Genomic DNA, 144179 nt, shown 5'->3' with positions numbered 1-144179 from the left:
AACCTCGCGACTCCGACTCGCATGATCAGCTCCTGGGGGCAACCCATAGGAAATGCGTCCGTCTCGGTCACCGCATTCAGCGCTCGATAGTCTATGCAAAGACGTACCGACCCGCCCTTTTTCGGAACACACACGATCGGGTGTGCAAAAGGGCTTTTGCATGGGTAGATGAGGCCTTGTTCGAGGAGTTCATCAATCTGCCTCGTTACTTCGTCTTTTAAAGCCTCTGGGATCCTATAAGGGTGCCCTCGCTTTGGATTTGCCCCCTCCGCGAGTTTTATGCTGTGCTCGCCCACGCGTGCGATAGATGGTTCGTTCCGAAACAATGCCTGGTGCTGCTCGAACGTGGCGTGCACCAGCGCCGCGGCATCCCTGTCTAAGTGGCTTGTTCTATCAGGCTTAAGAACTACACAGTCCTCCAGGAGGTTCTGTGCGCGCGGGGTGTATTCGACTTCTCCGAAGTCGCAATCGTCATGAAATATGACGCTCACCGAACCCACCTTGCCGACGTAGGGGCGTAGCTTATTTGCATGTACTAGCATGCGGCGACCGTCACTCATCTGTACGTAGTACGAGTGCTCGCGGTACCTTTTTGTCACCACCCCCGGCCCCAGCCACTTTGGGTACATTTTCCCTGGCCTCTTTTCGTCGAAGACGACGACCGCCTCGCCTTCGTGAAAGATTTTCACCATTGCATGCTTGTTGTAGTGTGACGAGTACGCCTCCTGCTGTTTTCTAGTCGTTAGCTCTGCGGTGTCGGCCGCGATCTCGAGCTGTGCTTTCAGTTTCTTCAGGTACTCGGCCGGGGCGCTCGCCAGTTCCCCGGGTACTTCAATATCTCCCGCCCAGCTTTGCTTTAGGATACCTAGTGGTCCTACTGGGTCTCGGCCGTAAAGCATTCGGAAGGGCGACACGCCAGTGGTGTCGTGCGGCACCTCTCGATAGGCCCAAAGAAGAAAAGGGATGAACTTGTCCCAGTTTTTCGGTTCCTTTTCAATTACGTGTGAGAACATGGTCTTAAAGACTCTGTTCCACCTCTCCACCGACCCATTGCTTTCCGGATGATTTGGGGCGGAAAAGCGTGGGGTACAGCCGAGCCTTCCAAGAAATTCCTTCGTAAGTGCGGCTGTAAAATTGGTGCCGCAGTCTGAGCACACTACCTCGGGAACACCCGTCCGGCTAAACACCGAAAGCAGCGCATCGCAGGTTGCCCTGGCGGACAAAGACCTAAGGCAGACTACTTCTGGCCAACGCGTGCACAGATCTATTATGCAAAGCGCGTATCTATGTCCTCGGCCAGACGATGGCTCGATCGGACCTATGACATCTATGTTCACTTTCTGGAAAGGGAACTTCGGGCGAGTGAGAGGCGTTATCGGTACCCTGTCAGTTCGCCGGCGGTCTGAACGCACTTGACAGCCATGGCAGCTGTCACAGTGATTGCGAATATCCGACTCCATGCCCGGCCAGTAGAAACTGTACTTGAGGCGAGCTTTAGTCTTGCGAAAGCCCAGGTGTCCCCCCCAATAGGACTCATGCGCTAGGCTTAGTGCGGCCTCGCGCCATAATCTTGGCAGCACTAGCTGCTGTACCCCCTGGCCTAGCACCTGGTATTTATGATACAAAACTCCGTCTACGACTGACATGCCCGCCTTTCCCTGCTTAGCGTTCTGCCAGGCCTCACGCAGTGTCTCGTCCTCACGCTGCTCAACCCGAAACTTCTGTGCTCCGCCAAGCTCAGCCGTGCTATCCGTCTGTGATTGCTCTCCTTCATTTCTGTCAAGGGTCTGCTCGGGCAGGATTTCGTCCTCGAACGTCAAAACTAACTCGGCACCCGCGTCTGGCCCTGATTCATCCGGTCTGTCTTCACCCGGCGGCGACAGAGTTCCAACCGCCTGCACGAGACCCTCGCTGTCCGATTTGCGCGTGTCGTGCAGCTGTTCCCATGCGTCTGCCGAGATTAGGCAATCGGCGTGCGTGAGCTTGTCGGTGAGCGCACACGTCACCGGTGTTGCATCATCCACATTTTCAATTAAGGAAGCACCACGATACAGCTTCAAAGGAACAACTGCCAGCTTCGCCTCTACTTTTTCTCCGAAGGCGGAGATGAGATCGATTGTCCCATGTGGGGATACAAACTCTTCAGGTACAAGGCTTTCGCGCACTACGGTGATATCTGCGCCGGTGTCCACAATGGCGCTGAAAACTGCCTCCCGACAGCTGATTTTAACGTCCCTGAGAGTTGGACGCGTGGTCTCCGAGGCATGGGTGGACACGCGTGCCGTTAGCTTATCCTCGTGCGGCGGACGCTCTCGTTTGTCAGCTGGGTTCTCACGATCAAATGGGCAGTTCGCAACAACGTGCCGCCAGCTTCCGCATCGGAAGCAGCCACCCGATCGCGATTCCTTTCTCTTTTCTCCTCCTGGCCTGACTGCAGCCCTTACGTCTCCTCGTTCTGCCCCAGGCTTCTGAGCAGGTGGGGCCTCAGACCTCGGTTTTGACCGGTTATCAAAACCCTTAAAGCTGTCGGCTTTCCTCTGTGCGCTTCCCTTCCCGGCGGCTTCCTCGTACGTCTGTAGCAATGCGGCTATATCATCCGCGTTCAGCCATTTATCACCCTCGCGCAGCTTGACATATTTCCGTGCTTCTTCTGATAGCCCCTCTTTGAGCTGGTCGGCGACCAGAAGCTTCAGAAGTCCGTCAAAAGTCGACACGCCCCGAGACTTTAAATAAAAATTTAAATAACTCTGGACGCGTGTGACAAAACCCTTCCAAGTTTCTTCGCGCCTCTTGGTGGCCCCTGAAAACCGCCTTTGGTACTCTGCGGCTGAAAGTTTTAATTCGTCTAGGACCACCGTCTTCAACTTATCGTAGTCCCTGTGCTGTTCTGCGGTGAACCGAGTCGATAAGTAGGTCACCCGCTCGGCCAGCACCGGGAACACAAGCTGCGCCCAGTGTTCCTTCGGAACGTTGTAAGCCCTGAGCGAGCATTCCACTGATTCGAACCAGACGGGCACTTCACCGTCTGCAGGCAATTTGGGGAACGCGCCGGCGAGTAGCTTAGCGTACTGTCTCAGCCGTTCGTCTTCGGAAGGCGCAGCATTCTGGCTTCGAGCACGAATGATTTGCATTTCAAGCTCTAAGGCTTTTATCTTTTTTTCGTACAATTCCAGCTCTTTATCAATGTTTTGGCTACGCCGTGGCCTCGACACCTCATTGCTGCCCTTGTCACCACCGTCCCCACTGTCACCACTGTCACTATCGCTGTTCATTGTGGATGCCTTGTCAGGGTTAAGATGCCCAAATCGGGTTATCATTAACTACGCCCGCCGTAGTCAAACAGTGACCGTTAAGAAAAAGGAACCAGGGAACTCACTCGGAGCTGCTCGCAGTGTCCTCTTTTCGGGCAAGAATGAAGTCGACCACCTAAGGAGCCGATTGAAGCCGCTAGCTGCTGCCGTTGCTCGGGGATGCCACTTGGCGTCCGCTGAAGGTCGTGTCTGCTTCAATTTCCCAATTGCCGCCGCTGAAGGCCTTGTCTTCGGCGTTTCACGCCCGATGCTCCTCGCACCTTCGTACCCTTAGCCTGTCGTCCACTCGGTATCTCGCCTTGGATACCGAACTTCGTCCTCTCCTGGGAGCCGCTGCAGTGCACCAGTACTGTCGACTGCGCCAGTAAAGTTGTGCCGGTGGTGTTGGTCCGGTGGTTTCCAGCAACTGGATGCACCGCTTGAAGGGCTTCTCAATGAAGTGACTTCCAGGCGAAGCGATTCAGAGAGAAACGATGAACTTTTATACAGGCTATTTACAGATGGGTACAATATTCAGTACGGCCAAAGCGAGGGACACCACGTCCCAACAGTCGAACTGGCGCGCCTTGCACCAGCTCTCAACGGCCGCTACTCCGCGCTCGGCCCGACCGAGCGCCTGACAGCTACGAGCAGCTAGCAACAAAAGCCCTCGGGCGCGGGTCTCTTCACGAGTTCACCCCGATCCCGCGCCCCTTTCCACACGCCAAATTTGAACTGTGTTACAGCTTCCTGCCTGACATCAGTTTTAACGAATAGGAAAGCTCAGAACTGATGTCAGGGTTTTTCCCTCACCCCGAAATTCCTCCCTACGTGGCTGCGCAATCCTCCGCCTAGTGGACCGGAGGCGCGTCAGACGTGTGGGGCCAACGGACACTTTCAGCTCCTAACCGTGCTGGCCTAGTATACCGCCCGTCGCGTAACGCGGCGAAACCGAGACCGTTATCGCTTGTTTATGGCCGGCGGCTTCTCCCCCCGGGAGGCAGGATTCCGGGAAGATGGGGGACAGGAGCCCAAGGTCGATGTCGGCACAGAGCCCCGCCACCTGGAGTGGCAAGGGAAAACGCAAGAACGAACGGGGCGACCAACCGAAGAGCATGGGCGTTCGAGCCGCTCCTCCCCTTCCAACGGCACGCACTAAAACAAAACAAACAAAACGAAACAAAACGGGGCGCGCAGCCTAGTCCACTCTCCTCTCGTGGAATGTTCGTAACACATGTACAAAAAGAGGCGGCAGCGTGCCGAACCCTACAGCATCCGTTTCAGTGATACTTTTCCTGCAGTTGTGAAAAAAAGTTATTTTTCAAATGTTCAGAATGGGAGTTAAGCTGCGTAAGCTGCTCCATCGGCTTTAGTATGACAACTCTGACAACCTGGCTAAGCAATACCGCTTCAGCTCTAGCACAATAACCAAATCCTGTCGTCTACCTTTCTTCCTTTGTCCTCATTAGCGCATCCGTGGGAGTGTAGCCTTAAACCTGCGAGCTGCTTGGTTCCCATCAGTAGCTTTGGCACTGAGGCCTTTAGTGCAGCAAACGCCGCCGCGATGGCTCAGTGGTTATGGTGCTCGGCTGCTGACCCGAAAGACGCGGGTTCGAACCCGGCCGTGGCGGTTGAATTTCTTTGGAGGAGAAATTCTAGAGGCCCGTGTATTGTGCGATGTAAGTGCACGTTAAAGAACCATAGGTGGTCGAAATTTCCGGAGCCCTCCACTACGGCTTCTCTCATAGCCTTAGTCCCTTGGGGCGTTAAACCCCATAAACCAACCCAAACCTTTAGTGCAGCATGAATTATTTAATTTCTGAATAGTTTTTAAACATGAATATTAATCAAGCTTCAACAATATCTATTTTTACAAAAAAAAAATCCTGACTTCTTGCTGCGGACATTGCCTCGATCCTCAAGATGTGTAATTACTTTGGTATGGCTTTTGCTGCGATCTTTATTACAGAAGGAGTTTCCTGTCTCCTTTGACGCCCTGACTCGGAGCAACTCACTGCAGAACGAGCCTGTTTTTTGACAAAGAGTGGCTTTTCATGGTGTCATCTCTGCTCGAAGGGGTGTCACGTCTCTTTGCATCCTTTCATGGATTCTCATTGAACTTCTAGAAGAGGCATTTCGTAGAGCCCACGACTCTGAAGCCGCGTGTCAAGGCACTTGACCTCATCAAGAGCAATGCAGGTGGCTGTCTGTAAATGGTTATGTTCGAAAGTCAGCTCCAGGCCCTTTGAATTGTGTTCTAAATAATAAAAATATTCTTTAGTTTAGTGCCTCTATTTCCAATAAAGCTGTAACCTTTGGCTTACATGGGAGTACTGCGTTTAAAATATGCCACCTGAGGAAGTGAGAAATAGGCCTTTGGTGTCATAAATCGCAACATAGAGCAGAGAAAATTAATCGAAAATTTGCTATTGAAATTACTTCAAATGACCAGAAACACTCTTTAAAGCACTATAGACGGCCGGCGTCATTATGTCTATTTTAATATTAGCCAGTCGCACTTGTCACAAGTGTTATCTGTGGCGCCGCAGGGCGCGGTGCTTGAGCAAAATCTTTTCTTTCTTTTTATTAATGAGCTTGCCCAGCACATCGACGCAACAGTACGCATGTTCGCGGACGATCCCGTTATATGCCAAGAAAATAAAAGCCCTGCTGACGAAATAACGTTAAACAGCTCGTTGGAGTACGTATGCAAGTGATGCGACAAGCGGCAAATGACCCTGAACCTAGGAAAAAGCGGCCTGCATGACTATGACCAGAAAAAAAAAACTCCGTTAAATTTCACTTATTAAATTCAAGAAAAGACACTCATAAAAGTGGAACAATTCAGGTATCTTGGCGTGTCTATTACCTCAGACTTACGATGGAAAAAGCACGTGACAAACATTGCCACAAAAGCAAGCAAATTCAGCACTTAAAGGGCAACCGATGCAGTTTTAGAATTCGATGAGTTTAAGGTTGCCGAATCTGCAAAATTTGCAGGAAAAGCCTGCGGAATCGTTTTGCTCTAGCATTTGAAATGGTGGCGTAATCGCGGAATAAAGTCGTCGTCGGTGTTCAGCTTCTCTGAAGTGCGCAGTGACAGTCAGAGGCCCCGATAATGACGTCACGTATGACAGCACTACGTTTCCAGCGAAGAAACGGTTATTCCATGGAAGAAAAACGACGCCATCGAAGGTGAAGCTCACGATACATTGTTTGGAGCCATCTGACGACGCACAGCAGCAAGCAGGTGTAAGCAGCAGACATCTGAAATTTCGGCAACAATGACGTCACTGCAAAGTTTCCTTGCACTCCTCCAATGTAGTAAGGAGAAGCCTAAACGTAGTCGTGGTTTGAATCGACGATTATGTCCCCTTTTTAAATGCTAGTGCAAAAATACTTTCCATGCTTTATCTGGAAGCTTGATAAATTCGAATTCTTGAATAACCTCGAATTCTCAAAAAACCGTTTCGGCTTTCTTTTAACACAAAAAAGGACGATCACTTCGACCTGCTTCATCAGAACCAAACAATACTTCGACATATTACAGAGTGTCCAGTGAAAAGCTGTGCGATTTATCTTCAATAAACACAGCCGAAATGAATCACTTACACTGCTTCTGCAAGTAGCCTGCCTTCCTACGATACACATACAAGCCATATTGCTGTGGCTTATTTTTTTTCCTGCTTTTGAATGACAGCACGAACTCACAACAAAGAAGCATACAAGTTATCTAACCACATACACATGACATGGTGATACATTGAAATTTTCTTTTTTTTCCCACATGTGATCCGAGAGTGGAATTTGTTGAATTCTGAAATTGTAATCAAGATGTCACTTCAAACATTTTTGTCACATTTCAAAAGACGCTTTGAATATCCTTAATATTTCCACTATTTGTGATAAACCATGCTGCTTCTTTTCCTGTGCAGTTTCAATTTACGTGAACCCAGTCTTCTCATGGCCTCAAAGAGAGTAAAACATTATGTATTAAATAAATAAATCAATAAATAATAAATGCAACTGCAAACGAGCACTTCATACTGCTGATAGGTACCATGCTAACTCCTCGATGAGCTGAACATTTACTCAAAAAAGAACCCGTCTCCTGAGAAAAAGTAATATTTTGCTATTATACGATTCTCAACATTTAATAGCTCTCCGTTCGCGAGAGTAGAGCTCGTAATTTTTTTCTTAGGAGTAAATGAACTAAATTCTGGGCTCCCACTAGAACTAATAACTTCCTGGAAATCTGTACTTCCCCATAGCCTTCCGGTCATCTGGAATCCGTCTGCCATCGTCTCTGAGTGATCGCCCCGTTCACTAACAGGTACCGACGCCACTTAGGTCAAGTGAACAGTCCCCATTATGATAGCTGTGGCTCAGTCAAAATAGTGGACAAAATTTTGTTAGAATGATTACCTTCGCAGAGGTGAAAGCATCCAGCGAGCACAACATGGTGACCATCATACAAGTTAAAAGATAGCAAGCCACTAGCATATCGCATTCTTATCTGTACAATCTTATAATATGCAAAGATACTCCGGTTTCCGCATGTGCAAAAAGACGTAAACATACCTGAGTCAGTGCAATGAAAAGCGATTCGCTTTTTCACGGCACGTTTGTTTGGTTTGTGGTTTAACGTTGCAAAGCAACTCAGGCTGTGAGGGACGCCGTAGTGAAGGGCTCCGGAAATTTCGACCACCTGGGGCTCTTTAACGTGCACTGACATCGCACAGTACACCGGCTCCTAGAATTTCGCCTTAATAAAAATTCGACCGCTACGGCTGGGATCGAACACGTGTCTTTCGGGTCAGCAGCCGAGCAGCACAACCACTTAGTCACCGCGGCGGCCCTTTTACAACAGGTACCGGCTCAATAACTCCCTCACAGGACAGCGCAGGCCTCGCCACATTATCAAGTCACGTAACACTATATAAGCAAATGTTTTTACCAAAATTATTTCATGATACAAATAACATGAATCATGCTGCTTGTATTGATTTAACCGCTCTAGAGGAACACGCCACAAGCACGAATTCAAGCTAAATGGATACTCCTGGGTCAACAATATGCGCCATTTCCCTTTCTTCCCACGAGCCGTACGCGAATGAAACGTCTTAGGTAACTTTGGCTTCCAACAGAGCTTTTTCACGGGCTAGTTGGTGCATAAAGTTAAGTTAAAGAAAGAGTGCAAAACCAGGGACTCGACACGACTACACAGCGTCTGTGTGGTCGTGTAATGTCCTTGTCTTTTGCGCTGTTTCCTTCACTTTCACTTAGCTTCATAACCTCAGTAGAGCAGTTCATAACCTCGCAGGATTATTAAGAAAAGTTCATTGAGCTGACGGCTGCATGAGACCTATCAACAAGCTAAAGTTGATCACCATCTTCAGTCTCTTTTTGATTGGCATGTGGCTCCATGTTTGGTGTGTACTCTGTGTATGAATGTATTAATGAATGCTTTACGATATGTGCAAATGGTTTGGTTTGGTTGTCGAAATTAGAACACCTTGCGTGTTTGTCATGTTATTCCTTGTTCGATGTGTCCGCTTACGAATGCTTTGCTGCGATTCATGCTTTCTTACATTATTGATTGTTGATTTTCAATTATCTTGCATAAAAACCCACTCTTGCATAAAAACCCACAGCTCCAAGTGGGAACAGCAGTCTATTGAAAAAAAAAACACAGTGACACTAACGATGAAGTGTGTTTTAGGTTCTCTGAGCCTCCCTTTGGCAGCAGCGCCGCGCACTGCATTGTTTATTCTCCTCTCTGGAGGACCTGAGACTGGTTGGTAAAATTTAAATCCTCCTCGTACCCCTCTCGCTGTACGTTCGCCTTCTGGGCCCTATTATTTTTAATTCTTTTTATGGCCCACACTACTTTATTCACCTTATTCCGCTGCGCTTCATGCGGTGCAGGCTGGGCAAAGTTATTTTACCGGTTCACTGAGTTTTTGAGAAGCTAGACCTTGAGGGTAACCTTGGCCTCAATAAATAAATACTGCGCGACTGCGATTCGAACCCGCTGCGACACGAACAGCTCAGCTTCGCTGGCCATCACACGAAAGCATTATGCTAGCGTCGCCGCCGGTAACGGCAGGTGTGTACCTGCAGCACACTCACACGCTGTGCATTGCACATCGTTTTCTCCATCAACTAACGAGACTGCAATGAAGAAGATGATAATGCGCCGATGCCAAAGATGACGAAGCTCTTGAGACGGCCGGCTGACAACAACGACACTCGTGCTGAAGAACTGTTCCTTGTCACCCTGCCTCTCTCGTCGATACTTCATACATTACTACTTGTGCAAGAGTCTTCTTTACCGGTGCTTCCCACGTGCCAATAAGCTAACCTTCACCATTGTCGAACTAATGAGGGCAGAAGTGACGGCGATGCAGGAAAGAAAACCATGAACCAACCAGGCTAAACACCTGATTTCACATGCCTGCTAGGTTTAACCATGTTAAAATCCCACCACGTTTCTTGTTGCTTTTTTTCTGCCCACACTAATAAACGTATATTCACTCTAGGCTGAAACTTTTACCGGCCCCTTTGCAGGATAGTGGACATTTTCGCTGACCTTAAAACCTTGCATTCCCCTTCGATGTGCAGTCTCCCCAATCCAATGACTATATATTTTTTCTTTACTTCCTTCTCTAACCTACACTTATTTGCCTTGCCCTCCCATATCTTTTCCCCACAACAGATAGCATGTCAGCGCCTTTCACATGTCGGTGAAAACGTCACTTCTTTATTAAAGGGCTCCTCTCTCGGTCGCGACCAGCTTCTGTTTTTAAAGTATCCGCCAACAGGTCTAAAGTCCACATGGTATTTTACAGGCCTGCTATGGATACTAAGCCGACATTCCTTAACTAACTATGCACCTTAATTCGCTCATAATAGTGAGTGTCATTGCTCAGTTAGACAAACTAAAGCTGCACCTCGGGCAAATCGCCGGGCTTCAGCAACCCAGTTCATCGAACTGATTTCTTTATGCAGGGACATTTTGCTCTGAGGCTAAAAACAGCGCTGTTTTTAGCCTCAGATCATGCACCAACCAGCCCAAATTTCCACCCTTTTGAAGTACATTTTGCTCCTGCCCCAGTTTTATTACAAAGTCAATAATGGGTGTTTCACGTAACTTGAGCCAAGGATGAACCAAAGACATTTTGTTAGTTTTTATATGGCGCTCCTCACGTTGTAGTGTACAGTATGCTGAATTTCTTAATTAAGGTAAGATGAAATATGAAACATTCTTAATAGTCACTTTATGGCCAAGTGCGTTTCGTTAAGGTGTGCATAGGGTTCATAAATAACCGAACCAGTTCTACGTGGGAACGTACGTCTTGCGTGGTTCTCTTTCCGGAATTTAAAAAAAGCCTGCTAAATATGAAAAAAAACGTGACAGTGCTCATGCGCTGTTATTTTGCAGCACTCCCAGCCGTACTTTGAAAGAACGAAACGTGTGGGCTGACTATGCTCAAGTGAGCGACACCGCTCAGTTCAACGGGCGTCACAATTATGCAAACAAATGAAGTGGAGGCTATCTTGAACTAAGCGACTTCACTGTTTTCCCTTCCTTTTCTTTTTGTCAGTCTGATAGATTTAAAAATGCTTCGTCTGTGTTGGCTGTCGGTGGCGCTGCTATGACTGAACGCAGATCACGGCTCGCGCTTTCCATGTTCCGGAAGAATGTGCTTACGCACTATCAAGACGATACTGGTTGATATTAAAGCACTTCACTGTAATTTGATTAGAGATTATTCGTAATTAAATTACGCTAATTAGCTAATTAACTGGACTTTATAAATTACTATGAGGATAGCCAGAGGACACGAACCATGCCGTTGGTTTCACGTAGCTGAGGAGCACCGCTTTTTTTAAATCCTTTGATGAAGTTCCACAAAACACCCTGTATATGCGCTTGCGTTTCATTTTGTATACGCCAATTTTCCATGCATTCAGTACAAACTGCAGATAACCTTGTAAATATAAAAAATGTGTAATTTACGCAGTTTATGAAGACTCTCTTCAAAGCCAGCTATGTTACGAGCAGATAAAGACGCTGCTCTGAGACGTGCGGTCAAAGTGCACCGGGGTGATGAAAATAAAGATCTTCTGATGCAGGGGATGACCGAAGGGGCTAGAGCAGCTGGAGTATCCAAAGGGCTCTTGGAATAGGGGCACCGACCATCAATTTTTGTTCATTTAAAATGTTTTCATCATCATCATTGTCACGGCTCAAAAGAAATGCGAGGCACCTTCCCGAACCGAGGCAATAGGGAGTGGAGTTTGACGCCCAGCTTTTGCTGGTTTATGCTCACATCAGTGAAGGAGACAGAGCTAGAAAATAACGTAGCAGCCACAACAATTTTTTTTATCGATACTGTCAGTCCTGTATGGGGCTTTTACAGAAGTAGAAAAATAATAATAAAAGTGAATAACAAGTAGCACATTCTAATGCTGATATTTGTAAAAATAGTAAAGCAGGCTGTTAACAACACTTGGGGTTAGAAACGAAATATTTACAGTTGTCAAAGAATAAATTAAAAAATTACATAGCAGGTATACAACGCTGGATCCACTTGCAAATGAAAGAAACTCATTGGCTGGAAAAAAACGAGAGTGTCTGTGATGCTTGTCTGAATTTTTCGACTGACCTGCATTTTACAGCAGTGTCCGGTAAATTCCACGCATTAATCGCTCTTGGGAAAAAAATACTGTACTGAAAACAATTAGTGCGAAAAGATGGGGCTAGAATAAACATAGGACAACGATGCCGTGATGTCTCGTTAGAACGAATTTCAAAAAATTGCAATCTGTCGATATGAATTTCACTATGGATAATTTGGTGCAAGTATTTTAGCCTATCAAGCTTTTTACGCGACTCTAACTTATGAAGACCAGCTTCTGAACAGAAATAGATCAGGTAAGATGTCGGCATTTGCTAAATATGAACCTGCCAGTCGGACGCTGGACCTTGTCAATCTTTCAGCAATTATTTTTCATGTATGAGTCTCAGACAAGCTTCGCGTATTCTATGATTGGTCTGATCAGGGTTTTATATGCTAGAGATTTTATTTCAGGGGTTGCATGGTATATGTTTCGCCTAAGGCTCCAGACTGCCTTTCGAGCACACAGAATCTATATGAGTGTTCCAACGAAGATCGGGGGTAAATATGGGACCTAAGCACTTACGCTGCATTGTCTATTCGACTACTTTATTTTCTAGGTTGTTGGAAAAATTCAATGTACTTCTTTTCTAAGTTATTGTCATTAAGAGTGTATTCTATGGGTTTCGGACCATTTGCCATTTTCAATGTACTTCTTTTCTAAGTTACTGTCATTAAGAGTGTATTCTACGGGTTCCGGACCATTTGCCATTTCTGCAAATTTGAGTTAAGTTTTACCTCGTCGCTCATTGTTTTTAAATGGTTATAAATTATGCAGTCATCTGCAAAAAACCCTCGTTGATACACGAATGTTTTCAGAGAGTCATTAATAAAAATAAGAAATAATAGACGGCTCAGGACGCTTTCTTAGGGCACCGCTGAGGAAACGCATAAAAGGGTAGATTTGCTTTCTCCCACCTGAACATACTGCCCACGGCCATGTACATATGAGATGAGCCATTTGGTGATGGACTCGTTCCTAAATGTTGCCTTAATTTTTTTGGTAATTTAGGGTGTGATGGCTTGTCAAAGGGTTTGGCGAAATCCATAAAAATAATATCGGTCTGGCCATATGAATAAATTGTTTTCGAAAGGTCATATACTAATTCAATTAGCAGAAAAGTCGTGGATAACCGTTTCCGAAAACCGCGCTGGACACTAGATAATAAATTATGTTTCTGAAGGTAAGATTGCAGGTGTTTTGGCACTATGTGCTCCAGTAACTTCCAGCACTCACTTATGAGGGATATGGGACGGTAATTAGCTGCGTCTGCTGTGCTGCCACTTTTAAATATCAGGATAACTTTTGCTAGCTTCCACGCCGCAGACAACGAACCATTACTGACTGAAGACTGAAGAAGAAGAGTGAGGTATTTTGACTTCCATCTTGCGTATAGGTAAAGAAATTCATTTGGGATACCCTGGGCATTTCTTTATCTTAATGTTAAGTAGGAGGCTCAGTACACCTTGTTCGGTGGTTACTGCATTATTATGGCTGGCTGATCCTCAGGAAAAGTGAAGTTCGGAGCAAGACCATCATCGCTAGTGTAAACTGTAGAAAAATATGTGTTAAAGGCTTCAGCAAACAGCTGGTTGTTCTTGCTGAGAGTCCTATGGATTTAGCCGACGGGTTTACAGACGTTCACAATTTTTCGGGCGCCTCGGTTAGAAAACTGCATAAAGTAACATTGAAAAACTTCTTTCAAGAGTCCTTCACTAGATGTTTTAGGTGTTTACTCATAAAATCTATGGTTTCTCTAAATGAGCGCTAGGTTTAAGGATGCAAGCCTGAAGCTTTCGCTTCACCTTTCGTTTCGCTTGTATTATTTCTCGCATAATCAAGGGATTGATTTTGTTAATTTTACTTGAACGTGTGGGAACACACCGCTCAACACACAACGTAACCACCTCGGAGAAATACTACCAAAGTACATCAGTGCCAGAATTTGTTTCATACAATTCTCTGAATTCACTAAATGAGCTTTTGAGCATGCCTAGAATACTAACATCGTCTGCTGCAGCAAAGTTTAAAATCGCTTGCGTTCGAAAGAGGTGGATATTTTTTTGCATGTTGAAGGATTTTATTACCATTTTGTGTCCTGACAAGCCATTGCACGTCTCGCAATTACGCAGAAAGGAGGCCAAATGAGAACAGATAAAAATGAGGTCGAGGACAGAGAAAGAGGTAGCACAGATTCTCGTATAACCTTCAAAACTTGCTATAAATTGCAGGCAAATGAAAGTTCCAGTAAGTGTTCGCAGCTGAAAGTGTTCGTGTGACCTATGAGTGCGAAGTCCAGTCGATTCACGGAAGGTTAGGAACTCCTAGTAAAGTTATGTTGTCGTCTGGATGCAGTTTCAGTTCCGTAAATGTTTTAAGACTTTCGAGCGGATCAGTGGAAGACTTGACATTGCTATAAACGCCTCGTGTATAGACAGTGAGATTGTTCAACCCGATCTTGATACAGTCTCAATGTCATTTTAGGCGTCAAGAATAGCAAAGGTAATGCTATTGTGTATTAGTAGCGCTACACCTCCCCCTCTAGTACTTCTGTCTTTCCTTACTATGGCATTGTAGAGGTCGGTGTGGAGGTCGCCCGGGAGGCGACCGCGGCCACGTTTATTTCAGGGCTGCCCGAGGGATGATGGCGGCAGAGCAGCGGTGGCAGCGTCCGGCCGAGGCTGAGGCCCAAGCGTTCTCGCTAGCGCGTGCTCACCGCTTCGTCTTCATTGCGCGTGCCGAAACGGTGGCGCTACAGTATAATTAGGCCGGGTAACATCAGCGTCCAGAATATCTTTGTGTAGCCAAGTCTCCGTGATTACCATAATATCAGGTTCATGGTCAAGTATTATGCACTTTATGTCCTCGGCCTTGATTACTATGCTTATTGTATTGAGATTTTAAAAGCTGAATGACTACAAGATCATGCGTTGTCGCTTCCTGAAGCATTCCTATGTACGCAACGTTTGTTAGTACCCTCATTCTAAGCATACATGACCCTGCCGACTCTCAGTTTGTCAAAAATTAGCTTCACTTTCGCTCCTTTCTTTTCGTTCCTGCGCCGAAGAATCTCACAACTTCTTCCGAATTGCGGGAACTCATTTGGAGTAGTCCTCGCTAATAGAAAAATCAGTACCTTGTAGCATGTAACAGTTGCTGTGTCTTTCTTTTATCCCTTTCGTCAGCAATTTTAAGGATTAGAGGATGGTCTATTTTGGACTCTTTCTTCCTAATCGTGTATTCTTTCAATGGAATTTAGTTTCCGTTCCAGTATAATGTCAAAGATATTGGTACTCGCTACGCATGGGCCCCGGGGAAGAGCGAAGAAGTGCGAACGAGAAAAAGAGGAAGTCCAGTATCCAGCCGCTGGCGTACCAGACTCGGGTCGACCTGCCTATGTAAATAGTCTTTGTGAATAGAACCTGTAACAGAGTGGTGGAGGTGCTGGGTATCAATCACCACAGATCCCTCTCGACATCGCTGCAGCCGAAGAATTGCCGGATTGCCACCGTTGTCCGTGCAAATGCCCAGGGAAGCCTATGCACGTCTGGCCGGCGCAGCAGCGCTTGCTTGGCAACACGACCCTGAGCCGCGGACGTCTTCCGGGAAGGCTGGTGAATACATGGATGACTGGCTCACCCATTAGCAGTGGGTGAGAAAATACAACCGCTGGGATACCAGTCTTCAGCTGGACAATGTCCTTTTCTTTCCTAATGGTACCGCGTTAACTTGGCTCGAAACCCATGAAGCGTCCTTAAAGACCGATTCACACGACGGTCCGTTCGCCCGCGGCCCGCGCACTACGTGTTCATGCGTCAGCACATTGAGAGGAGCGCTGTCGGCCGGAGGCCTGGTCAGCGCACCTCTCATTGTGGTGACGCATGAACACGTGATGCGCGAGCCGATGGCGAACGGACCATCGTGTGAATCGACCTAACGAGTTGGGACCGCTTCGTGGAAGAGTTCTGCAGCTGCTTCGGGGATACCGTTGCCAAACGAAAATGCGCTGAGCAGTCTTTCCTTCAGAGAGCGCAAGTGCCTGGAGAGACCTGCACGACATACATAGAAAAGGTCTTGAAGTTGTGCAAAATCGTTAATCCCCGTACATCCGACGAAGATCGCGTTGGCCATCTCCTCAAGGGCATCGCAGAGGAGGTATGCAGTTTTCTTATTAGAAAAGAAAATTTAGACTCTCCGATGTCTGCCATATTCGTTCCCGTTGTGTACTCGAGAACAGTTTCTAATGCTGTGGTAGAAACTTGTTCCCTTAACTGTGAAAAGAAAAGTGTGCTGGTACCCCGCAGCTATTTACAAAGGCAAAGACTAATTACATAGACTTTGCTATTTGCATAGGAAAGGCTATTTACATAGGCAGGTCGACCCGAGCCTTGTGCGCCGGCCGCAGGATACTGGACTTCCTTTTTTTCTGCGTGCGCACTTCGTTGTTCCTCAGGGCCCATGCGTAGCGCGTGACAATAACATCATTCACCTTTTTCATTAAGAAGTCCTCGTTTCATCATCTTCTTCTTTCACAACTCTCCAATCAAGTTGTTTCTCCTAGATTGATTTTCCAATTCATCAACTTTTTTGCACTGAACAGAAAACTCCACCTGCTTAGCTGTAAAAGCCTCTTCAGTCTTGACAAGCCTTTTGTGGGTTTCATAGAAGGCCTGCAACTTGTTTTCAATAGTCGTAAGCCTATTTTGAACTTCATGGAAGCCAGCTTCAGACCCTGCCTGTTTTTCTTTACCTTTTGTAATTTTTGACAAGATTGTCTTCTGCGTGTCGAGCAATTCTTTAATCATTTCCTCCGAGACAGGGCAAGGATTCTCCTCACCGTCACCAGATAGCGACAACAACAGGCTTGCCAAGGCAAAGCATTCATAGATACAGTTCATAACGGAATGTGGACGCGGCCACATGACAAAACATAAGATATCGCTGTGAAAGCCATATCGTTTGACACCAACCTGCACGAAGAAGGGGACGTGAGGCGACATCATCACGGCCGGGCCGCCGTGCGCCCTGAGAGCGTCCAATTTATATCCGCTTGTATAGTTTGCGAGTCGCATGAGCATGACGTCACGCCGTGCACGGGCGATGCGCAAAAGATCCTGTCCACGAGCCAAGCGGTTGGTAGTGTCACGAAATCAGAGCTTTGACCGGCGATGTGGGCGCGGAACCATGGCTGCAAAGGTGGCCGGCTGCGGGGCAGGAAAAGCTATTCGTTCCGTAGGTCCTGTTCTAGTGCCGCAGCAAAGAAAAATAACCCAGCGAGCACCTGCATGAAGAAGGGGACGTGAGGCGACATTATCAGGGCCGGGGCGCCGTGTCCACTGTATTGTCAGGAGCACATACACGTTGATCAAACGCAGTGCTATATTAACAAAGAAATCCGAAGTGGCAGCTGCTAGCAGAGTACTATAAACACGTATCTACACTTCTCTGCTGAGGTACCGTCCTTGACAAAAATCTCAGGAGCATTTTGAAGATCTAAAGTACGCGAGGTGAAAGCCTTGCCATCAACGAGACGACGGCCATAGGCACACACGAGGCGGCTATGGGGCGTCTTGGATTGGCTAGTCATGACCCATGACTAACTTGTCACGATTGGTCTGACTAACCAGTTATGACTAACTAGCCATGACTATTATTCAACTGCAGGAAAGTATGCCTGTTGACCGATGTTCTGTTCCTATAAGCAAAGTACAATTTTTGTGAAAACTTACTTTTAAACACATGCCAGCTAGTGCACACGGCCTCATTGGCCCCAAGATACTGGACTGTGCGGCCACCTCGCCGAAAAGTGGCGCCATCTGGCGCCGCCACCGCGATTGTTGTTTGAACGGCTTTGTATCGCGCTGCGGCGGCTATCTTTGGCGCCGGGGCGCACGCGCTAGAAACGCTCTCAGATTAACAATGTTTTGCCTTCGTGATGTTGTTATTAGTGCGTAGCACTTCTATCCGCAATCATGGATTTCGCCGATGGCAGTCCGAAGCCTCGGCCGGCTTGCACCCCTCTCGATTGTGAGAAAAGGAAAGGCTCACAGCTAGTTCACTTTGCCGGTGGACACCTCTAGCGAACCACGAACGCTGGCTAAAAGCATGATAACTCAGTGTTTTATTCGGCGTTCATGGCGTGCCCGATGTGTCCATCGAGAAAGTGAACCAGCTATGCGGCTTTCCTTTTCTCAAATCCGAGAGAGGTTTTACACCGCGAATAAGATTTCGCTGGGTTTTTGAAAAGGGAAGGCTCATAGCTTGTTTACTTTGTCAGTGGACACATCTAGGGAACCACGAACGCCGACTAAATGCTTGCTAACTCAATGTTTTAGTCGGTTTGTCATGGCGCGCGTTAGGCGTCCACCGACAGAGAGAATTAGCTATGCGCCTTTCCTTTTCTCAATACCGAAAGAGGTTCTACACCTGAATAAGACTATTCTGGGAAGATTTCTTTGCTTCGTTCAAGCCGCCCCTTCTCTCTCTCTCCTTCTCTCTCTCTCTCTGCGTGCGGTTGAAGCGCGGAGATGGTGGCAATGCGGCGTTGCGCGTCTTACCCGAAGAGACGGCGGAGCAGCCTCATAGAACGCCGGCGCACTTTATGTCGCTTATAAAAGTATAGCAGGAGTAAGCATTGCTAGCGCACCTACTTCACATTTGATTAACCAGGCAAATAGGCTGTAAAATTTTGTAGGAAGTAATTACAAGAATCGTTCGCAGTTAGTGCTGCTTAACTTGGCGATATTTGAATGCTTGCAACAACAGCACAAGATAATATTTGAAACTTCTCTAAGCTTCTCTAGGGCGCCTATGGATGTCGTGTAGCCTTGTTGGACGGAAACATGAGAGACAGTGGGAGTTGAAAATGTAGCCATTAAATGCATCCCTGCGTTAAAAGAAGGCAAGTAAGCCTTTACTTTCATACTGCTAGGTCACCTTAACTCTAAAAAGAAAAGTACAAACAGAAAAAACTCCGTAACCCTCCTCTTTAGCCGGTGGTTTGCGAGAGGAAAAACATACGACTAATACCGCGTGCTCGTGCATGTACACGACGAATAGAATGATATCCGTAAAAACCTGAGGTACGTGATATTTAGTACCACATGGGCCACCAGCACATGTTTAATTAAAGAAGACATTACAATCTATATTTGCTGCCACGTTTGTGACACGGCTTCCCAATTTCAGGATATAATTTCATTGTATTCTAAACACACAAAACGTGGCACGCAGGCTTGTACAACACATCAAAACGCAACAAATAGCTGAGATATAACCTTCATACAAATCCAAGGCAGATATGCGTACTACTCTATGCGCAAGATGCACTCAATAGCAAATGAAGTCCACAGTTGGCTCTGCTGAGTTCCCAACATCCATTTCACGTGCTTGTGACAGATTCCATTAAACGAACTGTGCTAACTCTGCCCTAAGGAACCACCATATAGGCATAAACAATCGACTGCATTTATCATCCATACATTTATGCAGCATTGCTATGTTCAATTAGTCTCCCAAATGAACGAATGGGAAATCAATCGCGCACCTATAGATGTGTGAAGGTGCATTCAGATCGATTAAACAAAATGCGCGGAACAATTTTAAATATTGAAACACCTGCCCTTCGCAAGGCACACAGCTGCATTTCGATCCAAGGAATACGATTACTTCAATCGACAGCAAAAAAAATATCTGCTTCAGCTTCTGACAACATCTGAAGACCTAAGGGTGGTCAGATGGCTAAGTAAATCCACCTAACATAAAAGGCTATACAGAGGGACCGATGTGAGTGCCCCCTTGCCGCGTAAAAAAAATAGCCCCGCATCCGCTCACGCCGGGGCGCGTATTGCCAAACCATATCCCGTAGGCGCACTCGAGCAGACGACGCCGAGGAGTGCGATCACGTGACATGACGTCACTTCCGTCAACAGCCAAAATGGCCGCTTTAAACGTCGCGGTGGCAGTCTCGGTGTTTTCGGGCGGTTGTAAACAAGTGGTTCTAAGACCAGTGCAAGTCGCCTAGTTGGATCCAGGATACTTGCCTCTGAATGGTTAAAGTGCGTCGATGCGGTTGGATGCTAGATAAGCGTATTGCATTGGTCTTTAAACCGACGTAGGACCTACGCGGTGGCGATGTCACGAAGCGTTTGTGATTAGAGACGTTTGTGGCCGTTGCAAGCGTTTCTAATTCCCGTGAGGATCACCACGGAGAGCGACGAGTAACGGCTGCTCACCTTGGAGAAAGGAGGCTGCTCGTGGTGAATTTTCTGTGCGTGCATAAGCTACACAGCACAGTGACAGTGTTCGAGAAGTGAAAGTGATTGCGGTCGGAGCAAGTGCTTCTCCGTCGAGGCAGAGAAATGCGCACGTGCGAAGGCTCACTACGCACGCAGTGTTTTCCGAATGCTGAAATGAAGTTGGCGTTGTGCAGTTAGTCGCACTGGTTGCAGTGATCGCGACCGAAGCGAGTGTTGTTATACGACGTTGTTTCTGTTACGTATCCATCACCGATTTTGATCGCCCTTGGTGTAGGTACTGTGCTTCGAAACTGCTGTGTGTGCGACGTGACGCGATCTTGACTGCACGGCCGTCGAACTGTTCTCTTCCGAGACAACAGCAGCGTCGCCATCCTTCTGCGTCTTGCTACTTCATACAGTACATTTTGTGATTATGGATGCTCGGGTACGACGCGCGAAAACATCCAAGTGTAGTGCAGTGGTCTCTTGTGGAGCGTTGTTTCTTTTTTATTTCCTGCCTGCTATGCTGACCTATGTCTGCGAAAATATTTGCGTGAAGAATTGGTGAGAACGGAAACTTAGTTTCTCTGCATGATGGTGGGCTGAGCCAGAGGAGTAGTTCTCGGTTTAGGTTGCGACAACATAGTGCACTTCGTTTAAAAAGTGCTATAGCATTTTGGGCTGCGGAAGGGCATCTGTGAGGTTATAATGTAAGCTTGCGGCTCTGTTATTTATTGTTAAGCAGCTTAATTAATTTTGTGCAATGAGTAATCTGCGCCACGATGTGAGTCGCCGAGCACTGACAATGCTTTTGCCACCAGAAAAAGAAGTGCTTTGGCATCCAGAAGGTGTGTGAGCAGGAGAAGTCGCTGGGCCTGGCAGTTGATGGGTTAACACAAAACTCTCTGCACACAGTGCGACAAGCAGTATGATGGCAATTACAGTGTGTAACAAAGGTATATGAATCAGGCTGCGCTTGACGTATCTACTCAAATTCAAGAAGTTTTAAGTCTTTGCACTGTGCACAATTATGCGACAACAGGCTGCATTCATTTTCACTCTATCCACTGTGTCATGAGCGAGTTTCCATGTTATTGAGGTGTGAATGCATTGAAAAATTTGCGCCCAGAAATACTGTCCATAATTTGAGTCCATAATAATGTGGTCTGTATTAACGAGGCATGACTGTATAAATGAAATTATGGTTATTTTTAGTCCTGATGATGACACAAGTTATTGAGCGGTGTTATTTGCCTAGATGCCTTATGAAGTAAATTTGCCGTTGCAAATTATGAAATCTGATTAAAAGAATGTTGTATGGCTCAGCAGTTTGGTGGTTGTAGAATAAAAATTGGCTTTACCTGACACCACTTTGAAACAGCGGAAAGGAAAACAAGGCCTGTGGAGCTAGTAAAACTACAAAGAACAAAGACGACTTTGCAGGTCATCTGCCACGTGGTTATTGTATAAGGTCATCACTTTTACACGTCACTTTCATTTTTAAAAGCGATCTTCTCACGTGAACCAATAATTACTTCGTTTAATTGGTCTTGACGTCATCGTTTTGCATTTTGTTATTTTCATTCATGACGGCATAAACACCATTAATTTACTACGCATTATCATTAAACTTTTACACATTTATTCACCTGCGTCCGCGCGGCACGAAGGAAAGAAAAAGTTTTATAAAATGCTTCTACTCAGGGAAGCGAAACCTTAAAACACGGCCCGCCGCGGTGGCTCGGTGGCTACGGCGCTCGGCCGCTGAACCAAAAGACGCGGGTTTGATCCCGGCCGCGGCGGTCGGATTTGGACGGTGGAAAAATTCTAGAGCCCGTGTACTATTCGATATCAGTGCACGTGGAAGAACCCTAGTTGGTCAAATTTCCGGAGCCCTGCACTTTCGGCGTCCCTCATAGCCTGACTTGCTTTGGGACGTTAAACTCCCTTAAACCTAAACCTAAGCCCAAAGCATGGCTTCCGCGCACCTTCGTGCAAAGCTGCGGTGAAGCCGTCTTACAAAAGCGCAAGTCTTGGAGGAAAGCTAACCTGCTGGTGTGGAAAAGGTATGGCTCCATCGCGCGTACGCTGGCGCAGATCTCCCCATCGCAATATCGTCCGATGACGAATGTTGCCCCCTCAGATATCTAAGTTAGCTAAAACTCTGATTCAGTATTGTGAGCGCGGCGTAACTATTATCGGCAAGGATGATATCCTTCACCTTCTACAATTTCGCAGGCTATATATACTGGGTCGTTACAGCTTTCAGCGTTGGATAGGAAGGGACTCTCTGGTGAAAAACTGGTATATAGTCTCCATAAGCGTTTGAAGAGGCACCTCTCTGCATTATTGCACTGAACTGCTGTGCCGACGAAATCACTTGAAACTACACTGCACTGCGTTTAAGACATAATCCTCGGTCAAGATGAACAAGTGAGACCAATTTCTCGTGCTTGAAGTGCACCCACTCGTTGACTTGTGGCTTAAAAAAGCTCCGATGCCTCATTTGAGACAGGCGCCGGGCCGCAACGCAGGTTATCGCATTGCAGACATGGCTAGATATCGGTGCCGCGCATATTGCGTGCAGTGTGGGGAAAGGCGCGCGATATGCCTGCTCGAGGCATTGGTAACAGCTATGCTTCAGACGGAGCGATATAAGAGAGAGACGCACAACTATCATGCTGAGCATCTTCGAAGCGCTCCTCGGAGCAGGATAGAAAAAAAGAGCGAGAAGAACACGCACAAAATGCAGCCACCATGGAACCCAGTGAGAAAAAAGAGACGGGGAAATAACGAAAACTACGCCAATGCCATTTTAAAATAGGACAACATACGCTTATTTAATGCTCAGTCTTTTGCCCACTTATGCATTGTTCAATAAAAGCTCTATTAGCAATTATTATCTCTCTGGAAGGCTATTACATTCATTGTTTTCATGTAACATATATTTGCACACGCCTAGCATCCTCATACAACTTTTTTTTTTTATCGGCAGGTCGGTTAAGACAAACTTGTGATGATAAGAACACATTTTCTGGTCCCTTCAAGTTAGTCTTAAAGAGAATCTACTGTACTGCCATGGCAGAATTCCTTTCCTTCGATATATAAGTCCCGTGTGTAATCGATTTGAGTCAGCTACACTTTGCTGATATAATTTCATTGGCCAGTCTTCTTCACCCCCATACTCTGATGCCGTTTCTTACCTCAGGATGGAGAAAAATGCAATCGGTGTCTTGCATCGGATGCTCATACTAGTGCATAAATCTTCGATTCGAGAATTATTATATTAGCAAATACGCAGCACAATTGTAGGCGACTGCACATGCAGTGATATGCTAGTGCGCCATGACTAACTATATTGAAACTCAAGTCACACAGCGACAGAGACCAGACAGAGGCCAAGTGGAAGGAGTTTCTAAAAGGTCTGCTCAGTGATGCTAACAAGAACAAGGATAACAGGACGAGCCGAGTGGTGGTGTTAGAGAATGGAACTGTCCCTGACAGGTTCTCAGATGTGCTTGAGAGAGAACCAAAGTAGGGCATTCAACCGGTTGTGCCTGCCCATGAACTGCTCGTCTCAAACAGGAACATTGCTGCGAAATTAAAAAGAGAAAACCAAGGACGGTGTTTGTTGGAAGGAGTGGACTGCCTCAAAAAATCTGTAACGACGGCTTGGAACGTGATGTCAGTCATGTTACCTCTTCTTTTAATAGGAATGAGCTGTGCCTCCTTCAGTCAGACAAAGATGGCAGGTTTGTGGTTATGAAAAAGGCGTTTTCAATGAAACAGCTTTGCAAGCGGTAGACAAGAATTTTATTGCCATTAAAAAGGCGGCCGTCAGAGTTATAACCAAGTTTATTAACTTTTGTAGCGACCTGAATCTACCGAAGCTGGCTAGTGATATAGCCAAAAGTAAACGTAACTGCCCGTATTCTTTAATGCTAAAACCCACAAACCTGACATACCGTTCCGGACTATAGTGAGCGAAAATGGTTCCTGGTAGCATAGTGTTCGCCGTTTATTGTAAAGTAAGCTCAACTTTCTTAAATTGGACGACCCTTTTCGGGTAAAGAACTGGCTAGACGCAGTTCATTGTTTTGAAACACATCCAGATATTAGATCTGCTTTTTCTGTAGACATAAAGGATTTGTTTTATTCCGTCCCGCATGCTGAGCTGCTGGACTCTGTTCTTTCGTCTGTTGAAGGTACAGGGGAACTGGCCTTTGGGATGCTGCCGGTATGTGTGGAAATTTTTTGAGTTTATTGTAGCCATATCTTAAGGTCCCTTTTATTGTTTTTAATGAGCATCCCTACTTACAAAGGAAAGGTATATGTATTGGTTCGTGTGTCGCCCCTATTTTATGTGGATTTTTTTTAGCTGCTTTCGACAAGGAACTTGCAGTATTGTTTGTAGGAGGACCTGTTTTTAAAATTTTTAGATATGTTGACGTTTTTCTTATCCTTTTATCCACTGGCTTTGACAATTCTTTTGAAGCTAATGTGTCCAGGGTATTAAATGTTTTTAACTTCAAAAGGCATGGTCTAGTTTTTACGCATGAGCTCCCAAGGGAGAGGAAACTACAATGTTTAGACCTAAGCTGAGCGTTCCGGGAGGACCTTTTATGATGGGGTTATTTTCCGCGTACTAGCAAGGAACTGCTGCCCTTCAATATGGCGCATTCAAAAACTGTGAAGCGCGCCATCGCCGCTTTATGCATTGAGTCCTCGCTTTCAAACTCCTGTCCGCCCCAAATGTATGATAGCCGAATAAATCAGATTGGACGCCTTTTGGCTGCTGGCTTCCCCTCTGTGGTGTTGACTGCCGTCGCTGAAGCCTTCCTCCAAAAAACAAAACTCTGCACCAGTCCAAAAAATTATGAAGAAAGGGGCCCTGCAGTAACACCTGAACTTATGCCTCATGCGCAAAAAGTGTTGCACAATTTGAAGAAGGTAGATAACAGACAAAAGGCAGCGCTCGTTTTTTCAGCCCCAAACAAGTTGAACAAACTTATACCCCGGATTTGTGGCACTGAGCGCCCTGGGTGCAGTATAAACCATCAGCGTACCTTCATACGCTGTATGGAAGGAGTGGTGTACGAGATACCCCTGACCTGTGGAATGTCCTATATAGGGAAAACGGGGAGGTGCATGAACAAACACCTTGGGGAACATGACAAAAAGGTAGAGAATAACAAATACAAATATTCTAGTTTGGTCAGCCATGTTAAGACGTGCAAATGTGCGTCTCGACTGGAAAAGGCGAGGATTCTAGGCAGAAGAAAGAACAAGCAGGCGAGGCTTTTATTGGAAGCCTTTCACATAAAGAAAAAGGCAGCCTTGTGCGTCAGTGATACATTAAGTTGTATGCGGCGGAGAACGATTTTCTGTGCACTAATGATTGTACCAGGCGATAAGTCGCGGCTGCGATAAGGCACGTGGCGTGAAAATGTGGGCGTTACCTGAGGCTGTTAATGCATGTGCTTTTCTCGGGCAGTAACCAGTTGTAAGTGGGCGCCTGTCCGTTGTATCCTTGTCTCTTTTGTCCTTGTGAAATTATTTGCACCAAGTTGCTTTTATTCCCAGTTTCAAGATTAAACAGGGCTGTCGGGGCGGTTCCCTCTGTGCCAGCTGCCCCAGCGTGTTTCGCGCGGGATCTTCGCCTCCTTCGCCAACAGGAATTACATCACATCGAGGAGCGCTTTATGTACTCCAAGTTGGAGGGCTACACCCCGAGCTCCTCTGTGTGCAGCCTAAGTAGAATCCCGCTTGTTTTAAAATTTCGCTATCAGCTCGCGCTCGTTTGTCGATGGTTGCAACCTCGTGGGAGCCGGCCTTTCGTTCCGCGAGGGTGCAAATGAATGAGCGAGAGACAAAAAAGAAATCGCTGCTTGGCATTTGAAAACCGCCGGTTTGGGAGCGGTGCAGAAGACGGCCGACTCGCTGTTTGGAGAAAGAATTTAAAATAAATGACATCGAGTACAAACACTGTCGTACAACGGGCGAATAACAAAGATAGCAACGCGGTTTTCTGCATTTATCGCTGCAGGTAAGCTTCACCCATCAATTGTCAGCGATTTGTTTCGCGCTCGCGCAAGAAACAGGCTATAAAAATTCTCCAGTCGCTGTCGCTTTAGTTTAAATGATAAAGGGGCGTCCTTTTGCGTTTATTCGTGTTAATGATTTTCATCATCTACATGCTACTAAAATGTGAATATACATTTCTAATTGTACGTACTGATGGAAAGCAAGAACAATCATGAGGGGGTGGTGTAGCTATAGCTTTTAAAAACAACATAAAATATTCAGTCCTAAAGGGTATTGATGACCACGAAAGTGTGTAGTGCAAAATAACGTATTCCGGTAAATGTATATTACTGGGAGGCGTACATCGACCCCAAAAACGCTCCTCCAGATTATCTTGAAAAAATGTACGATTATCTGTTCCAGCACGTTAATTCAAGATCTAAGTTGATTTTATCGAGAGGGTTTAATCTGCTAAGGATAAATTGGGCGGACTTTTCACATGACGCAGAAAATGCCCAAAGCGGCGAAAGGCTTTTATTTACTGTAGTTGGTTTTTCCTTCGATCAGCTGGTTACCGATAACACCCGAGTTTTGTCGTCTTCCTCTTCACTTCCTGATTTAATTTTTGTTAGCAATACACTTACAGGGTGTTCAGTGCGTGTCAAAGACGGCTTATCTGACCACAAATTGCCAGAACTATTATGCCCCATATCAGTGACTTGCAAAAAGAAGAGATCACCGCCAATCTTTGTCAAGGACTATGAGCGTGCAGATGAACCTGTAATTCTAATGCAGTTGAGTACAGCGTTGCCGATTTCAGCACATTGGCGGATGTGCGTGAACTGTGGTCCTGTTTCAAAAACTGTACTGAATAACTATCGTCCGATATCTTAAAAAGCACGAGCTTCAAAATGATGGAGAACGTTATATTTAAAGCCATAACCTCATATTTCATTTCATTTATTGGTTTTGTTTGGCCAGTACAGAGACTTCAAACAAGGGAGACCAAGCTAAAGGCGCCTAGTAGCGCCTGACAGAGGCCTGCCCTCCCCATGTAAAAAAAACAAAACAAAGTGGCACTTGGCAATGGTACAAAATTTCCATAAGTAACAGAAACTAGAAAAGCAGCGGATATATTGACAACGAAAGAGAGATCAGTCATGCATAGAGCTAAGCACAACAAAACTAAGAGCAATACATAACAAACACAAAAACTGATTAGGTAAAAACACACCACAACTAGCTATAACAAAAATATTCATGAACAGTTTTCTTAAATTTGACCTCGGACATATTTTGTAGTGACAATTCTGTTAAGTATGGATAGGTGTTTAATGTATGAGGAATTATCTGAGTTAGTTTTTGGAACCCATAGTTTGTACGGGATTTTGATGCATGGTATTGAGGGTGCCTATGACTGTATGCTGTTTGGGCAATTAAATATGTGCTCTCAAAACTCTGCCAGTTTCCTTTCATAAGGTTTCTGACACAAACAGCAAGCTTCTTGTGGTAAGCGGCCGTGATGGTTAGCAGTCTATGGTTGACGAAGGAAGGACCCGTGCTCACACTGTAATGCAAATTATCAATCGCTCGTACAGATCTTTTTTGTAAAGTCAGTACTTTCACAAGATTGGTTTGAGGTAGTCGTTCCCCATATCAACAAAGAATATTGTACATGCGAAAAGCCTAGAGAGAAATAAATTTGTAGTTTGAATTTTCGAGGCAGTATTGTGCGAAATTTATTTAGGATACCAACAGAGCGAGCCATTTTAGTGCAAACGTAGTTTACATGATCTTTCCAGAGTAAATGTTCTTTAAAAATGACTCCAAGGAACATTGTAGAGCTGACACGAGCTATCGGAGCTTGTTCGAAGTGAATTTGGAAGTTGTTCGGAACTTCCTTATTTTTGGCTCTAAACAGTATGTACTTTGTTTTCCTGACATTAAGTTCTAACCTATATGATTTTAACCAAACAGACAATTGGGATAACCAACTATTGGAGGCTGCTTGAAAAATATTACTATCTTGCCCTGAAAAAAAATACGTTGGTATCGTCTGCATAGATTATAATGTTGTCTGCTGGACGAAGGTTGACGATATCATTAATATATGATAACAACAACGTTGGTCCTAGAACGGAGCCCTGTGGCACAACAGACACAATCTGACCGATCCCAGATGAAATACCGTTAATGATAGTTGTTTGAGATAGGTTGTCAAGGTAGCTAGCAAATAAGGTTAAAGGAACGCCGCGTATTCCATAACACTCAATTTTTTCGAGCAATATTTTATGGTTAACCGAGTCAAACGCTTTCCTCATATCAAGGAATATGCCAACTGTTAGCAGTTTATTTTCTACGTTTTCTATTAGCTTTTCTTTGATTTCCAGTAAGGCGGCCTCAGTTGTTTTTTTTTTTTGAAATCCGTACTGTTGTTTGGAGATGACATGGTTTTTGTCAAGAAAATAATCTCATATACGAAAAACATGGTTTCAGAACAGGGCTTTCCACTGTAACGCAGCTTGCCGAAATTACTCATGATATCGCTAACGCAATAATGAATTAACCAGATAGATGCTATATTCAAAGATTTCCCTAAAGCGTTTGATTTTGTTCTTCACGAGGACTATGTACAAAATTACTATCTTTTGGTATTTACTGCCACATGGTGTCATGGATTTCCGCCATTTACAGAACAGGAAACAATGTGTTAAAATAGATGAATACGTTTCGCAGAACCTGGATGTGTATTCGGGCGTACCCCAGGGATCAGTTCTTGCGACTCTTTTGTTCCTCAAGCCGCCGCGGTGGCTCAGTGGTTATGGTGCTCGGCTGCTGACCCGAAAGATGCGGGTTCGATCCCGGCCGCGGCGGTTGAATTTCTTTGGAGGGGAAATTCTAGAGGCCCGTGTACTGTGCGATGTCAGTGCACAATAAAGGACCCCAGGTGGTTTAAATTCCCGGGGCCCTCAACTACGGCGTCTCTCATAGCCTTAGTTCCTTTGGGACGTTAAACCCCATAAACCAAACCAAACCAAACCAATCTTTTGTTCCTCATTTTCATAAATGATACTCATTCCTGTGTTAGTTCATCGATCCAGCTTCTCCTTTTTGCAGACGATGGTGATGCATACATAGCTGTAAAGAATTAGAAGATCAAATTTTCCTTAACAATTTCCCTAGAATCAATCCACGCTTTTTGTATGGCCTGGGAAATGAAACTTAGCACGGAAAAAACCAAAAACATAACATTCACTAAAAATAAGCAGCCTGTAAGCTTTACATACACACTTGGTGATACACATGCTAAAAAATATGATCAGGTGAAGTATGTGGGACTCATCCTAAAATCCAACTTGCGTTGGGAAGAATCAAAAAATTTTAATCAAGAAGTAAAAGCACATCCAAAAACTAGCAGTAAGGTTTGTTTGCTCAAAGTATTTACGCCAAACTAGCGCAACCAGTCTAATAATTCAATCAAATTGACAAAGCCCGCCACATCGAAGAATAATTTCAAGATTATAGTTTTTCTCACACCTTCTTCACGGCCGCTTCAAAATAACAAATAAATACCCAATACATACACCATCCTTTGAAACACTCGTCTAGAATTAACCATAGTAAAACAGCCCGTCAATCAGCCGTGTAAATACCGCTCGTCCTGTCCTCTTCTCGATCTTCAGTCCTGTTAAGTTTGCGGTTATTCCTCCTCCCCAACAAATATCCACAAGTACTCCCTGTTTCTAGATCCTATATTCTATTGGAATAAATTACCTTATTACGCGGTGAAGGATACTTTTATAAAATTATTTGTTAATTATATTAAAGAAGCGGTCTATTGTGTTTAGTTCTTCCTATTCTTTTTGTGTTTGGTCCTGAGAACATCTTCGTATTTTTGAATTTTTGTATTTATTCTGTTAAATCCCATTAATGCATTGTGAACACTGCTGAACGGGCCCGAAAAGCACGTGCAGTATGTTCAAATAAATAAATAATAAAATAAATAAACCTGCCATTAACGCGAACTGTTCTCTTTCAGGAATTAACCGCGCCCTAATTGGGCTCTGCTTGCCTGCAAGTAGTGGACGGAAGCCCTGTAATAAATGTATCATGACCATGGCAGCATTATTTTGTTTCAATTTCTTACTACAGTTTTCATCCGCCCATCTTACTGACTAGTATCAGTCACCGCAAGGGCATGGGGCATTAACAAAGTTCCAAAAGAATCGGAATTTAATGGTATATGACAGTGAGAATATCGCATCCCCCCCCCCCCCCTTTCCGTGGTTGACGACGCACCGGTTCACCACACAGGGGAAACAGTTTCACCATACAATAGCTTTTGAGTGTGGGAAAAAAGAGCTGCCCTACCCGATCGTGGAAACCTCAGCGCACAATTAAGCACAGAAATGCCCACGTTCCTTGCAGGAAGGGAGTGGCATATAATATTCTACTTTCATATGGTAGGCACTGCATAGGGCAAACGGGCAGGCGTTTGAATGAGTGCCTCCTAGAGCACAACAATAACGTTAGAAACATCACTACAGACGGCCATCTGGCGGCCCATTGAAAAAAAAATGTGACGCAGAACCACCTGTTCCATACGACCGTCATTTTATATCGACACCATAACGACTTGACTAGAGAAATCAAGGAAGCGTGTGAGATATCACGGGCAGGAGATCAATGTGTCAGCAGGCCTTCTCTGGCATTATCAAGGAAAGAGCTCGATTTCATGGCATGACGGCATGTGGCATTTGGATATGTCTTTTCATCTTTCTATCGGCTGTATCAGCTGTGTATGTAAGCTCCTGGCCTGCAATAAATCCGCTGTGTTGAAAGTTACCGCTTCTCCCATCTCGTCTTTGTCTTGCGTTTTTCCCGCGCTATGATTACTGTATTACAATGAATTGGTTGGTTGGTTTATGGGATTTAACATCCCAAAGCGACTCAGGCTACGAGAGACGCCGTAGTGAAGGGCTCCGGAAATTTCGACCACGTGGGGTTCTTTAACGTGCACTGACATCGCACGGGCCTGTAGAATTTCGCCTCTAGTGAAACTGAACCACCGCGGCCGGCATCAAACCCGCGTCTTTCCGGTCACTAGCCGAGTACCGAGCCGAGCAGCCGAACTGTGTTACAATGAATTACCAACCTGCCCAAGCCTTCTGACGCATGAGTGCCCTTCTCACGCAGTCTCAGCAGCTCCCATTTTCTCTAACATTAGTTTATTGCAATTCTTTCTTACCACCTGACTTTTGACAATTTCTAACAATATGTGAATGTGAATAATGCTAAAAGCTCCTCACAGTGAATCACATTAAAATTTCAGGAAAAAAGTTAAGACATCATGCAGAAGATATGCAGGTTTCATCAAGAACACGCTCTATTTCGCCCCTACCTGATACGCGGAGAGAATTCACTTATTTTAATCTCTGAGGATGTTTTTGAAAGGCGCTGATAATTCTAAGAAACTAATGTTGATGAGTACGCTGAGACTCTTCTCGCTGAAATAAGCACATATTGTCACGGCTAGACAGTCGGGACGGCCAGGACACGTTTTACTGTGCAGCGCCAGGCAGCAGCGGACTCCCGAGGAGACAACACAGAAGAGACGACGAAGAAGAAGCCCTGCCCACCACCATGGCTAAGGCTAGCCAGAACAGCGGTGAAGGCAGTTCGGCCGGGAGACGGCGCCACGAGAGTGCCCAGGAATGTGGCAATATTAAATCGGTGGTTGGACCATCACTCTGGGCGTTTTCTTATCGCTTATAGAACCAACATTGATAATGAATCGCTATTCTCTTTGTAACTTCAGGCCCGTCTCTGAATGGGAGCAGAAACGAAATTTGAAACGCACCTCATTATGAACCTTATTAATCCATAAGTTGAACCCGAAGACTTGCAGATACCCATCTAAATTGGCTTGCGCTTAGGGTGTGGAGTAGTATTTAAACTGTTCGAACTCTCACGAGTTACTTACCGCAAAACATACGTTAAAAAGAATAGAGTGTGAATTTCGCGAGACTTCTTCAAAGTCTGCAACCGATTAACACTAAAGAAGCTCCTCTAATAAGGCAGAAGGGCATTAAGAAATCTAATATGCTGGTGAGACAATTCTCATCTAGCCAACCACTTTTTACACAAGTCCACAAGCATATTTCGGCATAACGTTAGGTCACATCAGACGTACCGCACATAAGCTTCTTATCTTGAATTCAAGTTGTATTTTTGATATGGTTGTTTTTTGAAAGGAAGCGGTTGGAACAAACTCTTCTCTGCTGACGGAATATTACGCTACTATCTAATGATATCGTTGCTTCAGACGAAGCATTGAAAACTGTATCCGAATTTTCCGCACTAGGGATACGAAGCCTAGGGCTGAAAAATTACCTCATTCTAATTACTTGAAGGTTATGAAGTTACTGCGGTGGATGATTCCCATTGTGTTCCTGAAATTACGGCCGACCGCGTTTTAGTAAGGTGTGCTTAGCTGCTAAAAAAGGCAAGCTTTTATATCATTTCAAGTGCATTGTTAATAACCACCACTCCTTTGAGTTATTCAGCTGAAATGTTTAGGATGACAGTTTTGGCGTTTAATTTTCAAACTGCATTCTTTGTTCATTGAGAACGGAACACTGACTGGAAGTTTGCTTTCTTCTCATGAGGCGACTTATCCAGAGCACGGTTTCGTAGACTAGCAAAGATTGCTCGTTAACAATTGCTATCAAGTTGTACATATTCCACAATTTGCAGGTCTAGGCGACGTAAATGTGTTCTCTGGAAATTTCTGTGCCATATTATAATGATGCTGTAAAAACTGCCATGGCAGCATGAGTACGGTGACTACTGCGTTTATGCGTCACTAATTCTGCTACAGAAAATGTTCCAACCTCACTGGTTCACCCAATGAAGTTCGCTTAAGAAGCCTGTGTCTCCTTTCCAGCTTTCTCTCACCGTACCAAGGCAATATGGTATTATACCAGATGCATCAGACACCACACTACTTCACGCAATCGGGAGCTTTAAAAACTACCTTTCGTCGACCAAGCATTACCCTCAGCTGTGTAAATCTGAAAGCTTACAATGCGAAACTTTAGCAAGGTCGACATTGCAATACTGCAGTTATTGTTTTTGTTTTTCTTGAGAACATCGCATAACACCTGGGTTTTAAAAGGTGTTCGTAAATATTCCAATTCTCGGTCTTACCGACAACCGTATGACACTTAAAATAAGTATTTCCCATTCACGTCCTCCTCAAGGAACCTTTGATATACACTATACCTTCTTGCAAAGGGCTCGGTTAGTTTCTTATCGCCTAACAATGGCTTTGTTTGTAAAATGTGCCAGCATTGTAAAATCTGCGAGCTAAAACAGGTTTTTCTCAACTTTATTTCTGTAAAAGGCTCAGAACCTTGTTTGCCGGTTAGCATTATAGTTTATTACTGCAGTGTAACGGAGCTTTTCACATTTTTTCGCCATTTCATTTTCTTTGCCGGAGTCGTCGGTCTCTTGAAAGGACCCTTTGTGGTCAACATGAATTCGTACCTTTCCGCTCACAGGGCGGGTGCAGTTTTAGTACGTAGAGCTACATTAATATTATATTTTTTTATGTCACAAGTAGTTTGCACCCACCTGTGGGTTCCGCTTTAAGGCAGACTGGATTTCCCGCATTTTAAAAGAAGACACTGGCACAAAACTGTGATAGTGAATGGCGTTTATTAGCTCGGTACAAGCCAGCTCAACGAAGAGTACAGCATGACAAATGTTGAAGTGAATGTGCAGTGGTGAATGTTCGCGCACTAGTTTAGCCGTGCACAAAAGTTTCTCTTCCTTATATCTGTCCAGAGTCAAGGGCCGCTGGAAGGTGCAGGGATGTGTATTGCTTCCGGCTGAACTGTTCGATTGTTCGCGTTTGAAATTCTAAAAAACTTAGATATTGGTGGCGAGTAATAAGTCAGTATTATGACTAAATCAGGGACATGACCTCGCGAAAATAAATCGCAAATGCACGTTGTGAGCGCGGTACGGGGGAGAAAAAAAATCGAATTTTTCAAGAACAGATGCATGATACACCTGTCCCCTTTGAAAACGGTTGATTGCGAGACACCAGACTGAGGATTTATTAAATCCATTTCGTGAGTCTTTTTCTCGTCCTCCCCAAATACAATCTTGAAATTCGAAGCTATGTCAATAGTAAATTTGTATAACCTAAAAGCTGTAGCGGTGTTTACTGCTCCAACCTACTCTCCATGTAGTCTGCCTGTCCATCCGCCAGCACTCCTGCAACAGTTTTTTTCTATCGCTCAAAGTTGGATGCATTCTTAGTAAAGTCGTTGTCTCAAAACCCTCAGGCCAAGGAAATGCTCACAGTACCAACATCTGGATGGCTGAAGAGCTTTTCTAGTCCAATGTGTTTGTCCCCTCCCACCTGCCATCCACGAGCCATTCCCTTAGGTAAATTTCCTTTCATAACGGTGAGTTCCAAAGTCTTCTATCCTGTCTTCAGGTAGTAGGGCATACCTCTTGTCTCTTCACTGGACACCTGTTTTGTCGTTTACATTTTTTTTTAATTTTTCGCTATATAATCGTTCAAGGTCGGCTGTTTTCTGGTCAAACATAATTAGTGCGCGCCTTTAATCTCTTTGACCCTGCGTTTAAGGCTCACCTTCTTCGCACTGCGGTTTCGTGGATGCATGGAACGTAATTTTCTAGGCAATTTCCTGCAGTGTGTGTCAACACCCTGTGTGTGAAAATACTCAAACCGCTTTCCGGCCTAACTGCTTTCGGTCGTTGAGCTGTCATTCGTTATACCCCAAGATTGTATTTTGCACTTTCGCAATGCGGAAGATCAACAGCTCCTGCCTCTCTTACTGCTTCATTTGCTGTTTTCCTGTCAGCGCCCTAATGCTAATCTCCCCCAATCTCAGTGGTTGCCTTTTAGTCCCAGTTTAACTGCTCAGCTAGTGCGCAGCACAGCTTTCTAAAATGTGAGCCCTGGCACCACACTGCTCTGCAGATACCTCTTAGCCCTTCTACACTTTTTGTACCCATCTGGAGATGAATGCATCCTTACTGCGGAATTTTTCTTCCCTTTCACCCCGGTAGACAGTAGTTTGCTTTTCTTTTTTTTGTGCCGCAAGTTTTCCCCTTATTAATCCGTAATCCGGATTAATTCTACTTATATTTCTGCTCTTAGAGCCTGTGTAGCTTTAATTTCACATTGTAAGCGCCTTATCAGTGTTCCATGAGTGCTATCGCAGGACTGGAAGAGCAACACCATCCGTCGACTTTCGTGCAAGAAGCTTTCCATGAACACGAGTAAAGCCGTTGCTAAGCGGGAAGGAAATACCGTCCTATGCTTTTCAGCGTCTCGGAGCCATTATCTCCCCAGGCGACGTGCATTTCCGAGTCATTCTAAGCGGGACACGTAAGCACGGTCTTGAGATTATTATCAAATAAGATCCACCAGCTCTCAGAACAATTCCAATTTTCTGAGAAATTCGAGCTCCGACAACCTTCGGTTCAACCTATGCAAGGAATACTCCTGTGCCCTTGATTGGCTGCACAATCTCTGCAGTCAGAAACTACATGGAAGCGAACACGAGGCCGAGTTTCGCTGTGGACAGTCAACACAATGTGGCGGCGCATCTGTGTTTAGCACAGAGGCATACCAGCCCCGCATTCGCGCGTCATCGTCTGCTCCGGTAGCCGAGCGCTCTACGTCGCTCGAGCAGTCCATGCCGCCGAAACATTCAGGGACCATTGTTCCCGTTTGTCATCAAGTCATATATCGAAAGCAGTGTTCACCTGCAGTGTTCATCTGCCTGCCATACGCAAATAGTAAGAGAGCCGGCGCCCTTGAGTGGCGCCCGGGCTGCATGGTTAATGTTAGGAAAAGCCAGATCACATCGTGTTCATTTTTGTTTCATTTTTTTCGGAAAAAAATTCATATTCAAAACAGGGTCCTTAATGGCTATTTGTCCGTAATCAGGAGTCTGTACTAGCTGCAAAATCATTCGTGCGCGCTTTGGGCTACCATTGTAGGAGACGACGCGGCCCTCATGAGGTGGGATATATCCACTCTACGGAATGCAGAAGCTGATAAGATCACATGCGGGACATAGCGAACCAAGCCGTTACACTGTTACACTGAGTAGCGCACGGCCAAGTGTTTCCTTTTACAAACCTTTGAACTTTTAGCTACCTTGAAATTCCAAAAAAATGGCAGCTGCTCTACTCCTTGTGGTGCTCACTCGCCAAACCATTTGTAAGAATAAGAAACCCGGACAGAACTTCACTCAGAAGAGAAGGCAAGAATTATGTAATGCGCGATCTCAAGAAATGACCTTGGGGGAATGTGCAGTAGAAGTTCTTTTTAGAGAAAACAACGTGGAGTTACAAGGTTACCCAATGACTAAGCACAAAGCGCTTTCTTAAGCCTTAAGCGAAGTGATATTTCAATGCCCCAATCAGCTTCCAATTCAAGCATTACTGAAATGTTGCGTCGGATCAAACTCTAATTTATTATTCGGCATCGTTATTGTTTAGAACCGTTTATTTTGCTGAAAGCCACATTATCCGCCCTGTTCATTACGTACAACAACAATGGCACAGCTCATGCCATGCTCCTGATGCTGGGCACTTATTTCTAGAATTTTGCAAGCGATGTCCTTCGCCTCTACCCTAAGTTATCCTCTCCTGCAGGCGGTTTTCCTCGTGCTTGAATCCGGCCAACGGTTTCATAGGGGTTCAATGAAGCTCCGGAGGGTACGCTGGTAGTTCGAAGGACGGCGTGTTTTTGAACATTTGAAAGAGATGAAGAGATTCCTTTACGGCTCTGCAATGCCCGTGCTTTTCACATACACCAGTTTCAGTAATCATAACGAGCACATCGTTTAATATCAGAGCAGAACCACACTGCGGAAGGTTGCATTTTGGCAAACGCCATTGCTGGCAGTAGCAGAAAACTAGGACGCTGCATGTCTGACTGCTGCCATATGCCCTATGTGTGGAAAAACCTGCCTTCAGAAACAGCTCGGTTCAAAACTTCACGCTGGGCAAAGTCAAGCATTGTAGGGCTGCCCTGGCTGTGTCCTCTAACTTCCAGAAAGTAACGTCTATGCAAGATGGTCAACTTCAAGGAAGGAACCATTCTCGCGGGAGATTTTTCATGCAACCACAAGGTAAACTGTAGCAGTGATAAACGTGTCATGATGATGCAATGGGACGCCAGAAATGAGTCTCCTAATGAGTGCTTATAGCAAGCAAGCACGAGCCTAGGAGCTGACTGGGCTCTTGATTGTAGCACTAAACCGAAGTCGCTACTGAATATTCAAGAAAAAAATTCACGGACTCCCTTTAACTGAAATGTATGTGCAATATGAAATCACTGACTCGATCCTTATACAGGAAATTGTGGAGCTTCAAGATTCCGAATGTGCGCGTAACAGGAATGTTCGGCTTTGAGGTAATTGCTATATATGGTGCCGCTTTATGCTCCCTGCAATCGATGACACATTCTGCAGCTAGACAAGGTCTCTTGCTCTAGCCACGGTAGCGTTCAGATGTGGCTTGTGACGACGGGTTCAGCCCCTAGATTGGCGTGGCTCTGCAGATTCAACGGCTGCCAGGGCACTTTTGGCCGGCTTCGTCTCCGCGGAGCGCGCATCGAAGAACTTGTTGACGGTCTCCCAAACTAGTACAAGGGGCTTCTCCAAGAATACATGCACCAGGTAGCCAGCGATGACAGCCATCACGAAGTTGGACACTGCCGACGACATCTGCGGAAGCAACGGGAACCGTTAGAAGAGTACGCCATAGAGATCGTCACAAGCACATAGCGTGCATGGGCTTGAATTGCAGCCACTGAATCAATACTGGTACTACAATACCGCATCTTCAGTCACTAGCTTACTCTGAATATTAAGTCAAGAAACTTCGAACGTTACCATTAAGTCCATGTACAATAAAATGTCTACACAATGCGCAATATTTGAAAATGGTGTGTATTAGATAACTCACAAAATTGTGGAAAAGTGGGGTGGGAACAACCCTGTGAATATTGTCATTCAGCTTCCGTGACGTACGCGTTTATGTGCGTTTCGACTGGCCGTGCCGAATTAATGGCTGTAGGTAAAAAAAAGAGTCGCATTTGAAAACAAGGAATATTAATTATATTATCGTATAATTACCGTAGTTACACTTTCCACGTAGGTTTGGAAGGGGTGAACAAAACGTTCAGGCATACTGTTAACAGTGTTTTCCTTCCTTTTCTAAAGAAACAAGTATTATTATACAACGCACTGAGATGCATACGATGCGTAACCAACTCACTCGAACCCGGTCAATCCAGAACGCAATACAACTTTGTAGTTGTACAACATTTTCGATCACAACAGTATGCTCCCAAAAATGCAAGGCTAAATTTTGGCAGAGGTAATCGCGGTCAAGAGGTTTCTATTCTAAACGTGCTTTCACCTCTTTCTTTCCTTGAAGTTCAGAAGCCGTAACTCTCTCTGATTGGCGTCATATAGTGCACTTTGGGGTTTACAAGAACATCGAAATTCTTGGTTGCTGTGACGTTGTAAGCCGTTGTGGTACGTCGTCACCAGCGTGACTACGCCCACTGTCGGACAAACACCTCTCCCATACCTCTCCAATTAATCCTGCCCTCACTTGCTCCGACCATCCTAGTCCTGAAAACTTCTTAATCTCATCAGCCCACCTAGCTTTTTGCCACCCTGCTACTCATTCCTTCCCTTGGAATCGAGTCTGTCACCCTTATGGACCATCGGTTGTCTTGCGTTCGCATTACATGCCCTGCCGAAGCCCACTTCTTCCTCTTGATTTCGACTTCGATGTCATCAACCTGTGTTTCAACCAGTCTGCCCTCTTCTTGATTCATAAAATTGCACCTATCATTTTTTTTTCTATTGATCGCTGCGCTGTCCGTAAGTTGTACCTCATAACTTCATATTACTCCAAAGAAAGCAGTGTGTGAGGTGACAGCTTGGATGGATCCCGCCATACGAAAGGGCGGAGCTCATGCAAGAGCTGAAAATACCGCATAAACGAATTCGGCGGGCGTGAGAACAAGATCCCTCGAGTTTATTCTATTATTGACCAAGTCGCCAATCACTTAGGCTACCATTAAATTAATGCTGTCTCATGGCACTGCCCGGACAAGAACTAACTATCGAAAACAATTGGCTGCATTCCAATCGGTAGATATACTCAATAAATTCGCCGAAATTTTTAAATAAGTCTGATAAGCAGGCGTTCAAAAAACAGGTTTATTAAAGATTCCTGAATGGAAATATATGCTTCAGTGATTGGTCATATGTTTTTTGCCACATTGTTATTTAGTTATTAAAATTGCTCTCGTTGGACTAGACCTTGCACCTCCTTGTGCAGTTTGTTTGCGTAGTACTTCCTCTCCTTTGTTTCATTCTGCTTTGCAGACTGACAATTACTTCCTTTGTTTTATTTGAGCCCAAGCATCCTAACTGCTTTGCATATAGGAAAAGTATACTTCTCCAATTTTCTGGGTATCCGCTTATTCCGCATAAGATTTATGCTTTGTACAGATGATTAATCCTTATGTGAGAGTGCTAGATCAGCGCAATTTTTGTACAATGGCTTGTTTAATTTTGAATGTGATCATTCTGTAGCTGTCTGTGTTTGCTGTCTATTCTGTACAAAAGGGAGCTGGGACCCCCGTCAGTCACTCAAACGCCTTTAGTCCCAGCTCCTCCTCGTACCTCAATGGTAACGAAAAATAAGATCCTGAAATCTCGCTTCGGACACTCAATAGAGCAACAATAACAAAATATATGAACTATTCACATGACGTTGTACGCGAAGGGCACTGGAGTCGTTCGCGGTCGCCTCCTTAATAATCGCCGTTCGCTGTCGGCGCCGCCAAGGGACGGCCACGACGGGGCTACGCTGTGCGCATTGTTTTCATTTTGCTATCCGAGAAAACACCGTATTGAAGTGTTCACAAGACTTTCGTAGTGTGCATCACTCAGAATGCGCTAAAGTGCGTACGCACTTGCTCTGGAAGGCAGTGAAAATTCGCACTATGAAGAAAAGGTGCGATTGGGAAGAAAATCAATATTTAGGATAATTTGAGTTTGGTAATTTGACACGATGGCGACCTGCAATTTGGCCTTGACCATTTTAAAGTTTGGTCCACCACCACTGCCCAAATTTAACCTCAGATTTGGATCAAAATGACTGTCCAGACTAATTTTACAATGGCCTACAAGATGGTGAGCTCCATATTTGGCCCACCCCACCTCCGAAAATTGGCCTTCAGCCATTTAGGCCAAAATCGATGTCCAGGCTAATTCGACTAAGACCATTTCGAAATTTGGGCGGCACGCATCCTCAAAATTTGACCTTCTAACATTTGGACAAAAATCAATATCCAACCTAATTTGATTATGGGAAATACAATGGTGACCTCCAAGCTTGGCCTTCGCGATTTCCAAATTTGGCCAACCACCACCCTCGAAATTCGACCTCTTTGGATTTGGACCAAAATCGATATCCACGTTAATTTTACTTTGGCCAGTACGATGGTGACCTCAAAATTTGACTGGGCTAAATTTACCCAGGCTAAACAGTTCAAACTTGTACCGAATACATAATGAGAGTACATAGCAGCGGCATACAAGTCAAGCTAATATTAAAATAAACTGAAAAATAATGAAGCAATAAAAAAATCTATGTTTGAACATTGGTGCAATGGAGTTGAACCGCTCCCATTTTTTTTCTCTCCGCGAGGGCCCTTATCGGGGAACAAGGGTGCGCTGCAAAGCCACATTCTGACCAGTAGGGAAGGCTTAGTGATTGCCAAATTGCATTCTTCTTTTATTTTACACCTGTCTTAAATAATAGGGGATATTCAAAATTCCGCAAGTGCGCTTTCCCGCATAACAATGTTGCCCCTAACAAGATGGCCGACTTCGCTATAAAGGAACTACATGGGCTACAGGACAGGCGCTAAAGGTGTGGATAGAATGTAAGAAACGTATTTTGGAAGAATCAAACAAAAACCAGTCTTTCCTGCTTTGTTTTGAGCTGGAAACGCATGGTCCGCCATCTTGTTGGGGGCAACATTGTTATGCGGGAAAGCGCACTTGCGGAATTTTGAATATCCCCTATTGCAGACCATTTATAGCTATTACAATCATGCAAATGCGGAAAACTCTGCACACTTAGAGACTCTTTGTTGTAGAGAGCATGAGTGGTAAAGAAGTCATCTGATATGATTCCGGAATTCCTGAAGGGCGCGGCTACAGGCTTGCGCCTTAAATTCGTGGCTTGGCCAAGCTCTCTTTCAAGAAAATATGACAAGTGCATTCTTGACACCTTAACTTCTCAACCCTACTAGGCGCAGTATTTCCTCTTTAGTTGATTGGAATATACCGTGCGTCACAGCGAGCTTATTGCATGCCAGCCTCACTTTTTTGTAAAATTTCTCTTCTGTCCGAGCAAAAATGTAGGTAGCAATGTTTTTTGTTTCAGGTGTAGTGGTGGGTGAGCAGGCAAATAAAGTTTCAAAAGTTTTATAAAATACGAAGGCAATGTAGAATTTCCTGTCTACCTCATACCAAAGGTTGCAGCTAAAAACTGCAGTTGTGTACCAAGATTTTTCTCAGAGCAGCTATGCTCATTAGCTGAGACGTGGTGTCAACAAGAAAGCGATCCGACTTACTTGGATCTTTTCTAACTTTACCATTTAAACACGCGGTCACGAGGAGGGGTATGGCCATATTTCTAAAATCTTCCCATAAAAGCAAAAACATTAAGGAATTGTTATCCTTGACAGAAAACTTCAAAAATCAATCATTAGGCCGTAATAATTACATACTATCTTTTGTCTACCAGCCTTCGATCGGAAACTACGCCTCTTTTGCAAAAATCTCAACCAACTTTCTACAACACTGCTCTTTAGACCGATATAGCTTTGTTATTGGTTGTAAATCTCAACACCAGCACGAATGAGAAGAACCCGTTATCATTAACACGCTCTAGTATAATCAAATCGAATGCATCTACTAATGTGATCTCTTCTCCAACAAGAATTACGCCGTCCATTTTGAGCCCCATGGATGGTAGTTGTTAATACAACTGTTCATTGTGCTGACACTATGTCATGGGACATTAGTCATCATTGTCCAATTTTTATATCAATTAAGAAGCGCCGCCATGCGAGTTAGAGATATTCTTTTAGAAAGTTCCAATGATTCAGCAATGAAATCATAATCTCGTTCAGGCAAGAAATATATAGCGTGGGTTGGTCAGACGTCTATAATTACGGTTGCGTTATTGAAGCTTATAATTCATTCATTGAAATGTTTAACACTCTCTACGGTTGTCATTTTCCATGGATAACAAAGCGGAAACACACAATGTTAAGGAAATCTTGGATTACAACTGAACTTTACCAGAAGATTAAAACAAAGGACAAACTATAAAAATTAGCACTAAGCAGGAGCACAGACAATTTCAAAGTTTAGGAAATCGAACTACGTAGAGCACAAAGAGGCGGTTACCGAAAACTGTTCCAGAAAAATAGGCGTGACAATCCGAAATAATGCGGCGGGCCGTGAATGAAGTAATCAGTAGCCTAAATAGCAATGAGAGCATCGGTGAACTTTTAATCGATGGATCACCAGTAAAGGTGCCACCTTGCGGGCCACTTTATCAGTATCTCATTAATCTGCCAAACACTACACATAATAAAGGTGCGGCTTGCTCTATTTGAAAGCAACTAAAAAAAACGTCGTCTTTTTTTCGCGCGGTTAAAAAATGGATAACAACCAACTCGCCCAGCTTTCTGTTCTTCTTAATATCATTTCTAGTTCCCTGGGCTCCGTCCTTTCACCCCAGCGCTCGTGTTGTTGTGTGTGTAAACGTCGTCGTCTTTTCGCGCTGTTAAAAAATGGATAACAACCAACTCGCCCAGCTTTCTGTTCTTCTTAATATCATTTCTAGTTCCCTCGGCTCCGTCCTTTCACCTCAGTGCTCGTGTTGTTGTGTGTGTAAACGTCGTCGTCTTTTCGCGCTGTTAAAAAATTGCTATTAGTATTAGTTTCCTTACGGTGGTTACTGAGGGTATTACTTTCGCGTGCACGTTGTTACGATTCCAACAGAATACGCCAGGGCACAGACATTCTTATGCGCTCGGCTTAAGTACGAACATATGTTGTTGTTTTTTCTGCCTAAGCTAGCATCATTCAAGAATATGCGCCGCGAAACAAACGCGGTGCATGGCCATGAGCCGGTGTGCTTTAAGCAGCTTTTGAATAAAGTCTCCAGAATGTTAGCCAAGGATGCGCAGGATCCAGCGATTTAATGGACCCGCTGAGAAATATCCATTACGGAGAACTTTAGTCTATATTCTGCACCAAGGTAATGACCCCATCACTGCGTGAATTGACACTTCGTAAAAGCAGTGGAGACAAAGGGCTTATACTCACGATGTGGAAGTGTTGATTTTCAATACGCTGCCGGATGGTCCAGGCCTTGAAGAACACGAAGTATGCGTGCACCAAGTATATGGAATAAGACAGCCTTCCCAGCGGCACCAGGGCGTCCCAGGACAGCAGCGAGTTGATCACCCCTGCGAGACAGTCACGCATGTGCCCAGTGAAGATTCAAACCCATCGACGTTTCAGGTATGGGGCATGATGTACCACATATTAATCTAAAGTTTCCTAGCACTGAGCACCCATCAAGTCAGTCTTAACTGAAACAAATTGAAAGAATCATTTGTGCGATGGTACAAGTTCTACCAGTGGAGCAAAAAACTCGCATTGCAGGGGTAACTGCTTTAACCGCTAATTTACTTAATGAAAACGAACATTGTCATCTTAATCCTTTCCTTGCCATAATTAAAAAGTTTCAACAGAACATTTCCATGAAAAAAGCCGCGAGCTAACTTGCCCGATGACAACAAACAGGAGTGGAGACTTGATGCCTGCCTGCTAACTTTTCGAGAGAACACTAACGCACGCAGCCCACATGTGTCTCATCGACCCACGTACATATAAGCGCGATTCAGGCGTCCACTGACACAGGCAGCCAGTTATGCGCACTTCCTTTCTTAAAGTGTTCGGATGTAAAACGTTATCAACGCCAATGAACACAATGAACGCCGATGGCCTATGGCTTCAGCGCCGCGTTTCTGGCACAACGCTGTCGATGCCAGCAGCCCACATCTCTCTCTCATCAGCCCACGTACCTCTAAGCGTGATTCAGGCGTCCACTGACCCAGGGAGCCAGTTATGCGCGCTTGTTTTCTTAAAATAACGCAGCGTTGTCAATGGCAACGCATGCAGCGCACATCTGTCACTACAGCTACGTAGCTTAAGGCACGACTGAGGTGTCCACTGTTCCAAGAGAGCAGTTATGCGCCTTTCCTTTCCTTTGCCAGCTCCCGCTCGATTGGTTTCGCAGCTTAAAGCGCGACGACTAAGGTGTCCACTGCTGATTACAACGGACAACGGCGCCGGCGACGGCGACGCCACAAAGCGCAGAAACGGGCGCCAAAGAGCTGCGCTCTAAAATTCAAAATCAAGCCCAGAAGTTGGAGTGAAATAGAGATCGAAGGCCGTAACATAACGGACCTTTCGTGCTTTCCACAGTCGCATCTGACTAGCTAACAAGCGGCAAACCAAACAGCAAACTGCTCTGAGGGTTTCAGGTTACCAACGACGCACGCGGCAGAGCTAGTGTAATTGTAAACTCATTAGTTTAATCTTCACTACTTAGCGCTCGCCTTGGAAAGCGACCACCAGCGCGAGCGAGCCCGGTAAAGTTTACGGTGTTCTTTTTTTTTAATGCGTTATCATTAGAACGCCCATATCTCAAGAAGTGTCCGGCGTTGGCATGTCAAGCCTCGGTTAGCAGAAGGCTAATTGGACGAAGGAAAATGCCCCACTCTGTTTCCACGGAAGAGGGGGAGGTAAACGGATACTGAGTGCGGGCGACGGCGGGTGGCGACAGGGACATCGTGGTCGCCAATCAAATTCGACGGGTGATTACAATAAAAAAGGGGTACGGCATGTCACACTATGATGGGTGAAATTCATCGGGAGAGTGGAGCTCGGGTGCCTTTCGCACGGTTATTGAGGAACAGGATAATGCTACCTGCTCTGGCAGCCCGAAGCCAGCAGTGGCTGCTCCCACCAGTGGGAGCACAAATGCTATCCCATACTCTGGCTCATCAATCGCATCCGTCGCCTGCGATATTTTTAAACGTGAAGCTCTGTGGATTCTTGGTGCGAACTACCCGTGGCGTCGTCCTCAATTTCAGATGGCAATTTTTTTAAAACTTAGCATTCTATACAGCACAGACTCAACTGGGCGTCAAGTTTTCATGATGTCAGCGCCGGTAGTCGCCACCATGCAGCGTAGAAAACCATAACCGCCATTTTTTTATATCAGTTACACTGGCGCTCTTCGTAGCGTGGTTTCGGTTTTGTACAATTTTCGACCCGTATCCCAGTTGGAGCCTCAATTTTTGCGAAAAAAGCGAACGTTAGCATTTAAAAACTCGCTAGGATTTATGTTTCAGGTTTACCACTTCGTTCCTTTTTTCTGACATTGTGGTCAATTTCTAGTGATGCATTCAGCGTAATTTCCTCATGCTCCTTCAAGGGGAATGTTTCCTCATGCACATTATTGGTCTTTAGGAATAAGAATTCGAATTGTACTGTTATGGCTGCTCTGCCTGCGAACCACTTAGTAGCACGTATGGCCCCTGTATTCGTTTATCGGCTTAATGCTCAGCATGCTTGAACAGCTACCACCCAGCGCTGTCTTCTGCTCATTAATGGTCACAGACGCCACCTATTTTAAATCTCCTAAGTGGTATGTGGTGCGAAGCCTTAAAAGTTTCATGCATAGATTAGTCAGCATCTGTCAGCTGCTATCGCCAATGCGAACGTGCATGAAATCTGCAATGCCAACAAATTCTATCAACTAGCGTTATCAGTCATGCTCAAAGTCCGATTATGTCGCATAAAGACAAGTCATACATATGATTTCTGAATTCAGTCAGTATTTTTCACCTCGAATGCAGTTACACAACGAGCTGCCCCGTTCTCACGGAGACCGTGAGCTGCCACAAAGTGCGTGGCGGCTAGTCGCACCGTCGTGCCAACACTGTGATACCAACGCAGCTGTACTAACATCTACACACGCGCAAATAGACATCCGCGTCGTAACTGCCACGCAAGAAAGTTCCCATTTCCTGGGTCCAAATCCTCACTCTTATCTCTGCCATAGGTGAGCCCCAGAGGCTCTCGTCGATGACCTCAGGTAACATAAGTGATTACCCGGCTCAAAAACAAAGCAATATATCGTTAAATCTGACTTACCCACGCCTCAAAATTCAGAAGCGAACGATTTGGCTAATCTGTTTTTTTTTTCTATGGTATCTGTATGGCGGTTATTTATGATTTTTAGGACACATAGTTTCTTTTTTAGTCTGTACTGTTTTTCCAAAGAGCGGAGACGTAATTGCAATGATATCGAGGCTGGGCACAGACCGATGAAATCACCGCACGTGATGCGGCTCCACTGCAGTTTTATTCGCAGCTAAGAGTTGTGAACGCTTCCGCTGCTTGAGTCAGTCGCTGAGAACGATTGAGGATAAAACCCAGAATGTGGACACCAGAGTGACATTTCATTTCATGGCCTCTACCGAAGCCCCGCAGGGCACCCTGGTGTAACTGCGCTTTCGCGGGAGGCGCTGATCAACACAGTATGAGACCTTAACGAAGGAGCTGCCAAGGCTTCTGGATATGAACTAATTCATGGGTCTCTTAACACTATTTCGATCAAGGCAACCTAATTGTACAATACTAGTTCGAAGCAATGTTCGGAATAGTGACATCGAGTACGGGCCAGTTGCATCAAGCTATTAGGAACCAGGTGTACGATACTTCGACAGTCGATTTATTACAGCCCTTGAGACGAACCGTGGCAGCCTAACCTGATGCAACTACCCTCATGATTGCTTTAATATATAAATAATGTTTCTGATATTAAGCGGCGTTTACTTTTTTTTTGTGATCCTTGTTGTCAATAATAAGTCACAGGTGATCCTTAAGCCCGCAAAATGGTTGGGTTTGGTACTCTCGCTATTAATAGTAATCTTCGCAATCTACTATTCACTTCGTTCAGAAAGGACACGATGCCCATTAGCAGATGTGCATTATGAGCGGGAATGAAAAACTAGGCCTTAAATATCAGACTTCCGCTAAAACCTTCAGAAGCTCGGCCCACATTTAAAAAAAAAATTCCCGATCAATTCTATTGTCTTTTTTTGTCGTCTCTATTGATACCGGAATCTGTGAAAGGCATTGCTTTGTAGCTGGCTATAAACACCGAATTCAGAGGTGATAACTGCCAGTGACAAAGGTGTGAAAGAATGAATCGCGAAATCAGTCCTTCTAACATGTGCCCCCTGGTTGCGTTTCTTTATGCTCTTTGTGCACGCTCCTTGACATCAACAAAATTATCTCGTAGAGAACAGAATCCAGCTTGATAATGGAGTTTCGGGCTCTATTCAGGCATTCTTGCTCTGAAACTGATTTATTATAGGAGGTTTTAGCGCTCGATACTTCATTGCAATCAAGTAAGCTTTGGTGGCCGAGCTCTCGGGTGCAATCATGTTCAGGGAACTGGGCCGATAACCTCAGAGTGACATGCCTACTGACTGCCGTACCTCCGCGTCCTGTGGCGCAGGCGAAGACAATCCAGGCAAGTCCAAGCGCCCAGGCGATTCGGTGCGTGGTGGCGTAGGCTAGCGTCACTTGGAGCGTGGGCAGGTCTCCCAGACCCCACGGAGCGGCAGCAAACAGCGACGCACTGGTGAACAGTAGCGCCAGCGCCCAGAGGACCGACTGCAGAAGCTGTGAGCGAGGGCGAACACAATCTGTTTTTTTAGTTATTTTCGAAAACGCGCTTCGGTAAATAAACTGGCGCAGAGCTCGAACCGTAAAAGGGAAGAAATTCGTGTCATAATGCGCAAGGAATCACAGGCGCCAAAACTTTATAGACTGCTTGTTTCAAAACTGCCTAACAGTCTCCTTGACAGTGCCGCGGCCTTCGCCACCTTTAATAGTGCAGCAACCTGCATAAGTACGCTTGCACCTCTCTTGTCTGCTTTAAATAAAGCCTTCAATGACGACAATGCAAATCTTCCCGCAAAAGCTCGGAAAGTGAATGCCTACCATTCGTCTCATGGACTTCATGGCCCAAAGCTCAGCAATACAGGCGGACCAATACTCTCTTTAAGCCTCCAAATCTCTATGCATCAAAGATAAAAATCATTAGCTCAAATCGTGCTATGTCGTGCACTGCATCAATAAGCTATTACCGAAACTGCTGGCGTAGCTAAAATTTCAGAAAGCAGTATTTCGCATATGAACAACGATTTGCATTTGGGCCATTTTATGGAGCTAACCTGAGTTGTGTGAAAGAATAAATCGAAAACGTCAAACTAACTCAACGACTAATAGAAAATAAACTCTTTTTACCCAATTAATATCCTCCTATTTACAAACAATTGTGAAAAAATGAGATACGTGCAATTCATGTGCGCTCGAAGAAAGTGCGCTCGCTTTTTCTTAACGCTGAGTTGCCAAACATTTTTACCAGAAAGCACTGACTGCTGAGTACATTTTACTGTCAAACTTCCTATTTAAGATCCGTGTAGTAATAAGTACGCAGCCTGCAAACACTACGCTTCGTATTCACGACACGGGGCACGGGGCAGTATAGGGTTAAGCCGTCGAAAGCACTGTTCGGCGAAGTAAGATACTGCCTTCATGGGCAAAAAAAAATAGCGCGAGTAAATTATGAAATTACAAAATATGCTTACTCCTGCCCAGGATTATTAAGAAACGGTCCTCTTTTCCAGCGCCACATTGGTCACACCGAGACACCTCTTAAATGTCGTGAAAAGCATCGAATGGTGGCAGGTTTTCGGAGAATATTATACGCACCGGCTTTCACGCGATCTGCATGCACTAGTTCGGTGATCACCAGCCATCTCCCTTGCCTTGTCTCCTGAGTTGTAAGAGAGTTTTTGATTACGAGGAGGTTCTATGCACTGTACATTATGTGTCTAACAACCACGCCGGAACCAGTGCTTGTAACATAGGCGACTAGGTGCAAAGCCGTTTGCCTTTGGCGCTTGCCGCTCCGGTCAAAGTGTGTGCGGTGCTGTCTACGAAACCGGCTAATCCGCCACTATTGTCTGTTTTAAGAGGCGCGTCGGTAATTGCGCGAGTATGTAGACTTATTAGCTCCCAAACTTACGGCTCAGGTTGTGATCTATTCTGCCGGCTAAAAGACGGGACTCTAATGTGTATGGCTCACTTGGCGCGGTCGGCAGTGAAGCACTAATAAATGAAGCGGTATACAGTGTAAGCGCCGCGTTGAGAATGGCTGAGAGGCTGTAACATCGCATTTGGGCGGTGCCGTGCACCCAGCTTGGGCGTTTATATTGAGATGCTCTTGAAATGACTGCAGAAGCTTTAAGGCACTGATCCCGAAATGCAAAACACCCAGACTTCCAGCACTGTCTTTTCAGCGATGGCTGCAGCAGCGTTGATAGAAATGCGACAGTTTAGTGGCCGTTCTGAGTGGAGGACCACACTGTAACTCACGTCTTTTGTAGGCAACGAAGAGCCAGTGTCGAGCGCTCGTTAGCGAGGATGGCTTTGATGCCACCCCTTTGAGAGCAGTCCATGCACAGATCTCGGTAATTTTTTTAGGAATAACGCTGTCCCTTTCAGCCGCGAATGAGAGGCTAGCCGCCGTGGTGACAAGCACAGCCGCAAAACTGGCAAGCATAGAGAGCGAATGCTGGCGCTTCTAGAGTGATTATACCGGGTGTTTTTTTAGAAGGTCCAAAACTAAAGAAAAGGTAAATTGCTTTAGATTTATTTTAGCTCTGGGGCTATACTGGAGGCTACGGCGGTCGCCAGGCAGGAGGGAAACTGCTTTAATTAGTTCGCTGATTAACTAAATATGTTAATAAACTTTTCTCGTTTTTATTGGATAACGCAGAATTGGAGATCGTCCACCAAACAGTCCAACCGAGAAAAAACAATTTTAATTAAACATTTTTCACGCACTTACGAGGCGCGAAAAAGTCACCCTGGCAGGCATCGTCACACCGTAACTCAGCGGCGGTGAGCGCCTCTGACGTAATCGCTCCGCCCTGCGCTTTGCGTCACACCGCTGACGTCACCTGAAGCGCGGACGGGCGGCCTGCGCTATCGCTGCTTGTTTCGCTTCGCTCTGCGGCCGCACGGAATGCCGCGTTGGAATAAAAACGCACTGACACAAAGCGCACGGCGGAGCGAACTACGTCACAGGCGCTCACAGACGCTGTGTTACAGTGTGAAGCTGTCTACCAGGGTGACTTTTTTCTCGCTTCGTAACGCACGCAAAAAATTTTTTCATGAAAATTTTTTTTCTTGGCTGGACTGTTTGGAAGCCGGTCTCCACTACTGCTAATACCACATATCCCCTAAAAAAATTCGAAAACTTAATTAACGTATTCAGTTAATCAGCGAAGTAATTAAAGTTGTTTGCCTCCTACCTGGCGTCCACCGTAGCCCTCAGTATAGCCCCAGGGTTAAAATAAATCTAAAGAAATTTACCCTTCTTTAAAAATTTTGGACCTCCTAAAAAAACACCGGTATATAGCGTGGCGGGTGCGTCACCCGTTTTGTGAGATAGTGCTCCTTAATACTTGAGATTGTCCATGTCGTGTAGGGCCATCAATTCTGGTTCTCCAGAGCCGAACTAGCTTACCGCCGGTATCTTGGACTCCCTGTATCGCTCGTAGCCGAAGGCGGTGAGCGCACCCAGGAGGTAGGGGCCGACGTGCGTATGGGGAAGCAGATACATCCACCGGTTCATCAGCAGGGTGAACCTGCGAGAAATGCACTATTTCGCAAAATGAAGAAGGTGGCGCTGCTGGTGCATATTTGAATAATTTCATAAAGATTTCTGCCAATTTCCGCCAATTGCTAACCAATAATCCGACTTTAGTGTCTTGATTACTTACTCGTCTGATCTGAGCGATGACTTCTTCGTCACATTTACCCTTAGCTCAGCTATGCATATGAGAGTGAAGAAATTATAGGCGATGTTCTTTTGAAGGCATCAATGTCGCTCTGCTTGAATTTCTCTATGTTTCCTTAATGGATGTCCAAGATAGTTTGGTTAGAGTCTATTGGAGCAGGTTGAAGTATAAGGTTGCCTGCAAAACATGCAGCCCTAAATAAACTACCATCAAACACGAGCTGGAGCCCTAAGAGAGCACTCATATATAGCGACGATCTGGGAAAGACAGCAACGTCTACATCGGTCAGCTTGACTGTGATAACCTAATTCGGGTCATGTTATGTCGAAATCGGCAACTAAGTAATCTACCTACCTGCGCCGAAAATAAATATAGGCAACCTGTGTTCTAGAGGTGTGCCATTGATGTTAAGAACAAACTGGAGGAATTTCTAATAGAGATTAACCCAAAACCTTATTCCCAAATTAATTTTCACTGCTCTCCAGCCAAACTACTATCTTCTAAAATTCGTGCATGTTATTAAAAAGAAAGTGTCAAAAAGTACCTCCTCCATGTATATTGCTGCGGCTGCGGACGTACACCAATATAATCTCTTTTCACACCACCCGTAATTGTTGAAACCTATGGTGTTGAGCGACTTACTCGGGGTCTGAAATATTCATGCCTTACCTAGTTACCAATCGCTCAGAGCTAAGCCTTTGTAACAGCTGCGCTCAAAGCACCATTACATGAACAAAAAATCTTGCAACGTTCATTAAGCGGATCGAATTTTCCATTTAATAGAAAAACAGCAAGTTGTTCGACTCCATGAGTTCAGCGGGAAAAGGTGGTCTCATAATTCTCATCAGGACTTCCTTACACTATACTTGTTAGAAAAAACAATTGCAGTCGCTCTTGTCGTTGAGAGCTGATGTAAGCATGATACGCTTTGCAGTGCCTAGGATGGTTATAGTTGTTGCTGGCTGCATTTTTCTGATGAGTCTCGTCCAGGTCATGCCACACCACACCAAATCAGAGAGCGCTTCTGTTGCCGATATTGCTCAAGTGCAGAACTAACAAGAGGCATATGCGATACCGATCTTGCATTCAAGAGTCAAGGACACAGGCCTGTAACAGTACTGTGTCCTTAATAAAGCAGAACCTCGTTTCTCGTTCTCGCCAAAAAGAACGCATAACATCTGTGGCGACACTCGGAAGCTGGAGAGCGCGCCCCACACCACCCGATTGCTGCCGTCCTGGCTCTTCTCTTTTTCAGACGCCCCGCATCTGTGATTGTCTAGGACCAAGCCCCATAAAGAATAAACCTTAACATTTATGTCACTTCCACACAGGTGGATATCATGGCTTGCGAGCGATGAGGATAGGGAATTGCTGTAGCTCACACAGTTCTCCTCGCGGCCTCCGGTAGCCCGATATTTGCCGTGATTGCAGAACCGTCGAAGGTTTGTACGGCGCGCTTCCGCTCGCGGCTTACCGGCTCCTCTAGAGTGCGCCAAGCTAGATTCACCATTTGAACGGAGAGTTCTGGAAAGTCGCCTTCATGTAGCCCTCGAATTCGGCTCCGTATTCGCTCTCTGATTTGCGGTAGTTGTCTGACTATGTTCGCCTGAGTTTGCCGAGAATGCTTATTACTTCAGCAAACAATATTTATTATTCTCATTATTCTTTTGAATTTAGCTAATTCATCACGTGATCAGAAACACGGTCTGCGCTCGTCACACTTACGGAAAACACTGTTGGCATCCGTCAGTGAACGGAATAATTATTCTAGAGCATCCATCCTGGGCTCAACGTAATTCATCAACTTCTCTGAAGCTTTTAAAGTGAATTCAACGTGATAAATTAACTTGTCCAAATATACATGGTGAGTTAACAATATGTGCCTGATAACGACCACAACTTTTTAAAGGGACCAATCGCAGCGTCAGAAATTATCTTTATGATGCCCTTTGTTGTTCATTACTTCTATTATTTACATTCCTTCCAAATATATTTTATATTGCGTCTACTCACCAATGCCAACTTTTTCGTACAAAATTTACAACCATGATACCGTAATTTGATTGTTTAACAGTACATCAGTTTATGGAATACTTAATGATTCTGGGCCTTATCAAGGCATAAATTTTGCGAAGTTGTAAGAATCTACGTTTCTACATTGCAAATAACTGCTGAGCTGATATACGCGAGCTCGGTTCCGGTCACGGTGGTCGCGTTTTGAGGGAGGCGAAAGGCTAGTGACCCGTGTACAGTGCTATCTATGTCAATGTTAAAACCCCAAATCGTCGAAGTTACTAGAAGCAGTACTGTAGTAATGCTAGGTGCAGTAGATGCAGCAGTGCAAGATGCAGTAGTACTATCCGCCAGCAGTAGTACGTCGTAGAAAAGGAGCAGAGAAGGTGGAGCAGTATTTGTAAATATTGTTTGTGCAAGACACACAGATAGCACAGCAACATAGCAGTGACAATTGGGACTTTTGTATATAAGCTGTATGGTTTTCTATGCGGCAGCTAAGCATCGCAGCCTGCAAAAGATTAGCGCTGGATGGCCATCTTTTTTGTGAAAGACGCGCTAGTCGGGATAAAGATGCTCACTTGACATCTCTGCTGAAGAGAAACATGGTGGGACTATACTCGCTGAGGTATGTCTGCACGCCCACGGAGACCATGGATACGACCAGGGTGCAAACCATGAGCGCCACGCTCACCCTTCGGTTCCTGAAAAACGCACGACAGGTTAGCCCAGCTGAACAGGCCTTTCCTATTGTTCAAAAAAAAATTATGTTCTTTGGTTCCAGTACGCTTGCCTCCATTGAGGAAATTTATTTCCTGGATGAGGATACAGACTTCAGGTACCAAGATACGTTAAATGCAATGAGCAGCCCCTCATCCACTGCTGCAGCCCAAATAAGCTCACAATTATTAGTACCAAAGTGCATGATAAGTACAGCACGGCACATATTTGTACTCTATAGCTCAACGATAGATGTAACTTCGCGACTATGAGAGACGTAAAGCACAGCACTGGGTCAGGAAGCAGAGATGAAATTAAATCTTCGACATCTATAGGCATTAGAAACCGACAATATATTCAGTCAACATCACAAAAAAACACGTGTATCCTGTTCTCTTACATGCGAATATGAACATTAATTCCAAAAGAAATAAAAAGACACGGGGCACCACTGAGGCTCAGCAAGAAAACTCTTCATCAGCACAATAGCTGAGTCCATTTCCTAGTTGCATGATCGGTAGTTGATGGAGCCGCACGTTCATTCTGGTGTGCAGAAAATAACTGCAAGCAGGCGGATCTGATGATCCGTCCGCTACAGATGCCTTATTAGCCATTTCGTTATCCACTTAATCATGCTTAATTATTGAACATGAGACATTAAAGTGACGAATAGTTCCTTTTAGAACAGTCGTAAATACAACCTTCATTTTTTTTTCTTTTTTTTATGGCATACTGCAGACCGTGAGGCCCAAGCAGGAGTGGATACTGAACAGACCACAAATTGAGCAATAATAGCAAAGTGCAAACAGAAAACGAGCAGCGCGAAATGACATGGAAGAGAAAAAGAAACTAACAAAACAAACTAAAAACAAACTAACAATGGTCACTTATCAGGTCAAGAGACCATACACACGAAGCTGGTAAGCTGTTCCAGTCACTGATGGTTTGCGGAAAGAAAGAGTGCTGAAAAAGTTAGTCTCTGCAAAGTACGGGGTCAGAGAAAGGGGGTGGGAGTGTCGGGTTTGTCTGGTGTTCTGTAGATTAAGATACGGCGAAGAATTAATTCCAAGTTTATGGTTAAATAACAAAAATAAGAATTTCAACCGAAGAAACTTGCGCCGGGTCCCGGCGCAATGAACCCCCATGGTGTCGCACTGGTTATGGGGTTCGCCCGCTGACCCGAAAACAGGGGTTCAATCCCAGCCCGGGCCAACGCATTTCGACTAAGGTGAAACGCTATGCTTCCATTCACTGTGGAATGTCAGTGCCCGCTAAAGAATCCCAGGTGAACGAAACTATCCGGAGCCCTCCACTACGGCTTTCCTATTGCCTGAGTCATATTGGCAGGTCAAACACATAAATCCAAACAAGATAAAATCAAACAAATGCTCGTATGCTAGAGCTAACGAAACGAAGCAAAAATACAGAAAGGAAATATTACAATATGGCATATAAGGCGCGACAGGTTAACTCTGAATAAAATATTGCCCAAAACTTTATCGAAAGGATGTCAGATTGAGACTATGAATGACATGAATAAGCAGTTGACCCCACACAGTTTTATCGCATAATGAAAGAAAGAAGTGCGAAAACTCTAGTACGTGCCAATTAAGAACTATTGCTGATATCATGATTCAATAGGGCGTTACTTTTTGGCGGATATTGCAAATACCTTTCCCTATTGATCTTTAATTCCCTTTTACATATTTCTAAATTAGGGCCCTTAATTTGCGTGTAAAAATGTTTTCACCAGATTATCGCACACACAGCAGATTTCTTAAAAAACTGGGTTGATTGCCATTTTTACCCGGAAATGCCCCTCAAGAAAGCGTACCTAGCCGGTGCACAAAGGTAAGGAGGATGTTAGTTTTCTTTTAACATTTGTTGTCCATGGCGTTACTCATAACCTGAAGAAAGTATGTTTTTCGAGTGATAGGACAGAGCATAGGTGCTGGAAGCCTAAGTAGTACCACTGTATGCGTGATTACGAAGCACCGTTGCAAGGCTGCTGCCAGTTTATATTGGGCGCTGTGTTGATGATGGAATGTTTTGGCAGTGTGGAAAGGCAGAGAGATTTCTACCCCAGAGGCACAACTGTCGCACATATTGATAGTAATGTTACACGACGAAATATCTATACTGGATAAAAAAAATGCTGATTCCGTGAATACTGTCCTGGTCCACCTTGCCCAATCTAGATAGTTCAATATATATACTGAACAAACTATACAGCATTATATATCCTGCACAAATAGAAGCGCCGACAGTCAGTCACGTATATAAATAACCCTATTTCAACCCGAATTTCAGCCGAGAGAACAGCATGCGATTACTCACCGCCTAATTCAAAAAAGTAATAAAACGGAATAAACGGGCCTTAGATGTACCATTTTTAACCTTTTTATTTGCCTTGTCTTTCTTAACAGCTCGAGATTACCGGTCTCAAAAATTTCGGGGACCGAATCTGTCGTCTTAACACGTAATAAACGAATTGTTTATAACAAGAAAGATGATGCATCGAAAAAAAAAACCGTGCCTAGCCTAAAGGCAGTTCTTTCGATGATAGCGACAGTTGGAAAATGACAACATATTTTGCATCAGTAGGTGTGCATGATACTAACAGAAGACATGGAATACCATTCGGGCCAGGCAAAAATGTTCACACAAAGCACGACTCTCATAGCTCACTTTGTACTTTTGGGCGGCAATGCTACCGCCCGTAAAGTAAAAATATACGGCGCATGTGCACAGTGTACTTGCGTATAAAATGTTGGGTACCGAGAACGTGGTCGCGTCCAGCTGAACTATTACCGGCACATTCGAATCGAGTCTGAAGGAACCCACGCACATGGTCACTACGTGTTTGACAAGGCTAAGTACTGCTTTTCCGCACGTATGGTGCCCTGCGAGTTGTCACGCTCCCGCCGCTGTGCCCGTTCATAGTGAACAATTAAGTTTTGCCTTTCCCTCCTCGCATTTCCTTTGCACTGCACACTTTAATCAATGAAGGCTGATTGCTTAGTAAGTTGACACTGCAGAAAATAACAATCCTTGTCAGCATGTATGCTTTCTTCATCAGAACTGGATATAAACAATATAAAATCTTGTGAATTCCTTATCAGTGACAGCCGAGACCTGCAGCGGCACAGTTTAATCGAACTCAGTCAAGAAGTAAAATTAAAAATTATTTGGTATTTTAATTCAGAATATACGCCGAGAAGACTTCCGAATTTGTCAAAATTCTTTCCTTTATTAACATCAGAGCTCTACATTTCCGTCATACTCTGTGAAAACGCCTAAACACCGACTGAATACGATGTCGTGTTCGAACGATAGAAGTACAGCCTCTCACCATCAGGGTGCAACAAGTAATCAGCGCTATCTGATCCGAGAAGCGATTAACACAATGATGACATTAGGCATAACTGCCTCCGAATTTTTGCCGCTGCCCCTCATATGCCAGGGATGGAACGAAAATAACCGCGGTCTGCGAGGAAGTGTACTCGGCATTACCGTCCGGGTTAGAGCATCTGGTTCGAATTCGGTTCTCGAAGGCACCCTTTGCGGCGGCAAGTGGGACAGAAGGGTATAGAGACCACGTACCCGAGCAGGCAGCTTGCTTGTGCGTTTGTATGCAGTTTGTTTCACCGAAGACTCTAAAATATCTTTAAAGTAGGATTTTTAGTTGAAATGGCGTTTATTTCCGCTTAGCTAATTGTCGGTGGTGTAGGATATCAGAACACAGCTAAGGCACGCTGACTAGCAGGCTGGTTAACTAATACTGAATAGTTATTGAAAGTCATGGCGCTACAAGTACACGCACAAAAACAGGAGACGAAGGTCAGGAGCCAACTTCCAACTCCAGTTCGAATTTGACACCTGTCCTTTGTCTCATCGTCTTTTTGTGCGTGTGCTTGTAGCGCCATGTCTTTTTGAAAAACGCAACACCAACTAGCCCGGCAACATTTGTTACTGAAGTTGAATAGCTAACTTTCTAAATATTGCATTTAGGCTACTTAATTATTGAGAGGAGTGGAGCCCACCGTAAGTAATATTCATATCAGTTTTTAAAATTTCGATGACGCGGTTACCCTCGGCACTGTAGCCGAAGAAATTTTGGCTACATCGCGCCAAAATACAAAAGTTTTCCGGAAGCTTGCAGGCAAAGCGAACACTCCAGTGCATATAACTCGTCGAAATAGCTAATATTTGTTTGGCCACAGCGTCGAGGGTATCCGCGTTTTCGTAATTATAAAAACTGATATGGATATCAATTACGGTTGGTTACACGCCTCTCTATAATTAACGAGTCTAACTGTAATGAATAAAAAGTTAACTGTTCAATCTTAACTTACTAGCCTGCTATTTAGCATCTCTTAGCTGTATTCTGATGCGCTTTACTGCTGACAGTTATATGCCAAGGTCTTCTAAGTCAAAAAGCTCATTTTTGAAAAGTGTGGAAAGTCTTAGTTGAAACGCCTTGCATAGCCTTTTAGAGCGAACGCGACCAGCGTGAATGTTCCAGGGCAAATCATTGTTGTAGTCGTCGTCGTCGTCGCTGTAGAAGTAGCAATAGTAGTAATCAAAAAAGGCCTGCGCGACTGAATATGACAGCAAAGAGAAGGCCAGAGGGTGGAAGGTGGGGCGAACGGCGCATTCTCCTTTGCATGCCTCCCCACGAAGGGGAGAGTATGTCGCCTCGCCTATCCTCCTCGCGCGCCGACATTCCCGAAGAAAACAGACCGAAGGTTAGCGGAAAATGCGTGGTTGTGCCCACAGTCATTTCGCGTCCGTGCAGCCGAGCTTGACCGGGGGGAGGGTTACACGAGACCCCACATGGGCAGCCCGCGCGGGCTTCATATTTTGGTGCATAATAATTAAAGCATGCCAGCTGGCACCGATTTTCCTCGTTAGCAGTTTTGTACTTCCATTCAATTTTCTTCTCTTCGTCTTCCTACTTAAGAATAAGCATGTTCATGGACAAATTGGACCTGCTGACGGGGCCACAAAAAAAAAGGAATGTCATCTGATACTTAGTTAACCCAGTTAATTAATGACATCAGTTCTAACCCCCTAGAGCTAAACGTACCACTGGATGCATGGCTCTTGGATTTCGAGACAGCCTTTGACGAAATGCTCCATGAACGGTTCTTTCTTAAACTTCCGCGTCTGAACTTTCACGCGCTCTTTCTAGATTGGATACAAAATTTTCTCACTAACCGTCAACATTTCGTCTATGCTCATAGGCGTTCCTATTTCCTTGAACCTCCTTGCTTTTAGTTTGCCACGAGGTACAGTACTGGGTATTCGCTTTTCCTAATTTTGTCAGTGATCTCGCTACTGGTGCCACTTCTAACATGCGATTATTTGCTGACAACTGCGTAAACTATCGACCAATCACTAACAGCAACGATATTTTACTGTTGCAGGCTGACCTAAACTACACTGAATCGTGGTGCAGGAACTGGCTCAAGTCCCTAAACACGAATAAAACGTCACTAATTATATTTAACACTATAAAGCCCTTTCTTTCCCCTAAATATCTTATCTCTGACCCCGAAGTTTCCACAGTTGTAACTTGTAAATACCTAGGCGTCACCATTTCCGATTCCTTTAATTGTACTCACGCCCCTAACATAACCAAAGACGCCAACTGCGTGATTGGTTTTATTACGCCGTAACCTGCGACTAGAACTCCTCTAGTAAAACTGCTGACCTGCTTAACACTCATTCGTACCCAACTGTAATACGCATGCGGAGCTTGAGACCCCCATCAATAAAATCTTTCTCGCTCCCTAGAATCCACCCAGAATCGTACAACAACTTTTATCCATTCCGACTATTCCTTTCATTCAAGTGTCACTAATATGAAGTCATAATCTGATCTTCTATGCCCCGTTTCACGTCGTAAAATAGCTAGACTCTTGTCTTTTTCATAAATTTTCCCACTCACAACATGTAAACTATGTCGTAAAGTCTGTCGACCGCGTTTCTAAACGTTTTATTCAAATTAATGCAGTCTATCCATGATTAGCACATACCAGAACGCATACAAAAGCTTTCTTTATACACACAGTAAAAGACTATAATCGCATTCCTGCTGACGCAGTTCATCACACTCATCTAGCACACTTCAATGCATTCATTGGAAAACTCATAGAAGACTGCAGTAGCCCACCCCGCATGCAATACGGCCACGGGGGCATTTGAGATAAAAATAAATAATTATTCACAGCGGCTGTGCTCATGCTCGTCGTTTCTCTGTTATAATCTGGTGACAGCACGCGAGGCCATGCACTGCCTGCTTATACTGACCGAGATTATGGCTGCAAAGGCGCATTCTGCCGAGGGCAAATTACATGCTGTCAGGAAGCTCTGACATTCAGCACGCACTTCTCTGTGTCGGTTCCTAGCGCACGGGGTGGTACATTTCCCGTCAAGGTGGAACAACACAGAGCGCAGAGGCCTGAAGGCAGCCTATTTGGTGACTTACTTGAGTGACAAGAGAGACAACGCTGTAACCACAGTGTAAATTTGAAGGTCAGCGCTGATGTACCAGAAATGAATAACGCACTGAAAGAAACAAGAACAACCATTGCTTAGTCGCATCATCAAATTAAATAAAGTGCCTGAGGTCCATTAAATTTCTCCTTTACAAACTTTTTGCCTTTAAATGAAAGCACTGCTGGAACACTACTTTGGTAATATTTATGGAAAACAAAAGTGAATCGTGGCTTTTAAACCAAAGGACAAGAATGCTACCTCATTTCTTCGAGGGAGTTTAGTTGGTACGGTAAACAAAACAAAAAGAATGATTCATTTCTCAATATCCCACATGCGACACACGGTGAAAATTTCTGTACAATATTGATAGACATCCCTGATGCAAAAAGTGGTCTTGTCCCTTCTTTGGTCGGCAACTCATTTTCCGATCAGGCTAAGTAGGGTCAGAAGTAAGCAAAACGCTGTTGTGACAGCGGCAATGGCAACTGGCGTGTGGCCTTGTAGATTTAATCCGGCACTCTACATATGTATGTGAGCTTTTTTAGGCCAATTTGAGACCGACACATTCTACGCCGCCAATCTGCAGCGGCGTGACACTCAATGGCAGCGTCCTTACATGTCGGAAGAATGTTCCGTCTGTTTTTGGTCGACTCCTATCTCGACAATGTCTTGGATTGACACCTGAAGTAGCATTCTCAAAACAATTATCCCAGAGTAAACTGTGACACATGAACAAGAAATCCTGAGCGGTCGCATCATTAATACAGCACCCTTTGCTTATCCCTGCCCGAGCTTACTGAAAAGGCTAAGAAACCGTGCTGGGCGCCGAACAAAATGAGTTGGAAGCCTTTTTTACACCAACAAAAAAAAACGCCATTTTCTGTACACAGAAGTTTGGCCTTTGCAATCGAATGCTAATAAAACAGAACTTCGCGCAGGTCGCTGAGCGCGGCATTGAATTACTAGCTTTCATATATTCGCAAACATAAAACATGACATCCATTAAAATGAATGAAATCCATTAAAATATAAAGAAAATCAATGCAATGATTGCTTGCGGTGTTGATTGTGCGACCGACTAACTTCCAAATGCTACAGAGTTGCGTGGAGCTGTGAAAATTTTCACATTATTTTTCACTGTGACATAAACCCTATGGGGGCCCATAAGCCTAAGCCTCCCATCACGGCATAGCATGGAGACATTTTGATATCTTAAGATTTAGTAGTGCTTCAATTCCGCCTGGTTCTAAGAGGGGGAAACTAACAAACTACCAAGGCTTGTGCGAGACCACGTCTTTTCGGGTATATTATGGTAGGGTGCATGACTTCGAGCAACCACGAGCCGGAGACGCGGCCGTTAATTTATGCAGGCCGGTTGCTAACCACAGCACAGGCGAAGGTCGAACCGCTCAGGAAGAGAAGGGTCCCGTAGCGCTCAATCACGTACACCACCGCCGGCGCCCGAAGAGACGTGTTCTGTGACAGAACACGTGTACCTTTAAATGTGAAGAATTCAAAATAAATAGTACCAGCACGTTGTCGCCAGCAAAATGGCTGTTACTGTACGGTTGAGCAACATAGGTTTAGGTTCGTTGGTTTCTTTCTACAAATTCTGTACTCACGTGAAAATAACTTCCGCATGTATGTTGAACCTATTTTTTTTTCGTGAATAGTTTTGATTATTGCACTGATAGTGAACACAAACGTCCGTTTGAATTAGCTTATGGGAGCTGTCGAATGTTTCAGGAAGCAGCTAAATAGTTCATACTCAGAAGACCACAGAATACAACAGGCTTTAGGGTTGGAACAACATGGACGCCAAGCAGTCGCGTTAAACGATCAAATTTCGGTTCCTGACACGGGGTCCCTTTTTACACAAAGGTGATCATCAAAATGCCTCGCTCTTTTATATCCCCTTGAATAAGAAGCCAAGACAGCTTGCATATATCGGCTTTAGTCTGCCGTCTTTCCGATTAATCTCTGAGCTGCAGTGAGGACTTTATGTGGCCCTATATGGTGCAGCAGTGATGCCGTGACTCTTTCCGTTCGAACTAATTTTACCTTGTTTCAGTTATCTTTACTGTCAGTCATGACTGAGTGCTATGTGAGAGCTCTTACACTCTTATTTTCACATAAACTTGCCGCCGTAAATGACTATAGGCACCTAACTTTATGCGTGCCTTTTTCTTTCAAATGATGCGTTATTTATTAGGATACAGAGATCACAGCATGGTATTGTCCTACAATAGCCGAATATTTTAAAATTGAATTCCTTCTCTGATACTGTTTTGGTTTCACCAGCCGAACAATGGCTGTGACGTATTGTTGAACTGCAGGTCACGTGAGGCACGGCAAAACTGCAATTTCAACGCTGCCACGTATTTTTCACTGACTACAGCACTTAAACAAGCCATTTTAAGAGCTATAATTAGAGCAAACGATGTATCAGCACTTAAACTACCGTTTTAATTGTACCTCACGTGACCTAACATACAGCTAACTGTGACAGCCATCAGCGGATTGGCGAAACCGAAACCAAGACCGCGTCGAGAAGAAATTCAATTGTAAATTATTTACCGGTCGCAGGCGAATACCACGCTGTGACCCATATATACCAATGTCTAATGCATTGTTCAAAAGCAGAAAACACGCACGAAAAAATTTATTGTCTAAATTTCGTTAAGCAATTTCGTTTGGTCAAGGACTCGCCGAAGACACAGGGAATTGCGTAGAAAGCACAGGAGCAGCGCATGCGAAGAACATTTGACAGACCATCTCAAACTCACGTGGGTACGAGCCGATAGTGAGACAGTGGATCGCTTTTGTGTGGCCGGCGCAAGAGACAGCCCTTATCGACGCCAGGAGGCGCAGTTAGTCGTGGTAAAACAAGCCCCTGTGGTGGGAGAGGGCCCCTCTGCAGTCAGCCTACCGTCGCTGTCACGTTGGCCACAGCTGGTATTTGGTGGTTCGCAACGTCGCCGCTAAGCGCCTTTAGCCCTTATTTAACCACCGTTTAACCAATGAACTAAAACGCAACCTACGCACTGACCCGAAAAGACGGTAACCTAAACCCAACGTACACACGGCTTCTACGTCGATTATTCGAAGCTATGTTAGCGAACCACTTTGATGATCATCTCATTGTTAAATAGGCTTCTTTGTTGGAAAAACCTCTTCTTTTAATATAAATTACTGCCGTGCGCGTTGTTCCAGTGTATCCTCCAGGCCAAGAGGGATTCAATCACACCCTAGGCTCCACAGCCCTGTAAACACAAGGATAGTTTCCTCAGGTCGGCTAGCTGGCTTTCTCACGCACCGTTCCGCTGTACTAACTTTTTTCGGTAAGGCAGTTTTTCTTTAGCTTCATTGATATACAGTGGGCCGCACATTTTTGGGCCACATGTGTTGTCAGAAACGAGTTTAGATTAGCCATGCCTTGCGACCCAGCCCCGGATGAAACATGCACGTTTTCTCTCGCGTGCAAGCCCCTCAGGCGATTGTCTTGCGTGACGTCGATATAATTTCTTTTCAGCACTTCTCCACCAGCTAAACGTTAATTGCTGACATTATATGTTCGGTCTTTTTCTGTTTATGAGAAGTCACTGGCACCTGGTAGTAACTCCCACACACTTCTGCATCCAGAGCAAAGACCGTTAGTTTTCCGAAAGCAGAAAATGAAGATACATTTTCATTGTCATGTTCTCTTGCGTATTAGGAGTTGCGTGCAAGATTTATGCACGGAAACTAAAAAGAAGGGAAAGGCAGAGAGAGAATTATGCGCAACAATAAAGCTCTCGTCCTGTTCCTTTTCTCACCACCTAGAATCCTGGTTCCCATGTTACCCAGTGGAGGAACTGGGTCATTTTTATATCTTAATACAGGGAACTATGAAGCAGCATCCCTGCATTGGTACAATAACAGGTATAATGTTGGCATCAGGGGCCATGTACTGTCGGGGATCACGCAGCTCAAGCGGTTGGCACCCATGAGTCTCAGGCAGCGATCAAAGAAACGGTTATAGTATAAAACCCTGAGTCGCTTCCTAGCCATGGTTGTAGGGCAGCAGGTATCGCAGTTTCTTACCGTGTCGTGGATGTGGAAGAAGTTGGAGAATCCGCCTAGCAGTGACCACCATCGAAGCTCGCAGTTTCTTGCGTCAGACGTGATCTTCTCTTTCCAGATTGGACCGGAGCCGAACAGAGGTTCCAGGAACAGTATAAGCATCACCAGCAGTGCGAGTGGAATGAGCCTTGAAAGGAGAGAAACGATTCGCGAAATTTCGATGTGGCTGGGTATAAAGGCCATTTGCGGGTACGCTCGAAGATGACGCGCGTATCGTTCAGTGCCTTATTAGTGTACGCAAACTTGCCATGAAGAGCAGGTACTCAGGGCAGTATGTACAGTAAGCGCAAAAGTTTACGGGACGCGGATTCGTGGAAATTAATTGGTTTCCGTATTGTTTCGCAAGCCGGTCAGCTGGTATTCCGTCGAGCGGAAGGAACACATTTATCACCACATGCTTTACCTGCTTTGCCCTCAGGCCGCAGTCCGGAGAGCAGGAATACAGCAAAAATACCTGCTAAACAAAACTCTTCATTTGGGCTGGTGCGCCCACAATGGACAGGATCCCTCAGTGGCGGCATAGCAACACGCATGCTCGGTGGCAGTCGAATGCCCGTCGCTCTCGGCCGCGGTCTATTTAAAGCTTTTGGCGAACTTTCGAGGTAAAGCGTGCAAAGTTACTGGAACATTCCGCAACAACGTAGACTCGGCTCCGCCCGGATGCGATCAATCGAGATAAATCTGGTCGCATCTTGTATCGCAAACAAAGCGATAAAGCGGTGTGCCGGCAGCTTTGCAGAATGAACAGACCAACACTGCAAAGATTCGCGGCAATATCTTGTACATGACTGTGCAGACTTGAAGCATGGACCAAGCGTGGTGCTTTTTTTCCTCTCAACGCGGCTAGAGCAGAGGCTCCGTCCACTGCCTGTTAATGGATCGATTCAGTTTAGGCAAGAATTCCATTCTCTTTTAACCGGCTGATGCCGACTTAAGGCTTTTTTCTTGCTATGCGCACATTTTGTGTTTTTCTCCTTTCATTGATTTGCATTTTTAGTGCCTCGTGCTTGTTTTTTTAGCAAATAAACACGACGTTATTTTTTTTTATCAAAGAACTGGGTTGCTTCCTGGGAGTGCCCACGGCTCACGAACTCCCCTTGACTGGTGTGTGTGGCCTTCAACGTGGAACATTAGAGGTAAGTGCGTTTTTTTATTTTTCGCTTGTAGAAATCATAAGCATTTATCACTGACACTGGAAACCAACCTTTCTTTCACTGCTTGAAAAGTATTCCTGAGAAGCCGTTCTCATTTAATTTATTTGCCCCTTAAAGAACCGAAGCATTACAGAAAGTGAAGAGGAGGGGGGGGGGGGGTGCACAGGTAGGGGTACCTGCTCCTCCATATATTTTGGGAAATCGCTAGCCACCAGAAAATGCAGTGGTTCGCATATTTTTAATCTTCATAAGGTTCGCAACGCCTGCTGGGAGGAGCAGTGAATACAGCAGGAGGCAGGGGTGTGCCACGCACAACCTAAGCTGATGATGAGAAATACGAATATTACGCGGGAAAAGGAACTGAAAGGAGAAAACGGCGTGCATGCAAGAAAAACAGCGCGCGCCAGTAGGGACGCTGACATAGGTTGTTATTACATCTAACAATCCACAGAAATAATAACAGGCGCCTGAAGCGGTCCACATCACTAAAAAACAGACAAGACACTGCTGCTGTCCTGGCAGAACAAACACTTTGGCAATCAAGCCTTTAAAACCGGCGGAATGCATAGACTAGTAAAAGGTTTATGGCGCACGAAAAATGTTATCCGCTCGTTTCAAGTACAAGTCAACAAGGGCATCGAATCCTGTTGAAATGCAGCGATTTGTCACATTTACGGCTACGATCGACTGCGCAAGTGCTAACGCAGTTCTGGGTACTTCTAATTATACTCCGGCGGTAGAGCGCTTTCACCTGTCGCTGCAGGTAGACTACACGCTAACCAGAGGCTGGCGCGTACCAACTCATCCAGCTGCAATAGCCCCGAATTACACCCACTAATGGACTGCGCTGCCTGTGCTAAGCGATAAGCGCTCCCCCTTTGCCTTTCACAAAGCTTTTGACGGCACACAATGAAGAATCAACCATTAGTAGGCATTGTGGCGCCGTGTAAGCACAGCCAGCTTTTATGCGGCGCCAGACACTTGGTGATCTGTGGCGTTCCGTAAGCGATTTCGCATACTGAAAACTTGCCGTCATAGGTTACAAAGGGATACGAGGGTTTCAAACATTGCCTCAGCCTGGGAAAGAGCCGAAAGACCAAATTGGGCATTTCCAAAAGAAAAAAAGCCAACTTGCGATATTTATATCTACGTTTGAAAAAAAAACTAAAGCAAGAGGCCCTCAGACTTCATCCGGAAAGGAATTGTGATCTGTTATGGAACGACTTGCACACGAGAAGGAATTTTAACTCAGGGTTTGAACGCCAACAACCCATAAAAACCCGCTTTTCGGCTCGTGTAGCAATAATGCGAGCTCCGAATGACGGGTCAAGAATGCGCCATTCGGCATTCCAAGGAATGGACAACGGCTGCGCCCAGAAGAGGGTGTCGCACGGGACACTTACCTGTAGCGAAATAAATAATGCGTCTCAGATTTTTACCAGAAGTGAATGAAAAGGCTGCCTCTATTCACATAAAAACTATCTCAACTATACCGGCCCTTTCAGGATCCATGAAATATTACAAAAGTGCATGAATGACAATCTTCTGACAATCACAGGATCCAAACCACTGTCTAACACGTGGTTCGTGATAGATGTATGAGGTGGTAAATGTAATATCATTTAATCGGTGTTACATGTCTTGTTCTCCGGACGATGTTCGATGAGCGGGGTCCGATCCCTAGTGCAGCCGTGTACCCACCGGGTACACAAATGGTACAGGCTTTGCCCTGACGCGGTGCCCGGCTTCACTACGGTGAACTCCTTGGTAAACTTGGCCTGTCACCGCGCCTTTTTTACACGAAAGCACTTTGTGCAAAGACTCTCCTTGGCCTAGGTGTCCTTGCGCCATCGAAAATACCCCTCATCATCATCATCTGCTCTGGGAGAGCGTGCGTGACATCACTACGCTGTCTGTTGTGACGCTATCATGTATAGACCACTCAGTGTAGTGCATTACCACGCCACACTGCGGTGACGCCTTTGCATGCTGACCAAACAGTTACACCGACGACGAAGACGTGATTACCGAAGTATCGGGAAACGTGTCCCGGACAAATGACGCTGTGAACGAATTCTTTAGCCACATTCCTATATGCCACCTAGACTTAATATCATTCATCGTTAAGTAAAAGAAGTTTTAAAAAATTATATGCGTGGAGCCAAGAAAATAAAACGAGATATCTCTTGGATCACACAATTTCAATTCAAAGAAGAACAGATGGCAATAGAAAAAATAACGCGAGATCAATACGACAACGAAAAGAGAAAAATAGAACAAACACGAGGATAAAAGTGTATTCTGATTGACGTGGCCTGTGCGGCCCGACAGCTGACGCGGCGTGGCACAGCTGAAGTGTTTAAACAACCAGTTAACGGACTCCTGGCTGGGAGCGGCCCCATAACTTCCCTAAATACGCCTAAATAAGGCGCGTGCCATTTAAAGGAAGAATATATATGCGTACTTTCCCCTGTAGCCAGCAAGAATAGAAAGAGTGGTGCTGCTTGCTGCTGTTGCACTTTCACAATTTAACAAAAGCCCGAGATAATTGCGGCACGAGAGAAGTAAATGCATTAAATACCATTTGTCCTAGTGGAAGCGCATTATTTGAGTACATAAAAGTAAAGCATTCTTCCTGGAGTCTTTCATTCACACGCCATTCTTCCCCACATTGGCACAAATCCGCTCGGCCTAAAAAAAGCAGAGGAAACCACCTGGATGCTGCACCTGTTAGGAACGTTCCTAATCCCACAAGAAAGCCTATGCAGATTAGGGGAGACTAGGGGACTAGCTTGCTTCTATCCCCTGCTCGTCGAAGCCCAAGAGGAAGCCTGACGTTTAACTCCTATCGCAAGTCCTTCACACACAAGAATAAATCGAAGGGATGCGGTATCCCGACAATGTCAAGCTTTTGTTGGGCTTTTAGACTCTATGATTTGCGACCGCAGCACGATGCAGGCACGGCTAAATTTATGCAAGATGTAAGAATGCCTCTTTTTTCTAATAAAGAATTGACTGATCTCGAATTACAAAAAAGAGGGGGGACCGGAGGGTGCCGTACCGGAAAAATGGACTGAACATACACCTGGGGTAAGAACCGCAAGTCCAGGTCCATGGATCGCAAATCACTAAGTTACACATCTGTGAAACGCAGTCCAGGCTGACAGTCTTTCATTACAACAAAATTAATAACACCCTTCTAAAGATACGCTGCGCGAAGAAAACAAAGTAGCTCATAAAAAACTGCATACCTGATGACTTTTAAGGCCGGCTGCAACACTTTTCAGGTGTATGGACGAGTAAAGATTGTTTTCTTTGTTATCGTTCTTCTTTTGTTATTTTTATCTTATCACATTTATTTAATCTGTACGTGAATGTGAGGACGTGTGCGTGTGCTTTTTTAAGAAAATTGTACCAAGGAGCGATCCTAAATGTTACGTTCCTTCTTCGAATGCCGTGAGCCTGTGCCACGATTAGAACGAATCGAAGTGCCAGTGCTCAGATAGGAATCATCGCTTTGTCCAGTGACCTATTATTCTTTGCAGTTAGGCGTAACTGAGTACCTCATCACACCGTAAACCAGCTCGTTTACACGGGACGAAGAAAGAAGACACGCACACTGTGTGTGTGCGTGTCTTCTTTCTTCGTCCCGTGTAAGCGCGCTGTTTTACGGTGTGATCATGTACCAACTGGCCCGGCAACTATCCTTAATGAGTACCTCAGATCCCGCCGCGCCGTGGGAGGGTGCGCATAGTAATCTACCACTTTCTAAATCTCGCGTGCTTTCTTTCAAGCAGAACGAAAAGAACCACGTTAAAATTTGTGAGAACAAATGTGTAATTAGCATTTTTTTACATCTTCTAAAACACTTGCACTTAAACTTACCGCTAAATTGGGCGAGAAATCAAAACATAGTTGTTAACTAGCAAATCAGGTGCCCTCAAAAACATGCTGACCTGGCCAACATGATTGTCTAACAAAGCAATTCTACAATTGTGGTAAATTGCGTTGTATGTTGTTAACGCTTCCCAGAAGTTAGCTGCCACACCCTGTATATCTAGGTGACATCTAAAAAAATTGTCGGCATACTGCATTCGCGCAATAAATTTCTAGAGAGGACACAGGAAGCATCAAGCTCACCTCCAGTAGCGCTGAACCAGGCCTTTGAGGTAAAGGCGGAACAAATTAGCCTTGGCTGGTATCTTTCTTTGATTATAGATGATTAGGAATCCACTGAAATAAGCAGAATAGAATTAATCATTTGCTTCGGGAAAATGTCAGTAATCCGTCTGAGCGTCGACGTCACCGTCCATAATCTGACAAGCAAGCAGAGCAATAAGACAACTTTTCTGTCATTCATGTTGGTAGCCTTTAGATTCACGTCATAAAATATTTCTGTGCCGCCGCGGTGGCTCAGTGGTTGTGGTGCTCGGCTGCTGACCCGAAAGACGCGGGTTCGATACCGGCCGCGGCGGTCGAATTTCGATGGAGACGAAATTCTAGAGACCCGTATACTGTGCGATGTCAGTGCACGTTAAAGAACCCCAGGTGGTCGACATTTCCGGAACCTTTCACTACGGCATCTCTCATAGCCTCAGTCGTATTGGGACGTTAAACCACCATAAACCATAAATTGTTTCTACTAATTTATCTCAGACTTCGAAAACAGCCCGATCACCGTCCTGCAGCGTTGAGGCCGCGTTATATACTCAACAAAGTGCAATGATAGATCAATTTTCATCCTTAAATAAGAACAGCCTGAAGTAGTCAGTGGGTGGCACAACGCACCAGATAAATATATCTGCATGTACTTTCTACCAAGTATCGTCCAGGAAAATCTACCTTTAGCGTCTAGAGTGTGGTGACCTCTCAATTGTTAATACTTCTAGCAGAAGACTTTTTGTCTACGCCCGGCACCTCCAGACACTCTTGTGTGGCTGTCATTCCAGGGTTCAAAAAGAGGTATGTGCTATGTCCCAAGGAAATAGAAAAAGACCAAGCATGATTGTCGCTCAGGCTTCTTTATCGAACAACGCTCTAACAGAGATAGCAAAGCCTGTTAAAGTAAAGCTCACAAATATATAAAGGAGAAAATTATTAAACTCGCTGCAGAATCTTTAAGGTTATTTTGGAACATCCTACCTGATGAAGAAAAACATGTCAACGCACAACCAGGCGTTGTTAATGAACTGGAATGGAATGTAGACAGCATTCTTTTGCAGCTCCCGAAGCGCACCTAGATACAAGGTGAAATGAAATATGAGAACGATAAGAACAATTTGTAAGACACAACTGTGGCAAAAATGACGCCGGTCTGCCTAATGCTCTTAAACCCAATTTAGCAACGTAACAGGAAGAGCTTCAGGCATGCTTTGCCGAGTTGAATACAGCATGCACACTGGCCAACGGCAAAACGAAAAGGAAGCGACGAACTACGCCGAGGCATCGCAGAGTTTGACAGAGTTTTTTTTTTAGGTAGCCTGCAGCCTTCGTTAAAGCACCCGAAGTTGTGCGTGCTGCAATTCGCGAATACTCACGGTATGTGCTGATGTCAGGATATATGTAGGTGTGGAAGGCGACCACCCAGAAGACGCCACAGATGCGCAAACCATTGAATACTTTCAGGCTGGACTTTGAGTTTCCCACACTGAAAACCGCGCTTGTAGTCCTGGGCACCGACAACGTGAGGAATGCTTTCAACGATGCACCTGCGTAACGAGGGGGCATGTTTCACAGGTAACAATTATGCTTCGGCGGAAAAACGGAGAGGGCAATCACGCCTAATCTTTCTGGGATATGCCATCGCAGAGGAAACGGAGCCGCGTAAGGGACGTATGAAGTGTCCTCGCAGAATCATCTGACTGTATACCTTTGGTTCCCACGTCTTAATTCGGTCGGTAAGTTTGGTACATCCTCTTCTTAGCTTAAGTGGTAATGAAAAAAACTGTACTGATGACGAGTTCCCCAAAATACACACATGCCATCTCCAGGAAGTCTCACGACTGGTGCGGCGACAACCTGTCGTCACGAAGCTCTAGGTGAGAGGCCGAACGCTGGCGTTTCGCAAGCACCTGGCAAAAATTCCGCCCTGAACGAAGTTACAGACGTAGATTCGAAAGGAAATTTCAAAGAGTGCCTGCTTTTTCCCGGCTGCACTCATATAGTACACATTAAACAAAGGTCGATGAGTAGCCGTACCATAAGACGGGGCAATGCACCGTCACAGGGCGATCGTTTGAACTGGAGTTAAAGAAGAGAGGTGAGCGGCATAATGATGCCACGTTATTAATATTGCGCCAGCGGAAAGGACTCACACGTATAGAAAAAAGCTCACAGGGAGATTGCTGGAAGCAATCTAGTTCTTTCAAATCAACAGGGGTGAGGGGGACGTAGCAGGCACAGGCAACACGATAGCGCACGCACGGGTACGCCGTACCATCCGCTATCAACATGTGCGTTTTCTTTTCTTGACAGAGCAAGAGAAAAAGCCGCCACGGTGGCTAAGTGTTTATGGTGCTAGGCTGCTGACCCGGAACGCGCGGATTCGATGCCAGCCGCGGCAGTCGAATTTAGAAAAAGGTGAAATGTTAGAAGCCCGTGTACTGTGCGAAGTCAGTGCACGTTAAAGAACCCCAGTTGGACGAAATCTCCCGAGCGCTTCACTACGATGTCCCTCATAGTCCATGTGTAGCTTTGATGTTAAACCCACTTAAGCCAAACCAAAGCAAGAGGAGTGCTGGTCGCCCAGCTATTTTCCTGTCTTCTCGTTCTTCTGCATTATCCTTCGTTTACGCTGGGACACTGCCCCGAAATTCGAACTCGGCTCGCGTGTAAAGCCGTCTTCTGAACCTCGATCCGCTTGCTGTAGGCTTGGCGGTCGCTGGCTACACATTCAAGGCGACGTACCTGGTGCACCAACCTCGCACACTGAAATAGTGAACGCCCCTTCCAAAAGTGGGTCCACGTTGCGTTGGTCACGTGCCGACAGATTACATGGCAACCTCAACTTAAGCAACTTGGATAGCACCTCTTGGCTGCTTATCCATGGTGGAACACAGAGCAAAAAAAACACACAGTGGACAAAGGAAGGGAATTGGAGGCAGAGGCGCCGAACTGTGAACTAAAGTTTGCTGCTTTGATGTCAGTAAATATGCTTCAAGTCTCAATAACAACAAAAAGAACAAGCACAGATAGCCAGACATCGGCAGCAAAATCAAACGACAAAAGAAAGAGAAGCACTCAGCTCCTGATGTGCAACAAAACTACACATCCAGAAGGGCTATGGAAGGCTTACAAATTCAGCGATCTTCCCATAAACCTCTGCCAGCGGTTCGTGTCATCAGCTGTTGGCACCTTACAGTATCTCAGTTGCTTTGTCACAGCTGCCATGCATACGTAAGCATCCGGTGAATGTCTGAAAAATTACATTACAATTAGCACTACTGCAACGTACAAAGTCAGATTTGAGGACATCTGGGCCTTCATTGCCACGAGAGACAAAATCACTGATGCAGCGTACCGCTTCGTTAGTACGGTTTCCATAGCCATTCTGGATGAGGAGTTTACTTTCCAGAATGCATTCTTTGAGCACATTTCAGTGAGATGCAGGCCAAAGTTAGGGAAACATGGACAATGAACGCCGATCACAATTCAGTGTTTGTCCTGGGTGTATCTGTTACTATGTGTGGCGTCTCATTGAATAGCGCTGACACAATGAATTTAGGCGACATCGGCTAACTAGGCCGTGATTGCACTTGAGTTTAGTTTATTATTAGGAGCTAGGCAATCCCCTTGATTTTCTCACTTAATTAATGTCGTTGGTGTCTAGCTATCTCTGCCAGCTCTTGTTATTGACACTTTTTTATATTTTCCTGAAGGTGAGAACAATAAAGTTTCGGTGGCATTTCAGCGCCTGTGCGTTGACTTTCCTCCCTTTGTCCCTTTTTTTGTTCTCCATTGTGTTCAATGATCTCCAACTTATGCTTTAATTTTTCCGCATTGCGTGTTCTCTATAGGGAGTAAGCGGCGGTCAATGCCACAGTGGCCATCATTTGACTAAGGCAGTCATTATTACAATCAGGGTAACCTTAGATTTCTGTCAACCAAGAGAACAGGCTGGCTTTCGGAAGGGCACTCGACAACACATCATAGGGTTTTGGAAAGCGCTAACTGGAACGCAGCGGACACACACGCGCGCGCGCACACACACACACACACGCACGCACACTCCAGTTCCATTTACAGCTTTCGAAACCTTACGACGAAATAACAACTAGCCCCATAGTAATAGTAGCTCTTCTCACAACACACAACATTCACACCATCAATCAAGTTCATCAAACAGTGGAATCCAAGGAGAGGCAATCGCAGCAGGGGGCGGCAAGGAGCCAGGATGGGCGGATGAGACCAGGAAGATTACGGGATAGGATGGTCGCAGCTGCCACAGGGCAGGGTTATGGTAGGTCACTGCTCAGCAGTGAGTGCGCTCGTGCGATGATTTTGCTTCATAATGGGCACTATCCGCTCATGCTCAATCAGAGCACCTCAGCGCCTCAGTTCAGCAGGCACAAACAATTGTCGTGTGTTATCGCACATGAAGTGAAGGGCGTCAAAGAAGCCGCATGAAGCAGTCGCTGTGAATATGCCGAAAATTGGCGAAATGGGTAGTTTTCAGTTGTCTGTGACAAGCTCTGGTTCCCATCAAACCACTTATAAACAGGTAACCTTTATATTTGAGCCTTGCAAGAAAGCAGAATTAAACTGGCAAGAAAATGAGCTTGTAGGCCGAATGTGGTTAAAGAAATGCAACAAGAGGGTGTAGACTTCGAAATAAGTAATTCCTCACTACCATTCATCTAGGCACCGTCATATCGCTACAATGAAGACCTGCACCTAATAGAGCTTCACCTACTTTACCTTGGGCAACTCCTGAAAAACTCGGGAATAGAACCATTGCCACCTCTATTTGACCGACTCGGCCTCGCCCTGACATCTGCTAGCCGTCTTGGTTATCTCAGTTGCTAGCGTGACTTCCTGAAAGGGCAATGGTACCAGGCAGAATACCCGGGCAAATAATAATGTTTCTTCTACTCAGAAAGTTTTGTGAAAGCTTTCCAGTTTTCCTTTCCAGCCATACGGCTACGTTTTTATGTCTGCTGATGAGCAATTATTTCTTTAATTTGTTGTAATGTACAGAAGAAATAGCATGAGTGCTCACTGCCAAATTGAAAAAAAAAAACAGGGATTTGGAAACTCGCGTCTAATAAACACTTTAGCGAAGGTGACCGAAAGCTTTCCAAAATGGGTTCCCTGATCTGCAGAGGTGGCCGTCAGAGGAGAGAGAGAAAGAGAGAGAAAGGAATTTTAATGAGGAAAAGGTGGAGAGGTCGGCCGGTGGTGACATAGCCCTGGGCTGCTACTCCACAGCCGTTAGAGGCATTGTCATACCAGTATTGGCGGCCGCCAAAAAACAGGCAAATCCTCTTAACTCTTAAGGCTATGAAGTAATTTCAAATGGTTAAACTGTCAACTATTAAAGTCCTGGTGCGAAGCTGACCATTAAGCCATAGTACTTTTTAGAATCTCGAAAACGCGGAAAACTTCGGCGGTGAGGCTGAAAAAATTTCGGGCCTCGTAGGTGTGATTAAGTCTTTGTCCCGCGCGCTGCAGTGCCCACCAGTTGACGTCACACCGCGGCGCAAGTGTAATTCGACCAGCACTCATCCGTCTGCTCTAGAGCAGCGAGCTCCGCAGCACGGGCAGGATAAATAAGGTCAAGGTATGCGCCCCACTGAGTAACATCAACTCAAGGCGTTCGCAGCGGGCGCCAAAGACGCGCCTGTTTTGAAACGTGGGCGCGAAAGCCAAAAACTATTGAGCCTCAGGGGCCAAAAAAACCACGTTTTGGGAATTCTAAAATGTAATATGGCTATTTTTAATGACCAGCAACAAATCTCCAATGGCCATTTGCGCCCAACAAGAAGAGTTGGAACGCTGAGTATAAAAAATTGGTAACCAGCTTACTAGTTTAGAGGTTGAAAGCACGAACTGATGGGCAAGTTGGTTTTGCATGGTATGATTGAAACAGCGCAAGGCCGAAGGCCAAAGAAGAGAGCAGAGGAAAAAAAACTGAGTGTTGTCAGTTTAGAGGGTTGACACGCCTTTTGATATCCGCCAACACTGATATCGTAATGCACCCAAAAGCCCAAATTTAAAATTCTGGCTCACATTAACAGAACCAGTATGAATGCCGGTGATACATTACAGCGTTTACATATTTAAAATTGTGAGAGACTCGTCGGTGCGATTTCTGCAGGTGGATTGTACAGTAAAGAGGATAATATGTACCTGATTTGGATCAATGTGTAGACGAATAATTAACCAAAATGAACTACTAACTTTTATTTTCAATTTTAGGGGGCAAGTGATACTGCGAAACTGAAGGCCGTGGAAATCAACGGTGAGCCCTGAGCCCTGTTTCTAAATTTTCATGTCTAACGCGGTTCTCAATATCGAACAAGAAATATAGGCGTTTTAAAGCTCGTAGAGTTGACTTCCCCACTCTGCGCGTTCATAAAATGGTGTCGCTCGCATTTTCATTCATCAAATATAGACGCCGTTTATGTAATTAATCACGCAAAAGAAATGAATTACGATGATACCGCGCGCACCAAAGCCATTTTTTATAAATGTGCAACGCGGGAAAGCTAACTCAACGAAATATGCGTATTTTCGATGTTCGATATTTCGAACAACGTGCCGACTAAGAAATATTAAAAAGTGGGCTCACCTTCGACCCGCCGCGGTGGCTCAGTGGTTAGGGCGCTCGACTACAGAGCCGGAGTTATCGGGTTCGAACCAGGGAGCGTTGGCCGCGTTTCGATGCAGGCGGGACGCAAAAGGCGCCCGTGTGCTGTGCGATGTCCGTGTACGTTAGAGATCACCAGGTGGTCGAAATTATTCCGGAGCCCTCCATTACGGCACCTCTCCCTCTCTTTTCTTCTTTGACTCCCTCCTTCCACCCTTCCCTTACATTGAAGTTCGGGTGTCCACTGAGGTGTCAAACACTTGGCCATTTCCCTTCCTCAAAAAACCCAATTTTTAAATTTCGATATTTCGCCTTCCAACTGGACCGCCTTGAGTTTCAGAATGTAATCTTCGCCTATCAAATTAAAAATAAGAACGTTGATTTGTTAATTACAGTTATTAATCGTCTAAATACTGAACTCTATCACCCACATAATGTCCGCTTTGCTCTACAATCCATGTGCACAAACCGCAACGACGTATCGGTAACATTTTTTTCAGTAAAAATCAGTAACCATTTAGAAAAATCCCCCTGTATAATAGACCAAGGAGGACAGTTGCTAGTGCATTGGAACTCGTGTGGTTGAATGCGCATATTTAGCGAATGTGCTACAGTGAGCAACCGTAAGGACTGACCCCCAAGCGACCAATCTAATAGCCGGCGCAGGTGAAGCCGGTGTCAGCCATACCTGGATGTTAAAGCCTCAAACAGAATTACAATCTCTTCACTTTGCATACTTTATTTTCTGTTTGCCATGCGCATATCAATTTTACTATGGACACGATGATAAAAAGATGCCCAGGCTTAGCTCGGTTAAGCCAAGAATGCGTTGCATATTGCGCGGTCTTTTTCTTTTTTTTGAGGTCGAGGTATTGCTTGGCGGCACTCGATTTTCTCGGCAAGACGTCACGCGCCGGCGCAGCGCCCCTAGCGGGAGGAGCGGGAGTCAGGTGGTGGCTGCGGCCGGAAGCTCAGCACTTTTGGCGTGTTGGCCGTCTGCTTCCTGTCCGTTTTTTTTTTTGCGCTGCCTGTCGTAGTTCAGCTTGAAAGTCGCGAGCACGATTTTTGCTCTCGAATGTTTTAGCAGCGCTAGTCCGGAACACTCGGATAGCGTTTAAAATACTGCTCGTATTGCACTTGCTCATACCCAACAATTCAGGACAAAAGTATTTTTTAGCCGGAAACCGTTTATGAACGCAATTTTTTCATATAATGTAAGATTGTACAGCAACAATGAACATATTCACAGGTCACCTGACGGCAGTCTTGTATTTTTTTTTGTCTGATCACGTTTTCTTTATCTTCAAAAGCGTTCTCCTTTGGTTTTTTGTGGCAGTCATAACATCGATGCGATCGATCGAAACATTTAGAAACATTTTGCTACATATCAGAAGAATGAACCATTGCCTTCAAAGTTTCATTGACAGCTTCTTACAATTTTCTAATTTTCAAAAATTATTATCTGAGAATGTTGAACATGAGCCAAGAACGTGCAAACCGTTATAAAGGTTCGTACCCTGAGATAATGCCGACTGGCATCAAATGACCCAAGCTTAAGTTGTATAGAATAACAAAATTGAGACTTTTAGTACAGCGTACGCAAACATACGCAAAAAGGCACAGCGAACATTATAAAATAGCGTCATTCGTACTGCGCCTGCGGCAAACGCTATTTCAGATCGACGTTTACCTTACGTTCGCATTACGTACGCTGTTTTTCGAATTTAGCGTGGGTGCCCTTCCTTACGCGAGCAAAAATAGCGTTGTCAACATGGCGCTGCCGACGTCACACGCTTCGGAGAAAGTTCCTCAATGTTATTGGGTTTTTAGGCATATTCAATGCGTTTAAAATGTACACGTGATATTCGCTTAGCCTCCTCTCGCCTGGCAGCCAAACAAATGTGGGATTAATTTGCCCTATTTTCGATTCTGTGTAACGATTCCGCATTCCTAACCCTAACAAGATACCGCCGACTATGGATTGGCTTGATTTAGATTTTTACGAAAAGGTAGTCATAGCCTTGCCGAATGTAGTCGTTTCAGCGATAGGCAGAAGGGTCCGAAAGAACTCAACATGATGTTATTAAAAACCTTGCTCGGTTCAGTTACCTGAAAGAAATTAGGCCTTGGCTTTCCTGAACTAGCCATAGAACTGGCTATATACGCGATACGACTAGGATGACCTTGGCTAACTGCGAAAAATGTGTCACAAAATATTTTCACATTTTAACACCCGATGGCGCCACTGCGTCCTGCACTATTGTTGTGTTCGGGTCAACATACGATGAATTAAAAGTGTTCAGGCGGTTTCCACTCTAAGATCCCGCTAAATCCTTGCTATAACGTACGTAAGCGCTTAGACGCTGCACTAAAAGTCCATGATGCAATGTTTTGGCACATATTGGAAAGCTGCTTAAAGGGTCAGTCTACTCACCGAGACGAGTGTATAAATAATGGCATATTCTGGTAGTTGGCACCCTACAACATCAATAACTAGGGGTCTGCGCCCGGTTTAGGCAGGAATTTATATTTTATTTCGGCGTTAAAAGTCGCGTAAAAAAGCATGGTGGCGACCCCAAACGTCCATTTTGTTCAAGAAAGTGGTAGTCTTTTTTCGTAGGAGCATAAGTGAATATACTACGTACCATTTGTATGCCCAAATGTCAGAGAAACACACGTTTTGTTCTAGTAAACTGTAGAAGGCGTACCGCTCGCTTTTTCTGTAAATCACATGAATATTTATAGTTACACGTACGCAAAACGCAGGCACATTCCCACTTTTAGTTCACCGTATGCTAGCAGAGACGCAAAAATAAACTCAGCCTATAGTGGCGCCATCTGGTCGTCAGGACGGGAACCATTGCTGTAAACAAACCGACTCTCCACTTAAGCATAGGAGCGGCAGAATCGTCACTCTAATTATTAAAATAAAGCAAATTTATCTCTTATATGTTTTCTTATAGGCGAGATGAGACGAAGCGAAAGACAGGCACCCCATTTATGGCCAGTGAACGCACTGAAAAAGGCAGCAACAACGAGAATTTAGTCCGAAGCGAGAGGTCCGGCTTCGACGGGCACCGCCATGTTTGTCGCCGCGCGGTGGAAATCCAGATGGTTGCCAGATGAGACTACCATCTCATACAGATGTGTTCCCACATTCATAAATTCTATTTTAAAATGTTCTACCGCACTCCTTGGCACCACAGCTGGCTAAACGGTAATTTGAGTAAAGAGCTATCGATTCCCGCAAAAAAAATATGGTCGATAAAATTCAGTAGACTGACCCTTTAAGGCAAAGACCGAAAACTCTGGGGTAAAAATACTTTTTATTGCGCTTTTTACTTTAATACGATGAGCTCTGAAAAAAAGTCCTATTTCTCATTTTGACTTCTTGGCGCGCATGCGCTTCGCAATGTTTACAAGCTTGAAACAAAAGAAAGGGAAAAGTTTTACGCCAGTGGCTACTCTCTATGTATCTGAGAACGGCTTGGCGGAATCGATGTGCTCGAGGCACTGCATTCTACAAGCGTTCGTTTCGGTCCCAAAGAAAGGCAATGAGAAAAAAGCCATTCCGTTCACATTTACCAGTGCACATCGTCAACTTGGGGAGGATCACCAGGCGGCGGCTCCCGATGGCGCCGCGTCCTGTCAACTGCGCGCAGTGGCGTGGCACGGCACGCGGTAAGAGCGGTGGCGGTAGCGGTACGCGCTATGCTAAGAAGTATATCGCGCAGGTCGTCACTCCGTCGCAGTATCTCGCGCTCGAGTTCGGCTAAGTTAGGAAAGCCAATTGATCAGTGTTTTGTTCACCGCCGTCGGCTTGACGGTGAAGCGTCTCTGAGCCAGCTGGACGTTCACGTGGTTGTTGTAACCATGGAAACGGCGCTGACAGCCTTGGCAAGAACCAGTTAGAGGGAACAGGCAACCATGGTGTCCCCACTTCCACGACATAGTCAGATAGGCTATTTTGATTGGTTCCACCCAATGGGGTCAACGTGGAAGTGAAATGGGAAGCGCCGCGAAAATCGAGTTGAGGGCAGCATTTTGTGTGCTGGTATTTTGAAATTTGTTCATTAAATAAATGCCGTTCCTATGGGCCGATTCCTGTTTCAGTCAGCATCTATGTGACATAAAGAATAACCTGAAGTATAGGTGACATCATTTCAAAGAGTGTTTCATAGCCCCTTTAAAGGAGAAGTTTAACGTCCAAGTTGGATTCGAAAATTCTCCACTGTTGTCCAAAACTCGTGGTTCTGACACTCCCAAAACTAGTGCGCAACGTACAGTGGGTATAGACTGGAAAGTGGGCATTTTGCACCCGCTACAGGGATACCTTTTCCGTTGTCACATTAGGGCTCATAGTAAACTTGCATGAGTGATGATTTCACAGAACACACCGAATACAAGACAAATAACTGCTTTTCTAGTGTCACCGGAACAGCCCAGCTCCATATGCTCAACAGATGTCTTGGACCGTATTTACTTGGTATTAATTTTATTAAGTTCCGTAAGCAAAAAAAGGTCTGCGCTAGCACGTAGCGCCTAACCATGACGTTCTTGATGCTAACGTGCAGCTAAGCTGTGCCCTCTACTGCTCCTTAGCGAGGCAGACAACGATTATATGCATGTGGAATACTCTGCGGTTTGTATCTGCGCGGAGGAACTGCGATATGCTCAGAATGTATTAAGTCGTGCACCGAGAGCTTTCTTCATGCCCCACTTGACAACTGGTGTGACTGCTATGTAGCGTTTGCACGTTTTGAACCGTGTTTAGGACAGTATTAATAAAGCTGCTAATTCTTGTTTCATCCTGGGAGCAAATAACTTTATACACGCAATGGAGTCCCCTTTTCTAGCCGTCATAGGACAAAGGAAAAGCAGTTTGTGACTTTTCGATTTTGTAACACTTATGTGCAAGAGTAAATCAACGCTCAAGAAAGGAGGGCATGTCCACAGTAAAGCTGGCTGGACCTGCCAGTCAAGGACGTCGTGTACATCGAGTGCAGCTGGAAACAGTCATCTATCGAGTGGAAGCACATTTGGTTCCGAAGTAAAAATGAATCCTGAAAATTGTGCAGCCATTCTTCCGATGCCTTCGCACAGAGAGCAATGTTGGTGGTGGTGGTAGTGGTTTATTTAAAAAATAAAAAAGTGAAGCAAAAGAGTGTTGCCGGCCGCGGCAATTGCTATCTAATATCTTAAGCACCCGAGCTGCAGCCGGCGGAAATGAAAGGGAAAGGGAGAGGATAGTGAGGAGAAGTACAGACGGGAGCGACAGCAAGAAAGGACAGGGGAGAGCTTTGCACACTATTCACAAAATACAAAAGTAATCAAGTTCGTGCCGCTCGCGCGCTAATGTACAAGCATTGTCTGAAAATAAGTGCGCGCGAGCGGCCACTGCGCACAATCACAAAAGAAGTAAACTCAGTACCTGGTTTCCGTTCATATAAGCCACGGTCCCGCAAGCAGTCCAGGATGAGGTCACAAGCAGTGGCCGTGAGGACAGCTGCAATAAATGCGCCCAGAATTGCTCTGAAATGAAAATTTGCGAAAATTAGCTTGGATAAGAATGCCTCCAATTTTCTATGCAGTAACTAATCGTGCGATGCACCTTCCATCAGTGTGTGTTCCAGTACAAAACGACAACGCGTGCGAGACAAAACTCTCGTTGCCGTCCACGCGCTCATTATGACGTGCAAGACACAACACGCATGCGCACCTCGTAGTTTCATGACACACTACAAGTGCCGCCTCTGCAAACTCAGGCTGATAGCTGCTAGAGAAAGAGAAAGGCTACCTTTGGTTCTGTATGTTTTTTACTGCTATGTATTTCGCAAGCTACAGTGGTTTGAAGCGAAAACTGCAGCACACGAACTACAGCAGCATGTTGCAGGCCAGATTAATTGTGATAGTAGCAAACTGAAGAAGACGTAGCCCGCTCAGCTTCAACCTCTCACCTTACACTAAAGTTGCATGAAATGCACTAAGTACATCACGCGGCCAATAGCCGGACCGAGGTCGCTCCTTTGCATCTTTTCAGAAATTACTGTTCTGAAGCCTGGGAGCTCTAAGGCATTCAGCCCGACAGAACCCGTACGACGAAAATTGTTGAACCTAAGCGCGATCATCTGATATAGAACAAGTAAGGAGATGTGTCCTGTGACGCTGCATTCATCTTAGTTAGTTTAGGCGAGGTCTCCCGTTCGTAAGGCCGTTTTAAATTATGAAGTTTGCTAAGTATGTTGTAAGGCCGCTGCTAAATTCTAGCTGCAACTACTGTGTAGGGCGCTGCCCTCGCGGCGGTGGCTGTCCATTGTGAACGACAGCACCGCCGCTACCTTCAGGGCGCCCCCACCCCTATCCCCCCTTGTGCATACGCTAACGTCGGAAAGGCGCCCGATGGGTCAACGCTCATTTCCAGCTACCACGGTGCAGGGCGCTGCCCCCGCGGAAGGGGCTGTCCATTATGAACGAAAGCCCCTCCAAGCACAGTGCAGTAGGGAGTTCGTCTTTTGACGCACTGCTATCTTCACGGTGTCTCTATCAATTTGTGGGGGAAAAGAGGAACCCTGTCGTAGCTGGTATGCCGAGCCGACCGAGAGAGCCCAGGAAAGGACGATTCGAGCATTTTTCTGGCGACGTGGGGAACGACATGCATTCCTCACTTTTATCCGCCCGCTCATCGATCACGCTTGTCCGAGCGCCCCACCGTCTGTGCCGTACCGGCTTCTCTCTCATCTACTGTTTGCATATGACAAGCACTGAGGACAGGGGGTACGCATCTGTACCAAGATCTTGACTTGCATTGCGAGTGGAGGGGGGGGGCGGCGGTGTGCTTGGGACAGGTCGGAAGGAGAGCCTCAACGGGAGAGGATGAGCATGCTCTTTCCGACGAGAGAGTGGTGTTGTATTGTATTTGTTCTTTATTTTTGTTTTCTTAGCGAGACCCTGGGTTTGGGGCTGAGCTCAACCCACGGGGTAGGTCAGTGATTGGAGAATTGATGCTTGGGGCGGGCCACTTAAAATGACCGCCCCATTTCTTTGTTTGTTACGGTTATAAAAACCGAAGTAAACGGATGGAGACCAGCCTGAGCTGGGGCTCCATGCTTAGCATGTAACATTCTGCTTCTTAGGCTCTAACCTGTTAGGTAGAAGAGTAAAGTTGCGCAAAGTTTGTTTTTCCTTTTTGTAAATTCATGTTTGCTGTTTTCCAGTTTTACTCCTTGTACATGTATGTTGTAAATATATGCTATTCTATCTCATCACCTACAAGAATGCCTCCTGGTCTTCCCCCACGCCGAATTAACTAGAGGAAGGATTTGAGAGCCTTCCTGTGAAGAAACGAACAAACTTTACTTATGTCATATCGTTTATTAGTATAGGAATGAGAAAATTCGAAAATCAAGTGACATATTATGCAAGAGCTGTCATTTAAGCACTGTAGAAAATTGCGAAATTGTATTATAATGCTTCAACTTGCAGCGCTCGGTGTCGCTTCCAATTCTGTTTTGTGAAAGAGCGTCGAAAGCTTGCCTATACTCCTGTGCTTGGGGCAAGCATTCTTATTTTTTGTTCCCTTCTTCCGATAGCGCGACAAGCCTATAACACGTTCATGTTTCTAGAGAAACTGCGCTACTTTTTAGTGCAACTCCGTGGTTTCCTGCATAGTATACTGTGCTTATCTTGAGAAAACCGGACATGAAAAACGCATTTGGAGGTAAAGCAATTGAGAAATAGCGCTAGGAACTTTATACACGGTCTGGTATCTATTCTAGGGATGGAAAATAAGACATATCTGGATTCTTCTTTGGCGTCTACCATAAGCACCTTCCAAGTGCTTAACACAAACATTTTTTTAATTGAGATGCCACAAGAATAGATGCATTAGTAAGAGCGGTGGTCACAAAACGATTCACGGTAGACGAAATATGCATCAAAACCTTAAAAAGAAAGTTTCAGGTTGTGCAACGCCCTATGGTATTCTTGAAGCGTAAGTTATGTAGAACAGTGGCGATAAGTACCGGAATGCCATTACTTCCTTTCGACGGTCGTGGTAAGAATGAGCAAAAGATATCATTCGAGATAGGGTAACAAAGGAAACACAGCCTTAAGATTAAAATCTAACGTCGAGTGGGCAAGGGGTAGATTGTGTCGTCGGAGGTAGGCCTCATTAAATGTTTTGTAAAATCTACGAATACGAGGCGTTTTACCGCTAGACAGCCAAGATCTCTACGTATGGTCTGATTTCTTTTTATTTTTGTTGGCACTTCTATTTTATTGCATCAGAACTTGCGGATTGCATTACTAACTGCGTGAGCGATATGAATAGATGAAGTGATACTAGTAGTGGTTTGAACGCGAAGGTATTCATTAAAAGGTTGTGTATTATTTATATGAAGATCCTGCATGTGTTGCACCGGTGAAATAAGATATAGGACGCTCATCAGGGGTTCAAGAGAAGCATTTTGTTCTTTGCTGCCGAGAATGCATTGAGCGAGAGGGCAAAGCCTGAAAGGCCGCAGCCGCGCAGCAGCGCGCACACAAGTTTTAGTCTTCTCGGCGTTTTCAGAATTTGTGAGGCTCTATGCTGGACATTTCAAACGAGGTGGGAAGAGTTAAGTGGCTCCACTGCCGCTCAGCTCGCCGAGCCCAGTGTTTTAGACTGGCCGCACGATTTCGTAACCTAGCTTATGTCTTTGTCTCCGCGAGCACAGTCGCCTCATCACAAGCCCAGAAAACACTAAACCCGCGCCGGAGACGCGCGTCGTAGCCACTGATATCCTCGCGTTTACCCGAAGTTGTTCGAATAGCACAAGCCATCAGCGTTTAGAGCGGATCAATAACTTACTTAGCACTGTTTGGTGCGGTGCAGTTGCACTCTTATTCGGTATTAATTTCAGTCGGTTTTGCAGCAATTCATACAAACCTAAAATATCAACCGTAGATACACATTCGGTATTCCGCGGTACACCAGATGGCTAGAATCTCTCAGGGCAGCGCAAATTGCCCGACCTAAAAGGAGCCAGCATTCGAAGAAACAACAAAATGAAGAGAACCATCACATAATATAAATCAGTTCACATGTCAGCAGAACCTCCTCCAGCCGCCACACTTTCTACGTATACAGGGTGTTTCACCTAAGACTTTCTCCAATTTTAAAAAATAAGCTTTTTGAAATAGATGCGCTCTTTTTCTGGCATAGCATTGTCAGTGGTGTAGTACATCAGAATGCAGCTAAGACGTGCTAACTAGCAGGCTTGTTAACCAATATTTAATATTTAATAGTTAACTTTTGAACTATTACCGTTGGGCTTCTTAATTATTGAGAGGCATGTAGTCCACCTTAAGTAATGTCCATATCCGTTTTTAGAATTTCGAGGACGTGATTATCCTCGGCGCTGTGGCCCAACAAATTTTGGCTATTTCGACGAGTTAGGTTCACTGGAGAGGTTGCTTTGCCTGCAAGCTTCTCAAACCGCATGTATTTTGGCGCGATGTAGGCGAAATTTGTTGGGCCACAGCGCCGAGGATAATCACGTTCTCGAAATTCTAAAAACGGATATGGACATTAATTACGGTGGGCTACATGCCTCTCAATAATTAAGGAGCCCAACGGTAATAGTTTAAAAGTTAACTATTAAATATTGGTTAACAAGCCTGCTAGTTAGCACATCTTAGTTGAATTATGATGTACTACACCACTGCCAATGCTATGCAAGAAAAAGCGCGCATCTAATTCAAATAGCTTATTTTTAAAAATTGGAGAAAGTCTTAGGTGAAACACCCTGTATTTTAGAACGAGGCACTGAAGTTACGCATTGCGCAGCCGTACGACTGAAGGAAGGACGAAGGACCTGTATCCCAGAAATTAAATATTATAACACGCCGTTAAACTACTCCCTCATGTCTATTAGTAGAATGCCGTTCAAAGTTGCGGAGCCGAAGTCGGAATCAACCTGCTATTCGAGAGGATACTTACACTGCCACAATTTGTGAATTGTTCAGCGACACTTCCTCCTGTACTTCACAGCCCAGCAGAGTTGTACTGAGGTGCATCTTTCCACTGACTGAAACAAAAAGAAGCAAAGTTTCAAAAATGGTCGTCGTTGGTGCTTAAGCAGCAGAAGGAACGTCCGAAACCTATACTTTCCAGAGTTGCTAAGGGTTAAAGTTAGAAAATCAACGCCTAGCTATTTATATATTTATTTTCCTTCTTATTCATAGTCAGTGCGAATGAACAGCTCAGCTCCTGGAAGTGGTGTGTCTCCTACAGGCTCTCTGCGACCACTTTTTGGGCGCGGAGCCGCGCCGTCTGCGAGGTGTTGGCAATCTGCTAGCAGTGCTAGCGCTGTGAAACCCTTTGACGAGGTGAACTTGGCGCGTGATTCAGGGTGGCCTTCGACCTCCTGTACTCATACTGTGCGCCACATCGCTGCTATGCGGATAAGCCAACCTACCGAAAGCTTAGCAGCGGACCTCAACTCACGTCTTTCGCTCCCGCCGGCGTTGCGGAAAGCAACCGCAGCTCAATTTTAATGGCATTATTTATAGTGTAGTGGCAACAGGTTCAGACATCTTATGAAAATCTGTAGCTAGTTTCATCGCGCTGGCCACTGCGGCGTCGATGCGAAGCAGGTTAGGCCTAGAAACGCAGAGCGAGCGGTGCGCTTCTAAACTCTAGCGGGCGGCACGTCGCTGCAAGAAGCATGTCACTATAGCCTGGATGCAGCGTGTTCTTGCGTCTAGGTTACAAATAAGCTTATCTATTGACATTTCTATTTATAGAATCATCCATTTAGCGATATATTTCGCGAACCCCTTCCAGCTCGATATACCCAGGTTCTACTGTGCTTCACGCATGCGTGCTACTCCAAAAATTACAACTCAATGTAATTGTGCACTCACTGCTTGGCAGCAAGGGCGCCCACCTCTGCACTAACAAAATGGCAGTGGAGTTTCGTTTTCGAGTCCACACTCGCAGCATAGAAATAACTCTACAGCGCCAAACGTCTGGTAGTATGAATGGAAGTGTAAGGGCATGAAGGCTGGATAAGACCTATGTTTTTTATCTTAACTGAGGTCAAATGGCCGAACAAGTTACGCGTATTGTCTTTAAAAACCTTGCTCCACCAGGCCACAGCATTTTCTTACAGTCTTCCAACCCACACGAACACGTTCGCTGTATTTATCAATACTGCTGTCCGCGTCACGTGTGTACTAAGTCAGAGAGATAATTCTAAGCGAGAATTTTGTCCAATCCCACGCACGTTCAGGATAAACACTACTGAAAAACGTGGATTTCACTCGTCCAGTCACTATTGAGCTGCAAGTGCAAATGTTGCGCATGCCATAAGTGAAAGAAGAGCTCCTTAGAAAGGGAGCATCAAAACAGAAATCTGCTGTAATATTGACATCACACTCCTTTCTACTTCGTTAACACCAAATAATATTCATCATATTCTACTTGTTCCAGATTCTTTTGTGTGTTAGCCAAAGTAGAAACATAACTTCCTTGTTCTTTATGAGGAGCTGCTCGAGCAAAGTGTGAAGCTGTCCGAACGGTGACTTGTCAGACTTCAAACACGGTCTGTGTCACACTCCTGTAGAACATGGACGTCGACTTCAAATTATTTTTAAGCGCAGCACTGGCTCTCTTTCAATTTCGGCATAAAAGTCGTAAGAAGGTGAAAATATGACCGTTCTTCAGTCAACGTTCTCTAAGCGCAGCTGTTCCATTTCATGCAGGTGTAAATGTAAATTATCTTTGAGCCAAAAGTACTTTTAAATGCACAAGGTGTGAAGCCCCATTTCTCCCCAGATAGATACGCACGTGCATTCTGAGTCAAAATTCTTCAGGCCAAAGGCTTTTCGTTTAAGGGGCCTCACGGTGCCATTAAAGAATAATGGGCATTGAAATGCTAGGAAAAGGCTTCATCTAGCTGTAATGAAGCTTGCTGCTTGAATGCTCCGCATAAGGGACATTCGTTCCGCTAAACTGAATGCTGTGGCCTCAAGACTTTTGACTGGCGGTGTATACATGTTCGAAAAACGTGTGCATTTCTTACTAATTTATTCGCCCTTTTAGTTTTAAGCCCAGATATTCATCCTTGCAACATACAATTTGGATATTTCTTAGTGCTTGCACTTTCAGCGCTAGTTATTAGTTGTGTGCTGGTGGGTTTCTGCTTGCTGCGGTCAATCCACACAGGACATCGGCAAAATTTATCGCCAGTGAAGGCCCATGCACCCCCGTCGAAGAGCTGGACGCAGGGAGTGCAAGCGTTAACACGAGAGGCGAATTCTGCAATCATCGGCCAGGCCAGCAGCACGTTGGTCTGCTGCGTCGTTAGATGCAACAGCTGTACGACAGGGATAGAACGGCGCCGTAGACTGCGCTGGGAAGGAGGCGCATAAGCTTGGAAACGCATTGCTTCTCGAAGCGCTGGGATGAGCGGTTGCTACGGGCAACGAGCCTGGACTACCGTGTGCTTTCTGTAGCGCCGCCCGGGGTGTGCTTTCACTGCGCTTACAGTTCCAGAATACGAACCTCTCGCACTGGGACCGGTTCGCACCTTTTCTCAAACGCAGGCATCAGGCGCCATCTTCCGCCGGGCTCCCAAAACGCTACGAGGTGCCTTTGCTCCATGCACAGCAAGCGTGCTCTGTAACCGCTGAGAACGCTTAACATGTCGTCCGTGTCATTCTTCTCGAAGTACATGAAGCCATCTTGGCCCCACTATGTTCTCTACGCATACGTTAACAGCCAGACGAAGAGAAGCAGCTTGGTTGTGGAGCGCTGTATGCAGTGTGGGCGACGTGTGTCGACAGCTCTGCGCTGCGGAGTATTCAGCCTGCATCGTTTCAAATCAAGCCTTAAAAATGCCGACCGGCGTCAAATATTAACTGCTGCGGCGCACAGAGCGTAATACGAATCGAGCGGAAAAGCACGAGTAAGTAATGTGTTTGAAATGATCGACCTAAGTGCGTGGCGATCGCGATACGTTTAGCATTTAGTGACGGGGATATGGGAAAAAGAAGGAATGCTCCCAGAATTCCGGGAGAGGATGATTAAACGTCTCCTTTGTGGACTTGAAAGTCTGCTTCTTTGCTACTAGTCGCTCTGCCGCTCTCCTCCTTGCAGAGGCTGAGTGAGCCGCAGCGGTGCCCCACTATATACGTGTGGTAACGGCTGGTTAAAGCCTTCGGCTCGTGCCCCTAACCCACGGCGGTTTACGGCCCCTACCCACTCTAGTAACCACAACACCGACTGAATGAAGCCCTTTGCCAGAAAGACAAGTGCAATTCGAATCTACAGCGTTGTTTTTCTGTGTTTACAAGTTAGCGGTCTCGATGTATGCGGTGGCGCTAAAATAGCGTAGTGGCTGGCAGTATGCCTGATTGAAGACAACGAATTTGGTCGAGTCGGGAAAATTCGCCATGAACCCCGAATTTCGTAATATCTCGGCTAAGCGCGTTCGTAATTCATGACGTAACAAGCCAGCCTCGGAAGGTTTCCGACAGTGACTTGGCAAAACTTATGCTGACGTTTCAATCCATTATCCAATCGAAAGTAAGTGGATGTTGTGCCTGATGACAGCGTACAGCTTCCGGTACTCAATGTGCGTGTGGAGGCGATAATCTTTATTGGTTACAAGAATAAGGCTACTTTATGGCGTTTGTAAATATACCTTGTTATCTGCCCTTCCTGCTTGGATCACATTAGGTCTGCAGTACTATGTAAATAAAAAAATAAAACACAACTCGTTGAAGTGCAGCATATAAAATAGAGAAATACAGAAAGCAGAGAGCAATTAACAGACTGGACAAAGATGCAGGCGATCAACAGAACACGGTGCATATTGAGCAGCAGATAACAAGCCGGGAAAACAACTAATCATATGCGGCTGTGCGCGCATCCTGTCAGCTAAGTGTTCTGTGCTTTTTGTATTCCTGTACTTAATACGCCATATTTTTTCGTCTCGCGTCATTCTTCTGTTTTTTGGGTATTTCCTAAATCAGAGAAGATCAGTCATTTCCTAGGTCATTATTACACTGAAGTGGTAACAGACAGAGGCGGAAGGAACGTGAGAAGATATAAGTGCTGACCTAGTCTCTTCGCGTTTCAGTGCAAATTGAATGCACTGCAGCTCGCTATTTCACAATCCTATTTCAAGTGACAGTTCAGCGCTAATACTGTCCTCGCTCGCCTTCGTTGTCAGGAGAGCCTGAAACTGTGCGCAGACAACGATCGTGCCATCCGTTACCTTCTTGTACGTCTTTCACGTATAACGGCCCCGATTTGCAAGGCTAGACATTTACTAAAATGGTAGAGACAACAGTCCGCATGGAACGCAACAGCACCAGTGGTATACGTACCGGCCTGGAGTATCCTTCCGATCTCGGCTGGGGAGCACTGGTCTGGCACGCAGATTCCCAATCGAAGCCTAGTCGTGTACAGACCCCAGGACACATCCAGGGCCTCCTTCACCGCCTGCACGCAAGGGTATGGCTGTATTCATTTCCTCCTCCTGACCTTTGGCTGGGCACTGGCTGCGCAGCCATTCGAAGTTTTTGTTTTCTTGCCCGGGGCTTGCCCCTCAAATACACACTCGTGCCTCGTTCATATGGACACTTTGTTTCCTATGAACATTTCTCATAAAGCCAGTCTTCCGTAATTAAAAATCGCACAGAAAAATATTCAGTAAAAAAAATACGCTACAAATAGGGTGGCTAGTGACGTTGAAATTAGACGCAATTTATAGATCTCTAAGCCCATTAGCCTGGTCGCCATTATATTTTAAATAATGTGCAGCTTCACACGCCCCTGGATCTATGTATGACAAGTTTGATGGCGTTTCATGGCTAGATGACCTAGCTCCTGATACGGCTGTTCACATCTTACGACCCCATGACTCCCTCGGCTTTCTTCTTCTGAATTAGGTTTTCAACATAACACTAACAGTAAGAGAGTTTAAAAAAAAAAAGAAAAAGCTTTCTTCACACTTACTCATGCAATACAGCAAATGTTAAGGGTCGTAGACTCGCCAACATTGCACTCTAAAGAACGAAACCAGAAAAGAAAAGGGCCATCAGCAAGTGATTTGCACTTTTCTACGGCATTGTTTTGGTGTCCTGCACTCGAAATGTAGGAAATGAAAAACATCTCATTGTGGCAATAGAGATTTCTTTCACACCACTGTCCACATTAACGCTGCAAAATACATGCGTCCCATTAGGCTGTGTGCATTTACCCCCCTCCATTGTCGCGGCAGAGAGTTTCTTTATTAACGAGGTTAAAGACATTGAATAGTCTGGTGCCCTGGAAAATGTTTCATAATTCCAGTTGCCCATATTACCTGTGGTTGCATTAACGAGGCAGGACAGCATACAGAGTCAATAGTGCAAAGTGAGCTGCGGGTTTAAACAGGGTGGTAGGCGTTCCAACATCAAAACTGCTTGAGTTTGGGCGCCGGTTGCGCGGAGCAGGCTTGAGTATGCCTTTATTTTCACTAATCTAATTACACCTTTAAACATTCTCAGCTCTACATATACGTTAAAAAGGGAAATTCTGAGCCGTTATAAGAAATATAGAACGCGGTAACCCTACGAAAAATGGCTCCATTGCAGTAGTATAATGTTGACGCTCGCGCCCACTCATGGCAGCTGTGAATGCGCCTTTTCCGCACGTCGCGAAGCACAGTTATGTAAGCTAAGCGTTCGCCCCCTGCGCTGAGGGCGCGAGAAATATGGGCAGCCCACAGTTGTCTAAAGAATTCCATGGTTGTCAGTGTATTCTAGAGTACTAAAAGAATGTAATTACACGTTTCAGCCCTAATGCTGACACTATTCATTAATAAGTAATCATTTGGCTAATTAACGATCACAACGCTGTAGTGTGCACTAGGCAATGAACTGCAAACTATTACTCAGTGCCAGGTCAAAGTATTAGGACTAGTGCGTTTATATGAGAGGAGAAGGGCAGGAAGTAAAGAAAACAATTCCTCCAGTACCATGGGCAAAAGTGCCGTCCAATAGCACGCCAAGCAAAGTATGCAATTCTGCCCAAAGGTTTGAGAGTTGCAGAGGCCGAGTGGGGTCACGCGTCTGCACGAATTAGGTCTGACGCTACTCCCATGTTTTAAAGCTGAAAGTTTGGTCTGGAACCTTGCACACTCTGTTGGAGGATACGTTTTGCATGACGGGCTGCAAAAATACTACGCCCGCGTAGGTAGTGCAGCGTAGCGGGTGCTTTCAAAAGTGGTGAGCGCAGGCTTACCTTCTCCTTGCCTTTTAGTGACCACCGGTAGTGGGGCCCTCAAAGTAGATGTCACATCGGCAGCGCTATTCCACCGCATATAATTACAAACATTATGTGTGATCAATCCCTGCGCTTCTAATATATAACAATGATGTGTATGCTGGTTGATTCAATTGGTGACTTAAAAGACTCCTTAATCGATTGAATTATGTCTCCAAGCAGCATATGATGCAAGTATCGCACGGAATGGTTACGAAGAAATATCGCGATAAATATTCAAAACCTACCATCTTTGGCCGCTTTCTCACCAGATATCGAAAGCACTGTGTGCTTTGCGTCGTGCAGCACCTATTTTTGTGGAGTGGAGAGTAGCTGTGCGTTTGAATATAGAGTTTTCAAGTACACCGTTCCTGAAGTGTCATGGCTTGCTTTTCAGCCGTGTAGAGGGCCGCTTCTGGCACCCCTAAAACTCTAAACCTGTGCTGGATGAGTAGGACCCTCACCAGTTAATACGTTCCGGTTTTCACGGCTCCAGTGGAGGCTTAATTATAGGCTTCGAAAGCAAATCATGTGGCCAGAGACTTTAGGGCAAAGCTTTTCATACATCTCAGTGATACGTTGGTGGTGAAAGAGCACTTCGGCAAACTGGTTATGTCTGTAACGTGTGGCGTCGAGGCCGAAATACTGGTGTTTTTTTCTACGTATCAAAGAAAGAAAATATTTTCTAGTCGAATGGCACCACGGCCTGTAGGCCCTTTGGCAATAATATCGAGCTACTTTGCGAGAAGCCCTTTACAACGGTAGTTTTTACAGCGACATTCTCAGAAAAACCGTGGACGACGCTTAAAAGCAGTGCGAAACTATTCTCCGGCGGTGCGCAAATCTTGCCTAAGGCGTTTCGTCTGTCAAATAGCAAAGAGCACGAGGTGAAGCTCATAACTCTTTCACTTTAACTATCGGGCCGCGAAATCGAAGAAACGCCACCTTTCGCCTTTTTCCGCGGTGCTTCTGTTTGAAAAACAAGGACGGAAAAACTTCTGCGCAAGAAAGAGCTTGGTCCCCTTCGATATCGTAGCGTGCTACTCAGCCACAGGTTCTACATGGCGCCCCTCTTTGCAAGATAGCGCACAAGCTATGTATTTCGCATGAATAGAGAGCGCACAGATAAGTTTGCTAGTCAGTTGTTTTTTTTTCCACCCCCCCCCCCTGTAATTCCAGACAATGGCGCTGGGGGTATGATAATAAATAAATGACGTACAATTGGAGAGTGCATCCATATTGTTCAGAGCACACAGCAGGTGTCCTGCGTTCACCCCAGTCACTGAAGACATATGTTCAGGTTCATTCTTGCATCACCATGTTTGCCCAGTAAACTTTTAGGCGCAAAAGAGTGATGCGCGCTAGACTATGCCACCACCATACTGCGCAGACCCTTTTTTTTAGGTATCTTTGAGAGTTTCTGTGCAATCTTGAAAAAAAAAAATACGGACGGAGAGACTCTAGACAAAGTGCCGCCGTTGGACCGCTTCGCGGGTCTAAAATTCCTTATTTCGGCCGAGGGGCACCATTACGTATGCATACAAGTCAGGTGTCCCAGCCAAATGTACACAAGTATTTAAATAAATAAATACGGAGTGTTCTAAGCGAGTGAAACCATCTGAGTGCTATTGAGAGTCGTATGGTGCAGTCTGCGGTATTTTTTTTTGGACTGAAAAGTGAGCAAATTGTTCCAGCGCTATGACTAACTTTTAAAAAATTGGATTTGGGAAAAAAAATCGTCCAATCGGAAGCGGTAGACCGTGTTTAAAAAGGGGAGAATTAAATGTTTGCAAGGCACCATTTATGTGAATTTTTATACCACCCCAAATAGACAGCCTTTGATATGCGAAAACTACCGAGTAACAGCAGTCCTACTCCAGTGTTCCAATACGCGCCCTCTAAGAAGAAAATATGCTCATCTGGCGGCCACAGCAGACGGAATGCTGCGTCGGACACGTAATGAAGTCTCTCCGGCGCAGCGTTTCGGTTAGAGTTGACGCAGGATGTGCGGTAGCAACTGCTAAACGAATGGAGGGCTTTGATTTCATGGTAGCACGCAAATTGCACTATGTAAACATCTCAGTCTGCTCTCTTGATGGGAGAGCATCAGAGTCAGCATTATGCAGAAATGAGTGCATGTGTTACAAAATTCGATGATTTTTTGGGAGAGGTCACGCAACCATGTGACTTCAGCACAACCTGCCCAGCGTGGCATGTGGCAACTGAGTGACTGCATTGAGAGCTCCCGTGACCTTGTGACGTAATCGCCATCTGAACACAGGGGCAGGTGGCAACAGAACGATCTGACTGTGAGCTACCTGCCCCCAGTGCCGAGTGGGAACTAATGATTGACAGAGAGATGTCGCGTGACCTGCTGACTACATCAAAACCAGTCCATGGAAGAAGGAAGGAAGACAAGCAAGAAATTGAAGACAGAAAAAGCAAGAAAGAGACGAAATAAAAGACAAGAAAAATGGCAGGAAAGGAAAATCCTGTTAGAATCAGTTCTTGGCTTCGGGTACACTCAACAGCAACAACGAGGACATCTAATGTTATCACATTCCACTGTGTGCCCTCTAGTGCCCGGAAATTGTTTTCTAGATCTACTACTTCCGAATGGACATTTTCTCTTGAAGCAAAAAATTAAAAAGCTTACTCATTATTGTGCATGAACTGAATAAATCTGCAGCACGAAACAACTGCAGACTAGGCCACATAAGCCGCAACAGCAGCCGGTTGCCTACTACACTCGCCTGGGCCACTCAGGCGCTTTTAAAAACTTCATAAAATTCAGCTGGGACACCCGGCATACATCAGTATGCATATAACAGCTGTTTCAGGAAAGCCTTCCATTAATTTTAAAAATATATTTCCTCGAGTGAAGAGGTGATTGTTGCGGTATATTAATACCCGGGTTGGCGGAAGTCAGAAAACAGGCGAGTCATAATGCCTACTAAAGTAATTAAGTTAATCGTAATAGTTAACCTCTGAGCTGTCACCGATATGCAAATGAGTGCAATTTTAAGTTTTTCGTCCGCCATTAGTAATAGTCGAGCCAGTTTTTAATGTTTCGAAATCACGATTATCCTTGCCACTGTGGCTAAGCAAAATTTGGCTATTTCTTCTGTAATTCGAAAACCGTTCGCCTGCGGAGAGCGCACAGCGATGTCCAACAAATTGCTTTACTTACTCCCGCACATTCCACACACTTTCTCTGCCCCGTCTGTGCCCCGATGGTGATGTGAATGTCACAGGGCGAAAGCAATGAAGTAGGAGATCGAAGCAAAATTTTGAAGCGATACCCGTGACCTCGCCATGTTAAGTGCGAAAAAAACAGCGGTTGCGCTATTGTTACCGGTAGCTATACGCGGGCAAAAACACTAAGCTGCATTTTAGTCGATGTACACCGTTGTGGGGCTGCTAATCACGTAAAATTTGCACAGCTGAAGGTTCGATGACGCAGTTAATTCACATCATTCGCATAGGACGGCACCGTAGTCTATGAAACAACATTGGAGATGATTGCGGGGACCATCCTTGAGCTGTTTAGCAAATACCTCGCTGTAGCCTTGGCTGGGCAGGAAGATATGCATTGTATTCAGAAAATTGACCACTCTAACGGTTAGGGCGTTGCTCTGTACTTATATGGCTCCTTCTTGGAAGGATCCCAGGTGAAAATCAAGAGCGGTCTACGTGAGACGCAGAGCCTGGCTGTCTGCCAGTATGTGGATGATTTTTTTGTTCTCACTAGCGAAGAGGTGTCGAAAAAGATAGAAACAGGCGCATAGACAGCACTGGGCCCTTTCAAAGCGGTATGCCCTGAGCTTTGATTAGCTTACGAAGTGCCAAGAAGCACATAACTTAGATCTCTTGACCTCGTGCCATATTTAGGAAGAGGGGGGGGGGGGGGGGAGGGGAGTGGCACGTGCGCTAGGTACAATAATAGCTGCCCGAAGCAATTGTTTCCATATGATGCAGGCCATTCAAATAATATGAAACACGAATTGGCCGAGATCGCAGTGACGAATGCTCTGACAAATTACTGCTAGCACCGAATGCGACCGCAGTTTTGACATGCATTCCGTTTAGGCGAAGGATGCCGGTTTCCCGGTCACGTTTTGGACGGATGTTTTTATAAAGCTCGTTAACAAAATACAGGATACCAGCGGTGTCTGACATCGTAATAGGAGAAACCTAAGAAAGCCGTAAGGAGGCGTTTGCTGCAGAGCCCTACATTCATGGCTTGACCCACATTTTGAAAAGGATGACTGCAGTGACGATTGCCGCATATAACTGACGACAATCGGGGCCAGCGAACTGAACAAAAGACCAGAAAACTCGATATAGGACATGTGGAAAAGGTGTCATCTACAGGTATGCAATTACAATGAGGCAGAGGACAGAACGGACAAACTGGCGATGTGTGGACGTACATTTCCGTGAGCATCATCAGTGAAGGCGGTGAACGCAAGATGCTTGCCCTGAACAGCCGACAATGTCGGTGCAACTCGGAACCGCATGACAGCATTATTCTGGCAAAACTCGCTGGTCAACTGGCACGCAAAAACATCTATATATTCGCGATACGTGACAACGATACCCTATACACCAGGTCTCTAGCCGCAGCACTCGCTGACAACAAAGATAACAGTCTAAATGACGTGCGCGAGGAGCATGCTTCGATATAAACCGCACCATGCTGTACGTTTTTTTTTTACAATTTGTTTTTCCCTCCAATATTTACGTTGTTGTTTTTTTTTTTGTCAGAGCAAACCCTCAGTTGTTAGTCCAGCGTTGTGGCGTACCATTTCTGCAAGCCTGTCCATGCCTTTAGCTGGCGTGGTCAGGGTTATATATGCGCCAACTAGCATAACTAAAACCATCCCAGTCGGCCAAATTCACGCCAGACATGCCCAGACCAGGCAGGGTTCGCTCGCTGTCGGTGTACCGGCAATGGCGAGCGGGGTGCGTTTAGCGCAGACGGAGCAATAGAGCGGTGGCACGAGAAAAACAATACTGGCGGAAGGCATCTATAGAAATCATATGTGAGGGCACAGCTGCCATCCGAAGCGCGCTGCGGTTTATCATCTACAGTCTTTTCAGGTGTTCTTGGCTGCTTATAGTTCCAACAAATTAAAGCGTACTCCATTACCAGGAATTAAGGGCAGTGTTGAGACAGTGCAATTAAGCCTAGATGCTTATCAAGCTCTGTTCTGCAGCCACTAAGTCACTCTCTTTTTTTTCTTACGTTATGGATGATTCCAACGCACCGTTTTTGACTGTTCAAAGCCATGCGGCACGTCATGGCGGCCAAGCGAACTAGAGGCGCTTGTTCCGAATTCCTAGTAATTATCTACATTCTAATTAGAGGAAACAAGTAAGTATCAATTCAAATCTATAAAACGATTTTTGAGCTCTTCGCTCTTGTTTTGTACAAAGGTTCGCTGGTGATTCTGTCCGGATCTGTCAGAGATAGTTTATTGAAGCCTGCAGAGTTTATTGAAGCCTGCTTTTCTGCAGCATTGTTTAGGGAGGACATTTCAGCGTTGCAATAAATACTACTCGCAGTTGAAGTAATTTGTGATGTCCGTTTTGAGGACAACGAACATACAATGCTGTTTAAGCCATTAAATATATTGTTTTGCCTATACTATCTTTGAATCTAGGGAAAAACGATGAAAAAGGGGCAGAAATTTGCAACCAATCGCCTTCTTTTTAGCTCTCAAAATGCTAACAAACAAGTATTGCAGGAATATTTGCTACCGTAGTAGCATCAATGTTCATGCGTATTAAAAGTACAGCTAATGTTGGGTGCAAAAAAAATTGTAATACATGAAATATCTCAATGTCGCTTTTTTTCCGTTCCTGTGTGGCAAAATGAAACAGCGCAGGTGGAGAAAGGAGACGCCCTTGAAAAATCGACATCACTTAGACTTGCAATGAATATATAGGAACTTGCCTCCACACAATCCTCATAAGCCTGTCGGTATCACACCCACTATATCCAGAAAGAACCCAACACAGCTTTCTTCCATGACCCTCTACAGAGCTAGGTCTACAGGCAGCCTTTGCGTGCAGCCTGACTGCACGATCCATTCGAACTTCTTGTCTTCTGCGCAGGATTTTATGTTTTATTGTCACTTTGCCCTTTCTATCGCATGATTATGCGATATTGCTGCTTTCACGAATGCTACTTTTTGAATGTCACACTGAATAACGCTTACTCCATCACCACAAGATGTTAAGCATTTTTGCTACTCAGAATGAGCACATCGCTCGCATTCTAAACATACTTCGTTCGGTTTCTTCCCTTTCATACTCCTTGATTTTCTTTTACAAAACCACGATGTCGAATTTTGTCCCATGTGCAGCCTGGTTCGAAAATATCTCCCCCCCCCCCCCCCCAGGAACACAAGCAGCAAACCTTGCTATATTTTCTGTAAATTATATGAATACTCTGATCTAATAAATAAATACTTACGTTAATTCAGCACGCTTGGTTGGAGTTCCCCTCCGCAGTACGGAAACGTGGTATTCCTTGTTTACCAAAGGCTCAGATTGCATTTTTCCCTATGCTTCAGAAGACAGATTCTTTTAGACCTAAGTTAATTTGCAGTGTAAATAGAGAGGTCGTGTGAGCTAAATACCCAATTCATTTGACTGCACGTTAAATGACAGGTTGGGCTAAGTAACAAAGTGTAGTGCTTTGTCCCACTCTTCATGGAACTTCGAATATATTTTAATTTAATGGTGTATCGTGCAAGCTGCGGTGGTGTAGACCTGCTGCTTCGTAATGTCCAAGCTTTTGCAGATTTGAGTGTCATCAAAAGCAAAAGGTTTTTTAAAGTCTGTCTTGAAGAGGCATAGTTTGTAAAGCTTGCTGCAGCACGCTTGCACTCCTTGATTGGTAGGTATTGGTACAGGCTTGCACAATGTGGAATACAACATGTAGATCCGAAGCACAAAATCTGGAATTGCCGAATTACCGTGGGAATCGTTTGAGAAAAATTAGATGGCTGCTGCTAACAATGAATGCATGTGAAACTTCGCTAAGCTGGAAGGAAAACATTTCTGCTGAAGGCAATGCATTTGAAGTGTAATGAACAAGCCTGCAGCTCAATAACTGCCTATTTCCACCACAATACGTGTGCAGGATTCAAAATAATGAAGAGAAGGTGCGTGAATATTCATGCGAAGCAGAGAAATTAATCAAACATTCATCTCCGGAAGTCTTACTGAGCGCAATTCGTAGAGTTTTCCGTGTGAATTTCGCAATAACTTTTTTGTGGAACTAGGTAACCTGACGGAGACCTTGATTCCATCTATTCACTCCTGCTTGCAGCTTTACTATATCTTCATCCACGTCAGTACAACCACCAACGCACCGAGCGCTTCAGGTGAGCTACACTTATATGCGTCCGCTTCCTTCTGTTCCAGAGGCACAGCCTCAAATGTCATCTCATAGCGCAGTGTGTTACGACTTGAGCTGCGAAGCTGTGAACATCCTTATAAAGATGACTTACCTTTTATGCGAAGCATATTACTAGAGGTACACTACAGCCCTTCGCCGTGGTTATGCGCCGTGCACACCACGTGGTACAGTGACGTCACACCACGTGACATACCACGTGACACATGACGTCACGACAGAGGAAGACGGAGGTACACTACAGCCCTTCGCCGTGGTTATGCGCCGTGCACACCACGTGGTACAGTGACGTCACACCACGTGACATACCACGTGACACATGACGTCACGACAGAGGAAGACGGAGGTACACTACAGCCCTTCGCCGTGGTTACACGCCGTGCACACCACGTGGTACAGTGACGTCACACCACGCGACATACCACGTGACACATGACGTCACGACAGAGGAAGATGAGGGTCCACCTCGCGCCGTCGCTGTGGTTGCACGCCGTGCAGACCACGTGGTACAGTGACGACACACCACGTGACATACCACGTGACACATGACGTCACGACAGATCGCCGTCACGCGCTGGGAGAGGGAGAACGATGCCATCGCACAGACACCGGAATGTCCTCGAGCGGCATTCCCGCGCATTTCGAACGCGCGTTCACACTCGGTGTAGGTGAAACGCTCGCTCCACCGGGCAGGCGGACGCGGCTTCCGTGGCAATCCAGGCGCCCACCCAACGCGCGTCTTGGGGTTAGTCGGCGTTCCGCTGTAGCCATGCCGCTGTCTTCCCCCACGACGAAGGCTTCTAGTGGTTGTATTAAAATGACCAAGTATTCAACCAAGGAAAGCCATGTATTACCAAACCTAGCCATCAATATGCTTCGCATCTAACCAGGGTTAACCAAGTTAAGCCTCAGCCATTTTTTATGGGCAAATTTCGCATAACTAAAGACTGTGCATCCGTAATACAAGACAGTATTACAACAGTATACAACACAGTATAGATTCTATAATGACGCAAAACTTTCTTAGTGATCTTCCGTTTAGGGTTGGAAAGGCGGATTATTTTTCAAGGATAGCTATATCATGCCATTGCTCATGCTGCGTGCCCTGCATTCAGTAAATTCCTCGAAGACGCAGACGTTACTGCTGCTTCATACTGGCTGGCTCAGGTTGAAATTACAGTGGCAGCTGTGACCCAACATATGATTTTGATTGATGCGTTAGTAACATGCCTTTGACGCCGATATAGTGCTGTCGTCTTCATGTGACTCTTCGTTTCGAAGATTCCCCTTTCATAAATTTCTTATACCAACAAGGAAGGAATTTATGTGGAGAAGAAGCAAAGACGCCCTCTTGCTTTTTTTGCGCTTGGCGCGAGAAAATGCATAGTCACTGCTAAGGCGTGGCCGATTGTTTTGAAAGCGACGATCAAAATCAAAATGCATGCCACGGTATACATTACCGGGAATTCGAGGCCGCGCCCAGCCAGTGCCGCTAGGCCTAGCGGCCAACCACATTATCTTTTGAAGCCACTATGTCATTCACTTGCCTTCTTACGGAACGGATGATATGAATGCGCTGTTCTTGAATTTCCAATGCCATGCGCGCCGTGCTGGCAGACAAGTAAACTAGAAGCGCCTGTTCCGAATTCCTGGTAATGTAGTATAAGTGGTTCGGCTTGGGTGCAGCAGGTATAGCAATACCTGCTGCACCTGTCACTAGTGGACAGGGCGTGTCCTGCGATCATAACGCACTGTGTTTCGCTTTTAGAGATTTACCTTTTCTTAATTTTTAGAATTGACGTAGTAACGTCTTCTTCAAGTCTACGAGTGCGAAATTAGACCTAAACACTAGACTGAGCTAATCGAAATTTTAATTCGTAATTTTAGTCCATTAGATAGACTATTAGCGTGGTTTTTAAAATGACTGACGCCTCCTGAAACGAACAGCTGGTTCCTGGCAAGGTTTGCATTCTTTTTAAGCCCTGTATATTTAGTAATTTTTCAAAGCACTCGCTGAAGCCCCAGGTCCATTACCCCTAAGCTGTCTAAGGCAGGACAGCCATCAGACGTCAGGAATTATTCGCTTTCTCCTCTGCCGTGCATCACGTGAGCTTAGTTCAGAATCTGGGTGCCCCGAATGAGCAGTGGTACTAGGTGTGAGCGCCGTAGCCGCACCAGTTTCCCTACTCAGCAGAAATTTTCCGATATCGATGCAGTTTTCATGAAGTACTGCATGGCGGCAAACAAGCGGAATTTCTAATTATTTTTATATTTTTGATCGAGATTATTTTTCAGCTGCTGAAGAAGCACTAGCAGAGACGGCATAAAGGCTCCAAAGGTCTTCCAGACGGAAACAGATTTCCCCAACCTATCGGTGTGTAAGTGGGAAACTAGACATACAGATGACGAACAGTAGCTACAGCTCATAAAAGGAGGCGCGAGAAGCTGGCACCAGTGGAAACATGAGGCTCTAAGGGAAGTAGTCGCACCGTGTGATTGGCGAAGCTACTGCTGTCGATGACGGGCTTGCTGTTCCTTATGACGGTGGGCCGTGGAGGCAGCGGAGGGTCCAGGGTGAAGCTGCAGTACTGGCCGCGGAAAAGCGGCGCGCCTCTGCCTGTACGCGCCGTCCTGTGGACGACGAGGCGAATGCAGAGGTCGTAGTCCCCCAGTTCGGCCAGGCTGCCGTCGGAGAACCCGCTTGGAATTTTTCCCCAGGAGTCAAGCACTGCGCACAGAAACAAAACAGACCGATGAACATGCTGTCTTCATGCCCTTCGTAGGTTCAGGTTTGGAACACCTGCAGTATTCCACAATAGTGTCTAGGGGAGTAATTACTCATTGGCATCCACCCGAGCGCAGCCATACGGCTACAAAGAAAAGCTATACAGCTTTTTCTTTGTAGCCGTATGGCTGCGCTCGGGTGGATACCAATGAGTAATTACTCCCTTATTACAAATCTACTCCGCCTTGGGGGATTCCCCTAAACATTTGACCAGTGTCTAGGGGACCGTCATTCGGTACGCCGAGGACCCTTTGTAAGTTCCGCTTGACAATTCTAGGTATTAGCGTGCCGGTTCCAGTGCATAGATGTGCCGAGATATCAGCTTATCCGCTTAGTATTGCATCCCGCTCTTACCGTGAGAAGGAAACGCTTTTCGCATATCGTAAGATTGCGTTATAACAATCAATATATGCGCAATCTTGGGGAAAAAAATGGTTTTTAAGGAAAGGAAATGGAGCAGTGGTTGTCTCACATCTCGGCGGACATCTGAACAGCGCCGAAAGAGAAAGGAGGAAGGTTGGAGTGAAAGAAGAAAGAAATAGGTGCCGTAGTGGAGAAGAAGAAGAAGAAGTGGAAAGCTTTGAAATGATTTAGACTACCTGGGGATCTTTAATATACGCCGACATCGCACAGCACACGGGCGCCTTTTGCATTTTGCCTCCATCGAAACGCGGCCATCGTGGCCGGTTAAGTTTGTAGTTTTATGCTATTTGTTATCAAAAATGGCTCCTGCATTGCATTTCTTTGGTAGTCTTAACAACTCCGTGCAAATGCAGGCGAAACTCTAAAACCTGTAATGGGAACTACCAGCAGCTGTCCATTCTTTCGTCCTCGTAAGTCGCTTGGATGGCTCCTTTTTCGGCGGGAGGTAACTGTACTGGGAACGACCGGCAGCCTTTCAAGCGCTGGGACGAAGAGGTCGACGAAGTGCGGTTCTGTTTCCTTAGTGACTCCTGGGAGTGCGCCCTTAGCGGCGCTCTTCGATCAACGACCACCGACCTGTGCTTCGAAGACGCACCTTTACATAGCAAGATTTTGCTATTCTTTGAAAGAAAAAAGCCAATTCAATTAATATGTGCATAAGACTATCTTGTCATGAACACACTCCATCAGGTTTTCAAGGGACTTTGAACTACTTGAAGCGAATGCAGCACAAACGTTGAAAGCAACAGAGAAGAGAACTGCAGTGCTCAAATAGGGGCCACACAGGGAAGAGCACACTTACTCGAACAAAAAAACTGAACTTTATTCAAGCAAACAGGAACATACATAGGGGAATGAGAGGGAGGAAGGTAACAGAGGGAAGGTATACAGAGCTGTGGCGGGCAATCAGAATTACGTGACAGGTAAAAATACAAAAAATAACAAAAGATAAAATCCAGGGATGTAAAGGCCCAGGCCAGAACGAACAGAGCAGCAGAGCAGTAACAGTCACCATTCCTTTTACAAATGTATGTTGTTTTTTGCGTGTTTTCAACTTCCTTATGTTCTTTTGCTGCTTTTAACTCCCCTCCGTTTTTGTACAACTTTGTTAGCCTCATTGCACTGTATATGTGATTGCTTGCTTGAATGTAGTTCAGTTCTTATTCAACCTGTCGTAGTTGTGTTCTTCTCAGTGTGGCGTCTATTTGTGGATTACTGTTCTCTTGTATCATGAAACTTGTAGTTGAGAAATAATTTATTCTTTCAAAATCAATGTGTTGCTGTGCATCGGAAGATTAGATCATTCCATTCAAAATGTTCACAACAGCCCCTTAAAATATTCCACACTGGCCTCACAATTAATAATTAGGAGGACACTTAAGGTCCGCCTTCAGGGTATGACGCGATAGCTTTGTATATGTAGCCCACATCATGATTTACGCTATCTAATTAACAACACGAGTAAACCACACATCTATATCTCAGCCGTCGGTCGAGCTCAGTTGGTAGAGCACGTGACGAGAAATCCGAAGATCGTGGGTTCGGATCTCACGGGCGGCATGCGGTGTTTATTCTTCTGCTTTCTATTAAATTGTGCATAAACAATTGCGCAATTATTCTACAAATTAAAAAAAAATAGAAACATCCCCTATACTCCTTGGTTTCGGTGACTGTTCGTATCCGTCATGTAGATCTGGGAGGACACACAAACAATAAACGATCATCTGTTCTGTAAGGGCTGCTGCTGGACTATTAGGCTGACCAAACTTTGGAAAGAAAAGTTTGCAAAAACTGCCAGGGAGTGCACTAGTGACGCTTCAGTTACATTGTATTCGGCTGAGCACACATTTATAGATGCTTTTGCAGTATAACTGATCAAAATATAGCTTCGCATGAGAGCAGCAAGAGAAGTTCAGAAGAAGAAAACAGGACGTGGCCCCGTCACCGGTAGCCTAAGTGGTAATTTTACTATAAATATGTGTACCTATGAAATAGGTAAAACTAGTTCGTACGAGACTCGTCGTAAGCCGTGCCTTTGTTCGCCTTTGTAAGGTTTTTGTAAGGTTGTCTTTGTTAGGTCGGCTTTGTAAGGTTTTTACTTCTGAAGAGCATCACTTCACATCTTTAAACTTTACTCACGTGCCTATGACACATGCGTAACTGTACACTTAGAAACCTGATATGTCGATTTCAACGGCACTGACATCCCCTGGCTCCGAGATTCTGTTTAAAAACGTGTGATTTAAAGCATTAAGAACTTGATACCAAGCAGAGTCAGAAAGGAACCTAAGAAAAAAATGCCGACGATTACGTTACATTCTAATGCGAAATTTGAGCGCAGCTCATCAGCTTTTATATAGATTGAGGTAAATAATTCGAGGCTATGTACAATTGCAGACAACTTGTTATTTTTCATATATATTTCTTCTTCAAGAAACGCTCCACTAACAGTTCTTGATTGTCATTAAGGAAGCTTTGTGGACAGAGAAATAGATAGATATATGCTTGACTTGCTGCACCAATGCCTGGTTCTCAAAGGCGAGGTCTGCGCAAGTGTTTCGCGAGGTTGTCATAGCTGTGGGATCCGTTACGAGCGAGAGGAACGGGATGTTCTCCCGCATAAGTGGCGAGAAATTCCCGCGTGCCTTGATATCTACATCAAAGCCCCAACCCACACTGCCACCCTGGCAGGTGGCAGCGTTTCTGGTACAACGTTGTCAATGCCAAAGCATGCAGCGCACATCTGTCACTACCGCCACGTAGCTTAAAGCACGATTGAGTTGTCCACTATTCCAAGAGGGCAGTTATGCGCCTTCCCTCTGGTTCTGGTGTCCACCGAGATGTGTGACACAGATACTGCACATTTCATTTCCTCAAAAACCAATGTACAAAATTTACCCTCTGCTTTCCAAGCCCCCGCTGTATTGGTTTCGCAGATGTGGGAGACAGGTACTGCGCATTTCTTTTCCTCAAAAAAAAAATACCGAAGACAGTTTGGAAATTCTAAAGTGTGCTTGACGAAAGCCTTGTGGTCAACCCACTGCCGCTTCCCCGAGCCACTTGGCAATACCGAAGACAGTTTGGAAATTCTAAAGTGTGCTTGACGAAAGCCTTGTGGTCAACCCACTGCCGCTTCCCCGAGCCACTTGGCGAGGAATAATTGGGCCGCTCCGGAGCCATGCGTCTCACCCCCTCGACTGCAACGAGACGTCTAGCGAAGGAGCGGCGGTGTAGCAGCCACCGCCGACGCGCGCGCGCTGTTCTACCCTTACTGTTTGACGTCACGGTTGCTACGCACAGCTGCACCCCGCACTGGCGCGCCGGTTGCTAAGAAGGGGAGCAGGTTGCGCTTTTACTTTCTCCTTTCCAAGCTCTCGCTACATTGATTTCGCAGCATAAAAGGGTGTCCGCTGCTGGTTACAACGCACAACGGTAACGGCAACGGCGGGAGACGCCGCGAAACACAGAAACTGGCGCCTAAGAGCTGCGCTCTAAAACATGTATGTCGCGTAGCGTAATTCAGCTGAGGCTTAAAGCAAACGCCACAAGAGAAAACTCAAGCCGCCGTGGTGACTCAGTGGTTATGGTGCTCGACTGCAGGCCGGACGCGGGTTTGATCCCGGCAGTGGCCGTCGCATTGCGATGGAGGCGAAATGCTAGACGCCTGTGTACCGTGCGATGTCTGCGCGATGTCAGAACCCCAAGAGTTAAAATTATCCGGAGCATTCGACTACGGCGTCCCTCATACCACGAACTGCTTCGGGTCATTGTATCCGATAAAACATAACAAGAAACGCACGTAAACTAACCTGCTAAAGTCTTTACAAAAAGCGTGTTCCGACCGCAATTCGAAAGGGTGTTTCTTTTCATATCGGCTTAAAATTCACAAAAGAGCCTTGTAAATTTTAGAATACTATTCTATCAGTGGAAAAAAGAAAGCAGGGTGGCAGGTTACCGTGCATGGCACTACAGTACGAGATCAGGAGACCAATGCGCCCTATTTTAATAGAGTACTATACTAACAGATAATTTACTATTACTAATACTATACTAATAGATAATTTATATAGACTTCCGAACGCCTTTCCCGCAAACAACTGAGTGCATTTTACTTTTCCGGCCGATAAGGTTTCATACCCTGCCTTATATTTTGTGTTGCCAAGCTTGAAAACTATTACTTTGTGTAGGGGATTAGTGTATGGGGGTTTTACTTCCCAAAGCTGCCTATGGGCTATAAAGGACGCCGGAGAAGTGGGCTCCAGAATGGTTTAGACCAACTGGGGTTCTCTAACGTTAACTGACATGATACAGCACACGGACCTTTTGCACTTCATACTTATCTAAATGCGGCCGCCGGGGCCGGATTCGATCCTGGGTCCTTCGGCCCAGCATCCAAACTATATAGCCACTTAGCGACCTCGGCAGGTAAAACTTGACGTAATCCTGGCATTGCTGTTCCAAATATTCTGCCCACCGCGGTGACTTAGTTGCTTTGACGTACAAAAGTCGCGCGTGCGATCCCGCCCGCGGCTGCTGTATTTTGATGGAAGCGGAACACAAAAATGCCGGTGTGTTGTGCGATGTCAGTGCAGCCTAAAGAAACCTACGTGGTTTAAACCACCTGGAACCCCGGAACCCTCCACTACGCCTTCTCTTCCCTCAGTAAAACACGTTGCGGGGCTAGTTGGTTATACATTTTCTATTCTTCAAATTTAAGCAGTTTTAAGCAGCGCTAACTTTTAAGACGATTACACAGAGGACATGACAGCACAACCGGCGCTATCTACAGCGCCAGGGCATTTGCATCAGATCATCTGTCGCTCCAAAAAAAATTAAAATTAAAATAAAAAACAGCACCCTTCCCTCATAGCCTAAGTGATTTCGGACCTCTAAAACCCCACGGTCCACAAAAAAATCAATCCACATATTCCTCCATTGTTGTGCGTAAATTGGCAAGTTATTTGTTAGTGTATTCCGCGCATTGTTTCTGACGAAGAATTTGCGTGATAACTCAAGGACAGACTGGTTGACTTCCGTTTACGAAAAAAAAGGAAGGTCCTATGTTGCAGCCGCTGAGGTGACTCCGTGGTTATGGCACTCGGCTGCTGACCCGAAAGACGCGGGTTCGATTTCGGCCGCGGCGGAAGCATTTCGATGGAGGCGAAATACTAGAGGCCCGTGTGCTGTGCGATGTCAGTGCACGTTAAAAATCCTCAGGAGGCCGAAATTACATGAGCCCTTTACTGTGGACCCGCCGCGGTGGCTTAGTGGTAAGGCGCTCAGCTACTCAGCCGGAGTACCCGGGTTCGAACCCTACCGCGGCGGCCGCGTTTCGATGGAGGCGAAACGCAAGAGGCGCCCGTGTGCTGTGCGATGTCAGTGCACGTTAAAGATCCCCAGGTGGTCAAAATTATTCCGGAGACCTCCACTACGGCACCTCTTTTTTTCTTTCACTCTCACCTTCCCTTTTCCCTTACGGCGCGGTTCAGGTGTCCGCCGAGATATGTGAGACAGATACTGCGCCATTTCCTTTCCTGAAAAACCAAACCAAACCTTTACTGTGGTGTCCCTCATAGCCTGAGTCGCTTCGGGATGTTAGACCCGCATAAACCAGTCTTGTTTTCCATGATTATCAGCATCTTCTAGTGATACCATCGCGATGTATACTATTTAAAGATGCCGGGTGTTTCAAGGAGCACTTTGAAAAATGCCTATTAGAGGAGTTTAAAGAAAATCTTTTCACAAACACAATGTGAGCCTCAGCGGACGTCGCAAAGAATAAAATAATCATAATTAGTTGGATAACAACTTAGTCCAGCAAGTAGCCTTTAATAAGAGCAGTCTAGTGGTTAGGGCTAAAGATCAGTTCGGAGCCACGGCAAGACGATATGGGTTTTTGAAAGAAAGGAAAAGTCATTGCTAAAGCACCGGAGCGCGAGGAAATCCGGTTTTTCCGCACAAGCCTTAGCGCATGAGGCAAGCATGAGACTTTGTGCTAACGCAATGTCCGTTGGCGACGCGTTGCAATGATTATGGCGCAAAATTAGAATTGCCAGCACTATTGTTTCAAGTAATGGGCATTATTCTGCTTCGTCGCTATTAAAAGTAACGACCACGTAGGTGGCGATGACTCCTTCTCGTTTCACCAAGCCGCGAAGCAAAATAATTGTGCTTTACGTCGTACAGTAGTGCATGCAGTTCGAAATGCAGCGCAGCACGTCACCAACGGACGTTGCATTTACAACGAGCTTCCGGCTCTCTCATGCGCCCATTTCGGTTTTGTACGGAAGAAAGCGCTGGGTTTTCTAGCGCTCCATTGACTGACATAATTCTTACTTTGCTTCAGAATCTCATACGGCATTGCATTGGACATGGCTTCGAAATTTCCGCTGGCGCAAACCACCAGACTGCGCTGATAAAAAAAATAAGAAGTGAATGTCAAGAAATCACCTACCTAATTGGGTTCATTAGCATTGCCCTTTAAGTACACTGCAGCTGACAGTTTGCTCCTGAAAAATTTTCATTCTATTTCGAACTCCTTCTTTTATGATTTTTTATGTGTTGGCTGAAAGACATTGACACAATGTGACACATTGCATAAAAAAATTTTTAGCAGAGAAATTTAGTCCTGAATACTTTCCACCTCAGGTTAAAAAACGGGCATTTCCCCGGACCAAACTGATTGCCTAAATTAGTTCATTCCGATGTTCCTTAAGTACTCACAGTCAAAGCGATGCAGTTTTCTCAGATTTACCAAGGCACTGACAAAGTTCCTTGCGATAGAGACGCTGTAAAACTGAGAGTAGTTAGTACTCCAAATACTTTGTTGACGAGGATGGCCGGCTGCTTAATCAAGAGCGGTCACTTTCTTTCAGCTGGTGGACAATGTTCTGGCTATCTTACTCTTATATTCGATGTTCTGCAGGAAACTGTTTCGGGCCTTTAGCTTTTGCTTTTACATATTATTAACGTTAGTATTCACCCGGTTATCCTATTAGGACCCAGTAGGTTGTTCCTTGACAATTTTTTTTTTATTCTGAGAAGCTACGAATAATGACGATCAGATTTATTTCAACATTGTTGTAAACAATGTTTTGCAATCGTCTATGAAAACGTTCGCGCTTAGTCCACGAAGAAAGGGAGGGTATATAAAGGACAGAAGAGGGCGTCACCTAAGTGCGCACATTTTCCGCAGATTATGAACCGTTATCTCGCGAAAAAGTTACTTTTAGAACGGTGAGAAGTATAGGACACGGTTTCCAATGCTCGAAAAAGTTTCCGGGTCGTCTTTTGATAACCCGGAAAAAATACCCTTCTATTATGCATGCAAGCCCTTCGTTACTAGGCCTTCATACTGTCTCTATGAATACTTAGATGCACCATACCTACTGCAATGACCGATTGTTCATGATACTTTTCCTTAGAATTTACAAATTCCTGCTGCATAAAAATAACTTTAGAATATGCACTCACTAACAATGATAGTTTAGTATTTTAAGCATTAAATTGGCCTAAACGCAAATATTCGTGTATAATGCGGAGCCTGCATAAGAGGAAGGAGCGCACAGCAGTATTTTTGTTACACGAACCTCCCCGGTAGTTTCTGGTAAACCGTATTTATGTGACGATATATGCCTTGGCCTCCGTTCATTTCCTCTTCAGCTTGCTTTTAAGGATTTTTGTGCGCATTTACTGCATCGTGTTTGATTTTCTTTTCTTTCGCGCCTCCCCTCTGTAATGTACACTTATACAACGTGTGTGTTTTAAATGTATCAGGGCAAATTGAGGTGAAATGAGGGCAAAATGTAAAACGACGACGCATTGAGATTCGCGACCATATTTAACCCTGGAATACTTCAAATGTCACCTGTGTCAGTGAGCATAATATAGCATAATTTCAATTTTTCTTCGCACAACTACATAAATTCCTAACGTAACTACAGAAACTGTCGTCTACAGCACATTTCTTGAACAGAGGTCAAAGCGTCAAGTGGAAGAGATGCGTGCTAGATATGTGAAGGACTGAAAAAAAAAACAAATTTTCGGGGAAAAAAACACTTTTGTTCCGTTCTTTTTTGCAGCCGGAAAAAAACTTGAAAAAAAGACAGCATCGAAAATTTCTAAATACAATTTCAAGGTTTTTGATGAATGCCTGCTTTCAGGTTAGGTTTATTTCTTTACTTTTAAAAGCACTACAGCATGCATCGTTGAATGATTAGAGGGCAATCGTCTTCGCTGGTTCTAGGCAATCGTTTTCAAACGTTCGTGCTGAGAGTACGCGGGTTGAAGGCCAGGTCACATGCCTAGCAATGCAGGTAATTGGCCCAATATTGGAAATGTATTGGAAAATGTCGGTCCTACAAAGGAGCAGAGTGAAACCATCCAAATCCAATATTGGCCGAATTACCTGCGCTGCTTGTGCTAGATGTTCCAGGCTAAGGTTAACACACCTTAGTACTTGAACTCAGGACTGCAGTAGAACAATATGGGTGAAAATTTTGCAGCATGACACATAGGGCACAAAACAAAAGAGGCAGCTGCGCACGTACATGGCGTTAGCGAAATACCAGCCTAGCTTGTTGGCGACTGAGATTGGGTAGGAAGGCCATACAGTAACACTAAGCGAGATCAAGCGAGATGGACTCGCACTGCCATCTGATGAGCTTTAGGCGAGACCAAATGAAACCACTAACTACTGCGGCATATATCGTCTAAAGTGGACAGGGCTGCGCAGTGATGTCCTCTGTACCCTGAAAAAAACAAACGCAAGAAAAAGTACCCAGAGCGCATGCCACTTCGTTCACGTGGTAATCGGTTCTGGTGGCGACAATGGTACCCCCGCGATCAAAAGTTTGGGAACAGCTTTCTGTGTGCGAAACGTCCACTGACGGAACAAAGCGAGCAGTAAGCAAGTGTTACAGTGTTCAGAATGGGTTTCCGAATGCCACACGTTTGACGAGGCATCTGTTGGTGTGTAAGGAATGCCCGCGTGACATCAAGGAAATTTACAGCAAGGAAACAAACGTTAAGCATCCCGATTGTGTGTCAGCTCAGTCATCAATTGAAACAAGTCACAACCCTGCAGACGCGATAAAGAGCAGCCATTGCAAAAAAAAATCAAGAATGTTACGTCTTTTGTAGACCGCATGACTCGAGAACAGCAAAGCCAAATAGAGACGGCGTTGGCTCGAGCGATCTACTCAACTAATCTGCCCCTTTCTGTGACTGAAAATGAACATTGCAGAACAGCTTTCAGGATGCCTTTCCCATCGTATTCTCTGCCTTATAGACAACTTCTGAGTGGACCTCTGCTGGACTCCGATTACACGCGAGTAAAGCAACACGTTGAGGAAACTTTGAGAAACATTTCGTGTCTGACACTTTTGACAGATGTATGGACGAATATTAGTGGCGAGGTAGTCATGCATTTCCTCGTGTCTACGCCAACGCCATTTTTCTGCTCATCTCTTCAAACAGGCCAAGATGGTCACACGGTGATGTATGTTGCTACCGAGATCTGCAAAGTGATCGAATCGCTGGGAAGCGATAAATAAGTGACGCTAGTCACAGACAACGCCAGCAACATGCAAGCAGCCTGCGGCATTGTGGCAAGTAAATATGAGCATATCAAATGCATTGCGCGGCTCACGGCCTAAACTTGCTTTTGACCAATTTGTCCAAGCTGAAGACATTGCGGGATGTCCATCATACGGCAAAGCAAGTTAAAAAGTAGGTGAAGCGTACCCACATAGTCTATGGGACGTTGCAGTAGAAACAAGAAGCAAAAGACGGTAAAGGGAAATCGCAAACTCTAAAGCTTTCGAGCAAAACAAGTTAGGGAGGCTTAACTGAGTCACTTCAAAGCATATTGAGAAACAAAGAAGCTCTTCAACAGACTGCGATATTAAGTCACCTCAAAGTAAATAAGTCCATGCGAGGAGCTGTTTTGGACAAAGACGGTTTCTGGAAGCCCGTGCAAAGCTGGCTGCTCCTCATTACACTAGTTGCGTCGGCATAACGTGACTACAGTCAGAAAATTATCTGCTGTCCGACGTTGCAGAAGCCTTCCATTCCGTCACAAACGAAATAGCAGCAAACCTGGCGACCTCCGCGTTGACAAGCGTCAGCAGGTGCGAAAAACTTTGTTTGCGACCACTACACATTGCTGCTGACTTTCTGGATGCAATGTACAGAAAAAGGCATCTGGACGATGCGCAGATTACGGACAGCTTTGAGTGGATATCTGTGCAAGCAGGGCGCCTTTCACTGGACATAAGTAAACTGTTTTCCAACGTAGCAGATTAGAGGACGTCCACAAGAATTTGGTCCAGGAGAGGGGTCTTGGACACCGCGAAGCATGTGGCACCAGCTAACTGGTTGCAAGGCCTTTGCAAAAACTAATCGCTAGATCATCTTGCTTGGCGAACTACAGCAGATAGCACCATCATCCGCCAGCTGCGAACGAAACTGGTCACATTTTGGAAACGTCCATACAAGGTTTCGCAACAGGCTTTTACGAGAACGCATTCAAAAGCTTGAGTATGTACAGCCGAACCTAGCTGTGGACACAACTTCAGTCCATGCTGCTACGTGTAGTGCCAAATCCAGCGACAGTAACTACGAGTTCAATATTGAGTGACTTGTAGGTCAGTGTTCATGTTCCCTTTCTCGGTGGAATATAACAAGAAGTTCGTTTCTCAAATATGCCATTTATGTCAGCATATTAGCCAGAACTGCGTAGCATTAATATTGATGTTCTCGGTGCAATAGAACAAGACGTTCGTTCCACAAATATGTTTCTATCTGCATATTCGCAGAACTGCGTAGAATTATTATTGATCGTTTTGCTGCAATAGAACAACACGTTCATTCCACAAATATGATATTTACATCTGCATTTTCTCAGAACTGCGTAGCATTACTATTGATCTTTTCGGTGCAATAGAATATGAAGTTCATTGCACAAATGCGATATTTATATCTGCATATTCGCTTGAACTGCAGAGCATTATTCATCTTCACGGTGCAATAGAACAAGAAGTTTGTTCCACAAATATGACAGTTACATCTCCATACTCGCGTGAACGGCGTAGCATTATTATTATTCTTCTCGGTGGAATAGGACGAGAAGTTCGTTTCACAAATATGACATTTATGTCTGCATATTCGCTTCAACTGCGGAACATTATTCATCGTATCCGTGCAATAGAACAAGAAGTTCGTTTCTTAAATATACCTTTTATATCTGTATATTTGCCACAGCTACGTAGCATTATTACTGATCTTCTTGGTGCAATAGAACAAGAAGTTTGTTTCACAAATATTACATTTACATCTGCATGTTCGCCTGAACTTTGGAGCATTATTTATCGATCCTTGTGCTACTGCAAAGAATTATGTTTTTGTCATGTTTTGCATAATTTACGATTTTTTATGAAAAAAAACGTGAAAAAAATGTTTTCTGCGAGCCGTTCAACATTTATTGAAATTTTACATCTGTACGCATGACACCTGCTTCAAGATCGTCATACAAAAGACCGTCATACCATAACAACAAAACAGCCGATAATTTCTGTGGTTTTAATGGTGCCTTGGCAGGGTGATGGGGCGTTTTTGAATTCTGCTTTCAATTTCCTTCATTTGCCTGCCTATATTATGGCAGGCACTTCCTCACCAGAACAGGATTTGGCCACCCTGGTGTAGTACTTGGCCACAACCTTCTATGAACAAACCAATTAACCCTCGGCCCTCAGTCCCCAGCGGCTGCGGAGCAACTGACCAAGGCGGCGGTCAGATCTGTGACGCAGCGGAGGGCGCTAAGAATCTCTGGCTCCGGACAGGCCGCCATTGGAAACTGAACCTGGCAACGTTTAACGCAAGAACCTTATCAAGTGAGGCTAGCTTAGCAGTGCTGCTGGAGGAATTAGCCGGTATTAAATGGGATGTCATAGGGCTTAGTGAGGTTAGGAGGACAGATGAGGCGTATACAGTATTAAAGGGCGGGCATCTACTCTGCTATCGTGGATTAGTAGATAGGCGAGAACTAGGTGTGGGATTCCTCATTAATCAGGATATAGCTGGCAACATCGAGGAGTTTTACAGTATTAACGAGAGAGTGGCAGCTATCGTAATTAGGCTTAATAAGAGGTACAAGCTGAAGGTGGTGCAGGCCTACGCGCCTACATCAAGCCATGATGACCAGATAGTTGAAAGCTTCTATGAGGATGTGGAATCGGCAATGACCAAAGTAAAATCACAGTACACTGTACTGATGGGCGACTTTAATGCAAAGATAGGTAAAAAGCAGGCTGGAGACAAGGCGGTAGGTGACTATGGCATAGGTTCTAGGAACAGTAGGGGAGAGTTATTAGTAGAGTTCGCAGATAGAAATAATTTACGGATTATGAATACCTTCTTCCGCAAACGAGCAAACAGGAAGTGGACTTGGAAGAGCCCCAATGGTGAGACTAAAAATGAAATAGATTTCATATTGTGCGCACACCCTGGCATCGTAGAGGATGTGGAGGTCCTCGGTAAGGTCCGTTGTAGCGACCACAGAATGGTAAGGTCTCGTGTTAGCTTAGATTTGAAGAGGGAACGGAGGAAACTGGTGAAGCGAAAGGCTATTAACGAGTTAGCATTAAGAGGGAAGGTAGAGGAATTCAGAATGTCGCTGCAAAACAGATTTTCCGCTTTAACTGATGAAGACGACCGCAGTGTTGAAACAATGAATGATAATCTTACAGCTATCGTTACAGAGTGCGCCGCAGAAGTAGGTGGTAGGATGGTTCGACAGGATACCAGCAAGCTATCTCAGGAGACCAAAGATCTGATTAAGAAACGCCAAAGCATGAGGACGTCTAACTCCACAGACAGGATAGAACTAGCAGAGCTATCGAAGTTAATAAATAAGCGCAAGGTAGCCGACATAAGAAAGTTTAACTTGGAGAAAATTGAGCATGCTCTAAGGAACGCCGGTAGCCTAAAATCAGTGAGGAGAAAATTGGGCATAGGTAAAAACCAGATGTATGCGCTAAAAGACAAACAGGGCAATGTCATCAGCAATATGGATAAGATAGTTGAATTAGCCGAAGAGTTCTACACAAATCTATACAGTAGCGAATGTAATCATCAAGTTACTGAGGGAGGCAGTCAAGCACAGCAATGGGACATCCTGCCAGTAACGAAGGAGGAAGTAAAGAAAGCCTTAGGAGCAATGCAATGTGACCTCGAGAGTACCAGAAGCTTGGAAGAACGCTAACATTATCTTAATTCATAAGAAAGGAGATGTGAAGGACTTGAAGAATTACAGACCAATCAGCTTATTGTCCGTTGCCTACAAGGTATTTACTAAGGTAATCGCTAATAGAGTCAGGACAACCTTGGACTTTAGTCAACCAAATGATCAGGCAGGCTTTCGTAAAGGATACTCGACAATGGACCACATTCACACTATCAATCAGGTGATAGAGAAATGCGCAGAATATAACCAACCCTTATATATAGCCTTCATTGATTACGAGAAAGCATTTGACTCGGTGGAAACCTCAGCTGTCATGCAGGCATTGCGGAATCAGGGTGTAGAAGAGTGTTATGTGAAAATATTAGAAGATATTTATAACGACTGCACAGCTACTATAGTTCTCCATAAAGTCAGCAATAAAATTCCAATACGGAAAGGGGTCAGGCAGGGAGACACGATCTCGCCAATGCTCTTCACTGCCTTCTTACAGGAGGTATTCCGGGGACTGGAATGGGAACAGTTGGGGATAAGAGTTAATGGAGAATACCTGAGTAATTTGCGATTCGCTGATGACATTGCCTTGCTAAGCCACTCAGGACAAGAACTGCAAAGCATGATCAATCAGTTAGACAGGCAGAGCAGAACGGTGGGGCTAAGAATTAACATGCAGAAAACCAAAGTAATGTTCAACAGCCTAGCAAGGGAACAGCAGTTCGCAATTGGTAGCGAGGTGCTGGAGGTAGTAAGAGAATATGTCTACTTAGGGCAGGTAGTGACCGCAGATCCGGATCATGAGAGGGAAATAACTAGAAGAATACGAATGGGGTGGAGCGCATATGGTAGGTTCTCTCAGATCATGAATGGTAGCTTACCAATATCCCTGAAGAGAAAAGTATACAACAGCTGTATCCTGCCGGTACTCACCTATGGGGCAGAAACGTGGAGGCTAACAAAGAGGGTTCAGCTTAAGTTAAGAACAACGCAGCGAGCTATGGAAAGGAAAATGATAGGTGTAACGTTAAGAGATCGGAAGAGGGCGGAGTGGGTGAGGGAACAAACGCGGGTTAATGACATCTTAGTTGAAATCAAGAGGAAGAAATGGGCTTGGGCAGGGCATGTAATGCGAAGGCAAGATAACCGCTGGTCCTTAAGGGTAACGGAGTGGATTCCAAGAGAAAGCAAACGTAGCAGGGGACGGCAGAAAGTTAGGTGGGCGGATGAGATTAAGAAGTTTGCAGGGATACAGTGGCGGCAACTGACAAAGGACAGGGTTAATTGGAGAGACATGGGAGAGGCCTTTGCCCTGCAGTGGGTGTAGTCAGGCTGATGATGATGATGATGATGACTATGGCGGTTTTACCGTCATGAAACATTCAGAAGCCACCAAAACATTCTATTATTAATTACTGTCTAACGGTCGATTTCTAAAAAAATCATTAAGATTTTTATATATGTGCAATGAGTCATCATTAGTAACAAAATACTGGAAATTTAAGACCTTTATTTGGTGTTTTCAGCGACTGCACTTCACAAGGTTAAGAACCTGAGCAGGTCGATATTCACCTCCAATCCTCCACACTGGTGTCCCAGCGCTGCTGTGGCACAAAAATATCGATCATTCAAGCAATCAGGCATTTTGGTGATATTGAAGACGTCAAAGAAAAGTCTTGTACACAAATTCCGCACGCACCAGTGTCAAAATTCACTCGAGCCCACGGTTTCGCAAGGGCTGAGTAAGAAGCGGGCGTGGCCGCTCACTGGAGCGGTAAGCCGTGAAATTGTACCGGAAACCGTATGGGGGGGGAGTTGCGTTGTCTGCCGCAAATTTCTCGCCAATGCACGCGTCGCCGCTCTTTCGGTAACGGAGCGGACCTCTGTTATAGGCTGATTGTTTCAGAGCATGCCCTGGTGACAAACCGCCGACAGGACACCTTGGAGGTGAATTACGCCCATGTCAAGCCGCTGGCCTTGCTCGTCGGGTTCGGCGGCAGAACAGCGTGCTCACCGCAGTGAGGGAAGGCAGCACGTGGTGCGCCGTATGGTTTTCGAGCACGAGAAGGACCTTCCAATTTTTTCTCGCCATATCTTGCTCGAACTCAACAAGCCACACAGCGAAGTGGCCTGTCATCCTCATGCTGTCTCTAAACTTGCCTTGTGGCGCACTCATGAGAAAGAAAAAAGTAGCACAACATTGAAACCTTTGTGTCGTGCATTTAGCGTACGTAAACGCAGCTTCCAAAGCATTGGGCCTTACGAGTCTTCCTGATGTCAAATGGGGACCTCCGCTCACTGCCGTTCATGTTCGTGCACAGAAAGCCGCTAAGGCGTGGCTCACTGCACTTTACACCAGTGCGAGCCACCTCCTTCAGGACATGCGTTTCTGACGGCCTCGTATTGTAAAAAGTTTCGTCGGCATACCTCCCGTATTTCTTAGCTGTTACTTATTTTCTTGTTTTTCATTACTTTGGGTCACAGCGTTATTTTCATAGCAAGAGGGGTAGTTCCACACAGAGGCTAGGACACGCTAGTTGCTCTGCACTCCTGCAGGAAGAGGTTTTCTACTGCGCGGCCGAGTTTACAGCGCCTCCGCGTTCGCTGTAACCGAATTGTGCACCTTTGTATTGGTGTTGTGTCGGGTTTTATGGCACATAGGCAACTCAGGCTGTCATGCGTCAAGCTCGAGGTCATTTTTGTGTCTGATACGCAGTGCTGTTGCCGCAATACGTATCTTTACGGTAACATACCCCGCCCTCCGTTCTCCACACCGTACACAATAGACACGGACGGAAACGCTCCACAAAGCCCTGGCGACCGCCGGTCGGCACTTTGTGGTGTGTTTCTTTCCGTCCGTGTCTTTTTTGGTGCGCTGTGGGAAATTGAACCATGTACAACCAACTAGCACAGCAGTTCGTGTTGCGCACTGCCCTCGTTCGTAATAGCGAGCGTTCGTTATGACTGCTGTCGTTATAAGCGGAGTCGAGTGTAAAACAAGATGGTGTACATTTACAACATATTAGACGATAAGGACAGAAACTTGGAAAAAGTTTAACATTGAAGTACGCCTTTTGGGAAGTCTATTTTTGACTGTGGAACATACCCAGAAATTCTGGGGAAAAAAAAGCATTTTTGAGCGAGGGACCGTTTATGAACGCATGTTTCCATGTAATAGAAGATTTCACTATAACAATCAATATATCCGCAGATCGCAAGACGGTAGTCTTGCATTTGTTTTTCTACTAACGGTTTTCCTAGCGTCATAAGCGTTCTCCATTGGTTTTCTATGGCAGTCTTGACTGTTCGGTGGGATCGATGGCAACACGTTAACAGAAAGACTTTACTATATGTCACAAGAATGAAACATTACCTTCAATATTTCCACTACTGTATATTACAATTTTTCAATATTCAAATTTTTTGTCCGAGAAGGTTGGATATAGCGCGCTAAAATGGAGCTGCGGAAGACATCAGTGCGGCAGCCCTTTTCAGGAACATTCGTTTTCTGATTGCATCTTTCAGCGATGATGTGGAGAGACGTAAGGTATTAACCCTTGTTATTCCTGAGAAACCACAAAAAATTCGGAAAGCCACTTGCTTGTAAAGCGCGCCTGTGAGTAATAAGTTTATATTGAGTCCGAGTCTGGTATATTTGCTTTGTCTTTTTGTCACATTCATGTGCTTCCTTGCCCTAGTCGCAGTCAACTGTGGAAGGAGGTACTCGACTTTACTGCGCTAAAAGTATAGTCTTCTGGCGTCTAAAAAGGCATGGTTTGTGTTTTTGTGCGCGCGAAGCGTCCACCGCTTTGCGCCCCCAGTGTATCGGAGCGGATTGGGGCAACAGTAGGGCACCCTCCGGGCCTTGCAGGTGCCTCCTCCGGAGTAGGTGCACCCCGTTAGTAGGTGCACCTCCGGGCACCGACCGGTAAAAATGCATCGCCCAGCTACGAGCCGCCACCCACAAACCTCGACCCTAAGGAAGCCTTCACCCACAAGAAGCCAGCGCAGCAGCGGAATGGAAAGGCAAAGGCGAAAGCAGCAAACTTATACGCCAAATGGAAAGGCCATAAATGTAAAGCCAAAATCTAAAAAAAATACGCAAGCGCATATTTATCGCGGTACATCGTATAATATCTTTCTTTCTTGAGCCGAAAATAGCCAGGGGGGTTGTGAGGGGTTCTTTCGTTTTAATCCCATTTTGTGCCAGATGTACCAATTTGTGCACTAAGAAATTTGCCGATGGCCATCTGGTGTGGCAAAGATAAACGCCCGTTGGCAGAACTCGTGGCTTTCATTTTTTCTGAGGGAAGAGATGCAAATGATCGAAAGCACACTCCGTCAGAAGGGTCGCGACCTCTTTACTCAAGGCTCTCGCGTATCACACCCAGCGAGCGTCTCTGAATCCGAAGAATGCAAGCAGTGCAAGGTCGTGAAGTAGACCGCTACTTTAATCCGGACTGTCCTTGCGCCGCTTATTGATGCTCGATCAGGCTCGGCGAGCAGTGTTGCGGCCTTGGACGCGCTTTCCCTTTTCTGAGGTGGACTCTTTCGCGCCCTGGGCAGTTTTGAGGAGACCAGATCGCCTTGTTTGCCAAAATGCCCCAAGAGAGCTCCCTCGTTGCTCAAGACCTTGTGCTATACAGCTTTGAAGCGTTGAATGCACTCACGTTGTCAGTTTAGCGCGTTTATTCATGTCCTCCAGCGCTCGGCGACGCCGCCATGGCCCGCGCGAAAACAGCGGCGACCTTTGAGTAAGGTCCGCTGCCTCCGAAGCGCTCCAACAATAACAGCGACTTTGTGTGATGCACACGGCGCCAATTTCCGACCTGCGTCCAAATAAATGGCTGCGGGCTACCTGCATCGAGATTGCAATTTAGTCAACCGGCGCTTACGCGACGCCGTAGAAGTCGGCCATGAACAAATGGCCGTCGGCAATTAAGATGCACTGACCCAGTGACTAAGCTTCCATCGGGGCCAGGGAGGCAATGTACGCCTTTCATGGAACTCCGCCTTGAGCCGCCAAGGGCGTCATCCGGCAGTCGGCCACCTCGATATTTTGGAATGAGTTTCAGTGCGTGGGGCCTGACGTTTATGAGCATTGTTTATAAGCGATTAACGAAAGAAATCAGGTAAAAATAAAAGAACAGGAGTGTACGACCTCAGCGCGCATTCATTCAGTTCCCTAACGCCGTATCAAGCCCGGCCACGAAGGCTAGCAAAAAAATGCGCAGTAGCGAGGCGGCCTTTTTCTATACAAACCCGATCATAGATTCAGGGAGCCGTGCTGACTGAACGAAGGACGCACTAGATTTTTAGGCTCAGAGATACAACAGCCAGCCAGGCGGAGACAACCCCCCCTTCCCTCCCCCCCCCCCCCCCCAACTTTAGGCTCTGAATTCAGGATAAGATAGGATAGGAAATACTTTTATTGCTCTATAAAGGTCTTGGGCTAGTAGCAGACGAGAAAGAAGAGATCCTTCTTCCTTCTCTGAACAGAAGAACTGGTCATTGGCCCTCGCAAAAAAAAAGGTTTCGTTTTGCACAATTGAAGATCGCCTGGCAACTAGGGCGGGCTTTTATTTTTGGCATGTTTAGAGGCTCTGATATTATTAATCAGAAACTCTTTCTTCGTAAGGCAGTTGATTAGAGCATTGCAGGTACTATGCTGGACTCTAGCCTGCACAAACTGCCGGAGCGAGTTTCGGCAGCACGCGGAACTTCCTGTAAACTCGACTCTAGGCATATGAGCACTTTCAAAGAGAAAGTTTGGTTACGGCCTTTTCAGGAAATACCCTGATGCTACTTACATGTGTTTTTCGACGTGACCAGGGGCCGTTTTTATGAAGTTGTGCTCATAGCCAAGTAAAAATCTTCATTCCGTCCCAACTTCATAATTATGGCATAGGTGGTCCGTTAACGAACGGGCACTTATCAACTCTGTAAAATAAGCTCGACCATTCAATTTCGAAAAACATAAACGTCGTCTCGCCTTCCACTATACTTCACAAATTAGACCTGTCCGATGGCTCGTATGGCAAGGTGTGAGTTTTTTTATCACAGTGTGCCCAGGCATAGTGATGTTCATTTCCTCTGTTCCCAGCTTTCCGGCCTAATGCGTCATGTCCATTACACAAGATGCCGCCTTGGTTCCACTAAGCTTCAATAGGCAATCCTCTTTCCTGAGTCACGTAAAAAACTGTTGCCTATTGCGGTAAAGTAAAAGTGCCTGTAATAAGGGAGTAATTACTCACTGACATCCATCCGAACGTAGCCATACGGCTACAATGGAAAGTTAAACAGCTTTCTCAGATACTTCGTAGTTAGAGGAAAATTCGATCCCGCACCAGGAGAAAGTTTTTCAATTTTTTCAACATGAAAAAATCAGAGCGCAAGCAATGCAGAAGTATGCTTCAGTAAAACGAACTTACGCTGCAGTTCTTCCTTCTTGCTTCCTCTTTTTCCTAGGCAGTGCTTACGTTGCAGCTCAGTAGAAACAAACTGGTGCATGTACCAAAATAAAATAAAATGTCTTACCTGATCTATCCTCTTATTTCCTCCGGCGTGTCTACCCCAATAGCGATGCTCCATCGTATAAAAGATATTTAAAACGACTTCCTAGCAAAAAGAAAAGACTTTTTTGAACTTCTAAGTATTCATTAAAAGCTTCCCATTGGACAGCATTCAAGACAGCTGCTTCAGCGTATTAACGAGTACTGAAGTCTACAAAATCCACCTTCTTTAATGTAACCTTGCTGAACAATCTGAATACCGATCCAAACGCTTCTGGGACATAATAAAACCTCGAAACACCGAAAAAGTGTCGTTGTTGTACCCACCGGCGAACCTGCTCCCGACCACCTCGATGCTACTGTACTAAATGATACTTTCGTTAAGTCGTTTGCTTCTTCATCCAATGTTATACAACGTCCAAATCTCCAACTGTGCGATCACTTTGCGATGGATCCCACCATGTTCGACTTGCAAGGCATCATACCGATTATCGATTTGAAACTAACATCTTCTAGCGGAATTCATGGTATAAATGACAAATTTGTACGGAATGCTAAACAGTAAAATTTTGTCATCATGGTGTACTACTGAAGACTAAAATACTGCTGTGGTGATACCAGTACATAAATCCGGAGGTAAACAGAATACATCTAACCATTGACCCGTATCTTTGCGATCAATAGCATGCAAATTAATGGTACATATATTTACCCATCCTGTTATTTTTCTGGAGGATAAAAATTTCTTCTCTCTAACAGAGCATGGCTTCTGAAAGTTCTTTCTCTTGTCACATTCAACTACTTTCCTTCACTTACGACTTGCAGTTCCATTTAGACTCCGCGTTTTCATCTGATGCATATTTCTTTACTTTCTTAAAGCATTTGATAAAGTTAATAACCCACTGTTGTTAAATAAACTGATTGTGCTGAACATTGATCCTGCGGTTCTTAACTGGATCCATCAGCATTAATGATGCTGATTCCTCTACTGTACCACTTGCTTCTCGGCTTCCTCAATGATCAGTATCTGGCCCCCTTGCCTTTTTTATCTGGTATATCGCTGTGAATTACCGTTTCCCTCTGTAATGCACTGTCTATCCTGAGAGTAAAATAATTAAATATCTCTTGCCGAGGAGCATGCCTGGAGGAAGGGAAGGCGTATAAAAAAGAGAGAGAGTGCTAACTGCCCCCCCCCCTCCACCCCCCGGCAGATTGAAAACTCGTCGCCTATGAAATGTGGCCTGGTTTTCAATAAAAATTTAGTCGGTAGTTCAGCCCTTGTTATGTGGTCATGTTTCTCCGCTGCCGTTTTCAAGATATAAATGAAAAATAGAAGAGGAATGTCTAGTCTAGTCATGATTTATTGAACGTGATGCTATTATTCGCGCGATGTGCGGATGTTTTCTTCTCCTAAGCTTCGGCAGCAGCCTTTCATAACCCTTAAAACATAAATGACGCGCTTATAACGGGCGTGCTTCACGCAAAAACATCTCATCAAGCCGTGTGTGTATTGACCCAAGGTGCTTCACCGCCAGCGCTCCCGTGATCTTGGCAACGCTCACTCGATCCGTTCAGTCGCTCTACTGGCGCGATGTTTTCCCTCGCCGCCACCCCGGATGTATGATCTTGTCTTTGCCCGTGCAGAGGATACTGCGCCGGGCTGCGTTGAGTACACGGTCCCTTCAAGCACCGCTTCGCTACAAGACAGTATAAAACCAACATATTTAGAGCAACGAAATGAAATTGCTCATTTCCGTTACACGCGCCACGCCACTCGCCCACATGCACGTTTCGAAAAGCTTCGCGTTTATACCTCCACATTCGCAGTTGCCGATCCCTACGATGTCACTGCGCCTCTCTTGAAGCACCGGTGATGGCTTCCACTCGGATAGCGGCCGTGTTCTTGTATAAAGAACCTTGTCGAATAGTTTTTTTTTTCACTTGTTGCGTGCTCCAGCGGACTTCCATTACGAAAGGTCATTATTTAGGAAGCAGCAAACCTGCCATCAAAGTTAACGACTTACATCGAATCAGAGCAAGAAAGCGGAGTCCTATTACGATCTCGTTCGTCCTTCCGTTCGTCCTTCTGCTACACTCAGGACAGCCTCGTCCCGCAGTTAGTCTTTTCGCTAAATAAACATCATCTACTGGGCTAACGGCCGTCGTTTCTTTCGAAAAAGATGAAAGAACGCTTAGAGCCTACCTCAGGGGAACAGGAGTTAGCTTATTTGTGCTTTAAAAGCATTGCAGTTGCCTTTACAGCTTCTCAATGAGCAAGGATTCCGCCCAAAGTTGAAATCCCTCTTTAGCAAATGAGTGCTGCTGCTGGTAATTTCCTTTAAAATTCCGATTGGTGCACAAAGTGAATATGGCTGTTTTGGTGCTCCCAATTCCTAGTGAATATGGTTAAAAGCAGGGACAACCAAATTTCGAAGTCTCTGCCGAAGTCTTGCGTCGAGGTGGTTTGGGGCCAACTGGTTTCGCTACGGCTTCGCTTTAACCTCAGCAATGCACCTGGCTCTTGCGAAACCTCGGCCCTTATTATCCTAGCGTCTCTAGCTAAGGAGTAAGCCCCAAAGCTCTTCAGTTAGAGCTACCTGAGAGATATCAAGGCGAAGATAGACTTCGTATAAAAGGACTGTCGTGCGCGTACTCGAAGGTCCTTGCACGCAGCCAGTGGTATGTTTTGTTTTTGCACACAAACACTGTTTGCGATCGCAGCGGCCGATTGAGGGCTTGCTCGAGCGTAAAGCGGAAACTGTCAGCAGGCTCGGCGCATTTGCAAGGCAAAGCCGGCCAAGAGAAAAACGGCGCATGAATGGACGTAATCGCCCGCTCTGGCGCTACCACCATGCGAGCGCCCTTCCCTCATCGAAGACCCCGAGGCGCGCGTCTGCAGCCGCACTGCTATCGGCCACCATCTGCAGTGCCGCCGAAAGCGAAAGTCGACCGCGTTTTCCGCCACAACGCTGAAACGGAGATACGGAGGCACGAGCTGGCGTTCGTTTTGCATTGCGGTAGCTCGCGTTGTCTGGCAATTTACCCCCTTGAGGCCGCGCTTCGGTTCTGGCTCGGCCCGACCCCGACCTGGAGGAAAAGGACACCTCCATGCTGTAGTTGAATGAAGGGTGTACGTGTTTAAAGTGCCGTACTTGCTGGTCTATAAGCCGCCACTTCACGTAGGACCACAGAATGTATCAACAAAAAGGTACCTCCGGCTCTCCGCGACATATTTCGATGGTTCATGAAGGTACTGAAAAGAATTTGAGTGGAATTTGTGAAACCTTTTTTCGGGATTATGGATGATTACCTGTGTTTGTTGACGAATTTGACTTCTCTAGGCGCTTTGCAGATGTCCTTACGGATTTATATAAAATGTATAGCGGCGTAAACTGACATTTCAAAAACCCACCGCTAAATGTTTGCAGTGAATATTCCGAAGAGTCTCCGAAGAGTACGGGGTGTTTTGACGAGCTTGATGTTTATAAACAACTAATTCTCGATGTCATCAGCCCAATCAATTTTTCTTCGTGTTTTAAAATTAGAAAACTAAAAACACTCCCCGCAAGTTCGAATTGAGCATAACGTCGTTCCTCAGATCTTCCTTTACTGTATGGCAATAAGAGCGGTCTTAAGATGTCGGTGAGAATCTTCATACTTTTAACTATTACTCGTATTCTTTCGCTGGTTCCTATTCTTGTCTTTTCCGCACGCTTGCACTGTGTTTTAACATGTTGAAGAATTCGGGAGCTTCTCTGTAATTTTGTGGCTTTGATTTTCATTATTATTTCGTTTTACACATCTGCGAATTTATCGTCGCTTGCCGACCCTGCCCAGTCACGCACCTAAGTGACACGACCTTTGCAAAGTGCCTTATGTGTATATTACGGCCACTGAAAGCAGAATAAATCTATTCCCATTCTCAGCATAAGACGCAGCTTTTGGCAGGAAATCTTGTGCGGGTTGTTAATTTCTAGGTCTCAAGTTCAACTTGCTCGGACATAACTTTTAACGATGAAGCAATTATGGAATATTGTAAGACACTCCTATGAACATATTAATGAGTGTGCTTCCCATGCGTACCAAATTTTCCTTTTCAAGTTTGTTCTGCGCTCACACCGAGTAGTTCAAGCTGTCATTGAAAACCAATGCGGTTAGTTTTGGAGAATAATTTTCAGGCAAGTGCGCAGTGTTGTAAGATCTGCTTGTGAGCATTTGATGGGAATGGTCTAATTTGGGATAGTCTAAAGCACTGTGTTATTCACATCGTCTTGTGCACTGCAAATCATCCGGCTGTACTCTTCGGTAGATGACAAGACCATTTTGTTTAGGCGCTCCGATCGGTTTTCTTCAGGGGTAGCGAAAGTATAACATATTGCTGAAAACCTTTCTAATGCATATTTTTTTATCATGCACCTCCGAAAAAACCAAATGTTCTTTGCAGAACTGCGAAAAGAAGAGCATGTAATGGTAAAATTTCGGGTCTAAAGCACTGGGGGCATTAGGTGTGCATGTCTTGATCAATATGAACCAAAAAAAAAAACTTCTGAAACGCCAGTTCAGGCGCTCCTTGTAAAAGCCTGCCATAAGTGCGGACCCACACGATGCATCTGTGCTCTGTTGAGGCGTAGGCTTGACAAGTTGTTTCGTGTGTTGCAGTCTGGCCACTTACGAGGCGTGACCCGCGTGACTTGGTTCCCTGTGACTGCGCCTTGGCCAGTGGCACGGGTCAATAATGCGCATTATAGTCCACATAGATAATTTGTCTCTGTATAGTGCTTTTGCTAAGACAGTGCACACAAACATGTTATGCTAATTCAGGTGGGAAGAAATTTGAGCCAATTGGTCACACGTGTCTACGTCTAGATTTATTGTTTTGCTTTCGCGAGGCGCGCGTAATTTTATGACGTGTAATGTACCAAAACAAAGTAACCGCAGAGCGGCTCGACTTTGCGGTCCGTCTGCCACTGCCTGTCTCGTGCTGAGCTGGCATGGCCATGAAACTTATTTACAAGATGGAAGCCAGCCAGTCTGCTGCGTGGCTTGCTTCGTGAAATATCCATCTGTTGCTCAGGCGGACAGATTTATTTCTTTTGCGCTTGCGTCACCGCTGACTTGTGGCGGTGAGGCGCACATGCAAAACAACGGCCCCGTTCGGTGGCGCCGGGAGCGCGCCGCTGTGTCTGATTTGGCGACCCAAATAACAATCTTCGAACACCCTCTCCTTTAGATCCCCTGCGCCGCACCGGTTTGAAAAGAGGGGTCAAGGCAACGGACCCCCAAAACAGGGTTTTTCCAGTCGAGGCCGCTGCTGGACCTCTTAAAGACTTTATTAATTTATACACCACCCGCGTCCACGCCTCAAACGTTGGCGTCACCGTGCTTCATCGAAAGCGCCGTACAAGGAACACGAAGGTGGAGGTGGCGGCCTTTTCACTCAGACAGAGCGTCTTGTTTACTCGTAGGAGGCCGAGACATCTTTGAACACTGGCCATTTAGCTTTGGCAGGAAACGTGATACTTCCGGCACCCACTGGGAAGAGCGCGAAGCAGCGCATGGCCGAGGTCAGAGGCAGCAGCGCTGCCCTTCGCCGCGAAGATACACGGACCCTTTGTAAAGTGCGGGCGTCCTATCGTGGCGGAAACGCCTTGGTGAAGCTTTAGCGCGCTTCCGCGCAAGGGTTGCGGTCAGCGAGGGAGCGAGGCTACTCCTCAAGGCAAGCGACGCTGCGTCTTTGAGCCGCCTATCACGTCAATGGTGCACAATAATGAGAACAATGGGCTTGGGTTACATGGATTTGTCGCCAAGGAAACTGGAGCCCAGTTTCCGAAGGATTACAAAATCGTTTCTTCGACTAGTAAGCTGTTCCCTAGGGTGCACCGCCAATTAGCGTGGTATTTTCTTCTTGGTTATCTTGTTTTGAAGTAAAACCACTTACGACTGAGATCACATCAATTTGATCAGCCCACTGCATATAAAATGCCTCTACCACTCATCTCCACCTAACCAAACTTCCTAATCTCATGCGCTCACGTCCGTCTCTGCTGCTTCCGGCTACTTTTGCGTTTTCTTGGCTGTTTATACCATAAGGGGGCAATGATTATCTGCTGTTCGCATTACATGTCGTGCCTAAGCCATTTCTTCTTCTTGTTTTTAACTAGGAAGTCATTAACTTGCGTTTGTCCCCTAATCTACACGGCTCTCTTTCAGTCACTTAACGATACCCCTACAATTAATGTTTGCATAGCTCGCTCTGCTGTCTTCAACTTAATTTCAAGCCATTTCGTTGGCCTTCAAGTTTCCGCCGTTAGGTCAGCACTGGCCAGATACAACTATTTATGGCGTAAAGATGGGTTGCGCAAAAGGGAAAATCACATGAAAGAAGGCGGGACAAGCGCTAACTACCTACTCATTTATTTAAAGAACAGACATTTCAACATATGCATATTAGCGCACAAACAAAATGGTCTCAAAAGCACACAGAGTGAAAAAACACAAGTTTATGCCATCATTCTTACAAGGAAGTGCGCCCCTCCTCCTTCCCTCTTTACGCTACAATGAACCAACTTGCCCAACAACTGATCTTGCTAAACCATTTTATACTTTTCTCTTGATGGTTAAAGACATTCCACCCCATTCTTATTCTCCTTCTCAATTCATTGTCGGGCTTAAGGTCAGCGGTTACTACCTGTGCTAGGCAGATGTAGTGCATGGGAACTGCCAGTGCTTCACTGTCTGTCGTGAAGCGTTTGGCCTTTCCCAGACTGCTGTATATTATATTTATTTTAAGGATATTAATTCTTAGTCAAAACTTTCAACTTCGCGTACTTAAGTCACCCATGATGCTCCTCGTATTTGCTTAGCTTGGCAGTTCCACCAGTAAGTCGGAAAGTATTAGTGTCTTCTTTCTTAACTTCTATCACCAACTGTTTCCAATCCAACTCGCTGCACGCATCCTCCAAACACGCAGTCGATAGCAGTGTAGTGATTGCTTCATTGCTAAAAAAAATAAAAGCACAAATATGCCTTGAAGGGCATTTCCTATAAAAAGAAACAGCATTTGAAAGAAAGGAAGATATGGTACTATTACTGTTTTTGTTACTGCTTTTTAGATAGCAAATCTATCTGAGTAATTATTCACTAGCAGCTAATTTCATTTGGCAAAATAAGGAAAAAGATGCAGCCATAGGAAGCCGAAACGTCGGCCTTCACAAATGGCGTGCGACGCTTGAACTATGGCGGCATCTCTCTCTTCTACATTTAAAGGTATTTAACTCCAGTTAACTGCACCCTAACCTTCCGACTGCTGATCAGCGCGCCAGGCATCCACACTGCCCGTGCCACGTGGCATTATCTGCATAAAAGCACGTACCCTGTCAGTGCTGTGGCTGCGTGCGGCGTTAGTGAGTGCCGTCAAGGTAAGACTACAACTAAGGAAAGGTAACGACCTTCTGAAACAGAAAGGAGGAAGTGGCCGCCGTTGAGTGATAGATGTTCAGTGGCCAGCCAGAAAGTGCAACTTGTCGAAGGGCACGCGGACAACTCGGAATATGGGAACCGTTGCGCATCCGCTTCTCGCAGATGCACTCTGACGCAAGGGCAGTCGTCCAAGAGGTGATAGCCAAGGGAATTAGGCTTTGCGAAGCTTCACCTGCGACGCAAGGGTCGCCTAACGCCTCCCGGACATGCAGGCGTCCAGACCATTGGTTCCGCTCCATGTCGCGTGCTCCATCCAGCAGAACGAACGCACTCTCAAGGTCCCTCGGTGGTGCTTCGCCTCGAGGCGCCGAATATTTTTCCGCGTGTTGGTCATCCGATTCTGCCCCTTGGCTTTTGTCTTCAGACAACGTACGCATCGCTGATTTCCTTCTCGCGCAATTGCGAAGCAGCTGAGGGAGCTTTCGCCGCTCATGCAAGTGAATGCACGGATTTTGGGTCCTTCGACTCAATGATTTCGAAACACTACCGCTCGTAACTAGCTTTGCGTAATGATAACAAGTCGCTTAGCACGTTCTTGTATGTCATTCCATGTAGTGTCGTCCGGCCGCATCTCACACCTTCACCAAAATTCTACGTGGCTGGAAAGCATTACATTAGTTGAGCTGTTGCTCGAAACGAAAAATTCAGCAAAAAGCTGTCCCCGCAGCGGTGTTGCGGCTATTGTTCCACTCTGCGTCTACAGGGACAGTGTTCATTCGTCAGCATACGTAGTAAGCAGTGGCTCTATCGGCTGTCCGGGTACGGCCGAGGGGAAAGGCAGTCAGCCGCCCTTTTGCATCAGCCCACATCGCTCGAGGCAGCAGGTTTTAGGAACGTCCTCTTTGAATCCAGCCGGTAACGCCGTCGACGAGTCGGTGGCAAGTGAGCAGTAGCAGCCGCACAGCAAAGCGGGGTGCTTTCTCTTGCTCGCCTAGGCTGCCATTTCCTCGGGGAGGCGGGTAAGAGGGGGGACGGGGAAGAGGGTTGGGGGGACACTTTAAACACAGACGAACCGTGTCCGCCAATGCCACGACTTCTGCTAGTTTATGACGGCAGCCTTTGCCTCAGTTCTGTCCCCTGCCGTGCCGATTTTCTGTTCGGAGTGCAGGACACGCGGAACAGTAGGGCCAGCTGCGCGTGTGACGGCACTGAATTTCCGGCGTGGTCGAGCTCATTAAAAGAGCTTTTCGCTGAAGAAAATACCTCGACAGGGTAAGAACCACCCAATGCAACATGATGTAAATGGTTATCGAGCAAAGAATAGCGCTCTGAATTTGGTCACTAATTCATCTCTGTGTTCACCCTTAAAATGCGAACGACATCTAACGTGAAACGGTAGGATGAGGCTTCTTCGAGTCACTTTGATATAATTCCTTTTACAATTTAGACAGCTGCGAAGCGGAACCCGCCGCCAAAGCTGTCTGCGAGAGTTACGGCTCCTACAAAGTAGGAAATGGTACGGCGCATTGTAGATGTGGTTTTACGCCTCAAACCGACATGATCTATGAGGGGCGCCGCAGGCGACAGCCCGCGGTTACTTCACACCACATTAAGTTCTTTTAAGGAAAGGGGCAGACTAGGTACTGCTAGGGGAAGTCCCACTATAGGCTAGCAAAAATTCTTCCACTTTTTGGTCGCTTTTCTCCGAGAGTTTGTTTTTGAACCGGTCCCTGGATAAGGAGAGGCACCAGAGGATGGCAACGTTGTCTCGCACTTCCGGATCAGGTAGCAAAAATGAATGATCGTTGAAATCGGGAAAAAAGCAAGTGACGTCAACACACCGGGAGCCTTTTGGTAGAGCGTCCGCTTCGCTTTTGGCAGGTTCTGGGTTCGATCCCAAGTGGCGCCGGCTACCCGCTGGTTTTCTAATGTACATGAGATTTCAACAGGCATAGAGCTGGGCTCTTCTGAGGTGACATGCTTAGCAAGAGGTCCTTTAGATACCTCACCCTCCCTAGATGGAAAATCAATCAGCGAGAGACCAGTCTTCTTGTGCGGTGAAGCCCATTCTCGCCCGTTTTTCATTCGTACAACGTGAGGTCCAGGACCCATTCTCAAGCATTTCACCCCAGATAAGCCGAGTTCCAGGACAGCGGAAATAGCTCTTAGTGAGCCTCTCCATGCCGATAAAATATGCATTATTTGCACTCTCTGCTTGTATAGACTGCATGGGACAGTGGTAAGGTCTTGTCCTCAAAGCCACTGATGGTGTCCGCGCTTAGTTTCTTTCTTGGATTAAAATATTGAGGTCCAGCCCTGTGGAGTGATCATATCTAATGGATCTCAGTTTAGCAAATTTCGCAAGAGACACGGAAGACGACGAAAAATATCCTAGACAAGCACATACTACCGACAAAAATTCAATAAAAAATACTGCAGAATTGTTGGAAAAACACGAAACGCACGCGAAATGTACTTTGTCGGGGTTTGCTACTTATGGACAGGCGTGCTCTATTAAATTCCAGTTGAGTCCGCTCTTGTTCCGTGTGCGTATTTACTCATGTATAGGTCGGCCTGTTTATTTTTAATCATCACCATCAGCCTGACAACGCCGACTGCGCAGTCAGGCTGCATTTTTTTTTTTTCGAAATAGTGTTTTTCAAACTCATGAGACCGATATTATATGCAGGTCACGGCCTGGGCAAGGTTCAAATCTGGCTACAGCCCCGCCGCGGTGGCTCAGTGGTTACGGCGCTCGGCTGCTAACCCGAAAGACGCGGGTTCGATCCCGGCCGCGGCGGCTGAATTTCTTGAAGGCGAAATTCTAGAGGCCCGTGTGCTGTGCGATGTCAGTGCACGTTAAAGGACCCCAGGTGGTCGAAATTTCCGGAGTCCTTCACTACGGCGTCTCTCATAACCTCAGTCGCTTTGGGACGTTAAACCCCAATAAACCAAACCAAACCAATTCTGGCTACAATCGCAGGAAGGTAACGGAGAGAACGGCGCAAGCAATGCCACCGTGGGCAGTCTTCCCTTCTGGCCACCTTTCGATACTTCAGAAAGTGTGCAGATGCTTTACCTGCGTAACTGCTCAAAACTTTTACACACACCTTTTTTGCTTTGATAAGAGGCGTGAAAAAAATGCCGTGATGAGACCGTTATGAATATAAGATCGGGGTCCCACGACACCATAAAAAACGCCGACCGTGGCCACCGCGTCCTCGTCACAAAAGTGAAACTTTTCCCATTCCCACATCCCGCTGAGTCAAGACTCTCGAGCTTCGGTCACCGTTCTCGGCGGCATTTAGGCTAGCGCTTGTCTTTCGCGTGGAGGCGACGAAAGATTAAGCGGCGCACATCAGTACAATGTCGGCGAAAGGTGCGCCAGGTAAGTACTTAGCAAAGCAGGAAGAGCTCCTCTCTGCGCGCAGTAACATCGATAGCTGCTCCGCACACCCGTTAACGGGTTCTCCCGCTAACGTACGACATCGGCGGCGCAGCAGATGTTGAGGCTATCCGCCGAACTTTCTTTCAAAGAATTTAATGTGTTTCTCGAGGTGGCTCCGCAGCTGCGATAAGTGATATGCTGTGAGCGTCGGCTTATTTGAGTGTTCGCGACTCGAACACTCACCTTTTTTTTTTTACTCTACCTTTACTCAGCCGACACTCAACTTTTTTTTTCTTGCCGTTCCCGAAGTTCCGGGGTTGACTTATACAAAGCATCCACCAACTTGCGAGTAAATATGGTGCTTTGTCATTTTTGGTGCCTGTGAGCAGTTCGTCATCTTTGATGACTGTGCGAAGTACGCCACGATGAATCTAAACGGACACAGCTGACCGTCCACATTATCACGGGGGTTTTAGTATGGTTACAGTGCATGCTTGCCTCACGTCAACTCCCCACTTGGCTGTCCATTGCTTGCCACACACCGGAGCGAGTGGCTATTTCCAAAGCCCTCGGATGCGCTCGTTTGCTTCAGGGTCATAACTAAGTAAAATAGGTGTCCTACCCCCGCCTCCAGAGGAGTAAATAAAAATGTGATATATAAAGAAATAAAAAACAATGTTCCACTTGCAAGCAGCTTGAAGAAATATGTCATTTATTACCTGAGAGTTTCTTGAAAACGAATCAATTCATTTTCGGTACAATACAGCGCCAACGAACGAAAGAGAGAGAACAAGGAAACACACAGACGAGCGCTGACTCACAACTACATTTTTCGTTCAGAAAAAACGCATTTATAGCTAACGATCACATGACCGAATAGCTGTAGCGCACATGCCCAGAGTACAATCATAGCCTCGTACAATCGGAGTAATGTGCGCGGGAGGTATTACTTTATGTGGTTCTTAGCTATAAGGATGTTTTTTTTTCTGAATAAAAAATCTAGTTGCGAGTCAGCGATCGTCTGTGTGTTCTCTTGTTCTCTGCCTTTCATCCATTCATGCTGTTTTCTACCTTAAATGACCACATACCAGCTAACCGAACTATTAATTCTACTACTGTACCTAAATCTTATGTGCCGTTTGAGAGTTCGCTGTCTATTAATGTCATATATGTACACCTGGCTCTTGTGGGCACGCGTTATACTGACTGTTTCGAACTGCGGGTGTAACGTTCTCTTCAAGCTGTGCAGCGACACATTTTTTTTTTCAACTGCGTCCCACTTGCAACGTGCAAGTCGCCAGAGAAACAAAATCACTCTCAGTGTCACTTGCGTTCACCCGTAAGCCTACTTGAGAGGATTTCTTTACATGTAGGCTCGCTGAGGAGAACACGGAAATGGCATGTGTAAGTGCAAGCAAAGAAAGAGTCGAATAATTCTGTCGTCAATAGCATCCACAGCCATACGGTAAAAATTTCTAATTATTGCGTGCACATGAAAGTCGTCAAGCAGGTAAAACATTTCGCTTGGTGATAAATAACCCGGCATTGGAAACTGGCACTTCCTGAGAGGAAAATTTTCGAGTGGTTGTGTTAGATTGCATGTATACTCACTGCCATATTCTTTTTCAAGACCTCTCTAATGTATAGCTTCCTTTGTATGAAACGCCCATATTAATAAATATCTTCCTGGGTTGCAGGGTTCCGGTAGTATACAACAAAGAAATAGAGTCGCATATCGGCATCAGATACGGAGTCCTAAAAAAAATCTAGCACCGAAAAAATAATAATATCCTCGCAAACCTACGTATGAGCGTTACCTACTTACGAACTGTAGATCATGATAAAAATAAATAAAATATTTTTGTCTTCAACTGCAGTGGACGAGCGAGTTCTAGAGAATTGGGAAGTAAGGACTTTTCGTGATCACACTTCAGTATCAATTTCCAAGATGGCCTTTATTGTCATCTATACAGCAGTAGAGATGCCGAATTCTTTAAAAAAAATTTGGCACCTTTGCTGCTGCTCAATGCTTAACGGCGGCAGCCTTTGTTGCCAGCGGTCTGCGTCCAAAGATTTTTTTTTATACAGGTCTACTTTAGAAGATAAATTACTCGACTTTTAATGAAAATAGTACTCACATCTGATGATGTCTGTGTTCAACTCCTGTAAGCCTCTGAGCACGTTCGTCAGGCTGATGAAGCAATCACTCGAGAGGTCGGCCTCGTGCACCAAAGAAAGCGCCTCGCGATACGACGAGCTGATAAGTTTCTGGACCAACGATTTGGCGCCGGCTTCAATCGCCTTCCACTTGGCCACGACTTCAGCGCCAGGATTCTGGCCGTGGGTCTCATTTTTGCTCGATGTTTCCGAACCGGCAGAGGCGAGGAGCGCGCACGCTACCAGAAACCACCGAATTCCCATGAGCCCTCCTCTCCTGGTAGGGTTGCTCTCTGAAGGCGTCAGTGGTGATGCACTGGTGGTGCCCGAGTGTCTCGCAGCGTGGTTCGCTCTGGACGTTATACGCGTGCGCAGACGTCCTTTGGAAACGTCTGCGGCGCCCTCACATGGTTGAAGGACTTCTCCTTCCCTCTCCCGCCCCTCGTGCCTCGCTGTCTAACGGAGAAAGTTCGGAATGCCGGCCGATTTCCAAGGCTGCTATAGTGGCGACCTCGACGGCACTGCGGTTTACAGCAGGAGACTGCTGCACTGCGGTGGTGCGTATTGTGACGCCTGCATGCGGTGTTTTACAAACGGCACACCCATGCCGCCGTTGCCTCAGTTTTCGCTCTCAGCGCGTAATCAAGCACAACCACTAGCACAACGCAAGAGCGGAGTGTTTTTCAACAATGGAAGAAAATGTTGAGAACGAGGCTTTTTGCATCGATAAGGCCGCCTATTTTAAACTTTTAAAACACCACTAAGGCGACAAAGGACAGAGAAGCACTTCAAACGCACAAATCGCTGAATTCTGAATTGACGTGTATGAAAAATAACTAGTAATTTAATTTATTTTCTACGCTATGATCCCGGACCGAATAATAAGAACGAGGCTTCGGCATTTGAATTCTTCCCTCACGTAGCCTAATCAAAACAGAACTGTTTGCTGCCTTGATGTGCAAGCGCACAAAAGTCATGTTCTTGGATAAGTTAAAAAATTGCCTTTATTGATCGCTAAGTACTAAGTCGGAAAAGTTTCACCACCTAAGCGTTGCCAAGCGAGCAACAAATGCGCGTCATCAGCCAAACAATACATTAGATTTATAAATTACAGAAGGCAAGAGAAAAACCTGGTCAGGAAAACTTTCACAAAATAAAAAAAGTCATCTGCACTCGTATGTTCAGACTGTCATATTTCTGTAGATGATTTCAACCTTTTTTCGGCGCAAAACGACGGATCCCTGGCTGACCGCCTTTTTCTTCACAATAACCTAAGCTTTGGCAAGTTCCTTTGCACGCTGCACTTGTTGTCAGAATAATATTTTAGCAGCCTTTTTTTTTTAATTCTGGCGACTCTGTCATGCAGTCAGGCATCCTGCTGTAGGTCGTTAAGTGCAAGTTCGGGCTGTGTTCTAAATAATTCCAGTTTCCTAGTGGTCGCATATTTATACGCTCGCACGCCTGCCGAAAATAAATCTTAGGGCAGGAAAGAGCAACATGTCGGAGGAAGCATGTGGAGCTAGGGATCCATTTTCTGCAGAGTTTTAGGCGGTCAAGAACGTTTCCCCTTCTCCCCTTTTCTTTTTTTGCGTGCAAGAGGACATGTATGCTACAACCTCTTGAGCGCACAGACAGCGACCCATACGTCATATAATTCTCTATATGGGTTCAGGACGCGTGAAACATACTCATGGTTACGCGAAGTAAAAAGGCAGGGACGTAGGAAGCAACCCGCACGACGAATCGGGCATCGTTATTTTCTTTCCTCCATATTTTTAAGCGCCGCGTTAGTCGTGATCATGAGCCAACTGGCCTTACAGAGGGTGCTTCTGACAATTCAAGTAGGTTGGTGACGTCTGCTACCTTTGTTTCCATTCTGTTCATCAAGTTACTAATCAGTGCCAGGAACTTTCTAGACCCGTCGGCAGGCGCCACTTAGTAAACCTCAGTTTAAACAGGCTAAAAACAATACCTCTGTTTACTGCCTTCGGGTGACGTGACCTGAAGGTGACAAAGGTTAGTCTGTCGAAGCCCATAGTGTCCGCATATATTATCGGCTTACTCGTGAATATTATTGTCAAGGACGAAAAGTTGAAGATGGAGCCAAGAGCCCCATGACAATATATGAGAGCGGCCGCTGATTATGTTCGCAACGCTATATACGGAAATTGAAAGGCTTTTGCACGCTTTCAGAGCCGTCAGGTAATATGAAATATAGATCATTAAAGCCATTTAAACCAAATCATAATGATAAAAAACGCCTACATTGTATCTCTCTCGGGCATCAGCAATGCAACGAGAGAAACAAAACACTATATCGGTGTGATCACAAAATCCATACCCTGAAATTCTACAGAAGTGCATTTTTCAACGCGAATTGTTTGTGAACGCAATTTTTTCGCATATGGTACGATTCCAGTATAAAAATACATATATTCGCAGAGCTTCCCTCGGCAGGCTTGCATTTCCTTTGGTATTATATTTTGCTATCGCCAAAAACATTTCCCAATTCGTTTTTTATGGCAGTCTTAACTAATCGATGCGAGCGATGAACAAACTTTAAAAAAGATTTTACTTCGCATCGAAAGAATGGACCCTTACCTTCAGTATTTCTATTACAGTACTTTACAATATTCCACATTCGTCTCACATTTTAAAATTCGTGTCCACGAATACTGACTTGCATTAGCAACACAGTCGATTAAATCAATTTTTAATAATATATGTTAGCACAAAACGAAACACTGCCGATAAAAAATTAGCAGCATCTACCAATAAGCACACCAAGATCCCGCTGAAAAGGATGTTTGCGCGACGCAGCAGTGAATGCCTTAAATCGTTTTAGAAGAGCTTGAGATATGTGGTACATTTGTGATATGTGGTACACTTGTGATATGTGGTACACTTGTTTTAGCCTTCACAAAATAGGATTATACCCTTCTATATTTAGAAGATTCGTTTTTTTAATGCGAAAGCAATGCATGGCTCACCGGCATAAAAACCCGGCGTCGAACAAGGAAGTAGCGGCGTTACAAATATCGGCATTGACTGAAACGGAAGGACGTTATTGAAGGCGGGAAAACATATGTTAACCAGTAATAGTCAGCACAGCTGCTTACAATTGCACAAACAACAAAGGAATAGAATAAAATTAGAATGAAATTTGAAAATGATTAGAACAAAATTGGAATAGAATTGAAGTGGGCTCCTATGGCTGAACAAAGTCGCTGTGTGTCCGAAGGCGTTAATGTCCTCTTTCGCCGAAACCCACCCGGAAAAAGGCCTCCCCTTGACAAGACTGCGCCCTATCGCAGAAACAATAATCTCTCCCTTCTGACCACCGACAAGGAGGGTGGCTTCGTAATTTTTCCTAAAGATATGTACTTCGCGAATGCTTTTAGTGCGACAGAATCTTGTTCGGTAAAATGTCAGTGTGCATCATTACCGAAGGTTAGATGCGCAGCAAGAAATTTATGCCAACGATTAAACCTTGATAAATTCTCCCGTTTGATAAATAATAGCAGCAAGTTGTCCCTCACTATGTTCTTCAGTGCAAAAACGCATAAACCCGAATGCACACTTCGCGTAATCGTTTCAGAAACACACACTTGGCAAAAATGTGTTGCAAGGTTTTGTCAAACAAAACTTGACTTGATCTCTGTTAACGACCCTTTTCTTGTAAAAAAATTCGAACGACACCATTCAATTTTTTCAGCTAAACCGGGCCAAAGCCTTCCTTGGATTCTCCGTAGATGTAAAAGACCTGTACGACTCGATTCCTCATAATGACCTCATCTAATGTGTAAATGATTGTATTGACCATCATGGTGATATTGCTTTTCAAAATTCATGCGGTTTTTCTGTGGATGGCTTTTTAGAGCTTCTTTCTACATACCTCAAATAAACCTACACCGATTGGAATGGACCTCTGTTTATCCAAAAACAAGGCATTTGCATGGGGTCTGTATCGACCCCATCCTGAGTGACCTTTACCTGGCTCTGCATGACAGAGCATTAAATGAGAAACTTAAAAATCGGCCAGTTCTTAAAATATTTTGATATGTGGACGATTACCTGATATTCTTAGACTGTCAGAATGATGCCTTTCGGCCTAAAGTTCGCAAGGTGTTCGACCTTTTTAGAGAAAGCGTGTCGCCGCTGGTGTTGACGAACAAGGTACCAGAAAATGGAACCATCCGCTTCCTCGAGTTACAACCGCTATTTTCGCCGCAACATATCTGCTGGATGTTCCAGCCTAGGGGCAACAAGCCTGTTCTGCCATACGACTCCGCGCATTCGAAACTTGTCCAGCGGAACATAGTCCACTCTGCTTTTAACAATGCGCCCACCAAGTCCTGTGAGCACAACCAGGAAACCAGCTTCCAGACCCAGGTGGAGATACTCCGTCAATCCGGATACCCGCCGTGGCTTCTAGTCTCGCTAGCTGAAAAAATGTTAAAGAAAATGCAGCCTACAAGCGCCAACCCATCGCATGCAAGAGAACACAACAAGAAACTCGCCGTTATTCCCTACGTACACCAGGTTTCCGAGAACCTCAAAAGGATTGGACGAAAAGTAGGAGAGGACGTTTTTTTTTCACTCCCTGTTCACTCTGTACGAGAGTGAACGGTTCCGATGAAAAATATCTCGAATGCTCTGTCAGGCATCGTGATCCATTCGCAAGTTCCAGCGCACGTGTATACTGAATCCCTTTGTCTTGCGGCAGAGAATACATTGGCCAGACTGGTCGATGTATTAATAAGAGACTCCTCGAAGCCAACGGTAATACTAGCTACTTAGCCGTCCACGTTCGTGACTGTAGTCCTTGTCGCCGTCGCCCTCCAATGTATAAGGAAAAATATTATCCAAAAGAGCCGCAACCAACTCACTCGGGAGATAACCGAGGCATGTTTCATCAACAAGCAACAATACGTATGCGTCGGTGCGCCCTCAGTAGCCCTGTTGGAAAAGGAGTGTCTGTTTCTTTCCCAGTCGCTGTAATATTGGCGCCTTGATTTCTTACGCGGTTCCTTTTCACACCCCAGCCCATTCGCCACTTCTCTTTAAATATTCTGAGGACGCCACTTCTATTCTTTTATTCTAGTTTTCATCCCTCTTTTAGTTCAGCCATCTTTGTTATTTTATGTCGATTTTATGGCTAACCCTCATCCCAACTTTTTAGCAGTGTTTATTGTTGGCTTGCATCGCATCTTTTTAGGCCGTATTTTTTCGGTTGGCTTTCATCGCATGCGTTTAAGTTGTCAGTTCTTCCACCATTACAACCACCCTTTAACTTCACACCATCTTCCGAGATTTTAATGTCTTTCGCGTCGTTGCCTTTTGCATTTTATCGTTTTTATCTTTTATATCTCTGCCATCACCAAGCTGCACCGGCCTGCTGGCACGTGTAGAATTCTTTTTTTTACCAAGTGTTGTTAACATGTATTTCCCCTGGTTTCCTTCACTTCCGCTTTTTGGTTTTGTGTCCTCAGAGGCGTGCCTGGTACCTGGCCGACAAGAATGAGGGAATTATTTTTGAGTCTTTTTGCTTCTGTGCAGTGTGGGCCAATATGCGCCTGCGCGCTTACCCTGTTTCCTTTGGATTTATTGCTCTTTGCCTTGAATTACGCATGTTCCCTACAATCAATGGCTCTTGGGTGCTGTATAAAACGTGCGGATCATCTTCCTCCGAAATAAAAGTTGTTAGTTGAGCGCCTAGTGTGTCTCGTCCTTCCTTCGTCCCCCGTCTGTCAGCGCTGCATGTTCAGAATACTAAATAGAGGAACCTAAGAAATACAAGCATATCAGTGGGCTGACATGTTCCTGTGGCAGCGCGGCAGAAACACAAATCAAAATGTTTCACACTTTCTATTTAATATGGTTGATGGTGCGCTCATACAGTCATCGCAGCCTTTCTGGAGGCAGTAGGTATACATAATATATCGCGCTTTTTGTGTGACCATATTTGTGGTCACTTTGGATTGTGCTAATGCCACGGTGCACCGGCGCCAGCACCAACCGTCCGCAAAGATGACCGCCATCTGGGAGCTTTTAGCAGCTGCGCGGCACCATAAAGCGTTTACTAAGGCACCAGTCAGTTTATGTGAAGCGGCCGAGGGGCCTAGAGGCACACTATGTAACCCTTCCGCACTAAAAAATAATTAGTGTATAAAGACTTATCCTCCTAACGCCTAAGTACATGAAGTTGTTGCTCAGTTGATTGCTTACCTTGCGTATTTCTTTTCTTTTGCGCCACATGCCCTCTTATAAACTTTTCAGGCGCCACTTGCTATTTAACTTGCGAAATTCTATTTTGCTCCTTAAATAGTATATGCGGGCCTCAAGAAAGGAAATTAATCTTTTTTTTTTGAGAACGTCAGCGCGTATTGTTTGACGGGGCTGATCAAAATTTCATTGCAACGCAAAGATTTCTTTGAGTACTAGTGCAATCAAGGGATCCATATCGGCGAAGTACATGCTGCGATACGCGCTATTCTGAGCAATATTACCTGCCCTGTTTGTTCGTGAACATAAAAAGCACTTTATTGAACATATCAAGTTTGCACTCCGCCGCGCTGGCTCAGTGGTTGTGGCGCGCGGCTGCTGTTTCGATGGAGGCGAAATTCCAGAGATCCGTGTACTGTGTGATGTCAGTGCACGTTAAAGAACCTCAGGTGGCCGAAACTTCGGGAGCCCTTCACTGCGGCGTCCCTCATAGCCTGAGTCGCTTCGGGACGTTAAACCCTAATAAACCAAACAAAACCAATACCATGTTTGCTGAAACCAGGGCTGCAAAAGTATGTCATAAGAGTGTGACGTTCAGCAATTTGCGGAAGAGCAGCCTCTTAAGTTTTTGAAATCCGTACTGCTTGGTAGAACGAGCTCGAATACCATTATGAATAACAAAGTACCTAAATCTGACCCCATGCCTGCAGCAATTTCATTCCGTGGCTATTTTCAGTGGTTACTACAAACAGTCTCGAAACTCCTCTTTTCCTTTGTAATGCATATGCCCCAATTGACGAAGTTCATGTTTATAAGGAATTTGCCCTTAATTTGATCTCATGTTTGGGCACTAAAAAGAGGTGTAGACGCGATTTGATTCGCAGCTCATATATCGAGTACAATTAGCTGTTTGGACTAGTAGATAGATACCTTACCGCTATTTTTCAGAAACCTCTCTCAACCAACCAAGTTGCTTCGTCATAGAAGCTTGCGAAAATCCTCCCCCTCCACAATCCTGGTAACATGCATATATTATCCAACAACAGACCAAGTTCCCTGGGATCCTATTCATGTATATTGCTAGTGCACTTCATTTTCAAGCATACCATCAATTTCATCGAGTCGAAAAACACCCGAGTAACCTACAACGTGGCTTTCAGCTTCGAATCAGCCCCATCGTACATTCAGCCGAATTCTCTCATATCTCTCATGCTTTTACTGACCACGTTGATTGCATATTTTATAGACTTATCGAACGCATATTTGACGCCATTCCTCATCTAAAAATATTGCAAAACTAAACCCTGTAAAAAAAATTCATAAACATGTCAACTGGATACCTGATTTTCTCCCCTTGCGCTCACACTACGTATATTTCAACTCCACTAGATCAACGGTCATTACCGTTTCATCAGGTGCGCCACATAGTCCTCTTCGGAATCCCACTTCTTTTTTGTCGTTTGTCAGCGATTGCCACTAATAGCGCACACCTGTGCGCTGACCCATGTGTGCTTTATTACGCAGTTAAATCCCCCCGGATCACTACTTCTTTAACAAGTCTCTCAAAGCTCCGCAAGTGGTGCGCTACAGGGAAAATGAGCCTTAATTCCTCCAAAACTGCTTTC

At 45.4% G+C, this 144179-nt stretch overlaps 2 protein-coding genes across 2 annotated transcripts in view; both read right to left on the bottom strand.

The window, feature by feature from the left end:
- The window catches only part of LOC149355856 (uncharacterized), a 3706-nt gene extending 434 nt beyond the window's left edge, over window positions 1-3272 (bottom strand). Inside the window, exons 1-2 of the mRNA XM_089576207.1 lie at window positions 1413-3272; window positions 330-989 (exon numbers count right to left, since the gene is read on the bottom strand). Coding sequence (XP_089432333.1) covers window positions 330-989; window positions 1413-3272 — 2520 coding nt within the window. The remainder of the gene's footprint in view (window positions 1-329; window positions 990-1412) is intronic.
- Window positions 3273-33963: 30691 nt separating this feature from the next.
- LOC149355855 (nose resistant to fluoxetine protein 6-like) lies at window positions 33964-136661 on the bottom strand. Its single transcript, XM_089577704.1, has 15 exons — window positions 136311-136661; window positions 102901-103139; window positions 91062-91176; window positions 86665-86752; window positions 82117-82217; window positions 71416-71586; window positions 71021-71114; window positions 70019-70111; window positions 64686-64851; window positions 60592-60671; window positions 53960-54082; window positions 51092-51212; window positions 47988-48174; window positions 43732-43874; window positions 33964-38019 (listed from the first exon to the last, which is right to left on the bottom strand). Exons 1-15 carry the CDS (start codon window positions 136591-136593, stop codon window positions 37825-37827), a joined length of 2199 nt encoding a protein of 732 aa, XP_089433830.1. The 5' UTR covers window positions 136594-136661; the 3' UTR covers window positions 33964-37824.
- Window positions 136662-144179: the final 7518 nt, after the last annotated feature.

This window comes from Amblyomma mixtum, chromosome 3 (genome assembly GCF_055824585.1).
Source record: "Amblyomma mixtum isolate Tamu chromosome 3, ASM5582458v1, whole genome shotgun sequence".
In the NCBI taxonomy this organism is placed as follows: domain Eukaryota; kingdom Metazoa; phylum Arthropoda; class Arachnida; order Ixodida; family Ixodidae; genus Amblyomma; species Amblyomma mixtum.
Note: the sequence above shows the minus strand (reverse complement) of the source record. Positions and strands in the feature narration are given on the sequence as shown.

Excerpts from the sequence above, each read along its gene's own strand:
- LOC149355855 (XM_089577704.1), bottom strand. The coding sequence starts at position 136,593 with ATGGGAATTCGGTGGTTTCTGGTAGCGTGCGCGCTCCTCGCCTCTGCC. Across the intron at positions 91,177-102,900 it reads GTAGCTTCGCCAATCACACG|GCGGTGAAGGAGGCCCTGGA; the intron begins GTGCGACTACTT and ends CCTTGCGTGCAG. Across the intron at positions 71,587-82,116 it reads CTTATATGAACGGAAACCAG|GTGCATCGTTGAAAGCATTC; the intron begins GTACTGAGTTTA and ends CTCGTTACGCAG.